Genomic DNA, 144,179 nt, shown 5'->3' with positions numbered 1-144,179 from the left:
CCAATCAAGATGTAGAAACATCTCAAGGATGATCAGTGGAAACAGGATGAACCTGAGCTCAATTTTGAGTGTCCTAAGAAAAGGGTGTAAATACTTATGTACATGCAATTTTTCAGTTTTTTATTTTCAATAAATTTGCAAACATTTCTACAAAACCTTTTTCACTTTGTCATTATGGGGAATTGTGTGTAGATTGATGAGAAAAAAAGGAATTTAATCCATTTTGGAATAAGGCTGTAACATAACAAAATGTGGGGAAAGTGAAGGGGTGTGAATACTTTCCGGATGCACTGTATGTATTATGCATAACATTTAGTCCCTCATTGAGTTGTTATTGTAAATCTGTTATTGCTTGTTGGGACCTATTGCATATCTACACTCACCGGCCACTTTATTAGGCACACCTGTCCAACTGCTCGTTAACGCAAATTTCTAATCAGCCAATCACATGGCAGCAACTCAATGCATTTAGGCATGTAGACATGGTCAAGACGATCTGCTGCAGTTCAAACCGAGCATCAGAATGGGGAAGAAAGGTGATTTAAGTGACTTTGAACGTGGCATGGTTGTTGGTGCCAGACGGGCTGGTCTGAGTATTTCAGAAACTGCTGATCTACTGGGATTTTCACGCACAACCATCTCTAGGGTTTACAGAGAATGGTCCGAAAAAGAGAAAATATCCAGTGAGCGGCAGTTCTGTGGGCGAAAATGCCTTGTTGATGCCAGAGGTCAGAGGAGAATGGCCGGACTGGTTCGAGCTGATAGAAAGGCAACAGTAACTCAAATAACCCCTCACTACAACCGAGGTATGCAGAAGAGCATCTCTGAACGCACAACACGTCGAACCTTGAGGCAGATGGGCTACAGCAGCAGAAGACCGCACCGGGTGCCACTCCTGTCAGCTAAGAACAGGAAACTGAGGCTACAATTCGCACAGGCTCACCAAAATTGGACAATAGAAGATTGGAAAAACGTTGCCTGGTCTGATGAGTCTCGATTTCTGCTGCGACATTCGGATGGTAGGGTCAGAATTTGGCGTCAACAACATGAAAGCATGGATCCATCCTGCCTTGTATCAACGGTTCAGGCTGGTGGTGGTGGTGTAATGGTGTGGGGGATATTTTCTTGGCACACTTTGGGCCCCTTAGTACCAATTGAGCATCATGTCAACGCCACCGCCTACCTGAGTATTGTTGCTGACCATGTCCATCCCTTTATGACCACAGTGTTCCCATCTTCTGATGGCTACTTCCAGCAGGATAACGCGCCATGTCATAAAGCTCGAATCATCTCAGACTGGTTTCTTGAACATGACAATGAGTTCACTGTACTCAAATGGCCTCCACAGTCACCAGATCTCAATCCAATAGAGCACCTTTGGGATGTGGTGGACCGGGAGATTCGCATCATGGATGTGCAGCCGACAAATCTGCAGCAACTGCGTGATGCTATCATGTCAATATGGACCAAACTCTCTGAGGAATGGTTCCAGTACCTTGTTGAATCTATGCCACGAAGGATTAAGGCAGTTCTGAAGGCAAAGGGGGGTCCAACCCGGTACTAGCAAGGTGTACCTAATAAAGTGGCCAGTGAGTGTATCTGTCCTGAAAGAGGAATCCATCCTCTGATGCTCTTCCTGGAGTTTTTCCCATTTTTTGTCCTCATAAGGTTTTGTTCTGTGGAGCTTTTCCTTATCTTAATCAAGGGTATACGGATAGGATTTGTGGGCATCCAGGTGGCCTGGCGGTCTATTCTGTTGACTACCAACACGGGGCTCTCCGGTTCGTAAACCCCTGTTGCCTCCGCCTTGGTCGGGTGTTGGCTGTGTCTGCGGGTGGGAAGCGGGATGTGGGTATGTGTCCTGGTCGCTGCACCAGCGCCTCCTCTGGTCGGTCGGGGCGCCTGTTCAGGGGGGAGGGGGAACTGGGGGACATAGCGTGATCCTCCCATGCGCTACGTCCTCCTGGCGAAACTCCTCACTGTCAGGTGAAATTAAGCGGCTGGCGACTCCACATGTATCAGAGATGTGGTAGTCTGCAGCCCTCCTCGGATCAGCAGAGGGGGTAGAGCAGCAACCGGAAGAGTGGGGTAATTGGCCAAGAACAATTGGGGAGAGAAAAAAAATATATATAAATAAGTAAATAAATAGGAAATACAGAATAAGGTAAAAGAAATCTTTTTCAAAATCTTGGATTTTCTGTAAAAATGTAGTTTCTGAACTGTTGAGGTAGCTGTTCAAAGCCATTTGGGGCAGCTCACAAGAGTGGAGTAATTGGCTGGGTACAATTGGGGAGAAAAAAGGTGGGAGGGATAGGATTTGTGATTAAGGATGAAAAAAATTAATATGACTTGACTAGAGTTCACTTTGATTAATAGTCTGGATGCCTCCTACCTGGGAGAGTCTCTGTCTTGGTGCATGGTTAAGGTAGTCCTTCTGGTTAATTTTAAACTTTAGGTCCTACTGATGAGAATCCCCACCCCACCCGACCTGAAAATTTTTGCCCCCTTCCAACCAACTGTTTGTCTGCATGATTGCTGTGGGTATATGAGTCTGCCTGACATTGGCCCTGATTTTTATGGACTATTGTTTGCATTTTGTTTTGACTTTTGTTTGCTACTTTGACGCCATTTGAAACAACTCCAGATATGCATATTTCCCACTTTCTATCATTGGGCGGCCCAGTGGCCCTGTGATTAGCGCTGTCACTTCACAACAAGAAGGTCCTGGGTTTGAACCTTGGGGGTCGTCCAACCTTGGGGGTCATCCCAGGCCATCCTCTGTGTGGAATTTGCATGTTCTTCCTGTGTCTGCGGTGGATTTTCTCCGGGTGCTCCGGTTTCCCCCACCGTTGAAAAGACATGCATGTTAGGATTTATACTCCTGTCTGTGCCCCTGACCAAGGCAATGGGAAAACAACTGGAGTTGGTCCCTGGGCACAGCATGAAGGTGGCAGCCCACTGCCCCTAGCTACACAGATCAAAGCTAGGATGGGTTCATTTACAGTAAATTAATTTCCCTTAGTGGATTAATAAAGGAAACAATAATTAATCTCTCTCCGTCTCCATGAGTGTTATGTCTGTGTCGGCCTGCTGTGTGTATGAGAGCTCTATTAATTTTTTCCAAGGCTCTGTGGCACTCTGGTGATGCTGCATGGGAAGATGCTGCTCTGTAGCAACATTTGTGGAGGATGTTTCACATGTTTCTGCATTCAATGCCGTCCCAGCATGCACTTTTATTTTTTGTATCACTTCACTATCAAAATGCGTGTTCTATTTCCAAATCTGTTACCTCATTATCTTCCTTGCCCACTTGGCACCAGTTGCATGACTATCAATCCTGGAGGAAGGATCGCCTGCCATCTATGATGGTCTTTCTCCGGTTTCTCCCATCTTTCCCTACATTTATCCCATCTGAAATTGAGGGACTATGGAAAAGCGCTATATAAAATGCAACTTGATTGATTGAGGGCTTCACCCATTGTTGTTTATTGTATCTACCTTTTTATATTTGTGTAAATATAAACGTCTCTGTGATTGTAACTGGGATATAGGGCGATTTGAAATTACTCTCATTAAATTATCACTGCTCGGAGCTATGTAAAATTATAGCTCGACCACCAATCATAGAGCTAAAAGCATAGCATTTTCCTCCTAGCAACTGCAGAGGCAGCGAAATTCTGATAGGGAGACAAAGGACCTTCTTTCATTTAGCTCTTTACATTCCAACAAAAACTGAATATGCAGGTTTGTAGGGTCTATTTCCCCAGAAACATTTTGTTTTGAAGGTAACATGCAACATTTCAGTCAATCCTCATTAAAAATGTGGCAAAATGTTTTAGATGTAAACTTCTCAACATAATGGCCTAGTAGATAACAAACGGACTGCATTTATGTCACACTTTTTTCCAAAGTGCTTTACAATGAATGCCTCATATATTAACACACACATACACACACACACACACACACACACACACACACACGTGTTTGACTATCCTTGTGTGGACCCCTCATTGACTACATTCATTTCCCAGCCCTTAACCCTAACCTTAACCACGCAAACTGCATGCCTAACCCTAACCCTTACCCTAACCTTAACCTAACCCTAATGCTAACCATAACCCTAAAACCAACTCCTAACCCTAAAATAGACCCTTTTCCTTGTGTGGACCTCTGAAATGTCCGCACAAAGTACATGCTGTCAGGTTTTGCTCTCCTTGTGTGGACATTTGGTCCACACACGGATAGCTAAACATGTGTGTACACACACACACACACACACACACACACACACACACTGATGGTGGTGTGAGTCATGAAAGGTAACAACATTACATTATAGTAGTCATTTAGCTGACGCTTTTATCCAAAGCAACTTAAAATAAGTGCATTTAACGTAGGGAATCAGGAGAACTACTAGTCATCAGAAGTCATAAGTGCATCTAAACAAGCATCTAAGAGCAAAACTAGTAAAAGTGCAAGAAACAGATTTTTTTTTTTAGAATGAGTGAATACAGTAACTGCTGAGAACAAGTAACAGAGTAGTAGTTCTTGAAGAGGTGAGTTTTCAATCTGCGCCGAAAGATGGGCAGCGACTCCGCTGTCCTGCCATCAGTGGGGAGTTCATTCCACCACTGTGGGGCCAGGACAGAAAAGAGCCGTGACCGGGTCAATCGGCAGCAGGGGCCTCTGTGCGATGGGGAAACCAGCTCATTGGGAGCAGTTAGGGGTTAGGTGTCTTGCTCAGGAACACCTCAGCATTTTTGCTAGGCGCTGAGGATCAAACTAGCAAACCTCCAGTTACAGGAGAACCTGCTCTATCACCTGAGCCACTGCTGTCCCAAAATATAATAATGCTTAGATCCCCGTTTTATCCATTCATCCATTATCCAAACCACTTATCCTGCTCTCAGGGTTGCGGGGATGCTGCAGCCTATCCCAGCAGTCATTGGGGGGCAGGTGGGGAGACACCCCTGGATCCCTGTTTAACTGTTGATGAATTTGCTCTAGATCTCTCTTCATACCAGCTTTTTGACAGCCGCATGACTTGTGAGCTATAGAGATGATGTGTCGGGCTTCTGATATAATTTAGGCTCAGTGATGAGGTGGTGGGCGAATCATCTGAGGACATCTACATGATCAAAAAGACTCCCCATGGGGCGTCCGAGTACCATAGCAGTCTATTCCATTGCCTACCAACACAGGATCGCCGGTTCGAATCACCGTGTTACCACTGGCTTGGTTGGGCGTCCTTACAGACACAATTGGCCGTGTCTGCAGGTGGGAAGCTGGATGTGGGTGTGTGTCCTGGTTGCTGCACTAGCGCCTCCTCTGGTCAGTCGGGGCGTCTGCTGGGGGGGACTGGGGGGGATAGCATAATCCTCCCACATGCTACATCCCCCTGGCGAAACTCCTCACTGTCAGGTGAAAAGTGGCTAGCGACTTCACATGTATCGGGGAAGGCATGTGGTAGTCTGCAGCGCACCCTGGATCGGCACAGGGGGTGGAGCCACGACTGGGGCGGCTTGGAGAGTGGGGTAATTGGCCAACTGCAATTGGGGAGAAAAAGGGGGGGGGACTCCTCATGACCTCATTGTTGCACTTCTCATTAAGGATGAACAACACACTCCCCCTGTTCCAACGAGGACAGCAACACTTCCTCTACAGTTCCTGACAAGTCTGCATAGAAAGGTAGTGGAGGGTGGAAGGAGGAAAAGTAATAAGAAAGGGTGAGTTAGGGGCAGACATAGTTGTGTTCTGCAAGAGCTGTCTTTCATTATAACAAGTGAATGCTTATAAAGATCAAGTGAACAAGTATGTGAAATTTGTATATTGTTATATTGATAAAACTTTGACTACACACAAATATCAGCCCTCCTTATCTGAGGCAGCAATGAGGACTTTGGCCCTGCTACACCAGAACATTGCAACAGAGATGTTGATCTTCTCCTGTAGCATATCACCGTGTACCTCGCTGCACAAATTTAACAACACCAGCTGTAACCACACAACAAATGGTTTGTAGACCAAAGCTCAGCCAACAGCAGTGACGTGACCATTCGGTTGCAACTGCATTCTTCATAATGGGGGCGATTGAAGCTTACTGCATCGTTTCTGGTCAATAAATGTCCTCTGAAAAAGACCTAGGACTACTGAGGTGAAATTAGTTTGAAGTTCGAAATTCAGCGGCTGGAAAGTCCTTTTATAGTCAATAGTTTTTTTTGGGGGGGGGGGTTGAGAGAGAGAGGAGAATGGCCCAAATGTTCACAAGATCGATTAAGTCACAGTATCTTTAAAATGGCAAGATTGAGATGGCTTGGACCTGTGTGGAGGAGAGATGCTGGGTATATTGGGAGAAGGACGCTGAATATAGAGTTGTCATGGAAGAGGAAAAGAAGAAGGCGAAAGAGGAGGTTTATGGATGTGGTGAGGGAAAACATGCAGGTGGCTGGTGTGACAGAGGAAGATGCAGAAGACAGGAAGAGATGGAAACGGATGATCTGCTGTGGCGACCCCTAACGGGAGCAGCCGAAAGTAGTAGTAGTAGATCTTTAAAATGTGTTTAATCAAAAGATTGGACTACTTCATCATTTGTTAAAATTGAGAGGACCAGAACAATATAGACACAACATTTAATTTTTACTTTAACTTTTATTTTGAAAAGCCTACAGTGAAATTAGCATCGAAAATACATAATCTCAAGAACAAATATGAATATTAACAAGGCAAACACTTGTTTAATTTAAGCTGTTTAAGTATTACAATTGTATGTGTGTCTGCGTGTTCATGTATGATTGATTTGTTTTTTTTCTCCAGTTCTGTGAAATCTGAATAAAAATAAAATCTGTCTGCAACACGTTGCTCTATCTGAACCTTTCCCTGTAGCTGCTCATCTACCTCCCTCGCTTGTGTGTGTGTGTGTGTGTGTGTGTGTGTGTGTGTGTGTGTGTGTGTGTGTGTGTGTGTGTGTGTGTGTTGTGTGTTGTGTGTGTGTGTGTGTGTGTGTGTTTTGCTGTCACATGTGCTGCCTTATCGTTCTCCTGTAGCCCCAGAGAAAACATGCAAACATTAAATTTATACGAGAAGTGACGGTTTACATCAAGGGCGTAGGTTCGCATAAGGACACTAGGGACACGTCCCTACCAATACATTGGGAGGACAGAATTGTCCCTACAAATATTTGTGTTAACTCGTTTGCATTATCTTTGGAGTGAAGTCACATTAGATAATTCCGATGTGCCCCCCCTAGAAGCTACGTCTCCAAGATGACCAACTTAGGCATGCTAGCATTTGATTGGCTGAAAGGGAGGGGGCTATCTGAAAGCTGACGTCATGTGCGAATATCTACTTACTGCCAGACACAGAGGCGAGAGCTGCTCAGTGTGCTGACAATAGTAAGTTATCAGGGCTGTCAGTCCATACCTCAAGCATGGGTGAAAGTTTAGACTTTCTGATGACTTACTCCATTTTCCTCTGTTGCCTGCACTGCACAGCAAACAAAACATAATTTTGTCCATGCCAACACATTTTGTACTTTTGTAAAAGAGGAATGAGGAAAAGTTTGAACAAGTCTTTGAGACGACAGTTTCAATGACAGACTCCCTGGGTATTGAGACTATTCAAATCCCTCACCAAAGAAATCCCCCCAGAAGACTGACTGGTAGGGCTAGTCGGCATTAACCAAAAACATCAGAGGAATACTATAGGACAGAATTTTTCAAGGCGCTGGACAGTTTGGATGTTCAATTTAAAGAATGGTTCAACCAACTAGACTTACAAATCTTGAAAAAAGTTGATAATGTTCTCCTTACTGGGCAAATGGATTATGTCATTGGACAGTATCAAGAGATATACAGAGATAGTCTGAAGGTTCAGCTGCCAATTTTACTCTCAAAGAATACCTTCATGTCAAGTAGTGAATGAAGCAGGAGATATCATTAGAGGAATGCCAAGTGAGGTAAGAGGCTTATTCGATGACATTGAGAAGCTTGTTGGGGTCTTGTTAGTCATCTCTGTGGCCTCAGCTGAAGCTGAATGAAGCTGTGTACTCAAAAAGACAGAAAACTTGGTTAAGATCTACCATGTCTCAGCAGTGCCTTAATAATGTAGCTGTATGCCATGTACATCAAGAGGCCCTTGAAGTAGATTTTAAAGATATTTGCCAACAGTTTGGATCTGTGAATGACCGACGTAGGCATCTGTTTGGATTGTTTAAACAGACACCAGGGACCATCATGAGAAAAACACAGAAAACAAGGAATACTACAGAATAGAAAAGGAAATGAGGTAATATACTGAAACTGGTAGGCCTACTGAATATAAAAAGGTAGCTGTAGGATAAAAACATGTTGTGGAAACTCGTGTTTCTGAGACCACAAAAATAAATAAAACATTCAAAGAAATTCTCAATCCATATGAAAAATGTCATTAACCAACAAAGTCATTGCCTACTTAGTCTGCTAACATTTTATAATGTTAACCCATACATTGTTTAGCTAGCTCAACCGTACGATGCAATAAAATATCAAATGGCACTTTTCCAACTTAAATTTTTAAACAAAATTCAGCTCTGTTGCAAAAAAAAAAAACATGTATTACAACCATCTCATATAACAGTGATGGGCCTTTAACGTATTGTGACGTGGTTAAATAATGGACTTCTTAGCCAACCTTTCAGAGTTAACAAGCAAGCTTTTAATGAACGCAAGTCAAGCAAGTCAAAACAGACACAAGTTTGTATGGGTCTTAGATCCACCCTTTTCTTAGCCACCGAAGCGACCCTATCTATTTGCATACTCTTTACCCTCATGGTGGGAAATAGCATGTTTTCTAATACAACTTCTCTCCTAACGTCCCCATTACCTTCCACCACATCACCGCTATCTGTAACAGATATGTTCGTTTTTAACATGTTCCATATCCCACAACATAACCAAAACATCGACACCTCAGTTGCATTGTGGGTAATATGCGAATGAACCCGGAGCAGAAACACTCTAGTAGAATTCGCCACAATATTTTAAAATACCCATTTATGCGGGCGAACAATAGATACCAGCGCTTACCTTGTAACACAAAACGGAACTGGCTCTACAGTAGCCACGGAGGGACAAAAAACTCATCATTCGGCAACACTCAAGAAAGAAAAACTACGTGCCGACAATGCAAAATCACTATTGTATTTAGAAATCACGTCAGGACACAGCTCTGTCACTCGACACAACCTCTATGTTGCATTATTTATTTAGACTGACACAGCATCACAGGCAGACCCGATCAAACAACCCAGAGCCCGCAGGCATCACCAATCAATCCCAGCACAAATCAAATGCAGCACTGTAGATGTGTGCAAACATAACAACCCCCCCCCCCCCGGTGGGATTTCAAACATGAAAGGTTGACACAAAGTCCTCTAGGTGGCCAGGGCGTAAACGTGTGCGAACAGGTCGCGGGGCGGCCTGAGGCTGGGCAGGCCGAGGTGGGGAGGGAGAAGGCAGGGGAAGCTGAGGCCCAGGAATGTCTGGGGCCCGTTTAGGAGCTGCATGAAGCCCCGGGGCGTCTCGCCATGCTGAGGGAATGGCTAAGGTTGTGTCACCAGCTGTGTGTGGCGGAGCTGACACCTTCCGTAGACGACTGGAGTGCCATCAAGTGCCATCGCTGAGGAGGTAGGTGGCTGGGCCCAGCTGACGGGTGACTTGGAGAGGAGAGGACCAGTATGAAGCCATTTTATTGTCCCTGTGGGGCCTGCGGACCCTGACCCAGTCTGACACATTGATGTCTGGCACCCTGGTTCGTTTTGACTGGTCAAACCGTTGCTTCATCCGCGTCTGCTGACGAGTGACTGAGGCTCTGACCCCAGAGGGAGGTGCCTGGGGTGTGGAGGGGCGGAGCCTGTCAAGGGGCATGCACAGTTCCCGGCCTAGCATGAGAGAGGCTGGGGAGACGCCTGTGGTCGAGTGCTGTGTGGCCCGATAGTGCAGCAGAGTGTGACGGATGGCCTGCGTGAAAGAGCACCCTTGGGCCATGTGTGCTATGAGGCCATTCTTCATTGACTGGTGAAAACGTTCAACGCCGCCATTGGCCTGGGGGTGGTAGTATGCAATGCGTATATGACGGATGCCCTTGCTTTCGAGATAAGCAGTGAACTCAGCAGAGACCAGCTGAGGGCCGTTGTCAGTGGTGATGGTCTTTGGGAGGCCCCAGCGAGAGAAAAGAGAATCCAGGAAGTTGATGATGATCTGTGAGGTCACAGTGCCGGAAGTGGTGAGTTCAGGCCATTTTGAGTGTAGATCGTAGGCGACCACCACGAAGCGTTGGTGGTGGGGAACTCCATGGATCTCACCACAAATGTCCAACTGCAGGTGTTCCCAGGGCTGAGAGGGCCAGGCGAGAGGTTGCAGGGGTGGGGGAGCCTGGTGGCCAGTCTTGCCACTCACAAGACAGGCAGAACAGTCCTTCACCAGCGCCTCAATATCTCTGTCTATCCCCGGCCACCACACCAGGTCTCGGCAGTGCTGTTTCAGTTTCACAATGCCCAGGTGGCCTTCATGCGCCATATTCAAAACACACGCATGGAGAGCAGCTGGGACCACTGTGCAAAACCCACGTACCACGCAGGTGTCGTTCCAGCAGGAGAGCTCCTGTCTGACTCGGGCGAACGCAGCCAGCTCTTCTGGGACCTTGTGAGGCCAGCCGTTCTGGATGTAGGTGCGGAGCTGGGAGAGGACAGGGTCCTGTTCGGAGGCTGCCCTCAGCTTCTGCAGAGAGACAGTGGCCTGAAGGGGTGTGTGTAGCATTTGGACAATGTCCTTTTCCACACAGTCAGTGTCCGTCTGTGGAGCTGGGGTGGAGACAGAGCGAGAGAGCAGGTCGGTGACAACATTGTCTCTGCCTGGGGTGAACTGCAGGCTGAAGTTGTACTGGCGGAGGCGGTCAGACCAGCGGTGCAACCTCAGGGGTTTGTGGCCTGTCCCAGATGTGGACAGCAGCGCTGTCAGGGCCTGGTGATCTGTCCTGAGGGTGAAGGAGCGGCCATAGAGATAGAGGTGCTACCTTTCACAAGCCCAGATACAGGCTAACGCCTCACGCTCACCCATGGAGTACCGCTGCTCGGTCAGGTTGAGGGCACGGGAGGCGAAGGCAATGGGCTTCTCCACACCGTTCTGGGTTTGAGACAGCACAGCCCCTATCACTGTGGCTGATGCGTCACAGGTCACAAAGGTGGAGCTGGAGATGTCGAAGTGAGCCAACACTGGTGGTGAAGTCAGTTGAGTCTTGAGATCATGCACAGCGTCACTGCATGCCTTTGACCACACCCATGGCTCGTCCTTATGCAGCAGCTGGCGCAGGGGGGCTGTGGTCGCAGAGTACTGGGGAAGAAACCTCAGGTAGTAACTTGTCATACCCAGGAAAGAGGTGACCTGGGCGGCCGAGCTGGGCTCAGCGATGGCCTGAATGGCGTCCACGTTGGAATGTAGTGGAGTTACACCGCTCACTGACAGCCGGAACCCCGCGAACTCTATGGCTCTATGGTAACTGCTCTGGACAGCAGCAGATCGTCTTTTTCCAGCAGGAGAGTCTCACGCACCTTTGCGTTGTTGGTGTGTTCGATTAGCTGGTCACGAACCATCTCGTCCTGAAGCGCGCCAAACTTGCATGAGCTAGCTAGCCCTCGCAAATTAGCTACATACTGCTGCACAGACTCACCAGGCAGTTGGTGTCGCTGACGGAATATAAATCGCCGAAGGAGGGCACTCTGTGGAGCAGCGAAATGGGTGCTCATAAGTCCCACAGCTTCGTCAAAGTTTGTGACGTTCCCCAGAGTCCCGAGCACACGATGGCCCTCTGCTCCCAAGCAGTGTAGCAACAGAGCCGTCTTCCTAGCCTGGCTCACGTCGTCGAGCCCTGAGGCGATGATGTAATTTTCAAAACTATGTAGCCAGCGAGTCCATGGTACCGGGGGCTCGCCAGGTAATGCCAGGAAGGGGGCAGGTGGTGGGAGAGAGATATCAGCCATCCTCGTCGCCAATATTGTATTTAGAAATCACGTCAGGACACAGCGCTGTCGCTCGACACAACCTCTACGTTGCATTCTTTATTTAGACTGACACAGCATCACAGGCAGACCCGATCAAACAACCCAGAGCCCGCAGGCATCACCAATCGATCCCAGCACAATAGAACAGCACCAAATCAAATGCAGCACTGTCGATGTGTGCAGACATAACAATCACCCTCCGGCGATTAAGTGTAATTCACTTCCTTACATAGCATTCATTCTTCTGTACAAACTCACCATCAACAACATGGCTGCTCCAACCAACCTAGTCCTCGCCCCGCCCTCTCAACTCGGAAACCTTTTCTTAAAGGACCCGTGTCTACCTGTTATGGTGAATTGTGGCTACATAATCCGCTACAATGCAGAAATACTATTTTATGTTTGTGGTGTATGAAACACTAATACTGTTCTAAACTGTTTAAGTAGATAACTGGAAAGTGCACACAGCAGACTTATGACAGTAACGTAGTATATTTATTATTACGCTGTAACAACCTAGCTATCCCAAGTAGAGCGGAATACCAAGAGAACCCCCTCGTGGCGATTCTGCCTTATGTACTCTTCAGGAACAACCAATAGCTGACCTCCATCTCATTCAGCACCAATCACATTTGAATGTGCACATTGAAAACCAACCAACCCACACTGGTTAATATTCTGTGTTGGGAACACCACAGCTCCTCCCCTGTAAATTCAAACTTTTTTTTTCTAGGATTGTAACATATCCTTTTTGCTCTTAAGCTCATAACCATGTACAGTATTTCTTCAACAGTAACAATACATTACATTACAGATTTCTCTTTTTTTTTCAATAACCAATCTGCATGTCAGTCACAAGTTCAGTCTATCAGGAGGACGTCTGTCTCTCACAGGACGAGTGTTCCTTTCCACAACTGGCGGCGGTGGTTCTACAGGTCGTTCTTCCACAACCTGTGGTTCAGGATGTTCTGACACATCAGTGTCTGCATTGAAATCATCAATCTCCCAAGAAGCTCTATCACAAGAGTCCATTTGAGTCTGATTCGGATTTCCCTTGACACCCAACATCTGGTTCACATGTCTTTTCACACAATTTCCATTTACTTCAACACTGTATGTGACAGGACCCAACACTTCACTTATAACTCCATTCAACCATTTCTCCCCTCCCCTGTAATTTTTTACCAACACGTGTTGACCAACCTTAAAAGACCTAACACGGGGAAGATTTGGTTCAGACTCGGTCTGCATTCTCTGAGAGAACTTTGGTTTGATAAGACACAACCTGGTTCGCACCTGTCTTCTCAGAAATAGCTCAGCTGGGGTCTTTCCTGTCTTAGTATGGGGTGTGTTTCTGTACCCAATCAGAAAATTTGCTACACAGTGCTCAAGCGTCATACCACCAATGGCTCTATTCTTTGCAAGGGATTTCTTAAGGTTTTCGACCAATCTTTCAGCTAAACCATTACTTGCAGGATGGTATGCAGGTGACTTGATGTGTTTTACTCCATTTTTAGTCAAAAATGACTCAAACTCTTGCGATACGAACTGAGGTCCGTTATCAGTTACAACCTCTTTAGGCAACCCATAAGCTGCAAATAAATTTCTCATTGCTTCAATTGTCTTAGATGAAGTAGTAGTGGTCATGGGAACTATCTCTGGCCATCTAGCATAGGCATCTATCACTACTAAAAACATACACTACCGTTCAAAAGTTTGGGATCACCCAAACAATTTTGTGTTTTCCATGAAAAGTCACACTTATTCACCACCATATGTTGTGAAATGAATAGAAAATAGAGTCAAGACATTGACAAGGTTAGAAATAATGATTTGTATTTGAAATAAGATTTTTTTTACATCAAACTTTGCTTTCGTCAAAGAATCCTCCATTTGCAGCAATTACAGCATTGCAGACCTTTGGCATTCTAGCTGTTAATTTGTTGAGGTAATCTGGAGAAATTGCACCCCACGCTTCCAGAAGCAGCTTCCACAAGTTGGATTGGTTGGATGGGCACTTCTTTGAGCAGATTGAGTTTCTGGAGCATCACATTTGTGGGGTCAATTAAACGCTCAAAATGGCCAGAAAAAGAGAACTTTCATCTGAAACTCGACAGTCTATTCTTGTTCTTAGAAATGAAGGCTATTCCATGCGAGAAATTGCTAAGAAATTGAAGATTTCCTACACCGGTGTGTACTACTCCCTTCAGAGGCCAGCACAAACAGGCTCTAACAGGTACTATTTAATGAAGATGCCAGTTGGGGACCTGTGAGGCGTCTGTTTCTCAAACTAGAGACTCTAATGTACTTATCTTCTTGCTCAGTTGTGCAACGCGGCCTCCCACTTCTTTTTCTACTCTGGTTAGAGCCTGTTTGTGCTGTCCTCTGAAGGGAGTAGTACACACCGGTGTAGGAAATCTTCAATTTCTTAGCAATTTCTCGCATGGAATAGCCTTCATTTCTAAGAACAAGAATAGACTGTCGAGTTTCAGATGAAAGTTCTCTTTTTCTGGCCATTTTGAGCGTTTAATTGACCCCACAAATGTGATGCTCCAGAAACTCAATCTGCTCAAAGAAGTGCCCATCCAACCAATCCAACTTGTGGGAGCTGCTTCTGGAAGCGTGGGGTGCAATTTCTCCAGATTACCTCAACAAATTAACAGCTAGAATGCCAAAGGTCTGCAATGCTGTAATTGCTGCAAATGGAGGATTCTTTGACGAAAGCAAAGTTTGATGTAAAAAAAATCTTATTTCAAATACAAATCATTATTTCTAACCTTGTCAATGTCTTGACTCTATTTTCTATTCATTTCACAACATATGGTGGTGAATAAGTGTGACTTTTCATGGAAAACACAAAATTGTTTGGGTGATCCCAAACTTTTGAACGGTAGTGTATGCTTGTGGTCCTCAGCAAAATCAAGATGTACTCTTTCCCATGGACTCGAAGACCATTTCCATGTATGTATCGGTGCGGTAGCAGGCATACTGTAGCACACTTGATAAGAATGACACTTACAAGGGCTGGTGTTTTTGTTGTTTTACTCCATCTGTCAAATAGACATTACAGAGGACACGTTTTCAGAGCATGGCTCACTATACGAACGGCAACACTCATCTGACGACTCTACCCGAATGTCCCAGAGTGCACCGCGAGAGCCAGCACTACGTCACACAGGCTAGAAGCAATTAACCTGCAGTGCCCTCCTGTGGCGAGAACCGGCTATCACAACAACACAGCAGACAATTCTCCTCTTTACTAGTAGTGAGTGGTCAATGAAGGTAAGTATATGAAATAAAAAATAGATGGGGGGCTACTAAATCCCAAGTACCCCACACTCTCCCCTCAAAAAGATAATGGCGTCCCGACATAACAAATCTACGAGTCCACATTGCATAACTTTTCATTGAAAATATAGGTTATTACTAAGCAGGAGTCAATCTGGATACTGTACTGTAATCAGTCATAACATATAACACACATCTCCTATTAATGGTATATGTTTGCAGTAAATAATGTGCACTTGAATCCACTGCTTCGTCCGTCTTGAGGCCGGGGAGCTATAGTATCTGACTAAAAGCAAATAACTTTGTAATAGTAATATCCCTGGTGGTAACAGGTGTGTTCTAAAACACCAATGCTACAGTAACTCTATGTCTGGTGATCACAGGACAACTAAAATCACATAGCTATAACAATTGTAACATGTCAAAAGTTTTTTTTTATTTTTTTTTACATTTATTTATTTATACTGACTTGTCTGATTTGCTTATCTACCAGACACACTAGGCTGCCCTAGTCTGTGATAAGTAAACACTGGTGTAGGTTTTCTATTTCTCAAAGGATATGCTTTTTCTCTGACAGGCTGCACAGCTTCCCCTGGAGGAGGCTGCAAGGCATCTTCTGGTGGAGGCTGCAAGGCATCTTCCGGGCTCTTGTCGTCATCGGGCTCATCCTCTTCTTCAGCTCCAGATGTCTCGCCATTCTCTGACACTGTCCCATTGTCCTCTATTGTTGCAGGCTGCTCCGCAAAATCCTCTTCATCTTGACCGTCTCTTTCCTCCGGATAGAACTCCAAGGCGTCTGGGCTCAGCTGACTCTGGATCCGCTCACTGGCTCTGACTGTTGGTCGTCCCACGATGCATCTCCAGTTATCCTCATCATCTGAGTCACTGTCCTGTTCCTGGTTCCACTGCATTTGTCTGTCTGTCTTCTTTCTCTCCCGTCTAGGTTTCACAGGTAAGTCCTCTTCTCTTGGTTCCACTGGCAGGAAGTCGCATGGCAGAAGAAGGTTCCTATGCATGATTCTGGTTTGTCCTTTTCCATTCTCCGGCTTCAGCTCATACACAGGGCTGTCGGCGTGCTTCCTCTGTGTTACTACATGCACCTGGTCCTCCCAGAATGGTCTTAATTTCCCCGGTCCTCCTTTCTCGTTCAGGTTGCGGATGAGAACCCTGCATCCGGGATACAGCTCTGTCCCGTGGGCCTTTTTGTCGTATAGTGTTTTGTTTCTGGCCCCCTCCTTCCGTGCTGTCTCTGATGCTAGGCGATAGGCGTCATTCATGCGGGCCTTCCACTTCTCTGCATAGTCTTGATGGGATAGTGCCTGGTCCTTTGCTCTAAGGCCAAACATCAGGTCAATGGGAAGTCTTGGATTTCTGCCGAACAACAGATAGTAAGGTGCAAATCCGGTCGCTTCATTTCGGGTGCAGTTGTATGCATGTATCACCTTTGGGAGTGACGCTTTCCAATCCGTTTTCGCAACCGCTGGCAGGTTTCTCAGCATCGCCAGAACCGTTCTGTTGAAACGCTCGACCTGACCATTTCCTTGCAGGTGATACGGAGTTGTGTGAGAACCCCTGACTCCACTGTACTCCAGCACCTTTGCGAAGAGCTTATTGTCAAACTCCTTCCCTTGGTCATGGTGCAGCGTCGCCGGGAAACCAAATCTCAGCACAAAGTCCCCGAATACCTTCTCTGCGGCGGTCTTGGCAGCTTTGTTTCTGCATGCATAGGCTTGAACAAAACGGGTAAAGTGGTCCATAACCACCAGTATATACTCGTACCCTCCCTTACACTTCTCTAAGTGTAAGAAGTCAATGGAGACCATCTCAAATGGGTGTGTGGTCACGATGTTGGTGAGAGGGGCTCTGGTTGGTTTGTTGGGGCGCTTGGTCTTCAGGCAGCTACACACCTGTGTGATGTAATGTTCCACATCTTTCTGCATGTGAGGCCAATAGAAACGGTCCCTCAACAGGTGCAACACCCTCTCCACGCCTAGATGGCCCAGGTCTCTGTGCAGTTCTTTATACACCAGCTCATGGAACTTTTTCGGCAAGACTAGCTGAGTTCGGGTAGCTGTTTTCCGGCGCAGGATGCCATCATCATCAAGGCACAGCCGATGCTTCTCTCTCATGAGTGTCGCAACACCCCTGCTCGCACACGGTGTTTTTCCCCGAGGCCACTGATTGGAGGTTATGTACTTCAGCACCTCACCAATGACAGCATCCTCCCTCTGGGCGTCTCTCACCGTCTGACTGGGTATCTCTGCCACAGGTGATGTATGTTCCTTCTCAAACTCGGCTAGTGCTGTGGCTATGGTTACCGGACACATCCAAGGCTCAGCTCTCTCCAGCTGTACTGACAGTGCCTGGGTCACACTGTTCATGACCTCGGGGTGTACTTCTTGTGAACAGGTCTGCATGTACTGCTCCATCAGCATGCGTGAGAGGCCATCTGCGTCCCCATTGGCTCGTCCAGGCCGGTACTTGATAGAGAACTGGAAATCGGCTAACTCTGCTACCCACCTGTGGGTGGTCGCATTCAGTTTGGCTGTCGTGAGCACATAGGTGAGGGGATTATTGTCTGTGTAGACAGTGAATGATGGAGCGTGGTAGAGGTAATCTCTAAATCTCTCACATATGGCCCATTTCATCGCGAGGAACTCCAACTTCCCTGAGTGGAGATGGTAGTTCTTCTCAGGAGTTGTCAGTGTCCTCGACCCGTACGCGATGACTGCCAGCCCACCCTGTGACTGTCTTTGATACAATACTGCCCCGAGGCCCTCTCGTGACGCGTCGCAGTGAAGGATAAAGGGCTGTTCAAAGTCTGGGTAGCCCAACACTGGTGGCTGGATGAGGAATTCAATCAACTGACAGAGGACCTGTTGGTGTTCAGCTGTCCACTTAACTGGGTGAGAGGAGGGCAGATGGTCTCGGGAACCCTTCCTCCCCTTGTCCTTTCTCTTTTGTTTGAGCTTCCCCGCTGCTGTCTTCTCTGGGGTGAGGAGGTCATAGAGAGGCCTTGCGATTCGGGAGAAGTTAGGTATGTAGGGCCGGTAATACGAGATGAATCCCAGCATCTTCCTGAGCTCTCCGATGGTCGTAGGTTCTCTCTCCTTCAGTGCCTGGACCGGGGCCACATCAGCGGGGTCCATTGTGTATCCATCCTTGGTCACAAGCCTTCCCAGGAACCTTACTTGGTTTTTGAAGAGTTCACATTTTCTTGCCGTCAGCTTGATTCCATGGCTTCTGTAGCGGTGCAGTACTCTTCTCAGGTGCTGGAGGTGTTCGTCGAATGTGGTTGAGTGGACCTGGTTGGACAGTCCGAAGGGAATTCTCACCCATTCATATAATCCCCACGGGGTGATGAATGCAGTCAGTGGGCGGCTGGACTCCTCAAGAAACCCCTGGTGATATGCCTTCCCCTGATCCAAGACAGAAAACCAGGCACTCCCCTTCAGGCTGTCGAGCATATCCTGGATGCGTGGTATTGGATGGCGGTCTGGGATGGACCTCTTGTTCAACTCACGGTAGTCACAGCAGAGGCGGAGGCTCCCATCCTTTTTCCGCACACACACGATTGGGCTTGAGTAGGGTGATTTTGACTTAGTTATCCAGCCTCTGTTCAGTAAATCCTTGAGGTATTCCTTCACTTCTTTATGAAGAGGCTTTGGGACTGATGTGTATGTCCGCTTCACCGGTGTGGTGTCACTCAGGCGGATCTTGAGCTGGAGTGATGGAATAGTCCCCACATCATGGTCATCGCGTGCGAACACACTACTCTCCTCCCGCAGTAGCTCTCTCACCTGCAGTTGTTGTTCAGGTGTCAGGTGGTTCAGAGGGACAGGCGGGTCCCATAGATCTTCCTCCTGGTGTTCCGTCTTGACATCACCTGGCCCTTTCAGCTTTGTTGTGTCTCTAATCACAGGTCTTCATTCTGTACCTGTTGTGGAGGTCCCTGGGATGACTGGGTTCACTGTACTAGTCCCATCCACATCCAACGGCTTCACGGCGGCAGGGTAGATGGCTCTAGTTCTTTGGGTCTGCCCCAGGGGAGTCCGTGGCGGCAGTGTGATGTCATGAGCTGTGACGTTAGTCACTGGGACAGCGATGCGTGACCAGGTTCCCTTCTGTAAACATACAATGTTTTCATCCACCTTCAGGCCCTCTGGCCACTTTGGGTTCACATTAGGCTCAAAGAGGACATTCTGGTCTGCTTGGAGGGGCCCTGCTCTAACACTACACTTAACAGTCTTTGTCTGGCCCGCCGGAATTGTCATGCTTTCTCGGCCCACTTTAACCATCCCCTCACCTTCCATATCATCTCGGCTCTTTATCAGCTTCACGAGGACTTCAGCCTTCTTGTAGTCAACCGCGAACGCAATGCTTAGTGCCTTTGTGATTACACTTGATGGCTGTCCAGCTCCAGACTCTAACAGGTGTTCAATTACATTGTAACCGATGATCGGTTCTTCTGCGGTGCCCTGGTGTGTGGTTACTAGTATTGGCACAGTGAGTTCCATTGGTGGGGTCTGAGTGGTGCTATTCGGTGCTAACTGGACAGTCACTTCCACCCATCCAGAGAAAGGAATGGTTGTCTGGTTTGCTGCTTTACCAGTCAGGGTGCCAGGGCCAAGGATCTCTTCTGTGCTTCTCACCTTGGTGTGTGGGAGATGTTTTCTCCTCCATTCTTCACTGATTAGGCAGACCTGCGACCCGGTATCCCACAATGCCTGTGTGGCTACACCATCAATGTAACAGTTTATCATGTATTTCTTTCCAATTAGGTTCAGCAGCTGTGACTGGCGTTTTGAGGAGATATGACACTGTGGGTGCTTGCTGTTCCCGCCCTGCCTCGTCTCGCTGTCGGGCAGACACTCTGGCTTCTAGTAGCTGAATACTGTCGTCGATGAGCTTGCTGGTGACAGTACAGCTAGATGTGTCTACCTGCTCCGATTTTTCAGGCCTCTGAGCTCTACACCCTCTTGAAAGATGGCCACTCTGTCCGCATTTGAAACAGTGGTTGCACTGGTCACCCCTTTCCCTGTCTTGACAGGCTTTGCATCCGCGCTTCCTCACAGGCTGCTGCTGACGAGAAGGTCTTTGGCCAGAGGAGTGGTTCATGGCTTTTCTCATCTGTTCCATTTCTCCTTTCAGCTGTTGGATTATCTCGTAGAACGCAGACTCCTTTTGGTTCCCTGCCTGTGTCTTAAGGGCTTTCACACTCGCGGATGTTGATGGCGACGACTCCTGACCCCCGACCACTGCAGCTTCCGCTCCTAGATACTGATGTGCCTCAGCTCGCACTTCCCACACTCTGGTTTCCTTACTGTGGGAGCTCTTCTTGAATTTCCGCTGTCTCTCTGACTCGAAACTTGCGGCCTCTATCATCTTAACAATGAGAACATCATCAGTAGTTGCTTGATCATCGAGATAGCTCTTGAGCTGATATTTTACCTGGTCACTCACTAGCCCAGTTCCCACAGCTCTTAGGAACTTCTTCTGTATCAGTTCAGGGCTGTATTGTTCATCAGAGCCAGGCTCTCTCGCTGCTGCTAAGAGTCTCTCTTTACATGCTATGGCTCGGAACAGGAAGTTCTGTGGTGACTCCTGACTGTCCTGTGTGATGTTGATTAGTCAGTGATATAGGTCCACAGAGCTATCCTCTTTGAAATGGCCTTTCAGAATGGTCCTCAGCTGAGGGAGGGTGAGTTCGGTTTTGATCTCTAACAAGTCACGGAGAGTCAGCCCAGGGCTGATGGCTTGGATTACAGCCTCTATTATCTCCAACTCGCTGTGGCCTTTTCTCACCCCCATATCAATCTGATGCGTAAGATTTATATAAGACAACTTGTCTATCTGCCCCCGTTCTCCTATTTGGCCATTTATCTTAAAGTCTCTGCGTATGGTCACTTCAGGGGGTTGTATTACTGACGGGATTGGGTTTGAAGGTTGACTAGGTCTACTGGGTTCTTTAAGACTTAGTTTCTCACTGAGGCGTGATATCTCTTCCTCAAGCGCTTTTGTGGATGCAGTAAAGCTGGACTGTAAGGCCTGATATTGTTCATGTAAGCTTGCCAATTCAGCAGCATCCTTGTTAGTACTGTCTGCACCTGCACCAGTATGTGACTCCGCCCCTCTCTGCTTCATTTCACTAGAGAGGTCCACTAGTCTGGACAGAAACTGACGTGCTACCTCTTCATCCTCCTTCTCAATTGCTTCATCCACAGTCTCACTAATAAGTCTGATCAGCGCATGCCTCTTTGTCTGGTTTTCAGTGGGGACTTTAGCAATAACACACACCTCTTTTAACTGGTCCAGCCCTAACTGCAGGAGGGTCTCACTCAGCCTGTCTTGCAGTTGCTCAAGCTCCAGTTGCATTGTTGGTCACGTGTTCTCACTCCGCTCCCAACTTCTTCTCCTGACAATGGGGGCAATGGCGCTGATCCCGGGTTTCGGCACCAATATTTGTAGCACACTTGATAAGAATGACACTTACAAGGGCTGGTGTTTTTGTTGTTTTACTCCATCTGTCAAATAGACATTACAGAGGACACGTTTTCAGAGCATGGCTCACTATACGAACGGCAACACTCATCTGACGACTCTACCCGAATGTCCCAGAGTGCACCGCGAGAGCCAGCACTACGTCACACAGGCTAGAAGCAATTAACCTGCAGTGCCCTCCTGTGGCGAGAACCGGCTATCACAACAACACAGCAGACAATTCTCCTCTTTACTAGTAGTGAGTGGTCAATGAAGGTAAGTATATAAAATAAAAAATAGATGGGGGGCTACTAAATCCCAAGTGCCCCACAATACTACGCTGCTGCTGACAAATAGTACACTGATTCACTTCACGTTCAATACTGTCATCTAATGTAGGCCACCAGAATAAACTTCTGGCGAGGGACTTCATTTTAACTATTCCCCAGTGGTGCTCATGTAATTCCGACAATAGCCTGTCTCTTAGTTTATCAGGCACTACCACACGGTAACCCCATAATAAACAATCATCCTCAATGCTAGGCTCTAATTTTCTCTGAAAATAAGGCTTCAGTGACTCATCCTGTACATGTTTAGGCCATCCAGTTAACACCAACTGTTTAACCACTCATAACACAGGATCTCTGTCTGTTTCTTTGGCTATTTCTCTAGCAGTAAGAGGTAAGTCTTCCAGGTAAGACACTCTGTAAATTGGGTTTGACACCACATCTACATCAGGCTTCACAGGTAATCTTGATAAAGCATCAGCATTTCTATGCTGCTCTGACTTCTTGTACTGGATTTCATATGTATACGCTGCCAAAATTAGAGCCCACCTTTGTAATCTAGCGGCGGCCAGTGTTGGCACACCTGTTTTAGGCCCCAGAATTTTCAACAGTGGCTTGTGGTCTGTCAATAACAAGAATTTCCTTCCATAAAGATACTCATGGAATTTCATAACTCCAAAAACAAGACCCAGTGCCTCTTTTTCCAGTTGAGAGTAATTCTGTTCTGTTTTAGTTGACATTCTGGATGCAAATGCGATAGGTCTCTCACTTCCATCTTTCATTTTGTGGCTGATTACAGCACCAACTCCATAATGAGAAGCATCACATGCTAGTATGATATGTAACTCTGCATCAAAATGTACTAACAATTTATCTGACTGGAGAGACTTCTTTGCACTATCAAATGCACTTTGACATTTCTCTGACCATTCCCAGGTTGCATCTTTATGCAGCAATGCTGTCATTGGATGAATCAGAGTAGATAGATTAGGGATAAACTTCCCATAGTAGTTTAACAGAGCTAATTATGACCTGAGTTCAGTTACATTTTTCGGAACTGGGGCCCTCTGAATAGCATGTCTTTTCCTTCATTGGATGTATGCCCATGGCATCAATGACATTTCCTAAGTATGAAACGCTGTTCTGCATGAATGCACACTTCTCTCTTTTAACCCTGAGATTGTAAGTTTCAAGTCTACTAAGCACCTCTTCCAAGTTAGTCAGGTGCCTTTCTGTATTTTTTCCAGTAATTAAGATGTCATCTAAATAACAGATGACCCCTTCCATGCCCTGAAGAACCTGATCCATAATCTGAAAAATAGCAGGGGTGCTAGCAACACCCTAGGGTAACCTATTGTAGTGATACAACCCTCTGTATGTGTTGATAGTTAGGTAATGTCTTGGATTGTCCTCTAACAGAACTTGCTGATAAGCCTGCGACAAGTCTAATTTGGTAAACTGCTGACCTCCTGCTAGTTTAGCAAATAAATCTTGGGTTTTGGGTAGTGGATACTGTTCCACATTCAACCATGGATTGATGGTGACCTTGTAGTCTCCACATATTCTCACACTGTCATCCTTTTTAGGCACACAAACTATTGGAGCTGCCCACTCACTGTAATTAATGGGTGAGATGACACCTTCAGCTTCCAATTTTGCCAGTTCTCTCTCTACGGCTTCTCTTAATGCATAAGGCACATTTCTAGGCTTACAGAACTTGGGCACTGCATCTGGAACTACATGTAGTCTGGCTTCAATACCCTTTAACTTGCCTAGCTCAGGTTTGAACACTGATGCATGTCTGGCACACACATCATCCACTGTATCAGGAGCCACTCTGTTGACTCTTGACCAGTCTAGCTTTAATTGACTTATCCAGTCTCTACCCATTAATGCAGGACCTCTTCCTTTCACGACTAGTAGTTCTAGCTTTTCTGAGCGTTCCTTGCATTTCACCTTTGCTGCGAATTTTCCTATCAATGGCAATGATTCCTCACTGTAGGTTTTCAGCACACAATTTGCAGGACTAAGCTTCACATCTTTAAACCTGCGTTTAAGTAGAGTTTCAGATATCACTGACACGGCTGCGCCAGTGTCTACCTCCATTTTCACCCTTGTACCATTTACACTGACATACACATAGTAGGGTTTCACAATGTCACCTTTACCCGTGTCCATTGCAAAAAGTTCGGCCCCTCCACTGTCCAATGTCTGACCAGTGTCAATGTTCTGTACAGCATCCACCATGCACCTTGTCGGCACACAGCAGTCGTCTCTGGCACTGCAGAGCTGAGGCTGGATAGGATCTCCATCTGCCCGAAGACTGTGAGCGTTGCTCTGGTCCACGTGCTTGAGAGCGTGGCAACATTCCAAATGCCTGGTCCCTTTCGATGCCTTGCCATAGCTTCCTTCTTTAGGTGAACGGCATGCTTTTGCGATGTGTCCCTTTTTCTTGCACTGGTGACACTCTGTGTCCTTGAACCTGCATTCATCTGGTCTGTGGCCTTTTCCATTGCAGCGATAGCAGGGCTTTCCATTAGCTGTAGACTTTACCATAGCCTCTCTATACTTTAGGTTAGCCTTCTTTTCTACCACATTAGCTTTATAGCCTTTCTGTGCAAACTGTTGCGCACTGCTGCCTTTTGTTACCTCAAAAGAAAGCGCCATTTCAACTGCGAGCTGTAACGTTAAGTCGTTTGTGTGAGCCGCATTTAGTAACCCATCTCTTAGCTCACTGCTCTTAACTCCACAGACAAACCTATCACGCAGTGCTTCATCTAAAAATGTTCCAAATTTGCATGTGGCTGCTAACTTTCTCAAACTTGCAATGTACTCACTTATTGTTTCGTTTTCCATTTGGTTTCTTCCGTGAAACTTGCATCTCGGCAATAAAGTTGGTTTTCGGGATGTAGTGCTTTTCTAGCATTCCCACCAGTACTTCATATGTTTTACCCGATGGCTTATCTGGTGCACACAAATCCATCAGCAAGCTATGTTCCCGTTTTCCTACCACCGTAAGAAATACCGCTTTGGTTTTCTCATCTCGAGTGTCCAATCCATTTGCTGCGAAGTACTGCTCTAACCGCTGGCGATAACTATCAAAACTTTCCTCACTTTCCTCGAAGTGGAAATCTTCTGGCTTACCGAATGCCATCTTCTGTTCGACGGTCCTTTCACTCACCGAACGTCTCCCTGGTGGTTCGTCGTTTACTTCTGCCTCGCTGGAGCTGCTTCACATGCTAACTCTGTGACTTCCAACTTAAACATCCCATCCTCGTCGCCAAACTGTCGTGTATGAAACACTAATATTGTTCTAAACTGTTTAAGTAAATAACTGGAAAGTGCACACGGCAGACTTATGACAGTAACGTAGTATATTTTTTTATTACGCTGTAACAACCTAGCTATCCCGAGTAGAGCGGAGTACCAAGAGAACGCCCTGGTGGCGATTCTGCCTTATATACTCTTCAGGAACAACCAATAGCTGACCTCCACCTCATTCAGCACCAATCACATTTGAATGTGCACATTCAAAACCAACCAACCCACACTGGTTAATATTCTGTGTTGGGAACGCCACAATGTTTTTCTCTTTTCTGTTAAAGGTAGAGTGAGTAGGATTTGTTGGTTGTCGTTTGTAAATACAGGTAGTCCCCGAGTTATGAACGCCCGACATACGAACTCCCGTACTTATGAACCAACCTCCGTAAAGCCTATTATTACAAAAAAAAACAAACAAAAAACGAGTTACATACAATGGTTCATACTAACGAATGGACGAACTACTTTGCGTGACGCGCGACGCCCAAAATACTGCGCGTTTTAGGCGATTCGTTGGCCCGAGGGTGAACAACGCCGTGCCGTCGTCGCCATTTTAATTTGGATCGTAAACATTGTTGCGCGTTGTTTTCACTTAATTTTCGTGTGTTTATCCTCGTAATCATGGCTTCCACGCATAAATCGGATGCAAGTGAAATGGAAACGATCACGACTGAAACGAAAGTAGAAATGATAAAGCGTTCAGAGAGAGGTGAAACGCTCATAGTTTTTTCACTTACCCGGTGAGGCGGGTAAGCGAGCCCCACTCCGGGGACAGTGGCAGGTGTGGAGTTTGAAATGTAAGAAATGCTTCTTTATTAATCAAAGTAATTTGAATCAGTTCACCTGGATACAACGTTGTACGTTTCTTACCTGGATTACTGAGCATGCATAAAGCCATGTTTCTTTATGATGTTTTAGGTAAAGCTGGTTGCCAGGAGAGATTGTGCTGTATTGGTGTCGTTTTGTGTGGCGAGTAAACGGAATTGACTCGACTCGATCTCTCCGTCTCCTTATTCCTGCACTCCCACAAGACAAACATTTGACTAATTGACGCTAGATGTGAACTGTACGTAACTGTTCCGACTTGGATACAAATTCGACATAAGAACAGGCTCAAAAACAGAACTTTTGTTTTATTGAACTCATTTTAATTATTACAAAATATTATATAGAGCGATCCATCAGTCAATATAACACGTAGAGACTTGGTCAACTTTAACATCTTGTATTTATGCATAAGACATCAACATCAAATATATTAAAATAAAAAAGAAGGAAAAAGTAAAACAGAAAACAATACTGTCAACACCAGAATGTATGAGGGAGATGCAAGCTTATATCTATCTATCTATCTATCTATCTATCTATCTGTCTATCTATCTATCTATCTATCTATCTATCTATCTATCTTACTATCTATCTATCTGGGTGCGCAATCTTCATCACGAGGGCCATTCACTTGCCTGAATGGCCTTTGGGACTGATTACTCAAGTCTTCCCCAGCAAAGACAACAGGATATGCAAGGTAGAGATCAAGGTCTCTAGGAAGGACGGGACTAAATGCTCCTGCGGCCCGTTACTGAGACAGTCCTGCTTGTCGCTCTTGAGAAGGAGCCATAATAACTGTGTTAGAGACTGTTGGTGTCACGTGTTTAACTTGACCTACTCACGGGTGTACGTGCAGTGCGTGTGACGTATACAGGAAGTTAGACGCGGATGTTATGAAGGTTGTATGATGAACGAAACGCTAGTAAAAGCTACACAGTTAAGAACCTACGAAGTCGGCTCATTCTTGAATTATTCTTATGTCAGTAAGACAAGGCGTCTACGGACATTACATGGTGTCAGAATAGTCTGTGTATCTGAACACGAGCGGTCATGCCGAAGTTTAATCCGCCGAGTGAATTCAAGTTTGACTGCCCCGTTGAATGGCCGGAGTGGAAACAACGGTTTTCGCGCTTCAGGCTCGCGACAAAGCTGGATAAAGACGACGGGGAGATTCAAGTGAGTTCGCTGGTTTAAGCAATGGGAGGCGAGGCTGAAAAGATATTCAGCTCGTTTGACTTCGCGGCGGAGGGTGATAAAGTGGACTATGATATCGTACTGAAAAAGTTCGACGACTACTTTATTCCCCGCCGTAACATCATACATGAGAGGGCGTGCTTCTATCAACGTAGCCAGCAGCCAGGAGAGACAGCGGAGATGTACATCCGGACAATGTATGAGCTGTCTGAACACTGTGAGTTTGGGGACAAGAGGGATGAACATATCAGAGATCGTCTGGTAGTGGGCATAAAAGACAAAGTGCTCTCCCGTCAGTTCCAGCTCACAGCGGACCTTACTCTGGTGAAAGTCATTGAACAAGTGCGCCAGGCGGAGGCAATAACAAAGCAGCTCAGCCTCCAAGCTAACCAACCAGAGGCCCAGCTGGCCAAAGTCAATGTTGTCCGATGGCGGGATGGACACCAAAAGAAAAAGGGCGGACAGCGTCATGGTGGCAGCAGACCTGCAACCAACAAAGTAGATGAATGCGGGAGGTGCGGCAAGACGCAGCACACCGATGAGCGGAAGTGTCCTGCAACGAACAGTAAGTGCAACAAGTGTCATAAAAAGGGACATTGGGAGCGTGTATGTCACTCTAAAGCGGTGAGAGAAGTCACTGAAGAGGTTAAACAGCTGTACTTTCTGGGAGAAGTTGGCAAAGAGAGCAGTCAGGAAGATTGGACTGTTAGTTTAACAATAAGTGATGTACCAATAACCTTTAAAATTGACACGGGGGCTGACGCTACTGTTATCAACCAAGGGACATTTAAAAAGCTGAAGCCAAACATAAAACTGGGACCTCCTGACACATGCTTCATACGCCCAGGTGGAAACATCAGCTGCATAGGACAGTTTCAAGCCACAACCAACTACAAGGAGAAACAATACTCCTTTCCAGTGTATGTGATCCAGGGGAGAGGCAGCTGTCTGCTGAGTCGTCCAGAGGCAGTGTAGATGGGTCTAGTGAAGCGGATGGATGAGGTCAGTGGAGTTTTCGGCTCAAGTGGACTGCTGAAAACAGACCCAGTGAAAATAGCTCTGGTGGAGGGTGCCCAGCCATACGTGGTGCATACAGCCAGATGGATACCGCTGCCACTTGTACCACTGGTTAAGAAAGAACTGCAGCGCATGGAAAATGAGGGCATTATTGAAAAAGTGACTCAGCCCACAGAATGGTGCGCCGCTATGGTGCCGGTGCTGAAACCGAACAAGAAAGAGGTTCGCTGCTGCGCTGACCTCAGGAGGCTGAATCGAGCGGTGAAACGTGAGAAATACGTGCTGCCCACTATGGAGGAAATAATGCCAAGGCTCGCAGGGTCAAAGATCTTCACAACGTTGGATGCAGCAAGTGGGTTTTACCAGATCCCCTTGCATGAAGACAGCAGGGGGCTCACCACTTTCATCACCCCATTTGGAAGGTATGCTTTCAGCCGCCTTCCATTTGGTATAACGAGTGCTCCAGAGATTTTCCAGAGAAAGATGGCGGAAACTCTGACCGGGCTAGAGGGCACAGAGGTGTACATGGATGACATCCTTATACATGGAGAGACTGAGGAAATCCATGACCGGCGCCTAGCAGAGGCGCTTGGGGTCATTGAAACAGCAGGTCTCAAACTGAACCAAGCGAAATGCAAGTTCAAACAGAAACAAGTCAGCTTCCTTGGTCACATCATCGACGAGGCAGGCGTCAGACCTGACCCGGACAAAGTGGCCGGAATAGAGAACTTTCCTCAGCCCCAGAACGTGACGGAACTCAAGAGGTTCCTCGGGATGGTGAACTATTTGGCAAAATACGTCCCAGAGCTGTCCACTGTAGGTCAGCCACTTTATGGACTGCTTAAAGCAACGACAGAGTGGCTGTGGGGACCTGCACAGAACACAGCATTCCAAGACCTTAAAGCAGCACTCGCCACCGCCCCGGTACTCACCTTTTATGACGTCACTAAGGCTACGGTGGTGTCAGCAGATGCCAGCAGCTACGGGCTGGGGGGCGTTCTGCTCCAGCAGCACGGGGCACACTGGAAGCCCGTGGCCTACTGCTCCCGACGGCTGAGTGACGCAGAGACAAGGTACACACAGATCGAGAAAGAGTGCTTAGCCAGCGTCTGGGCATGTGAAAGGTTCGAGAAGTTCTTGTTTGGGCTTGACAATTTCAGACTTGTCACCGATCATAAACCACTAGTGCCTCTCATGAACAGCAAAGCCTTGGATAATGTGCCCATTAGGTGCCAGAGACTGTTAATGAGGCTGATGCGTTTCAATGCAGTGGCTGAATACGCACCAGGCAAAACTTTAGCTGTGGCTGAAGCACTCTCCAGAGGCCCAGAGCAGCGCTACGGAGATGGTGCTTCTTATGATGATGTTGCGGCACTCATCGATGCCATTGTGTGCCAGGTGCCTGCCACACCTCAAAGGATGCAGGAGATAAAACAGAGCACGGATGGGGATCTGCAGCTCCAGACAGTGTTGGGCTTCATCAGACACGGCTGGCCTGAGTATGTCGATAAAGTGCCGGAGACAGTCAGAGACTTTTATCAGGTGAGAGGGGAGTTATCTGCGGTAGATGGTTTAGTCATCAGAGGCAGTCGTATCGTCATTCCCACAGAGACGAGGGAGGTGATCTTAGAGAGAATACACGACGGGCACCAGGGGATAGTTAAGTGCAGAGAGAGAGCTAGCCAATCAGTGTGGTGGCCCAAAATGACAGAGCACATTACAACAAAGATACAGCAATGTCAATTCTGCAGAGAACACAAGAACACACAGAGAAAAGAGCCTTTAATGTCAAGTGAGCTCCCATCCAGACCATGGCAGAAAGTTGGCATAGACGTGTGTGAGTACAAAAAGCAAAACTACTTGATAGTGTCTGACTATTATTCCAGGTTTTTGGAGATCCTAAATCTACCAACAACTACTAGCAGTCAGGTTGTAGCTAGGCTGAAGGCTACATTTGCACGTTTTGGTATCCCTGAAATTGTAGTTAGCGATAATGGGCCACAGCTAGTTTCAGAAGAGATGAGGAGGTTCAGTGAGGATTATGATTTCATCCATGTGACTTCAAGCCCACACTACCCCCAGAGTAATGGACAGGCAGAGAGGGCTGTTCAGATAGCCAAAAGCATATTAAGGCAGGAAGACCCTCTCCTCGCCCTGTTGACATACAGAGCTACATCCTCTTCTTCCACTGGAGCCAGTCCAGCGGAATTGCTCATGGGTAGGAGAATCAGAACCACCTTACCCACATTGCAGCATAACCTGAAACCGGCCTGGCCTAAAGAGGAACTGATCAAAACCGCTGACGCCGCAGCCAAATCAAGGCAGGCTTTCTACTACAACCACAGGAACGGCGTGCGGACACTGCGCCCACTGAACTCGGGTGACGCAGTACTCACCAAACTTGATGGACAGAAAACATGGACAATGTCAGCAGTTGTTCACAATCAGAGCTCCACTCCCAGATCCTACATAGTGGAGACAGCTCAAGGTGAACATTACAGAAGGAACAGGCGCCACCTGTTGGCCACACCCAAAACACTCGCCTTTGTCAGCAGGGATCCTGACCATGTCACTCCAGGGGAGAGTGGAAACACGGATGAGTCCCGAGCAGCAGAAATGCCAACTTCCACACCATATGTTACTCGCTATGGCAGGGTGAGCAAGCCAGCAATCCGGCTGGATTTGTGAGGCGTATGGACTTGTGTACTGTGGGGGATTTTTTATTTTTTTTGTGAAAAGGGGGGTGATATACAGGTTAGAAAATCATCTTAGAGGGGGAGATGTAATGAATGAAAGTTGTTATTATTTTGAAGGTCCTGTCACGTGTTTAACTTGACCTACTCACGGGTGTACGTGCAGTGCGTGTGACGTATACAGGAAGTTAGACGCGGATGTTATGAAGGTTGTATGATGAACGAAACGCTAGTAAAAGCTACACAGTTAAGAACCTACGAAGTCGGCTCATTCTTGAATTATTCTTATGTCAGTAAGACAAGGCGTCTACGGACATTACAGTTGGGTTGTGGCGGTTAATCACGCCAGACGGGGAATGTTCTGTTACGGTAGTTTAGTTAATGACACTTTTCTAAGTCATTTCAATGCGCTCTTTGCACAATCATTTCCGCATTCTACCTAATACTGCTTGTGTGTTTCCGGTCTATTTACACCCGTTCTTTGCAGGAGCCCCCAAAGCTCAAAGTGACAGATGTCCACAGAATTTGCCAGCAAACAACACCAACCAGCAAATTGGACAAGGGCTTTAGGTTGTATGCTGCATCCTACATTCACAATTACGAAGGTAAGAAAACAACTATTAATGAATGAGTAACCACTGCCTGTGTGACCACTTCATTCACCTTGGCAGCTGATTGACTCTTGAGACCCAGACCATTTTATAAATGGAAGGCTCAGTCAAAAACCAAAACGTCATCAGATGGCCATAGCTTGCAAACCTTTTCACAATAGACATACATCAAGCCATTAATTAACACTCAATAAAATCATGTACAGTCACCGAAATCATGTTAATTGTAACAAGTATCCTGTCATCTCGTATGTTACCCGAATCAACATTTGTATAGGTTGTTTGTATGTATAGACTATTTTAACCATCAATGCATCATCGTTAAATAGTATATAGAAACATTGTCAGCGGTCACACTGTAATTCGTGGATGGAGCACAGGATTCCCAATGACAAAAGTAAACAAACATGAGGCTACACTGACGACAGGATTTTTATAATGTAATTTATGTCCAATGTTAATGGTTGATGTCAAACAGTTAGCTAACGTTACACTAACAGTTACATACAACTTGGACCTAAAGTTACCTGGTATAGAATCGGATGTCGGTGTCGGAGCATGCAAACCGCTGTAACCCAAACTCTCACTGTACACGCAACTCCTTGCAATTCCTTTCCCAGGTCTTCAATTTCTTCGTCTTGGTCTTCTACAGATGGCGAGGACATGTCCAGTGCAGACGGTTCAAGGACAGAGCAGTAGTCGTGATCCCTTGTGCTATTGTGTTGCTCCTCAGGAGGGACTGGATCAACGGGCCGTTTTGCTCTCCCACACACTGCGCCGTGGTGTCTCAACAGTATATTCCATTCAAAGAACGTCGGTACAGCACCTTTAACAAACCTTCTTCGACCATCAAGGGTTGTTGGCTCCATGAGCTGATCAATGGAGAAGTGTCTGCTACAGACCTTAGTGTGAGAGGTGATGGCGAAATGATCCCGGCGTATGTTTACCAGCCACTGTCTTCCTAGGTCAGGATGGATTGGAAAGCCGTGGAAACTTAGTATGCCGTTAAACTTGGAGCTAGCCAAACAAAGTGGGACACAGCAATGCTCAGAGTATTTATTTTGTTGTTTTTGAAAATGTTCGGTCTTGAACCTTTTTTCTGGGTAGACTCATGATGATGAGCAAACTGTCATGCTAGCGGCGCCAGCGTGATGTAAACAAAGAGAGCGGAAACGTTCAAGCAGTATGTTACGGCCACGGGTGTGTCCGTATAGTTTTGTGTTGGCTCCTGTATCACTCTGACTCTACATGCAGGTATCCGCCAGGTGCTCCTCATCACCTAATCAACCGGTCAACGAATCATCCAATTTTCATCAGCTGTGTAGTCTCCCATTTAAACCCCCACATGTGTTCAGTTCCCCGGCCAGCTAGTTTAGTTTGTGTGTTGTAGCTACTTTGTGTTTGTAATGTCTGGCCCGTTTTTGGTTAAGTTTGCATTTTGACTATTTTAAGTTATGTTCAGTTGTTTAGCTCTTTTGGGCAAGGGGATCAAGGTAAGATGCCCATGGTCAAACTCCCCATCACGTAGCTTACCTCTGTTAGACACACTAGGTTAGCAGCGGTTGCCACTTTTTGTCTTTAGCTTTGGTGCTTTTCAGCGCTGTCAAGGGTGGGTTACTTTTGTTAATAGTTTGTTTTGGCAACCGTTCGGTTCCCTTGTCCTGTCATTGTGTTAATAAATATATTTATACGTTTATGTCTCACTGTGTTTCACCCTCACCTCACTGTTACTCAGTACACTAATAGTTGCATCCTCTCCAGACCGTGGGTCGTAACAAATGGGGGCTCATCCGGGATATTGGCGGCTTTGGTCTGGCTAGTTGCTATTTCCTGTAGTGTGCTGTGTTAACGTTGGGTGGTGTTAAGCACAGTGTTCATTATTGTTTAGTGTTGTTTGGTGGTGGGTACGGCTGTGGCTGCTGGTCCACTTCCTTTCATCCTCTGCCATGGTGTTGGTTCTGGTGGCAGAGCTTCGTGCCGACGAGGTCCGATGCTAGGGCGGAGCTGCCGGCCAGGCTGTTGTGGTTCGATCCCTGGTCCCCTGTGTTGCACTCGGCGTGGGTGCTGACGCCCGCCTGAGGCAGGCTGAGTCAGGTCTCCAGTGGGAGATTTGGGGGGCGGGATTTGTGACAGAGGCTGGAGGGGAGTTGCGGACGGTAGACCTTTAAGGCTATGAGTGCGGGGCGCGCTGCGCTCTCTGCTTCCACCACCAGCTGGTCCACGCTGGCACACCTTGTGTTGTGACTGTTTGGTCACTAGTTGTAGCTGGTTCACCTGCGGGTCGAACGCGGCTACGTCATTTAGCGTGGGTCGCCACCGTGACGGTGTGTGTGCTGCTTTGTGTTGTGGTTGAGGGCCACTTTGTAGGTGACCATGTGTTTGTGGGAAGGTGCTGGCCATATTTGGGTCACATTTTGGATCTAGCGGAGCTACTTGTTGTGGCTGAGGTGCTCCACCTTTTTGTTTGGTCACATGTTGCTGTTATGTAGCACATTGTCTTTTTTTGGTTCTTGTGGGGTTTTTTTTTGTTAACAAGCCTGTAGGGGCTTGTTTTTATGGGTGGGGGTGTTACGGCCACGGGTGTGTCCGTATAGTTTTGTGTTGCCTCCTGTATCACTCTGACTCTACATTCAGGTATCCGCCAGGTGCTCCTAATCAACCGGTCAACGAATCATCCAATTTTTATCAGCTGTGTAGTTTCCCATTTAAACCCCCCACATGTCTTCAGTTCACCGGCCAGCTAGTTTAGTTTGTGTGTTGTAGCTACTTTGTGTTTGTAATGTCTGGCCCGTTTTTGGTTAAGTTTGCATTTTGAGTTCTGTTCAGTTGTTTAGCTCTTTTGGGCAAGGGGATCAAGGTAAGATGCCCATGGGCAAACACCCCATCACGTAGCTTACCTCTGTTAGACACACTAGGTTAGCAGCGGTTGCCACTTTTTGTCTTTAGCTTTGGTGCTTTTCAGCACTGTCAAGGGTGGGTTACTTTTGTTAAGTTTATTGTTTTGGCAACCGTTCGGTTCCCTTGTCCTGTCATTGTGTTAATATTTATACGTTTATGTCTCACTGTGTTTCACCTCACTGTTACTCAGTACACTAATAGTTGCACCCTCTCCAGACCGAGGGTCGTAACACAGTACTATTACGTCACATTGCCTAGTGCATGTAGCGCATTGTTTTCTGAGACAGGTAGTGGTTCCTTTTAAGAAACACAAGAAGTTAGCTTCCCATGTGACTTTAGTCAGGAAGTGGAGACGCATTGCAGAACGAACTGCTATTTTTTTTTTAGGATACCTTTTTTTCCATCAACAAACGTCTGCACACATCTTATGCCATTCGTAGCATCGTTGGTATGTGATCTTTTATCATTAACAATTGTAATTCATTATTTGGTATAGAATAAACTTTTTGTGTAGATGTGAAAAGGCTACCAAGCTATTGTGGCGAATGCGGGGGGCAGTCGGGGAGACCGTCGCCACAGCCGGGACGGTCTCCCCGACTGCCCCCCGAATTCGCTACATTGGTGTCAGAAGTGGGATGCGCGCTTTCCGAAGGAGAGGGGTTGTGTAACGTGCATGGATAAGTAGACACGTTGGTCCTTGACTAAGGGTCTGACCCTTTAGTCGAGCGGTTAGCGATGTCTCCTGCGGTGCGGGCGATACGGGTTCGCGCCACGGCAGCTCCTGTGGTTGCCCCCCGAATTCGCTACATTGGTGTCAGAAGTGGGATGGTGAGACCGTGAGGTCACCGGCAGCGCGTGCGCCCAGAGGCGTGAGGGTGCTGGTAGCCCGAGGAGGGGGGTAGTGTAACGTGCATGGTAGACACGTTGGTCCTTGACTAACGGGTCGGACCCTTTAGTCGACTGTCCAAAGGAGTTGAATCAAGTGCAACTGAACTTGGTATACATTCGTGAAGACGTCTCGCCTCTCATCCAAGAGGCTTCCTCAGTTCGTGCCTTTTTGACTAGACGAAGCTAGTCTGACTGGCTGGTGATGAGACTCAATTTATTCTCTTGGAGTCATTGTCGGAGCTATAGATGTCCATGGCTCTTTGTGCCCCGATGTGTACTAACGCCCGTCGCTAACAGAGCCAAAGTTATGAGTGGCTCTTTTGTGTACCGATGTTTGACCGCGCCCGTCGTTATCGGAGCTATTGATATGCGTGGCTCTCCTGTGCTCCGATGTCCCGCCGCGCCCGTCGCCATCGGAGCTATTGATTTGCATTTGTTTAGCAGCGACGGTCGTGGGGGTGTTAGTTTCGACTTCATTATTCAGTGGTCATGAGAGTCGTTGGAGCCGTTAGTGACCGACTGTTCTTGGAGGCTAGGCTTGTCTCCTGGGTAGAGCTGAGAAGACGGCATTGTAAGTGGGAGATAGGTGGTGTCGCAGACGACCTCCTCTGTTGAGGGATGGTTTTTCCAGTTTCGCATAGATGGCTTCCTTCACCCCTCTTTCAAACCATCTATCTTATCTGTCCAAAATGTGTACGTTGCTGTCCTCGACGGAGTGTGTCTTCTTCAGGTGTAGATAGACTGCTGAGTCTTGTCCTGAGGAGTTTGGTCTTCTGTGTTGGGCCATCCGTTTGTGTAGTGGTTGTTTGGTTTCTCCTATGTATAGGTCAATGCAATTCTCATTGCATTGTACAGCATATGTGGTGTATTGGATCGAGCCCTCGGTGCTCGATTGTGTTGGACTGTCACCACTACTGAGTTCTGTAATACACTGGTCGAGCCTAGTAGTGTGTGATGTCTCCGTCAGTAAAGATCAGACTTGTGCCGCATCCTCGTCTCCGTGTACTTGTATATAATAGTGATTAAGTTAGTAACCCACGAATAGTAACACTACAATAGTGTACATAAGAGAAGTCACAACGTGGTGTCAGAAGACGGAGTTACGGTATAATTCGAGGGCGGTACTTCAACGAGTTCGCTGGTAGATGAGGCAGTTAGCTAACAAGTGCTAGCCTGCGCACAAATATGGAACAGTTCAAGCCGCCACCACCGCTGATACTTACCGGGAATGTCGCAGAAAACTGGAGAAGATGGGAGCAGCGTTTCCAGCTGTACATGACCGCTTCAGGTGCGTTGGATAAGGAAGAGACGGTTAAAATAGCCATTCTGCGTCACATCGGCGAGGAGGCGCTGGAAGTGTATAACACACTCACCGTCATCCCAGAAGGAGACGACGAATCGATGGAGGACGTTCTGAAAGCCTTCAAGGACACTGCCGCCCTCGGAAGAACGTCGTGTTCGAACGCCATCAATTCTGGTCGCACACGATGTCAGCAGGAATATCGGTGGACAGATTCATCTCAGAGCTGCGCCAGAAGAGCAAAGACTGAGTTTGGCAGACATGAAGATGACATGATAAGGGATAAATTAGTGTTCAGCATAAATGATGCCGAAAGACTGTTACGTGATAATGAGCTTACTTTGCGCAGGGCCGTAGAGATATGTAGATCAGCCGAGCTCGCTAAGTCACAAGTACAAGCGATGCAGACGTCACATGTTGTCCAAGACGCCTCAGTGAAGGCATTGAAGAAAACAACAGGGCAAACGCGCACGGGCAGCTGGAACAAGAACAAAACGAGCAGCAAGAGGCATGTTACAACAACTCTCTGTCACAAGTGTGGAAATAAACATGAGCCCCGTCAATGCCCAGCTTATGGTGCAGTGTGCCACAAATGTAAGAATCATTTTTCCAAGGTGTGTAAATCAAGCACTGAAAAAAGCGGCAATTACAAGACAAAGACAGTGCATAATCTAGAAAGTGAAATTGATTCCTTATATATAGGCATGATTGGAAAATACAAAAACAAAGCAGCCCACCAAGCTAAAAGCACTGTATGGCGTGAAACAGCCACGGTCAGAGGCGTAGCAATTAACTTAAAGTTGGACAGAGGCGCCGATAAAAATGTGCTTCCTATGCGCGTATTCCGGCAGCTACCAGGTCCCGTTCAGTTACGGCCCACAAAGACTGTGCTGATTGCTTTTGGTGGTGCACGACTACCCTCAGATGGTGTTGCATCTCTAGATTGCCGCACATCTAAGCATACGGCTATATTGGACTTCCATGTGTCTAGCCGAGCTGACAAGCCAACCCTGGGTGGAGATGCGTGTGAAGAGCTGCAGCTGGTGAGAAGAGTCGAGGCGCTTGCAGTGGAGTCCCCACAACCAGCAAAAACCTCCGGCCGCCACAGAGGAGCTGCTGCGGAGGTCTTCACAGGATTAGGCGAATTTCCTGGAGTTCATCACATACACATTGACCCCAGCGTCACGCCTGTGATTCACGCGTGCAGGAACGTACCACTCTCCATCATGGACTCGCTAAGAGAGACACTCACAGACTTGCAGAACAGGAAAGTCATAACTCCTGTCAATGAACCTACAGAATGGGTGAACAGTCTTGTTGCCACAAAGAAAAAAAAATGGTGCGCTAAGGGTATGTTTGGATCCTTGCAACCTGAATGAGGCAGTCAAGCGTCAACACTACTCCATTCCTACACCGGAAGACGTGCGCAGCAGGCTAACAGGAAAATCCATCTTCTCCATCCTAGATGAAAAGGATGGATACTGGCAGATCAAGCTAGATGAGCCGTCGTTTAAGCTATGCACCTTCAACACGCCGTGGGGCCGGTTCCGCTTCCTCAGACTCCCATTCGGGATCAAATCGGCCAGCGAAGTGTTTCAACAAAAGAACTGGGAGACCTTCGGCGATATCCCAGGTGTGTACATTATAGCAGACGATATGATCATCGCAGCGTCGTCAGAGCGGGAACACGATGAAATCCTGCAGAAAGTAATGGAGAGAGCCAAGACCGCACATGTGAAATTTAACAGGGACAAGATCCAGTTTAAAGTTGATACTGTAAAGTACATGGGACACGTCATCACGGCAGCAGGACAGAGAGCTGACGACACAAAGATCAAAGCGATTGTCGACATGCCAACCCCGGAAGACAAAGTCTCCAACGTCTGCTGGGAATGACAAAATTCCTTGCGCAATACATACCAAATGAAGCCTCACTCACGGCACCCCTCAGACAGCTGCTCAAGAAGGATGTAGCGTGGCAATGGTGCCCGCATCACAGCTCAGCGCTAAAGGCACTAAAGACCACCCTCACACAAGCCCCTGTGCTGAGATACTACGATCACAAGCAGCCTCTCACTCTACAAGCAGACTCCTCAAAGCATGGACTGGGAGCCTGTCTGATGCAGGACGACCGCCCAGTGTGCTATGCCCCACGAGCGCTCACCGACACAGAAAAGAGGTACGCACAGATAGAGAAAGAGTTGCTCGTTATAGTGTTTGCTGCTAAGAGATTCCACCAGTATGTCTACGGCAGACCAGTAACTGTCCAGTCCGATCATAAGCCTCTGGAGGTCATCATGCACAAGCCGCTGAGCAAAGCCCCTGCGCGGCTGCAAGGTATGCTTTTACAACTGCGGAGGTATGATCTGAGTGTAACATACACACCAGGCAAGCACATGTACATTGCCGACACAGTCTCACGCGCTACAGCTAGCAGAGAAGGTGACCATATTGATGAAAACCCTTGTGATGAGAGAGTTGTGTATGCCTTGGATGCCACAGATGCCTTGAGCGAGGAAACACTCAGCCAATTAAAGAAAACAACGGCAGCAGATAGCGTGCTGCAAGCTGTGTGTGAGAAACACAAGAAAGGCTGGCCCATGAAAAAGAAAAGTTTGGACAGAAAACTACACGCCTACTGGGCAGTAAAGGACATTATAAGCATGGAAGATGACATTGTCTTGGTCGGAGACAAAATCATCATACCCCAGAGCTTCAGGAGCACGATTTTGGAGAAGCTGCATCTTGCACACCAAGGAGTGCAGCGCACAAAAGCCAGAGCAAGAAAGTCTCTCTACTGGCCTGGCATGGCACGAGATATAGAGGCAATGGTGGAAAAGTGCGTGCAATGCCAGCAGCTACAGCCCAAACAGCAGGCTGAGCCACTTATGCCGCATCAGGTCCCAGAACTGCCATGGATGAAAGTCGGAGCTGACATCTACGAGCTACACGGTCAGTCATACCTGTTGATTACCTAACCAAATACCCTGAAGTGCTCAACATATCTGACAAAACAGCATACACAGTAATCCAGAAGATGAAGTCTGTGTTTGCCAGACACGGGATTCCTTGGGAGATAGTGAGTGACCATGTCCCATTTGCCAGCTATGAGATGAAGTCATTTGCAGCTTCATGGGAGTTCAAGCTCACACACTCCAGCCCAGGTTTTCCCTCTTCAAATGGCATGGCTGAGAGAGCCATAAAGACAGTGAAACATGCGCTGAAGAAGGCAATGCAGACCGGCACTGACCCACATCTGGTGCTGCTGTCACTGAGGAACACACCGGTGACAGGACTGGACGTATCACCTGCACAAATGTTGATGGGGAGAGTTCAGACAACGGATTCTGTCTCCGGAGTTTTGATGAACAGAAGGTGTTTAACGTACTGCCAAGTTGTCGGTACATAACAAGGGCGGCATACTCACTATGATATTTTCAATGTTTTTTTCAGTCTCAAAGCTAAAAGATGGCTTGGTCTGGCTCCATTGAAACAATATGTTCCTCTGGTTCCGTGCATTAAATACTCTGCGCTACATCTTAAAGAGTTCAATTAAGTTCTTGTCACCGTTCCCCTTTATAAAGCCTTGGGGTATATGATTTGTTGTTGCACCTCCAACTGGGTGAAACTATTTTCCAGCTCAGTTATCCCCCTAAGTCTACTTTAATTAAGGTAAGAGGAAAACGTGATTGAGGAGTCCCTAATACAGCCCTTTATGGCAGGGGTGGGCAATTTTATCCAGAAAGGGCCAGTGTGGGTGAAGGTTTTTGTTCCAACCAAACAATTACAGGCCTACGTCTCATCAAGTTCCTCAGCAAAGACTACTGGTTTATTAATGGGATCAGGTATGTAACTGCTTGGTTGGAACAAAAACCTTCACCCATACCAGCCCTTTCTGGATAAGATTGCCCAACCCTGCTTTATAGAATCCCATAAGAATCTGGGGGTCATCTACTGAGCCTGCATTAAAATCTATAAAGGTGTTTAGTTTTGTTTGAAAAAGACACAAAAATCATTTTTGACAAGCGAGACATTGACCACCAAGGTGGTGCTCCGGAAGGCCTGCCCAGGAGCGTGAAATGCGCTGAGACAACACTATGATCTGATGAAGAGCAGGGCTTGATTACAATCAGGAATCAGGAACATTTGTCATTTCATTCCATGCACCTGTGCATATGAAATTAAACGAAATATAATTTTCCCCAGACTACAGCAGTGTAACACAAAGACAAAAACACATATCCAAACTACAACCACACATATATCCAAACTACAAGAAAAACAGCTTCAAAACACATATACAACATTAGAAAAAAAATCCACTGTCCAAGAGAGCGAACACCAGGATGACTGTCGGAACTGCCGGTCTGCATGGGCTAGCAGTTAGTTTAGCAGCAGACCAAGCTCTCCCAGCTGATCCAACGCCAGCTCTCCCAGCCGCACACATTCGACACACCTCCCCGCCCTCCACACGACAACACCAAAAACAAGTCAACGCTAGACGAGGCCACCACCAGACTGCCCTCGATGTTATCAGAACTGCCAGTCTGCATGGGCTAGCAGTTAGCTTAGTTAGCGGTGTTTCCTCTTCGGGCGCAGCGCCAGGCATGCCGTGGTCCGTGATCCCACAGGATGCAGCAGACCAGGCTCCCCCAGCCGACCCAGCGCCAACTCTCCCAGCCATCAAACAAAACACAAACTTAGACGTGGACGAAGATACTGCATAGACAGTACTGGGTGTGGCCACCGTAAACGTAAGTTTGCGCCGCCATCTTCCCACACCTGTACTGGGTGAGGCCACTGCAAACTCATGCCGCCATCTTCCCACACCGGAAGCGGTGTATCTCAGAAAAATGTTTATCTCAGAAAAAGATGCAGACAAGGCTAGTATCTATTCTAGAAAAACTCTGATGTCTTACTCAGTAAAAAGTATATTGTTTAGATGTGGGATTAATAGTGCAGTATAGGTCTGTTAAACTAAGAGTTGTCAAAACATTCTGAAAATCTTTAGATGCACATAGTTGCAGGACTTGGTATGATTTCATGTCTCCACCAAGAACAAGTGAGCAATCCTGAAGCTGTAGTAAGATTGTACTTAGATTGGGGATAAGCTCTGGTTCATATTGGGATGGAGTATAGACAGAAATAAAAGTGAATTAACACCCAGATATAATAGTAGTCTTGATATAACAAATCCTACCATCCTCACTACCAAATTTTCCTAATTTATTCATTGAGACTTAAAAAAAATTAATAGTACAAAAGCAAAAATGAAAAATCATTCCCCATTACATTAATTTCTGTTATATGAGTAGACCACTATGGAATCTTTTATTTCTGCTTCACCCCTTCTGCTGATCCGGAGAGGGCTGCAGACTACCACATGCCTTTTCCAATACATGTGGAGTCTCCAGCCACTTCTTTTCACCTGACAGTAGGGAGTTTCTCTAGGGGGATGTAGCTTGTGGGAGGATCACGCTATTCCCCCCAGTTCTCCCTTCCCCCCCGAACAGGTGCCTGACTGAGGCGCTAGTGCAGCGACCAGGACATTGTGTTGTAGGGACGCCCGACCAAGCCGGAGGTAACAGGGGGTTTGAACTGCCGATCCCCATGTTGGTAGGCAACGGAATAGACTGCCATGCCACCCGGATGCTCCATGGACTGCATTTATGTCCCACTTTTTTCCCAAAGTGCTTTAAAATGAATGCCTCACATATTAACTCAGTCATACACTCATACACTGATGGTGGTGTCAACCATGCAAGGTAACAACCAGCTCATTGGGAGCGGTTACGGGTTAGGTGTCTTGCTAAGGAGGAGCTGAGGATCAAACGGCAACCCTCCAGTTACCGGCCAACCTGCTCTACCACCTGAGCCGCTGCCGCCCCAAAATATAATAATGCCTAGATCCCTGTTTTACTGTTGATGAATTTCTTTAAGATCTGTCTTCATACCAGCTTTTTGACAGCCGCATTACTTGTGAGCTATAGAGATGAAGTGTCGGGCTTCTGATATATCTCAGGCCCGGTGATGAGGTGGTGGGGGAATCATCTTAGGACATCTACGGGACATCAAAAAGACTCATCATGACCTCATTGTCACACTTTTCATTAAGGATGGGCACACACTCCCCCTGCTCCAACGAGGAGGGCAACACTTCCTCTACAGTTCCACACAACTCTGCATAAAAAGGTAGTGGAGGGTGCAAGGAGGAAAAGTAATAAGAAAGAGTGAGTTAGGGACAGACAGGTTTAATGCTTAAAGAGAACAAGTTAAGTTTATTTTATAGCCAAATTAACAAGGTAGTCCCGTCTTTACAGTCATCACAATATAAGACAGTATATGACATACAACACCCGCTATCCTTGGAGCCTAAATCTGAATGATGAAAAACTCCATCGAAAAAACCTTATCAGGTCAAAAAAAGTGAGCCAAGTGAACAAGCATGTGAAATTTGTATAGTGCTACACTGATAAAACTTTTGACTACACACAAATATCAGCCCCCCGTATCCGAGGCAGCAATGAGGACTTTGGCCCTGCTACACCAGAGGCATTGCGACAGAGATCTTGAGCTTCTCTTATAGCGTATCACCCTGTACCTTGCCTGCACATATTTAACAAGACCAGCTGTAATCACACAAGTGCTTTGTCCCTTATGATGACAGCTTCCCCCCCCCCCCGGTATGCTCTTACCATTTCGTTGCTGTGTATGTCCTGATCCTGCTAGGTATACACTTCATTTTCAAAGATGATGAAAAGCCTATCATGCTGAGTTCACACTAAAGTCAAGAAACAACCCAATTCAGCAGTGATTCCCAGTAAAGGCCCTCGAGGTGCACCCAGCCCTGCTGGTTTTCTATTCTGCCAGGTTTACAGCCATGTATTGAGGCTTTTCTTGTACCTGACAAAACAGGTAATCAACTACCTGAGAGAATTGAAAAATAAAGTTGCATTATTGGGGGACTAGAGTTGGGAACCACTGCAATACTACATCAACACCATAATGTCTGTCCTGAAACCTCTCTTACACTGAACTAAAGGAAAGTAGATATTAAACTCATCTTTTATTTTTGACTGAGTGCATTTAGTGGCTGACATGCCTTCCATGCCAATAGGCTACTATAACAAAAAGGGGAAAAAAACAAAACTGGTAGCTTTTTCAAAGCTGATTTAAAAAAAAAAATTGTGTGCATTTGTCCCCACCTTGTGGTTTTAAACAGGGACCCTTATATCTGAGGCTTCTTCTCCCATTGAAACTGCAGCTCATAAGTTGAATATTTACATTTTGCATCACACTTTAATGTATATGCGATTGGAAAATTAAAAACACAAATGAAAATTACATTTGCAGTACACTGACACATTGATATGAATTACAGTTAGTCTCTCACTAAAGAATTTTCACTGGCTCTTAAAAATAGTTATTCTTTCCTTTCGTTCATACTTTGCAAGTCATTCAGTTTTCCAAAGCACACATTTAAGACATTATCCTGTGCAAAGTCCAACCCATGTGGTCTTCAAAGTGATTCCCCTTAAGTTGCTATGTCATAACGCTAAGGTCAATAAGGGATAAACTCTTAATTTTACTAAAGTTGCACTAAAACTGATAATGTGTATGGTACTATGAAAGTGAAATTCCTGAGCTGGATGTCCACCTATCTAACATAGCAGTCTACATGTACATCTGCCTACATAGCTGGATTGATAGGCCAATGAGTAGCTGGGGAATGTCAAAGGAAAGCCTTGTCATCATAGTTTCATGCTTCCAGATGCGACGGAGCTGTAGATCTGGTCTGTCAGTGGTGCGTAGCTCTTTTCCTGGTCATCAAGAATGTACAGAGGGTCCTGGATCAAATCTGGGTTGAAGCCCTCCTTCACCAACTTCCCCTTCATCTGCTTGAAGGTCCCTGTCACTTCCACCGCATTCTAGAGGAAAGGAAAGTATATGAACAGAGGCAGGACAGGTTTTTGTTGTTGTTTTTTTTTGGATTCCCGCCCCCCCTTCCTCCCCAATTGTACCCGGCCAAATACCCACTCTTCCGAGCTGTCCCGGTCGCTGCTCCACCCCCTCTGCCGATCCTGGGAGGGCTGCAGACTACCACATGCCTCCTCCAATACATGTGGAGTCACCAGCAGCTTCTTTTCACCTGACAGTGATGAGTTTCACCGGGGGGACGTCACGTGTGGGAGGATCATGCTATTCCCCACAGTTCCCCCCCCCCCCAAACAGGTGCCCCGACCGACCAGAGGAGGTGCTAGTGCAGTGACCAGGACACATACCTACATCTGGCTTCCCACCTGCAGACCACTTGTGTCTGTAGGGACGCCCGACCAAGCCGGAGGTTGTTGGTAGGCAACGGAATAGACCGCTACACTACCCAGACGCCCAATTTCCTTTCATTTTTAATTACTCATCATCAGCAGACCAGTGATTAATGTTCCTAACTTTTACAAGTTGATGGTGGATCAATATTTAAGTAGAAGTAACAATTATGATCACTTAAAGAGTCGGCTATTAACTGTTGCAGAATGTGCTTCTTCACTAATTGTAGGGAGATTTGATCATATCTGAAAATTGTGGTGATGTGTTCCCCTAAATGTGTATTATGGTTACTGCCTTGTTAGTAAGCATGAGAAAATACCTGTATCCGTATAAAACGAGGCCGGGCATATGAGGGCAGGTAGCTAACAACATGGTGATACATTTTTCTTCCATTAAACAGGATTCCTTCCTTCACAGTGAGAGCAGCCATCCCTATCCGCCCTTCATGTCCTTGAAAAGAAAGAATGACAACACAGAAACAGCAGAGATTTGTAAAAGTAAGCGTTTAGACAACACTTTTTCATAAAATATTTCATTGCCAAGGTTTGTCTCGCAGATTTTAATATGGTAAAATCACAATACAAGCTATCTAATTCTTATGTAAATTGCTGAGAAGAAATGTCCACCTGGTACTTGGACTCCATAAACACTCGCTTCTTTGACCCAATCAACAATGTTGAGGATATCAGCCACTTCTGTTGTAGCAACATTCTCACCTTTCCACCTATGAAATGAAACAAGTTACCAATGTTTTGTATGTCTATTTGGATTTGGGGCAAGTATCTTATGGTTCTGAGTATAAGTGATTAGTGCATGAAACTAATAAAAAACAAGTTATCTTATATTGTGTTACATTGCCTGAAATGCACATTACCAATTTCCTTACTCTATACACAGACGGGTGACAAAGAAAAAAACAATGTAAAGTGTCTTAGTAAGATTTGGGCCACTATGAGCCTCCAGAACAACTTAAATGCTCCTTGTCATAGATTCAGATGATGACAAATATGAGGTTGTCAAGGCTTCATGCACAGATGACTAGCTAACCAATAGACACATTTTCCACATTTGGTTTGGGCTGTATGTGCATTAACAAGCAGGGTGTGAAGCAAGCCAAAATGCAAACCGGTAAATACACAGCTGTTTGACAGAATTACAGAGGTAATTATGAGTTTAATGTTTAAACATGGCGGCACAGTGGTTAGTGCGGTCGCCTCACAGCAAGAAGGTCCTGAGTTTGAGCCTGGGGTAGTCCAATCTTGGTGGGTCATCCTCTGTGTGGAGTTTACATGTTCTCCCTGTGTCTGTTTGGGTTTCCTCCCACAGTCCAAAGACATGTAAGTCAGGTGAACTGGTCGAAGTAAATTGCCCCTAGGTATGAATGTGTGTGTGTGTGTGTGTGTGTGTGTGTGTGTGTGTGTGTGTGTGTGTGTGTGTGTGTGTGTGTGTGTGTGTGTGTGTGTGTGTGTGTGTGTGTGTCAGGCTGTCCAGGGTGTCTCCCCGCCTGCCGCCCAATGACTGCTGGAATAGGCTCCAGCATCCCCGTGACCCTGAGAGTAGGTTAAGCGGTTAAGATAATGGATGGATGGATGGATGTTTAAACATTACAGTAAGCCCAAGCTATAGGCCTGCCCACACATGCTGCACCATCACAATGACTTTGGTTGGCCGGTGGTATTTCTACTCTCCCTGTTCTGAAATAATATCACAACTATTTTAAAAGTGTGTTATTCAGTATTGAGGATGGGCTAGGCCGTGCTTAATGAGACCCTATTAACTTTCCACAAAGTTCAAACTTTACGATTTCCAGAGGCCCAGAGGTCTGAGTTGGTCTGGTGTGGTGTATGTCAAAAACACACATGTCTAGCACAACACAAAGCTTCTCCCAGGCAAGTCAGCCCCACCTTCTCTTGGTTCAGACTATTATCGCTAACGGGGCTCTGGCTATGGGCGAATCGCTGGCGCCCTAGAAAGTAACCGGCCCCCTGCTGCCTTGTGGGATAGACTATTTAGCCAAAGGCTAAGGGTGGGACAAACCCTGACAGAAAACCTCCAGAGAAGTAACCCCCGTAGACCAATTACTATGGCCCACTTGAACATGGACATGTCCTGGTAATTGAGTCAAGGTTACCCCAGTTATGGGTTAAATAACAAAACAAACTACTGCCTTGTAGAGGCCCTGGGAGGGGTAAAAGCTATGGGACCAACCCAGACAGAAATTCAGTTCCGAAGGAGTTGCGACCTCTGTCTACTATCAGCAAACGACAAGCAAACATAGATTCTACAAGTCTCTGAACTCTACTGGAGGGATGAACACTATTCTTCCAAAATATATTCCCTCATTTGGTGTTTTGATGATGGTGGTGGAGAGCGCTGTGTAACATGCCAGTCCAAAATCTCCCATAGGTGTTGAACTGGGTTGAGGTCTGTTGACTGTGAAGGCCATAGTATATGATTTACATCATTTTTATACTCATCAAATCATTCAGTGACCCCTTGTGCTCTCTTCCTCCTTCCTTCATTCCTTCCTTCCCTCCCTCCCACCCTCCTCTTCCTTCTTCTTCTTCTTCCTGCTTATTCCCTGTTTCTCAGGGGTCATCACAGCGGATTTTATAATTTCCATCGGTACCCTGGGAGGGCACAGCACCAATGGAGGCTGTTGTTAACCCGGGCCTCGACCGATCTGGTCTTGTCAATCTACACGCTGATTTGGCAAAATGTTATGTTGGATGCCCCTCCTGACACAACCACTAACCCTATGAACGGGGGCACATGTAAAGCACTGAATGCCATCCCAGTATTCATGGACTTGTGCCCATGCCTGTCGCTACAATTTGCCACTTGTCTGTATGTATCTATTTATCAGTTCATCTATCCATTACTCATGTTTTGGGATTCAGATTAAGCGCATTCCACTATAAGTCACTTGTGTAGGTGGAAAGAATGATCTTGATGGGGCTTTTCACCAGACTCAGTATCCATTTGTCAAAGCACATTTGACTCCAAAGTCTAGTACAAGCACCAGAAAGAAGGAACATGCCAAAAAGGCCCTCTGCAGGGTCGGATGGAAGATGGAGCCTATCAGGACAAATCTAAAGCTAGCTGTTGCAGAGACAATCATCTTCTAGGGGAGGAATAAATGAGGTAATCTACAATGGCCAACAATCCTGCAATACAAGGAGGATTTTAAAACCAATTAAGATGCCATCGGGCTCAAAATTTGTGAACAAGAGGAGAGGAAGCACGTCCTGAAAAGGGAAGACAACCTCTGAGGGAGAGTTATCAAGATTCAGCGAGAGATGGTGAAGGAAAAGCAGACAACTTGTATAAGCTCGTATGTCCCCATTCATTGGTCCTCTCAGGGACCCCTCATCAGCTAAGATGCCACTTGAAAACCAATATCCACAACCCCTTTTTTGACCGTAATGAATGTCAAGAAAACAACGCTACTAAAATAGCAAAATAAAAACTGTTGAACCATATCTGAACGGTTACACCTTTTTATGAGGTAATACTAAAAGCTACTTAAGTTAAAGCCACTTGGTCTACACGTGACACGTAAAATAATGGTCAAGGTCAAATGGTCAAATTTTCCAAAAATGGCTAATAACTGCTGGTGTCATAGGTTCAGGTTCTTATTTGTCTATAAGGGCACAACTATTTCTCTTGGTTATCTAACCATGCCCTCTGTTATCTTGAAACGTACACGCAGTCTATTAAGATTCTCACAAATTTAAGCATTTCCTCTTATTTTATTTGGCCCCCGTGTTCGCCAACATCATTAACACCTCTCTGTGCCAATGCTCTGTCCCGTTAGTGTTTCATAGCATTCACCGCCATTCCTGTTTCTAAGTCCACAAATATATTCTGCTTCTACGAATATCGACCAACTGCCCTTACACCACTGTGGCCATTGAGTCATTGAGCACAATATCCTATCTTAGCTGAAATCTCACACAAACCCACTTATCCATACCAATTCATATACAAAGCCAACAGATCTACCAAGAAGCTATCAACTCCAAAATACAACACCCCGAAAAAAATCACACCACCACCACCCACACCCTTTTTGTTGACCTCATCTCAGCGTTCAACACCATCTTAAAATCCAATTAAACTCTTCGGTAAATTGTGAGACATGAACGCTGATCCCTTCATATACTACTGGTTCCCACAGCATCCTGAGGAACGGGCTGAGACAGAAGTATAGATAAATGAAGGAGAATTTTGACTTTCTGTCCCACAGCACATGACTGCGTCTTTTCACCTTGTTTGTTCTCCTTTCACACAAACCATCTCACATCCCATCATAGTGCTGTCAGTATAGTTAAGCATGCAGATTATCCCACCATTCTAGGACTCATTTCCAAAAATCAATCAAACTCCATACCAGGAGCAGGTTAACCAAGAAGTTGCCTGGCAAATGTACAGTGCATCCGAAAAGTATTCACACCCCTTCACTTTCCCCACATTTTGTTATGGTACAGCCTTATTCCAAAATGGATTAAATTCCTTTTTTTCTCATCAATCTACATACAATACCCCATAATGACAAAGTGAAAAAGGTTTTGTAGAAATTTTTGCAAATTTATTAAAAATAAAAAACTGAAATATTGCATGTACATAAGTATTCACACCCTTTGCTATGACACTCAAAATTGAGCTCAGGTTCATCCTGTTTCCACTGATCATCCTTGAGATGTTTCTACATCTTGATTGGAGTCCACCTGTAGTAAATTCAATTGATTGGACATGATTTGGAAAGGCACACACCTGTCTATACGAGGTCCCACTGTTGACAGTGCATGTCAGAGTAGAAACCAAGCCATGAAGTCAAAGGAATTGTCTGTGGACCTCCGAGACAGGATTGTATCAAGGCACAGATCTGGGGAAGGGTGCAAAAAAATTTCTACAGCTTTGAAGGTCCCGAAGAGCACAGTGGTCTCCATCATTCGTAAATGGAAGAAGTTTGGATCCACCAGGACTCTTCCTAGAGCTGGCCGCCCAGCCAAACTGAGCAATCGGGGGAGAAGGGCCTTGGTCAGGGAGGTGACCAAGAACCCGATGGTCACTCTGACAGAGCTCCAGCGTTCCTCTGTGGAGATGGGAGAACCTTCCAGAAGGACAACCATCTCTGCAGCACTCCACCAATCAGGCCTTTATGGTAGAGTGGCCAGACGGAAGCCTCTGCTCAGTAAAAGGCACATGGCAGCCTGCTTGGAGTTTGCCAGAAAGCCCCTAAAGACTCTCAGACCGTGAGAAACAAGATTCTCTGGTCTGATGAAACCAAGATTGAGCTCTTTGGCCTGAATGCCAAACATCATGTCTGGAGGAAACCAGGCACCTCTCATCACCTTGCTAATACCATCCCTACAGTGAAGCATGGTGGTGGCAGCATCATGCTGTGGGGATGTTTTTTAGCGGCAGGAACTGGGAGACTAGTCAGGATCGAGGGAAAGATGAATGGGGCAATGTACAGAGATATCCTTGATGAAAACCAGCTCCAAAGCGCTCAGGACCTCAGACTGGGGCGAAGGTTTACCTTTCAACATGACAACGACCCTAAGCACACAGCCAAGACAACGAAGGAGTGGCTTCGGGACAAGTCTGTGAATGTCCTTGAGTGGCCCAGCCAGAGCCCAGACTTGAACCCCATTGAACATCTCTGGAAAGACCTGAAAATAGCTGTGCAGCGACACTCCCCATCTAACCTTACAGAGCTCGAGAGGATCTGCAGAGAATAATGGGAGAAATACCCTAAATATAGGTGTGCCAAGCTTATAGCTTCATGCCCAAGAAGACTTGAGGCTGTAATCGCTGCCAAGGGTGGCTCAACCAAGTACTGAGTAAAGGGTGTGAATACTTATGTATATGCAATATTTCAGTTTTTTATTTTTAATAAATTTGCAAAAATTTCTACAAAACCTTTTTCACTTTGTCATTGTGGGGTATTGTATGTAGATTGATGAGGGAAAAAAGGAATTTAATCCATTTTGGAATAAGGCTGTAACATAACAAAATGTGGGGAAGGTGAAGGGGTGTGAATACTTTCCAGATGCACTGTACAACAACCTTCAGCTTAAACCATCCAAAATGCAAGAACTCATCACTAACTTCAGGCATATATACCGAACCCTAAAATGCTGATAAACATCTGAGGTGAGCAGATAAATGTTAAGTGCTGAAGCTGAATCATTTACATTTCTTGACACCCACAGAGGCAGTAAGCACGAATGCAGATCATATCATCCAAACAGCCCAGCAATGACTATTCTTCCTCTGACAGTTTAAAGCTGTCAAGGTCAATCAACATCCCCTCTCCACTTTAACAAAGCTATCCCACCTCATTGAAAACTCCAGTGCATTTTCACCACATCACTTAAAATCACTGTCCTCCCCCTCCCACCACTTTGATCATTGTATATTTTAAACAGGCAATTAAAAGAGCAAAGCAAATCCCGTCCAACCCCATTTATCCAACTGGGAGGTGCTTACAATCACTGTCCACCATAAGGTCACAAACAGCCTCTTCCCCAGAACAGTAATAATGACTGACTGAATGAATTGAATGAATGAATGAATGAATGAATGAATGAATGAATGAATGAATGAATGAATGAAACCGTGAGTAAAATTATATCATAACCGATATGCACGATGGCAAAAACTACAATAAGGCCCAGGTGGTAAAAATAAACAGAATAATCCTTTAAACCATCTGAATCTTAAATCTATTGATATTAAGAACAGTTATATTTAACTAATTTTAGATTCATCTTCAACTGATCAGTGACATCAGTGGCATTGTTTGGTATCTTTTCCAACATTTTCCTTTTATCGTTACATATACTGACATTTTGTATAGTTTAAAATGCTTCACAATTCATAAGTACTGTCATGGTATTTGATTATAACTTAAAAAAAACACAAAGTGGCCTGTTTCAAGGGATTGTTCTTTTAGCTGCCACTAACTAATGAAGCAAAATGGAAATTGCATGAAATTTCATGACGCAGGAGTACATTGCTTCTCTTCTTAGAGGCGGCATGGCTCAGGAGGTGCAGCGGGTCGTCCTGTAATCGGAAGGGTCACTGGTTCAGTGCCCGGGTCCTCCACACAGTGTGTCAAAGTGTCCTTGAGCAAAACACTGAACTTCTAACTGCTCCTGATGAGCAGGTTGGCACCTTGCATGGCAGCCTCTACCATCAGTTTGTGAATGTGTGTGTGAATGGATGAATGTTAGGCATATATTGTAAAGCACTTTGAGTGGTTGGTAGAGTAGAAAAGCGCCATATAAATGCAGTCCATTTACCATCATTATCACTTTTTGCAATGCCATATGCTCCACACACAGAGTGAAATAAACACCAGAGATGCTATGCTACAAGCAGAAACTGCAGGAGCAACTTAAGATGTTGCAAGTTACTCCTCTTGATGATATTCCTTGGTGGCAGGGTGATCAGAGAATTTGCATTGCAATGAACCCTTCTGCATCTTCAGCCGGTATCTGAGGGTCACCAGCGTTTCGCCCCTTAGCCTGTACGCCTCGCCTGAGTGGCGCAGCAAAGACCAAATTAGCCTTCACCTGTAGAAAGGTTCCAACTGCGGGCTGTCATCAACCACAACCATCTTGAGCTGGTCTCAGCTGCCATCAAGCCATCAGACCATCAAACTGTTTAGGGGCTGCAAATCATCTTGGAGGATCAAAATCTTTTTCGGCAGCCTTTTTTTTTTTTTATCTCAAGTCAACAGAATGGTGTGGTGAGAAGGAAGATCCTGCCACAGTGAATAAGTAAGAATCTATTTCAGTCAAGAGTCATCCAACTATCTGCTGATTCACTATTACTCCAACCGCTGTCTCCATAGCTTGGGGTTTGACTTCTCATATTACTTTATGTGCTCCTAGTTTTAGTCTTGCCATTACAGCTGATGCATTAATCCTAAATAACTTCATAAACATTTCAAAGCATTCTTCAAAACTAATGGTAACTAAAAGACCATGACGTACCTAAATGTGTCGCCTACGCGGTCCTGGAAGTGAATGAAGTTATCTTCGTCGATCCTCAGCAGGTCTCCACTGTTGAAGTACAAATCTCCTTTCTTGAGAACATCACGAAGTCTCTTCTTCTCGGTTTGCTGTTCATTTTTAGCATAGCCGACGAAAGGAGCCACGTCTGTGATCTTCGATACCAACAACCCCGTCTCACCTTCAAGGGGGGAAAAAAGCATGTTAGATGTAGCACAGTTCTTACATTCTGTTGACATTATCAGCATTTGAAGTTAACACCTGGATGATCTAAAGCGCGCCTACACTAAATGCACTCAACTAGACATGAACTCCTTTTTTTCTTTTTTTCTTATTTTTGGATTTCCCCCCTTTTTCTCCCCAATTGTATCTGGCCAATTACCCCACTCTTCCAAGCCGTCCAGGTCGCTGCTCCACCCACTCTGCCAATCCGGGGAGGGCTGCAGACTACCCCATGCCTCCTCTGATATATTTAGAGTCGCCAGCCGCTTCTTTTCACCTGACAGTGAGGATTTTCGCCAGGGGGACGTAGCGTGTGAGAGGATCACGCTATTCCCCCCAGTTTCCCCTCCCCCCCGAACAGGCGCCTCGACCGACCAGAGGAGGCGCTAGTGCAGCGATCAGGACACGTACCCACATCTGGCTTCCCACCTGCAGACACGGCCAATTGTGTCTGTAGGGTCGCCCGACCAAGCCGGATGTAACACGGGGATTTGAACCAGAGATGCTTGTGTTGGTAGGCAACGGAATAGACCGCTACGGTACCCAGATGCCCCTAGACATGCACTCTTGGCTATAATATGATTACAGTGACCTTTATGATGTCTTCTGCCAACATTCAAATTCATCTGCTAATTGGTGACTCTCTTGCAAGTCGCTTCGGATAACAGCGTTTGCCAAATGAGTAAATGTAAATGAAATGTAGCATAGAGGGAAAAAGTGACAGTTGTTTCCCTCACCTCTGGGTGATTCAATGCAGAGGCCTCTTGCATCTCTGACTGGTTCATCTCTCTGTGTGTCATACTTAATCAGAGTATAGGGAAACAGCTTCTACGGGAGGAAATGCAAATAAACAGCACTTTCAATACAATATTCCATGCTAAATAGCTTTTTATAACAACTACAGTGTAATCATATCTGAATGCATATGATCCATTTTGTTTTGTCTTAATCTGATGGCCAGGAACAGGTGAAATGAAATAAATAAGCGGTGAGAATAAATGTTAAAATATCATTGTTGATACTATACATATATAACCACAAGGGGTTTCTGGAACAAGTTCTAATTCGTCATTATTATTTCAAGAGATTAATATAAAAAAGACACATACTGTAGAAACCTTTAACTGTTATTTTGGTATATCATAACTAGCCTTTTGTGGTTTAAAATTGTTTAATCAATGCAGCTATAAATGCTGTCTGTGTCGAGTCTTTTACCCGATGTAAAAAGTTGACACGTCCAACCGCTCCAATTTTCGCTGTGTAGTTGACAAATCCCACATTTCCCTCAGTGGAGGCATAAAACTCTCGGACCTCAATGCTCCCAAAGCGACTGAGGAACTCCCTCCACACCTCCGCTCTTACGCCATTGCCGATGGCTAGTCTCACCTTGTGGTCCTTGTCATTTTCTTTCTGCTTACCATGATTTGATAACAATAAAAGGGAAGTAGTCAAGTATTTTGCAAATGCAAAGCATATCAGTCAATGCAATTTTTGACCAGTTTCAGCGACTTGAACTGAAGAGTCTTCAAAATGAGTTAAAAAGCAAGAATGTGCAGCGTTGAGGGTGATTGGTTCAGAAAAAAATCTTGTAGTTGCTATAAAAGGATGGAAAGTGGGTGTGTGTGGGTGTGTTTGCATGAAAGCACACGCCTTGGAAAACAGACACAATAAGTCCATATATATGGTGTAATATGAGCGTAGTAAGCATGGAAATAGTTATTAAGTGCCATTAAGTACAATACAATACAATTTCATACAACAAATATCAGCACTATCTTTACATATATAAGTTAAGAACTATATATGTATGCCTTAAATTAATGTGATCCTAAAGTGATACCCTCGTAAACTTTATAGAGGAGCATATCTGCTGGCCAAGCGACTTGGTATGGCATGCCAAAGTAAAGGCCAGTATCTATTCTTAGAGGATACTACATACAGTCAAACCCACCTTGTGTAAGTGGTGAGGAGTTGCATGGTAATCTGAGACTGTACTCCGTGTGATGCTAACACTGGATAAACTTTCAATGGCCATAAACTACACCCAACCACGCCCACTTCCCCTATACAGGGTAAGCATAGTGTTATAAAATCTTTAAATGCTTCACGCGTTCATCACTCCAATTTGTAAAGTCTGAGCATTTCTTAAAAGTAATAATATCTGATTCAAGACAATCAAAAACTTCTGAATTATGTTGCCAAGCAATGACACCTGATAATAAGGATTTTGATAATCACTATTTGAGCTAGCCAGCTTGACTTCTGCACTTGGAACTGTACATAAATTGGAACTATATCTGCCTCAGCGTAGGCCTGCTGAAGGCCATTCACAGGCTTCTGTGTTTGCAGCTGTGAACGATTTTTAGATGAGCACGTGGTTAAAGGAAGTGGACACACACTGCAGTGCAACAGATCCTACACGGGCAGCAAATGAAGAACAGTGGTTGTTTTACATTCTAGTGCACTTGTGTAGCCATGTGTCATGACTTGAAGTTAAGAAATTTCAACTGATAAATTTCTAAAGTGATACAAAGACAATTTGGTGTTGTTTAGTTTGCAGTTCCACATTGTTTTGAACTCATCATCATTGTGTGACTAGCTGTGAGTGATAGTGATGACACATTTCAGGAGGTTTCTTACCTTGGGTGTGTTGCAGAGGTAGCGTAACACCTCTCCTATATACTGGACAACAGTGATATCATATTTCCTGCAGTCATCCCAGAACTGCGAGGCAGAGAACTTCCTTTTCAGAACGATAGTCGAGCCTTTCATGTCAGAGAACAAAAAACAAGAGAATTAGTTGTGTTCTACTGGGTATCAAAACATAAAGGCAGCGGATTTCCTTCAACTCAACGCGTACTTTGAGTTTTCGATTGCAGAATTGAAATTCATGTTGTCTAGGAGCATGTAGCCATTTTTTTTCGATATAAAAAAAATTAACTTATCATTCCAATATAAGGAGTCTGTTTTTTTTAACGACATCATTTCTGTCATGAGAGTATCGCATATCACAAGTTCCTATTGGTTATGATCCACTTGAGGAACCTCCCTTAGATAATACAAATTCCCATCACACAGCTGTGGTAAGGCGGTAAGTAAGTGGTAAGTGCCACTTTATTTTCTGTCCATGATGCCGAGGTTACAAGTCTTTAAGTTATGAGCCCGGTGAAACCTGACGCTTTAAGCAGAGCTAATCTGCCAGGGTGAAATGTTTTTCAAAAAAGGAAACATAATATACATTTCCTGCTTACCCCGAGCTGCTTTTCACAGGCTGTTTAAACAAACTGGAAATTTCAACTACAACTATCAATAGTCAATTTCACAGCACTGCCTATTTTCTTCATGGCGTTCATTTGGTAAAACAATCTAAGGGCGAGGACCAGCAATGCTTTTTCTTTACTGTACAAAAAGCACGAAAGATAAACTCAATTCCTTGCTTTTACTCTCATGTCAATAATCAATGAAGAGTGCTTTTTAAATGATAGTGCAACAGTGAGGGGGCATATCAGCTTATTTTGTTTCAGGGGCCAGTACTAAATGTCTGATAGTACATGAGCATGGGAGCAAGATAGATCCCATTCACAAACGAAAACAGTGCAGTGAACTTTAACCCATTTAGAGGAAGCATTCAGAACGGGCTAGTGGTGCAGTCTTAGTGGCATTGCTCTGTTCAGATTATGGGTTTACAGTGACAAAAGAGTCTTTCACTGGGTTTCCTGGGGGAGGGGATCGATGGGGGGAGGGCTGATCAACACTGGCGGAGGACTGGGGAGGAGAGGCGTCACCTTCAGCGCTGGTATGAAATGAGTTCAGCTCCGTTTACAGATTTCCAGTAATACCCCATGGATAGAGTTGTGCGTGTGAGAACGATAAACCAAAGCTCTTGGAAAGGAGTCCTGCGGTGATAAATAAGCCCATCTACTCGGTATGTTCACCAGCTCAGTGGTTTATGATCAGACTCATTTATTAGCAATGACTCTCCCATAGCTGACAAGAATTTTCATAGATGTTTTGCTATCGAAATACCATCTGATTAGAGGTGATGACTGTTCCAATAGCCTCTCAATTGCTTCACCTGTCTCAATGGAGCCAATGAAGCCAATAACAAATCCAGCCGTGTGATAGAGAGGCAAGTTGACGTAAATGACGTCACCGTGGGTGACGCCGTTGCATGAAAGAACAGACAGAGCCGTAAGAAGACGGTTCTGGTTGACCACAGCAGCCTTAGGGAGACCTGTAAGGCAATGCAGACACAGACGGAAACGTTAGGAAACATTGCAAATTCTTAGGAAGAATATAGTGTCACGCAGGAAGAGTATTCCGTTAATCTCACCAGATGAAATTATCATTTTCTTAATAAAAACAATCTCTCTTCCATTATTTCTACATCTCCTCATAATCCCATTAGCAGTTTGCACAAGTTTGTATCTCTTAACTGGCGGGCCTAAGGACTGCTCTCCGTCTCCATCCCCTCCTTCTTCAACACAGTCTCCTGAACTGTGGCGCCTCTCAGCTTTTCTGCTGTTGAAGCATCTGTGTCTGAAATACCTGTGGTTCCTGAGGTGTAAATATAAACAGCAGGGCTTTTAAGCGTGATGCGTGATCTGAGAGATCGTGGCGGTGAAGAATCTGAGGCTTCCTCCACTTTATCGGAGAGGCTCTCTATTCCGGCGCTGTCAGATTCATTGGACATCAAGTATACATTAACACCCTGCTCTCGAAGTGATGGGAGCACATCCTCCACTGCCTCCTTCAGCTCTGGGAATGGACACACACACAGACACAGTGAATTGACACTGTCAGTCTCACATCCCTAAACAGTCTGTACATTCCTATACAGCTCATACAGGCTGTATACAATGTTACAATTTCATTGTACATTTCATTTAGCAGACACTTATATCCAAAGCGATGTACATCTGAGAATTAATACAACACAAGTAATGATCTAGTCAGGAGGCAACAACGCAAGTAAGTGCCAAAAAAACCAGGTTCAAGTCCGATAGGACATATAGTTGTCAACAGGCAGTGCACAAAGGCAATGCATAGGATGCACAGAAGCGATAGGCTGCATGGTTCAGTTCACATGCAAAAGTGTTTAATATTATTCAAATTAAATACAGACAGAAGTGGTGCATTGACAGAGCTGGACCTCTTTTATTCCCAGGATATACCTTATGTAAACTGGCCTGCTACTACATATGACCTACTATGGCTCTGATTACACTATATTTTACAGTATAGGCTACTGTAACTTGTAATCTAGTGGAAGGATCGCCAAATAATGGATGATCCAGGTTTAGCGACTATGGGGTAACTACCGTTTGGTTAAACTTTTGTGTTCTGGAGATTTCGTATTTTGGGGGTCGGTCGAAAGACCCCCCCCCCCATGTTACATCCATGTCAAAGTGATGTGGCGCGAGCTCTGATGTGTCTTCTAAAAGTGAGGGAACGTTTCAGTTTCTTGTGAAATGAGCGCTGGTTTCATGTTTCACTGGCGCGTAAAGATTGCGGATGCAGATGGCGCGGCGCCGAGACAGAAAGAGGAACAATGTGTAGTGGACAGCCTACATACGTACGTACCTGCGGCTGCAATCAGAACCGTGGCGTTGCAGCAATTGAAACAATGTAAAAGAGATTTGGAGCGGATATTGTAATTGAGAAGCGCCACGGGGGATCCCAATTTAGCCAAGGCCAGCCAGGTAAACAAAAACGCGGGTTGGTTCCCCATGAAAAGTGCAACGGTGTCCCCTGGTTTGTACTCAGAATGGGACTTTAAAAGAGCGTTGGCGATTTTGTTACTCCTTTTGTCTGAGTCCCGGTACGAGTAGTGTTCATTTTCAGACACAATGAACAATCTATCGGGATGCGCAGCAGCCTGCTCCAAGAAACGGTCCAACACAAAGAATGAGGGTTTCCTTCTCCGCCGGGAGAAAAACGTCACAGAAATCCTTAATAGCTCCACAGCATAAAACACATCTTTCCAAAAATAAGGGAAGATGATTTTAAGTACCAATGGTATTGTTATTAACGTGGCTAACAAGATGGAAATCACGTACATCTTGACAGTTGGCGTCCCCCCCTGTTCATACACTGTGGAACTAAACGCCTGCCAAAAAAAAAAAAAAAAAAATGAGGAATGCTTCAAGTTTCAACTTCTCCCGTAGGGCGGGCGTTAGATGTCAAATGTTGTATCCCCAAAAGAATATGTACTCTATTCCTTGGGAACGCGCATGTGATTATTACAGTTCATTACATATTATTACAATTCAATCTGACAAACGGAAATTAAAAATAGCACCACGTAGATTGTTTGATTGATGGGGTTTTTTTGTTGTTGTTGCTGTTATTACATTTTTACACGGTTTTACAAAGTAGGAGACCCAAAGCACACCACATTATTTGTACATAAAAAAAACGAAAACAAAACAAGAATGTAACTTTCCCGTTCCCGCGTTAAGTAGGAAACATTTTACTTTGGGGATACAACATTTATTTGGTATCACATGGGCATTGGGTGGCGATTCATTTGTGCAGTCTGCAGAACTTTGGCCTCTGGCTTCAACGGTTGTCAGCAGAGGGGGCAGGTACACCATCACCAACGTGAACGATTTGTTTACTATTAAGATTTGATATTTTAAGATTGCTTGATTTACAGCCAATCATAACAGACATTTAATTCTCATTGCTGCAAAAACACTAAAGACAAATCCAGAGTTTACAAAATGTAATGTCTTTGTCATCAACTGAGGACTCCGTACTTTCTTGATTGATTGCTTGTTAATCTAATTTGATTATTTAGAGACTTCTGCATTTATAACATAGCAGCGACCTATAAATACCTGTACTCTTTTAAGTTCGTTTTGCTCACATCAGTATTCAAACTTTTCTTCCAGTGGGACTTAAACCCCAGAAGTGTCTATTTATTACAGTTCAGCACTGTATTATCCCACAAAGGAAATATGGATTGCAACAGGATTCAACATACATAACCAGCCCAAATCACAATGCACATAAGCAATTAGATAAAACAAAAGAAAGGTAAAAACATTTTAAACATGGAAGCAATAAAAACAGAATAAGATTATATAGAGCTGAAAGAAGTGGTGTTCAGACTGGAAATTGTGCAAAAGTAGCATAGCGCAGAGTTTAAATAGTGTGCAGGGTAAGCATACTTATGGCAGATGTTCCCAACAATAACTTATATAAACATCTGGAGGGTGCAAAAACTCACACAACACCTTAATTTATTGACTTTTCATCTGCTCATAATATAAATCAATCACACAATCTTGCCCATAAATTGCTGATCCTTTTTAAACTTATAAAAATTAAGTCATTTCATTTAAAATTTGTGTAACGACTTTCTGACATGTAGGCCTCAGAAGGTCACAAAGGCCAGTCATATGTAGATACAATGATGAGCCAAAATATTATGACCACCTGCCTAATATGGTGTTGGTCCCCCGTGTGCCACCAAAACAGTGCCGACCTGCCAGGGCATGGACTACAAGACCCCTGAAAGTGTCCTGTGATATCTGCCACCAAGACATTAACAGCAGACTGAGCCTTCAAGTCCTGCAAGTTGTGAGATGGAGCCACCATGGATCGCACTGGTCGGCACAGCACATCCCATAGATGCTGAATTAGGTGGAGATGTGGAGAATGTGGAGGCCAGGGGAACACCTTGAAGACTTCATCTTGTTCCGCTAACCATTCCCGAACAATGTGTGCAGTGTGGCAGGGCCCATTATCCTGCTGAAAGAGGTCACTGCCATTAAGGAATACCATTGCCATGAAGGGATATACTTGGGGTGCAATGATGTTTAGGTAGGTGGCACGTGTCAAATGTCAAATTGATGTCCACATGAATGGCTTGACCCAGGGTTTCCCAGCAGAACATTGCCCAGAGCATCACACTCCCTCCACCGACTTGTCTTCCTACTACAGTACATCACTTCCCCAGGTAAATGGCACATGCGTACACTGCCATCCACATGACCTAAAAGAAAACAGGACTCACTGGATCAGGCAACCTTCTTCCACTGCTCCAAGGTCCAGTTCCAATGCTCGTGTGCCCATTGTAATTGCTGTCGATGGTGAACAGGGGTCATCATGGGCCCTCTGACCGGTCTGCAGTTACGTAGCCCCATACACAGCAGGGTGCGATGTGTACTGTGACACATTCCTCTTGTAACCATCATTAATATGTTCTGTGACTTGTACCACAGTAGAACTTCTGTCGGTTCGCACCAGACAGGATAGCCTTAGTTGCCCTTGTGCATCGATGAGTCTTGGCCTCCCAACACCCCTTCGCCAGCTTGTGGTTTGTCCCTCCTCGTACCACTGTCGGTAGGTACTCAACACTGCTGACCAGAAGCACCCCACAAGCCTGGCTGTTTCAGAGATGCTCTGACCCAGTCTGGCCATAACAATTTGGCCCTTGTCAAAGTTGCTCAGGTCTTTACTACTGCCAATTTCGCCTGCATCCAACACATTGACTACAAGAATTGATTGTTCACTTACCATCTAATCTACCCAGACCTTGATACATGCCCTTGTTTGGAGATGATCAATGTTATTCGGTTTACCTGTGAGTGATCATAATGTTTTGGCTCATCAGTGTAGATTAATCTTAAATTCTTAGTAGACACGCTGGCCGCTGGCTGGCGGGTGTGACCCTTTAGTCGAGCGGTTAGCGATGTCTCCTGCGGTGCGGGCGATACGGGTTCGCTTCCCGGCCGCGGCAGTTCCTGTGGTTGCGTTGTCCCCCGAATTCGCTACATTGGAGTCAGGAGTGGGATGGAGCCATCGGAAGCGTATTGTAACGTGCATGGATAAGAAGACACGCTGGCCGCTGGCTGGCGGGTCTGACCCTTTAGTCGAGCGGTTAGTGATGTCTCCTGCGGTGCGGGCGATACGGGTTCGCGTCCCGGCCGCGGCAGTTCCTGTGGTTGCGTTGTCCCCCGAATTCGCTACATTGGTGTCAGAAGTGGGATGGAGCGACCGTAAGGCCATCGGAAGCGTGTGCGCCCTGAGGCGTGAAGGAGCTGATATGCTTAAGCGCGGGGACGCGCTTCCCGAAGGAGGGGGGTAGTGTAACGTGCATGGATAAGAAGACACGCTGGCTGGAGGGTCTGACCCTTTAGCCGAGCGGTTAGTGATGTCGCCTTGTAGTGCAGTACACCCCGTATCGTATCCCGCACCGGGCAAGAAAATAACCGGTTACATTGGTGTCAGAAGTGGGATGGAGCGACCGTAAGGCCATCAGAAGCGTATGCGCCCTGAGGCGTGAAGGAGCTGATATGCTTAAGCGCGGGGACGCGCTTCCCGAAGCAGGGGGGTAGTGTAACGGGTCTGACCCTTTAGTCGAGCGGTTAATATCGGTTCTTGTCCGCAGCAGCCAACGTAGCGACATAGTTAGCCATTTAAACCGTGTTCAAACTTGCCGGCTTCTATCCCCCTCTAGCTCCCCCCGCTCTAACGTTCGAACGCGGAAGTGCAGTGGTCTATACAGGAGGTGCAGTTGTCAACAGAAAACCTGATGAAGCCTCAAGACGTTTTGGTCACGATATCGCTATTCTCTACATACATACCATGCTTTTTGGATGCACGGTTGGTATGTTAGTATTCTTAACATAAATCTAAGTCACATTTGCTAGTCATGTTAGTTTGGCTTGATGTAAATATTTCGTATTTTATTGTATGAGTTCATATTCCATGTGCCATTTTTAGCAAATGCTAACATTAATTAGAATTAATTGGATGTGATAATCCGTTGTCATCAGTTTAACCAAAATACTCACCTTAGTTGGTCAATAATAAGGTGTATGCTAGAAATTGCATAGCAGTAACACACTTGAAACTCATATATCATTTTATAGTCATTTTTATTGATGTATTGAACTTAGTATGATTGTTGCATTGTTTCTCTTGTAGTTTTACCCTACTTCTAGTCAGCCATTAAACGGAATGGACTAAGCACCCTCATCAGCATGGTGATTGGAGGAGTTGTCTATCTGCCAGCTTATGCAGGGCGTATAGGGGTGGCAGAATACCACCCCTTACGCTTCCTTCAAGTCATGTTGGAAATATGATTACGACATGAGAGCAAGTGAACAACTCAACCTAATTACCAATCAGAAAGTGGAAATTATCTGTAAGCCCCAAGTTCCCGATTTGGGGGCATGTCGTTAAAACATTCATGGCAGCAACCATGGAAGTCTGGCAGAAGTGAGCCCATTCTCACTCCCAACTCGTCACATATGGACGCTTGTTGAGGACGACCTCTTCGTCACTGTTCAACGCGCTAGGTACCCCTTTAACGTCAACGTTCAAAAAAAAAAACCTAACCCTAACCTCATTACATCAAAATGAGTTATATCACACACAAATCAGTGTAATTAGAGAACAAAAAACCGTCCCTGATGCTGGCAGGTAATTTTAACACAACACATTAGGTGCCACAACCACATAATGCGAGTGTTAAGAGGTCGTGGTCATTTCACATATTTCTGCGAGATCATATTGATGAATGCACGCAGATAAAAGATAGGTTTAGACTCTATGTCTACGCATAAAAAAAACAGTCAGGATAATCTCGAATGTGTTTTGTTTTGTTTTTTGTTGTTTTTTTGTGTGCCTACAACTACCCTCCACGTTGAAAGTTGACGTTAAAGAGATACCTAGAGCATTGAACAGTGACGAAGAGATCATCCTCAACAAGCGTCCATATGTGATGAATTGGGAGTGAGAATGGGCTCACTTCTGCCAGACTTCCATGGTTGCTGCCATGAATGTTTTAACGACATGCCCCCAAATCGGGAACTTGGGGCACCTTTGACAGAGCCATATCATTCTGTAGATCCAGAGTTTTGTTGTTCCTTGTGGGAAAACCACTGTGCTGCACCATGGTGCTTTTCCCACAAGACCCAGTGGTTAGCACTGTTGCCTCACAGCAAGAAGGTCCTCGGTTCAAATGGCAAGCTGTCCTAGGTCCTTTCTGGGTGGAATTTATGTGTTCTCCCCGTGTCTGCATGGGTTCCCGCCGGGTGCACCGGTGTCCTCCCACCATCAAAAAGACATGCATGTTAGGGTTAACACTCCTGTCTGTGCCCCTCACTGAGGCAATGGAAAGAAGAACTGGAGTTGGTCCCCGAGTGCTGCATGGTTCAGTGGTGCATAGCTACATGGCTAGGATGGGTTAATTGCAGAGAATTAATTTCCCCACGGGGATTTATCAAGTATATCTCTATCTATCTATAAACCTCAGTGATGATTTCAAGTTAAAGTGGTTAAAATCACCAAGTGATGTACCAAGTACCAAGTATGGGGGTGGGTAATGATAGCCTTTTCTGTGTGATTATAAAGTTATTTCTTTGTATTGGCTTTGGGGTGGGTGTTCTGACAACAATGGAAGGGGAAAGGGGTTTGCACAGGCACTGGTATATCAGATCTATTTCAACTTTACACACAGTCTCCATGACAGTGATGCTCTTACTGCATCGCTGTTTGATATGCTCTTACTGTATCGCTGTTTGATATACCGACAGACCCCCACATGTTTGAGATTTCCCCATGTCCGCATCCCTATCCAGCTCGAAAAGCACAGCGAAGCCTCTAATAGTCATGCCAAGATCATTTTCCTCAGCTGTAAACCAAGTTTCCGTTTCATATAACCGCTTCTAAAATTAGCTGGGTGTCACTGATGAGAATCCAACGCTGGAGTAATGCCAGGCCTTCATTTGGTGCCTGTGAAAATACAAGTAGCAAGATATGGAACAAACTGCAATCAAGTTAAACCTGCCGGACTGAGGCAGTAAATGAGGCATATCAGTAGTCCAACCTGGGTGTTGCTTTTGTCGCAAGACTTTTGTGTTACACATGAGAGAAATCCCTAGGAGGTATTTTCTCTGCCTCTGAAGCATTGCTAAAATCCAATCAATCTTAATGATGACTGATGATGAGACCCTTTTTCATGCATTTGTTTCATCCAGACATTGTTGTTTTCCCGAGATACCACCTAAGAGCAGCACACTCCCATACATAATCACTGATTCACGAGAGTGCATTTCAAAAAGAGCTTTTCCAAAGTTTATAGAGCTGGATGTCCATCTAGGGTGGATGAGGGAACCCTCCAGAAAAAGGACAAGCCCACCAGTGAAATTCATTTACATTTTGGTGCCACTGTCATACATGATTTTAAGTGATCATCACATGCTGTGGTTGTACATTTGTGAAATTCATAAAGTTGGTCAATTCATAGATTTAGCTTTCCATTAAGTGTAATCATAACTAGAGTAGCAGTTGAAATGTGACAGTAGAAGAAATTACTTAATTTCTGACTGTATGGGTCATTCAATTATGAAAATGTAGCAGGTTAGATAATACACCAAACAGTAGGCCTATGCAATATGTACATATTTTTGACGGTGTGTGTGCGTGCGTGCGTGCGTGTGTGAATGACCAAGGTCTGTATCGTCCAGAAGAGATCAGAAAGTTTGGTGCTTAAGGTCAATATAGTCAAGGCAGTCATGATCTGGTGAGGCTCAAGGTGAATTACCTCTTTTGTGAGGTTTTTCTTTTTTTTTTTACTCTCTGTGCATTTAGAAAGTTTAACTACCCCACTATGGGGTACATCCTGCGATCATCCACACCACTGTCTTGTGGAGTAATGTCCTGGCAACGGCAGGCTGGTTTAAGGAAATGTATCTTTGATCAAGTTGACCACAATAAAGTCAACATTAGAACAGAACAAACACTAAAATATATTTTAATATTGAAATAGTTGGCAAATATGTTTTATAAGCTTACAGGGTTGACAATCTTAAACCCTTTTTTGTTAGTATTGCTGGGTCCTGCAAAACATAAAAAAACAAACAAAACAAAATCAAAACAAGCAAAATCTGCCAAAATGTTGACCAAATTTTTAAATTATTCATCTAATTTTATGTTCTTATGCATTTTAGTATGAAAACACATCAAATTGGAGAAATGTATCTTTCTCTTATTGCCATACGAACCACTAGATGATGCTTTAGAGCCAAATACATTTTCAGTCTATAGCCATAGTCAATGTATAGAACCATACTTTCTTTTCATATTGTAACGATCACGGATGAGGCTTGGTAGCCCTTGGCTAATGGGTCGGACCCTTTAGTCGATTGTTACAATATCGTTGGTCCATCAATCAGATACAACCTATTATAGCAGTTACCAGATCACTATTAGTTATTACATGTCTGTTTCACTTTGTTATTCATTAACATATTGACCTATTTGATTGTGTGTGAACTCACCATCCTAGCTTAGTAGTTATATTGCTCCATTTGTTAAATGTTGACTGATTTTTAGAATTCCAGGAAAGCAGAATTTACACAACCCTCAAGATTTCAAGACTGATTTAAATGCCCGAGACTTGTCCTTTCTACAAAAACAAGTGTTCTAAATGCAGTGTTTATCACTTTACATCTAACTCTGGTAAACTGTACTCTTAGTTTCGTCATCTCATTCACACTGACAGTGGTAGTAAAATAAGCTCAAGTGGCTACATGTCACTAAGGTCTTTGGGTTGTGAAACTCTTGAGCACAGTCCAGGGAGTGAAGCATGTGGAGACAGTCCAGTGCTATCTCTGTGATTATGTCAGCTTGTGCAGCCTTCAAGCCATACTATCAAAACTGGCAGTGTAGTAGCTCGCTGGTTATTTAACTGCCCTTCAAAGGGCCCTGCAAATTTAAGCAGCTGAATCAAATACACACCTGTGCACAAACCCATGTAGGCTAACAGAGAAGCCTATTCTTACACCCATAGCTGAACCAAATTGAACATAAGAGCGAGCTATAGATAAGACTTCTCACTGGAAATACATGTGCAATGCAGATACATGTAAATCACACATACAAACGAGAAATCCAAGTCATACATTTTAATGCATTATCACACACACTGCAATGAACAAAATCTCTCCATCATGACGTTTCTTTTTCATGAAATGCCAAAATCTCCTTCAAATTGATTTGTGTCTATTTATACACTGTAATTTGCTGTGAACCGGACGTGTCAATTCGTATTCTTTAGATATATATCAAGTCCAGTCGAGCATTCCATAAGGAAAGAAAGGTTCAGATATTGGGCCTATATATCTTTGAGAGCTTTTTAACACGAGTCGTCTCGTTGGTAGATAAGAATGTGCTGGCGTAAGGGATAATGTGTCAGGGGTGCATTTTCTCAAGTCACGTTGCCCCACAACTTGTAGCCGACCAATGATTTTGAGAAGCACGTATAGCCTCGTATAAAGCGGAGGGCTGAGCTGAGAGAGCCTCCATTCATTTCCAAAGTGGGAGGTGGATTCTGCGCTGCCGGCCGACTTCACTAGACTTGCCGCTCGGTAATTATTCTATTGGACACAATGCTGCGAGTAAGGTGTCTCAGAGGAGGTAGCAGGGGGGCCGAGGCGGCCCATCTGATCGGAGCCATGGTTGGTACCTATTGTGGTGGTTAAATGTTATCTTATTCCAAATTTTAACAATATTAAAAAAGTGACATTTTTCAGCCAGTCAATCAATCAATCAAACAATAAATCAAGGCGTCAAAGTAAATAAAGAAAACGTGTTCGATAATTTTCTTCACTACACCTTTATTCATACATTTTGATACATTTTTAAAAAATTCAATTTTTTTTTGTCCGTGTTATGAGACGGTAAAAGAAAGTGATGCAAAATATTCTTTAAAAAAACTTTAATCACTAGTTTTAGTTTAGGGAGCTGAGTGGACGAGTGACGGTGAACAGCTGTTTGACGCATGCGCTTAAACCCAACGACGCGTGAGCCGCGTGGGCGAGCCTAACCGCCTACATAGCGGTTCCCATCAAAACGGTTATAGCTTATTACGTCTTCAAACGATTGCACATTGTGGAGTTTATTAACATTTTGGAGGTCCCTGGGATTACTTAAACGAGCCTACTCTTACTGTTTCTTGTGTGTGTGTGTGTGTGTGTGTGTGTGTGTGTGTGTGTGTGTGTGTGTGTGTGTGTGTGTGTGTGTGTGTGTGTGTGTGTGTGTGCAGTTGACTATATACCTCATTATCTGAAGTCTGATGCGAATTTACTGGGCTGTCATCCGGGTTATTTAATTGCTATATACTAAATGACTTTTCTGTGACGCAACGTTATTTTTACCAGGATCAGAAATGCAAACATTTCCTTGTGCACCTTCGTCTCTCTCTCTCTCTCTCTCTCTCTCTCTCTCTCTCTCTCTCTCTCTCTCTCTCTCTCTCTCTCTCTCTCTCTCTCTCTCTCTCTCTCTCTCTCTCTCTCTCTCTCTCTCTCTCTCTCTCTCTCTCTCTCTCTCTCTCTCTCTCTCTCTCTGGCAGTATCGTAGCCTATGGAGCAGGTTTTTTTTAACAATGCATAGTGGTCTCTTCTGATGACTGACTAAATAACCACATATAAATACAGCTGAATATGGCAGCAATGAAGCTTACTTACAAACCTGGTAAAATCATCGTTCTGTGCTTGAGCAATGAGGAATGATGTAATGCTGCTTTTTTTTCTTCTTCTTCCTTGTTTTAATCCCAGTTTGGCCGGGCTGTAACTGGATGGGTGCAGCGAGCTTTCCAGAGCACTTCAAGTGCAGCAGCTGCAAAGTCGCGCCCTGTGGAGGAAGAGACTGTTACTGAGCCTGTGCAGCAGGAATGCCCTGTCTGTGCATACAATGAATGGGACCCGCTGGAGGAGGTGATCGTGGGCCGTGCCGAAAATGCCCAGATACCTCCCTTCACTGTGGAAGTCAAAGTAAGAGATGATGAAAAGAAAAGACAAATGCTTGAAAACGCTACATGACATAATGTCTGTGCATATAGGTGTATAGCTGCAGAACAGCTTTCTAATGAGAGGGGAGAACCCAATCTGTAGACATCTCGAAAGATACGATGATCTCCAATTCATATTGTTGAACTGTTTGCAGGCTAACACATATGAAAAGTATTGGCCCTTCTATCAGAAGTATGGGGGACAATCTTTTCCCGAGGACCACTTGAAAAAAGCTGTTGCTGAGATTGAGGAAATGTGCAATATCCTGCGTCACGAGGGCGTCACGGTTCAGAGGCCAGAACCCATCGACTGGTCCCTTGAGTATAAAACCCCTGACTTCACATCATCAGGTAAATCATGATGAACAGTGAGGTGATTGATTATTTGATTCAAGATGTAAGGACTGAGTCTCACATGGAGTTAAATACTGCCATGAGGCTAAACAAATTAAAAGTTTTAATCATAGTTTTTACACATTTCGCAACAAAAGTATTCACATCTGTAAAATGGCCAAACTCTTTGTGTAAATAGCGAGGACAGTGGGGTTTTATCTCTTCAAATAATCTACCACTCAGATGAAAAAAACAAAAAACTTCATGATCAAGCCAATGTTCCCAAAAGGTGATGTACTTGTGTGATGATGATTCACTTTTTTATATTTAGTTAAATGGATGTGTTAAGTCTGCACACATCGACAGTGCTGCATTTGAGTTGACGCTGTTCTATTGTGCTGGGATCGATTGGTGATGCCTGCGGGCTCTGGGTTGTTTGATTGGGTCTGCCTGTGATGCTGTGTCAGTCTAAATAAAGAACGCAAGGTTGTGTCGAGCGACAGCGCTGTGTCCTGACGTGATTTCTAAACACAATATTGGCGACGAGGATGGCTGATATCTCTCTCCCACCACCTGCCCCCTTCCTGGCATTACCTGGCGAGCCCCCGGTACCATGGACTCGCTGGCTACATAGTTTTGAAAATTACATCATCGTCTCAGGGCTCGACGACGTGAGCCAGGCTAGGAAGACGGCTTTGTTGCTACACTGCTTGGGAGCAGAGGGTCATCGTGTGCTCGGGACTCTGGGGAACGTCACAAACTTTGACGAAGCTGTGGGACTTCTGAACACCCATTTCGCTGCTCCACAGAGTGCCCTCCTTCGGCGATTTATATTCCGTCAGCGACACCAAATGCCTGGTGAGTCTGTGCGGCAGTAAGTAGCTAATTTGCGAGGGCTAGCTAGCTCATGCAAGTTTGTCGCGCTTCAGGACGAGATGGTTCGCGACCAGCTAATCGAACACACCAACAACGCAAAGGTGCGTGAGACTCTCCTGCTGGAAAAAGACGATCTGCTGCTGTCCAGAGCAATTACCATCGCACTGCAAGTTGAGAGAGCAGCTGAGTGTGCTGCTATGCTAAATACACAGCAAGTGGTCACCTCCAGTCAAGCTGCCAACGACTTCTCCCTCTACTCACGGCTGCCCCCCGGGACGCAACCCAGCCAGAGCGAGGCGGGCGCCGACTCCACTGAGGACGTCCTGCAACTGCAATGACAACGTTCTCGGCCCCGCCCTCAACAGTCCTGTGGTAACTGTGGATCTCAGTCTCATGCCTCAAGGGCTCAGAACTGTCCTGCCCGTGGCCAGACAGCTGCGGTAAGCACAATCACTTTGCCTACGTCTGTCGATCTTCCCCGGCTGGGTCAGAGGGCCACACCCCCCAGTCTTCAACCGCCATCACTCACAATGTGAGCTCTGGGTCAGTGTCATTCAAATCATGCACAGTCAACATTAATGATGTGTGCATCCCCCTGCTGTTGGACACTGGTGCAGGTGTGTCTCTCCTGAATGTTGATACTTACAGTCAATTTTTCAGTTAACTGCCACTGTCCGCACCCTCAGCTGTCCTCTGTGGGTATGGTGACTCCAAAATCGATCTGGTTGGCTCTGTCCAAGTGACTGTCTGCTATGGAACCAAGCTGGTGCCCAATGCAGTTTTTCATGTGGCACACCGTGGGGCCAACCTGATGGGCCTGGACCTGTTCTCCGCTCTGGGGTTCTCCCTCTTAGACACTGGGGGGCAGCAATCCTGACTGTTGCCACGCCTTGGCAGCAGAAGTGGCCATCACTGTTTGTGGGGCTGGGCTGCCTCTCCGCCTTCACCCATCAACCTCTCCTCAACCCTGCTGTGAAAGCTGTCATCCAACCACTGCACCGCATCCCACTGGCTCTCCGTGATGGGGTCTCCGCCGAGCTGCAACAACTGCTGGAAGCTGGCATAATTGAACTGGTGGACGTGTCACCCTGGGTCTCAAACCTCGTGGTGGCTAAGAAGAAGTCGGGGGGCCTGTGTGTCTGCGTCGATCTACATGCAGTAAATAAGGCAGTGGTCCCTGATAAGTATCCACTGCCCACCTCAGAAGAACTCACTGCTCAGTTCTATGGCTCTGAGGTGTTCTCCAAGCTCGACCTCAGACAGGGGTACTTACAGTTGGCCCTCCACCCCAGTAACCGAAACCTTACAGCCTTTGTGACACATGCAGGAGTGTTTCGCTACACCAGGATGCCTTTCGGTCTCAGCTCCACCCCTAGCTGCATCCAGAAAGTCATGGTCTCCGTGCTGACTGGCATACCGGGCATGGCCATTTATCTGGACGATATAGTGGTACACGGGCCCACCAGTGAAATCCACGACAAGCGCCTCAACATGGTCTTCGCAGCCCTGTCCAAACACAAGCTAACTCTCAATGCTTAGAAATGTGTCCTCTCTGTGCCAGCCATCGAGTTCGTGGGGTTCTGGCTGTCAGCGAGCAGTGTAACTCCACTACAATCCAACATGGACGCCATTCAGGCCATCCCTGAGCCCAGCTCGGCCGCCCAGGTCGCCTTCTTCCTGGGTATGACAGGCTACTACCTGAGGTTTCTTCCCCAGTACAGTGGTCCCAGGTGTTCTCCGTGCACGTGTTTTGAATGTGGCGCATGAAGGCCACCTGTGCATTGTGAAACTGAAACAGCGCTGCCGAGACCTGGTGTTGTGGCCGGGGATAGACAGAGATATTGAGGCTCTGGTGAAGGACTGTTCTGCCTGCCTTGTGAGTGGCAAGACTGGCCACCAGGCTCCCCCACCCCTGCAACCTCTCACCTGGCCCTCTCAGCCCTGGGAACACCTGCAGTTGGACATCTGTGGTGAGATCCATGGAGTTCCCCACCACCAACGCTTCATGGTGGTCGCCTACGATCTACACTCAAAATGGCCTAAACTCACCACTTCCGGCACTGTGACCTCACAGGTCATCATCGACTTCCTGGACTCTCTCTTCTCTCGCTGGTCAGGGTCCGCAGGCCCCACAGGGACAATAAAATGGCTTCATACTGGTCCTCTCCTCTCCAAGTCACCCATCAGCTGGGCCCAGCCATCTACTCCCTCAGCGATGGCACTCGGTGGCACTCCAGTCGTCTGCGGAAGGTGTAAGCTCCGCCGCACACAGCTGGTGACACAACCTTAGCCATTCCCTCAGCATGGCAAGACGCCCCGGGGCTTCATGCGGCTACTACACGGGCCCCAGACATTCCTGGGCCTCAGCTTCCCCTGCCTTCCCCCTCCCCACCTCGGTCTGCCCAGCCTCAGGCTGCTTCACGAACTGTTCGAACACGTTTACACCCTGGCCACCTAGGGGACTTTGTGTCAACCTTTCATGTTTGAAATCTCGCCGGGGGTGGGGGTGTTATGTCTGCACACTGGATCACCAGTGCTGCAATTAATTAATGATAGCATTGTTCTGTTGTGCTGTGATTGATTGATATGTGATGCCCAGTAGTTCTGTTATTGTTAAATCCTGCCGGGGGGGGGGGGATGTTAAGTCTGCACACATCGACAGTGCTGCATTTGATTTGGCGCTGTTCTATTGTGCTGGGATCGATTGGTGATGCCTGCGGGCTTTGGGTTGTGTGATCGGGTCTGCCTGTGACGCTGGGTCAGTCAAAATAAAGAATGCAACGCGGAGGTTGTGTCGAGCGACAGCGCTGTGTCCTGACGTGATTTCTAAACACAATATGATGTTTGTGATTAACTAATAGTTTATTGTGAAATGTCTTACCTATACCAGGTATGTATGCTGCCATGCCAAGGGACATCCTCATGGTTGTGGGCAATGAGATTATTGAGGCTCCTATGGCGTGGAGGGCTCGATTCTTTGAATACCGCGCTTACAGGCCTTTGATCAAGGAGTACTTCAGAAAAGGTGCTAAATGGACCACGGCTCCCAAACCCACCATGGCCGACGAATTGTATGACCAGGTGAGGCCTTATCCTACAGAGAATATACTTTCCCATTCCACCAGATATTTAATGGCACCTTTCATTTATTGAAACTGTACAAATGTTGAATATTTCGTAGCAGTTGTAGAACATTGCATTCACCTAACTTCATTAGAGATATCTTTTTCTTTTTTTATGAATTTGAACCTATGTACATGAACTTGCCCTTTTCAGGTTCACCAGCTTATTGGTGAGGTCTTGACGAAATGCTGGCCCATTGCACTGTATCTGGGGAGATACTGCACGTTATAATTTTAATAGCCCTAGAGGTTATTTCTGTAAGATTCGACTTAGAGACGAGCGAGACATTGGTTGTAAACGAACTCTTTACTTAGAACTTGGCAAAGTTAGGATACTCAGCCATCAGGTTACATCTGCGTTCCCTCCAGTTCGGCTCATACGTAACATTACTTCCTAGTCTCACCTCGTGAGAGCCCCATTACTTCATAGTCTCGCCTCGCGAGAGCCCCCCCGTCAAAGACTAACCAGAGAGCATGCGCATTAACATAAGTCCCAATACATTACAATTTCCTTCCTGTTTTCCCAATGTGCCCTCTGCCTGCAGGAGTACCCTATCCGCACGGTGGAGGACCGACACCAGCTGGCTGCCCAGGGGAAGTTTGTTACCACTGAGCATGAGCCCTGCTTCGATGCTGCTGATTTCATCAGAGCTGGGAGGGACCTGTTTGTTCAGAGGAGTCAAGTATGTAACGCTGCTGCCAAGTGCCTTACACAATTCAAAATACGCAAATTCATCAACTTTATCTGATACTACGCTGCATGGTGTAAAAATCAACAGCGACTGCGCTCTGTGGAGAAAACATAAAGATTAGATAAGGCAAAATTCAACTATTGCAAAAGAACAATTTGATCAAATGTAAATGGTGTTAATGCATGGCTGTTGAAGAGTGTCTTGGTCTTTGACATGGCCATGATGTTTCATTTATCTCTGTGTGTGCTGCTGACGGGCCTAGAATAACATTCTGATCATTCAGCTCTATTTACATTTAGTAATTAACACAATTGCATCAAAGGTGCAATTGTGTTAATTACTTATTGTGTTAATTAAACCCTCAACATAGTATGGTGACTGTCACTTCTTGACACCAGCTGTATTGCATTATTTCAAGGTTACCAACTACATGGGAATTGAGTGGATGCGTCGACATCTGGCCCCAGACTACAAGGTTCACATCATCTCATTCAAAGACCCAAATCCCATGCACATAGATGCCACCTTTAACATAATCGGACCGGGACTGGTGCTGTCAAATCCCGATCGGCCTTGTCGCGAGGTGAGATTGGAAAGAGTGAGCTGAATGTGTTCACTTTTGCAGTGCGAAAAAAAGTCTTCATAACCGTTTTTATTTTCCATGGTTTCCTTAAGTGTGATTATATTCTACAGTACTTCTAGAAAACATCACAAAGTGGCACAGTTTAATAGCTGCACTCCTCCTTATTCTTCTCAGATTGAGATGTTCAAAAAGGCTGGATGGACCATTGTAAAGCCGCCACTGCCCCTGATTCCTGATGGTGGGTAATCAAACAAAAAATCCTGTTTGTCATGAGGTCAGTTTGTTACCACGACCTGAAGGACATCGTTTTTGGTACCATTCATCTATCTGTCTGTCTGTCTGTCTGTCCATCGGTCTGTTTGTCTGTCAACAATTTAACTGAAAAACTCCTGAAGCAAATGACGTGATATTTTTAGGGGAGATGGACTATGGTCCCCAGATTACCTAATTAATGTTAGAGGTATCTGAGTCAAGGTCACAAATAAGGTCAAAATCATTTTTCCATGGGGATCACCAGTTCAAATCCTTGTATTACCTCCGGCTTGGTCGTGTGTCCCTACAGACACAATTGGCCGTATCTGCGGGTGGGAAGCCAGATGTGGGTATGTGTCCTAGTCGCTGCACTAGTGCCTCCTCTGGTCAGTCAGGGCACCTGTTCGGGGGGGGGGGCTTTGGTGAATAGCGTGATCCTCCCAGGCGGTATGTCCCCCTGGTGAAACTCCTCACCGTCGGGTGAAAAGAAACGGCTGGTGACTCCACATGTATCAGAGGAAGCATGCTGTAGTCTACAGCCCTACACGGATCGGCAGAGGGGGTAGAGCAGCGACCGGGATGCCTTGGAAGAGTGGGATAATTGGCCGGGTACAATTGGGGAGAAAAAAGGGGGAACATTAAAAAAATAATACAATTTTTCAATCCCAACTTTGCCAAACCTGGATCAATTTCCTTCAAATTAACACAAAAATGTTTGACTTTCTATTTCAAAGATACAATCCCACTCATCGCTATGGTAAGAGATTAATGAGTTATTTTGAGGGTTGGTAGTAATCAAACCTCGGGAATGGGGTTGGTTGTGCCTGGCACCAATTGTTTAAATGAAATGTCCCTTCCTTATCTTCTGTTTAGACCATCCACTGTGGATGTCCTCCAAGTGGCTGTCTATGAATGTCTTAATGCTGGATGAGAAGCGCGTCATGGTCGACGCCAGTGAAACCACCATTCAGAAAATGTTTGAAAACCTTGGTGAGTTTACAGCCTCATTGCTTTTTTTTTCTCTCTCTCTCCTTAGTGTGCGGTCTGCATTCTTTTAGAGTCACTTCATCTCTTATTCCCATTCATCTAACCGAATCCCATTTGTCAGTAAGGCAAATGGTTATTGAGGATACCTACAAGATAACTTCAGTTCCCCTGGTTTGAAAAAAAAAGTGTCTGGGGTGTCTGGGTAGCGTAGCGGTGTATTCCGTTGCCTACCAACACGGGGATCGCCGGTTCGAATCCCCGTGTTACCTCCGGCTTGGTTGGGCCTCCCTACAGGCACAATTGACCTTTTGCAAAGTCCCGCCCCCCATAGTTACTGCTGCTATGCGCGTCAAGCGTTTCAGAACTATCCAGGAAGTAGCCGGAAAACACCAAAACATGAAGGAAGAAATCAGCGCATTGTGTGGGTAAAAGTAACAGTAATAATACGTTAGCTGTATTAGTTATCAATAATAGCTAGTAGCAAGCTTAGCTTGGAGCAGACAGGTATTTTTGTTGATTTTGGATGGATTAAGCTAGCCATGGGGTCTGCTATACTGCGAAATCTATTGCCGACATTGCGCTTCTTGCGTTCTGGGTTTCGGGAAGGGAAAGAAAATTACACCCCCTCCAAACTTTTCAGATATCTAGTATCCGATTTGCAGATCCCATAGGCACACCGTTTCAGCATTTTGCTGTGTGTTTGAAAGCTTGACGGACCGTTGCTAGGGTAGGATTGGACAAGCACCGTTCTGGGGCGATACTTTGCGAAAGGTCGCTGCACTAGCGCCTCCTCTGGCCGGTTGGGGCGCCTGTTTGGGGGGCAGGGCGAGCCTGGGGAAATAGCATGATCCTCCCACGCGCTACGTCCCCCTGGCGAAACTCCTCACTGTCAGGTGAAAAGAAGCGGCTGTCGACTCCACATGTGTCAGAGAAGGCATGTGGTAATCTGCAGCCCTCCCCGGATCGACAGAGGGGATGGAGCAGCGACTGAGATGGCTCAGAAGAGTGGGATAATTGGCCAAGTACAATTGGTGAGGAAAAAAAGGGAAAAAATGTGTCTCTGTGTAATGTTGAGAAAAAGGTTTAATGAGTGTGTATGTTTACTGCAGGAATCAAGACCGTCAAGGTCAGCATTCGCCACGCCAACTCCCTGGGCGGTGGCTTCCATTGCTGGACTACTGATGTCCGACGCCGCGGTACCCTGCAGTCCTACTTCCACTAGCCTTGCCAGAGTTAGGCAGTTTTTATTGAGTTTTTAAGGTTTAAATCTAAATCCGGGATTATTGAGGGTAAATAAACCTTTATCATACACACATGAATTTATGAATCGTGGGACTGGGATGAAAGATAAGGTAACTTATTATCGTAACTGATTTGGCTCTTACAAAGGGTGCAAATGTCAATAAAAAAAAGAAAAGAAATCTTGAAAATACCTTTTAATCCGACATTCAACTCTGATGCACTGTAGCTGTACTATAGGCACGGAGATTGTGGTCAATTATATTAATGCATGAAAAAGTTGTCACCTAACCGATGAATATGATTCAAAGTCAGTAGTGGTGTATACTGGTCATCACATTCCGGATTGAGTCTTTAAATCTTAAATGAAATATAAATGACTTGTGGAGATTTTATGCTGCTGTGTATTACAGTGCCTTTGCAAACAGCTTTTTCAGAGTTTTACGCTCATTAGAAACAAATTAGCATCTCCTTCTTTCTTGCAGAAAATAATCTCAATATTAACTGCATTTCTGGCCTGGCTATTGTGAAACAGAATCATCAGTGACTCGTACATCTAAAAGTCGTAAATATGAGGACAGGGTACAATTCGGTATGTCAGTGTTATCAGACTTGGCCACAGGAGGAGAGACACTACCTCCTTGTAACAACTTAGAAACAAATTCTATTCTCTGCATTATCAATTGATACTGATCTTTTTTTTTTTCAAAGTTTTATTATTATTATTTTTTATCTAAATGAATGTATAGAAGTTCTTATGTAGGTCATTACATAATTCGATTTCTTATCTCAGGTATGTTATTTTGTAAAGGATGGAATTAAGTTTACAAACCAAAAAAAATCTATTTATTTTTCATACATTAGATTTTATTGGGTTTATATATTTTCATAATTTCCCAAGAATTAGTGTTTTTATATATTGACTTGATACTATGAGGTCCATATCAGATATTGTATACCTTTGCCTCTGCTGTTTTCTCTTCTTGCAAATCTAGGCCAGTTATATGCTACTAGTCAATCTTGCTGATCGCTTAGCTGCTTTTGTTTGCATGGTAAAATATACCCTCAAAACATTTGTTTTTTTGTTGCATGAATTCATTATTGCAAATACAGTATAATTTTATCCTGGAGACTATTTACCTCCTGAACGCCTTAAATGTAGCTTGGATCAGTGGATTCAAGAAAAAGCAAAAGGCTCCACAGAAGAACATGGTTGATACTATACATTGTGTAATATAAATAAACAAATAAACTGCGTAGTTGTTGTATTGTGTGTGCAAAGAATTAAGGCATTATGACACCAAGATTGGTTAATATCTGATATTGGGTGATGAAATCATTAATAATGGTATTGCTGAGGAGCCCAAGCAGGAGTCGTGACAACTTTCTCTTTCGGCTACACAACGTGCACCATTTAGTCCTTCCACCATTACAACAACAAAAAACCCGCGCAGCGGAAGTGTGTCACTGTAAACCCGAACCGAGGAAACAGCAGCTGTAAACTAACGTTCCTACTAGCTCAATAAGGGGAATTATGTAGCCTCATAACCACTACACACGTCCCCCCAGAATTCGCCTTAATACGAAAAGTCAAGTGTGGCGAGGGGGGCGGATCTCTCAGCCCCAACGGCTCCGCTGAACAGGAGCTGGGGGCTGGTTAACCGCAGGCAAAGCAGCAGAGTCCTCACAGCTGGACCGGGGAAAGGGAGGGGCTGGGGAAGCAGAGGGCGGCTCGCCGGGGGAGGGGGGCAGAGCCGGGGGGCGCCCCCGCCGTGGGGGCAGGGCAAGACCAACAGGGTGGTCTAAGTCCAGGTGAGCAGGCTTGAGGTGGTCCACAGAAACCCGCTCCAGCCTGCTGCCAACCTCCACCACAAAGTGCTTATCTCCAGTGTCCCGTATCCGAAATGGGCCGTCGTAGGGTGGCTGCAGGGGACCGCGGTGCGCGTCGTGACGGATGAAAACATACTCCGCCGACCGCAGCTCCGTGGGGACATAGGACTGAGAGCCGCCATGCTGAGAAGTGCGGACCGGTGCAAAAGCCCTGGCTTCCTCCTGCAGCGCAGTCCGTTGGCATCTGGCGGACCAGGGCGCTGTGGCGGTGGGAAGGAAATCCCCCGGGACCCGAAGTGGCTGTCCGTAGACTAGTTCGGCGGATGAGGACTGGAGGTCCCCCTTGGGAGCCGTCCTGAGCCCAAGCATGACCCAAGGCAGTTTGTCGACCCAGCGGTCGTCCTTGAGGGTAGCCCGCAATGCGGCCTTCATCGAGCGATGGAACCTCTCGACCAATCCATTCGCCTGAGGGTGATATGCTGTGGTGCGATGGAGCCTCACCCCTAAACCCGCGGCGATCTCCTCCCAGTGCGCTGACGTGAATTGCGGCCCTCTGTCCGAGGAGAGGTCAGATGGGGTGCCAAAGCGGACGACCCAGGTTCCGATGAACGCTCGGGCAACCTCAGGCGCTGTCGCGGACGAAAGCGGGACGGCCTCTGGCCATCGCGTGGTCCTGTCGACCATGGTGAGCAGGTATGTGAAACCACGGGAGGGGGGTAGGGGGCCTACCAGGTCCACATTCACGTGGTCGAACCTCCTCTTTGACGTGCACTTTGGAGCGTTGGCACTCCACACAGGTGTCAGCCCAGTCCCTCACATCCTTTTTGAGTCCATGCCAGACAAACTTTGCCGCCACCAACCTCTGTGAAGGCTTTCTGCCAGGGTGAGACAGCCCATGGACTGCGTCGAAGACCCGTCGCTTCCAAGCAGTCGGAACGACTGGTCGGGGCTGACCCGTAGAGACGTCGCACAGGAGCGTGGCGCCGGCGTCGTCGAAAGCCACATCCTCCAACTGCAGCCCTGTGTCGGCGGTCCTGCATACCTGCACTCCTGGGTCGGCGGCCTGGTCAGCCGCCATCTGGCTGTAGTCGAGTCCCAAATGGGCGGCACCAGCGATGGCCCGGGAGAGACAGTCAGCGACCGGGTTGGACTTCCCAGCGACATGCCTTACGTTGGTGGTAAACTCTGAGATGTAGGCCAACTGTCGCTGCTGGCGGGCTGACCACGGCTCTGCCACCTTGGCCATCGCGAACACCAGCGGTTTGTGATCGACGAAAGCCGTGAACTGACGGCCCTCCAGTAGGAAACGAAAGTGCCTAACAGCGAGGAAAAGGCCAAGCAGCTCACGATCAAAAGTGCTGTATTTGCGCTCTCTCAGGTTCAACTGGCGGCTGAAGAAGGCAAGCGGCTGCCACGCACCGCTCACCCGCTGCTCGTAAACCGCGCCGACAGCGTAGTCCGAAGCATCCGTCGTGATGGCAATGGGCGCTCCAGACACAGGGTGTGCCAGCATCGCCGCGTCAGCCAGGGCGGTCTTCACATCCTTAAAAGCCGTGTCCCTCTCTGCAGACCAGTCCACAGCGTGTTTGGGGGCTGTGCCCTTCAGAGCCTCATATAGGGGGCGGAGGAGATCGGCAGCCCGGGGGATAAACCGGTGGTAGAAGGACACCATGCAAATGAACTCCCGGAGGGACTTGGCCGTGTGTGGGCGTGGAAAGTCTGCGACGGCCTCCACCTTAGATGGAAGGGGGGCCGCCCCGTCCTTGGTGACCCGGTGGCCCAGGAAGTCGATGGTGCTCAGACCAAACTGGCATTTGGCCGGGTTAACTATCAACCCGTGCAGGCTGAGTCTCTCGAAAAGGGCTCTGAGGTGGGACAAGTGCTCGGACACGGAGGTGCTAGCGACCAGGATGTCATCCAGGTACACAAAGAGGAAAGGCAGGTCCCGCAACATTGAGTCCATGAGGCGTTGGAAGGACTGCGCGGCGTTCTTAAGCCCAAACGGCATGCGCAGGAACTCGAACAGTCCGAACGGAGTTGTCACAGCCGTTTTGGGGACATCAGCGGGACGGGCGGGCACCTGGTGGTATCCACGGACGAGGTCCACCTTGGAAAAGATCACTTTCCCAGCCAGGTGGGCGGAGAAATCTTGGATATGAGGGACCGGGTAGCGGTCCGGTGTTGTTGCGTCATTGAGCCGACGGTAGTCACCACATGGACGCCACCCACCGCCAGGCTTAGGCACTATGTGGAGGGGTGAAGCCCACGGGCTGCTGGAGCGACGGATGATGCCGAGGCGCTCCATGTTCTCAAACTCCGCCTTGGCGACAGAGAGCTTGGTCGGGTCGAGGCGCCGAGCTCGGGCGTGCACCGGCGGGCCGGTGGTGACGATGTGGTGCTCAACCCCGTGTTTGGTCGTAGACGACGAGAATGTGGGCTGAGTGAGGTCAGGGAACTCGGAGAGAAGATGGAGAAACACGTCCTCATTGGAGAGCATGCTGGACAGCCTGACGGAGCCTGTATCGCTGAGTGCACATGCGTGTGAAGCGAAGGTGACGGCGTCAATCAGGCGTCGATTCCTGACGTCCACCAGCAGCCCATGAGCACAAAGAAAATCTGCACCGAGGAGGGGAAATGCCACGTCGGCGGTGACAAAATCCCAGCTGAACCGCTGTCCGTTAAAACACGTGTCAATGTGCCTCGTGCCGTACGTACGGATAGAGCTGCCGTTAGCAGCTTCCATGGGAGGACCGTGAGCGCCCGATAGGGCGTCCACACTCGATGCAGGTACGACACTCCTCTGCGCCCCAGTGTCGCATAGGAAACGCCGCCCCGAGATGGAGTCTCGCAGGAAAAGTAGCCTGTTGTCCTCCACGCCGACGCCCATGGCCACTAGTGAGCGCCGGCCTTGGCGTTTCCCGACGAGCTGAAATTGCACGGGGAGGTGCACTTTTTCGCCTTGGCCCCGAACTTTGCATGGTAAAAGCACAGGCCGGGCTCCTGTCGCCGACCGGGGGTTGCCGCGGCGACCACCATGGAGTCACCAGGTGGTGGCGTGTGGGGGTGGGCAGGGGTGAGCGCGGACGTGCAGTGCTGCTGTTGGCTGGCCAGGAAGAACTTGTCAGCTTCTTCAGCTAGCTTGCGGCAATCGGTAATGCTGGTGTTAGCCAAAGCGGTCCGCACCTGAGCAGGCAGTTGTCGCAGAAATAGTTGTACAAAGAGGAAATCAGGTGTGTGCGCCGGTCCCAGCAGATTCAGCATTTTCCATGAGCTCGGATGGCTTGCTGTCACCCAAGCCTTGCAGAGAAAAGAGACGGTGGGCCCTCTCGGCGTCGGAAAGTTCAAAAATCTTCAAGAGGTGGTCTTTGAGCCCCTTGTATTTGTCTGCCGCCGGAGGATTTGTAAGGAGACTCACCACTCTAGTTGCAGTCGAACGTCCGAGCGCCGATACCACGTAGTAGTATTTAGTAGCATCATCCGTTATTTTGCGGATAGCAAACTGCGCTTCCGCCTGGGCGAACCATGTCGTTGCCGATGACTCCCAGAACTCGCAATTTGAGAGAAACCGCGTTGATTTCGTCAACCATGTTCGTTCGAAAGATTGTCTCTGATAACTACCAAGAGACAAACGTCGGGGTCACCAGTGTAGAGGAGCTCAAGCAGGAGTCGTGACAACTTTCTCTTTCTACACAACGTGAACCATTTAGTCCTTCCACCATTACAACAACAAAAAACCCGCGCAGCGGAAGTGTGTCACTGTAAACCCGAACCGAGGAAACAGCAGCTGTAAACTAACGTTCCTACTAGCTCAATAAGGGGAATTATGTATCCCCATAACCACTACAGTATAATCTTTCCCGTCAGATTGAGGCCTCAAAAGAAAAGCATACCAGATTTATTGGGCATCGGCATAGTATACAAGTAATCAGTATGTAACTTCATATTGATGCCAATTATGAAATGTATTGATTTGGATAGTTACAGTCACACTATCAAATCAACTGAAAGTAATTTCAGAAATATGAATAAGTACTTCAGTACAGAATAGAAATGGCATCTATTACTACTACTATTACTTTTGGCTGCTCCCGTTAGGGGTCACCACAGTGTATCAGAATAGAAATTGCGTAACAATAATAATAATAATGTAACCTATTTTTCTGGACTTAGCCTGTTAGTGATTTTAAGTTCCTGTTATAAGCTGTTGCCACAGTATATGCCTTGAGCTCTTATTTTGAAGGCTGAAGAGAGAGCGGAAGTGCTGTACGCAGTGTTGTTGCTGTGGGGTTCTGTTGGGGGGAAGAATCCAAATAAAGTGGTCCTCGTGTGAAAGTGGAACCTCCGTATTTGTTATTCTATAGTTTCATACAGTATAGGCGACATATACAAACCCTCGGTTACATTGGTGGCAGCGGTGGGATCCGGAAGTGTGCAGATTCTCAGAAGTCTCTTCGGAGCGCGGGAATAACAAAGCGCGAGGGCGCGCTTCCGGGGAGGGTGACGACTGTAAACTACTAATAACACACGTTAGCCCCTAAGCAACTGGTTTGACCCTTTAGCCGAGCGGTCAGTGATGTCGCCTTGTAGTGCAGTACACCTCGCATCGAATCCCCCACCGGGCAAGTAAATAACCGGTTACAATAATAATGATAACTTTATTTTATAGCACTTTTCTTAACAATGTTACAAAGTGCTTTACAAAAGAAATAAAACCAGACAAGGCAAAAATGAGAATAAGACCAAAGGACATGAGCAAAGAGGAGGTAACACCAATAAATGAATAAGACCATATAAATAGGAATAAAACAGGGGACTAAAAGGAATAAAAACAGTATAAATAAATAAAAACAAATATCAAACATTTCCAAAAGATTTCACAAACAGAAAAGTTTTAAGAAGATATTTAAAAGAAGCTAGAGAGTTTTTCTGAGTTCAATAGGAGGAGCGTTCCATAGTGTGGGGACTCTAACAGCAAAAGCTATGACAATTCGTGACCTGGGAATAACCAGCAGGGCTCCATCTGCGGATCTTAATGGCCGAGAGGGGGTATACCAGGTCAATAAATCAGAAATGTATTTAGGAGCAAGACCATTTAAGGCCTTAAAAGTGTCCAATAAAATTTTAAAATCAATTCGAAATCTAACAGGGAGCCACCGTATGGAGGCAAGCATGGGATCGATGTGATCATGCCTCTTTATCCTGGTAATGATTCGATCCGCAGTGTTTTGTACCAACTGCAGATGGTGGAGGGAGCCCTGGCTGATATCCAAGTAACGTGTGTTGCAGTAATCAAGCCAAGAATAGAGAAAGCATCTACAACTTTTTGCAGATCAGCAATTGATGAAAATGACCTAATTTTAGAAATTACCTTGAGCTGCTAGGATCTGTGGGTTTTAGTGGCATGTATAACTAAGTGTTGTCAGCATAAAAATGGTAAAACACATCATGACCTTGAATAACCTGGCCAAGAGGCAACATGTATATAGATTAGAGAAGAGGGCCAAGAGCCGAGCCTTGAGGGACACAACTCAAATGAGCCATTGAGAAAGCAGAGTTACCCAGAACAGAAAAAGTTCTGTTGGAATAGTATAAGTAAGCTAAGAGCCGAGCCTTTGATGCCCATCCAAGTCTCTAAGCGATGTAAGATGGTACCGTGATTGACTGTCTTGGGTCCGTCTTGGCGAGAGAGCCCTCCTCTGTTGCTCCCCCTGAAGTTTCATCCTATTTTTTCTCCCTGTAAAGTTTTTTTTAGGGAGTTGTTCCTTATCCAATGCAAGGGTAAGGACAGGATTTTGTGTTGCTGTAAAGCCCCTTGAGACAAATTTGTAATTTGTGATATTGGGCTATACAAATAAAATTGACTTGACTTGACTGTGTCAAAGGCGGCAGTCAAGTCTAAAAGAACTAAAATCGAGCAGTCACCTCTATCTGTAGTCAGCAGTCGGTCATTAGTAACCTTAACTAGAGCTGTCTTGGTACTATGAATGTGCTAAACCAGACTGGAAACTGTTAAACACACTATTAGTATTCATAAAAGATATCAATTGAGATGAAATTACGTTCTCCAGAATCTTAGATGAAAAAGACAACTTAGAGATTGGTCTGTAGTTACTCAAGGACAGGGGATCCAAATTAGGTTTCTTTAGCAATGGGGGAACTGACATGCTTAAAACTGTCTAGAAAAGAACCAAATAATTCTTAAGAATTTGCAGAATAATGGGGCTAACAGTGGAAAATACCTCCTTGACCAGCTTAGTGGGGATGATGTCTTAAGATGCAGGAGGAGCAGTTCATATGGGAGACTGTACTCTAGCAATGAAATTGCAATGGGTTGAAACAGGGTAAAAGAGGCAGAATTAACATCAGGAATGGAAAGAATGCAAGAGTCAGTCTGGATTTGGGACCTGATGTTCGCCACCTTATTTACAAAATGAGTGATACATTTTTTAGACAGCTCAACATCAGGTTAAAAAAAAGAAAGAAGTGGAGGGACCATTAATAACAGAATCATTACCCTAAAGAGATCTTTAGGACTGTGGTTATTTCTAGATATCAATTTAGAGAAGTAAGCTGATCCCGCATCCTTAACTGCTTTCTGGTAAATTAACATTTGGTTTTTAAGGGTGTTATGTGCTATTTCAGACTTGCTGACCTTCTATTGTCATTCAGATTTTATGTCTTTTAAGAGCTCGGGTGTGATCGTTCAGCCAGGGGAGGTTATTTGTTTTTTGTTCCCTAGTTTCAAAACGGTGCAATTTGGTCAAGGATGGATAGGCACTGATCATTGAATAAATGTAAAAGTGCATCTGGATTGAGAGGGGATATAGTGGAATTAAAGGATGATGAATTAAAAGCTCCTTTGCTCCTTTCTCAAGAGACGAGTCCCCAGTTCTCCGTTGACATCATTGTCTCCACCATCTTTCTCCTAGCCTTTTCCATTTCCTTCACTATCTCTGCTCAGGTCAACTGAATTGGCCGTTTGTTACCAGCTATAACAACATGCATATTGAATGATATGACCTGTGTGGTGGCACAGTGGTGCAGTGGTTAGCGCAGTCACCTCACAGCAACAGGGTCCTCAGTTCGAGCCCCAGGGTAGTCCAACCTTGGGGGTCATCCTGGGTTGTCCTCTGTGTGGAGTTTGCATGTTTTCCCTGTGTCTGTGGGTTTCCTCCGAGTGCTCCGGTTTCTCTCACAGTCCAAAGACATGTAGGTCAGGTGAATCGGCCATATTAAATTGTCCCTAGGTGTGAATGTGTCAGCCCTGTGATAGCCTGGTGGCCTGCCCAGGGTGTCTGCCCTTGTGCTGCCCAATGACTGCTGGGATAGGCTCCAGCATCTTGTGACCCTGTGTAGGATAAGCGGTTTGGATAATGAAATGAATTGAATGGATGGATGAATTAAAAGCATCACAGAATTTAACTGCAGAACCAGAATTGAGAATGCAAGAGTGTGTTTAAGGATAACAACTAGGAATAGAGAGCTGTAGGGGAACTTTAAAAACAACAGCTTTATGGTCAGTTACATGTATATACACCAGATTAAGACACTCGAAAGAGAAACCAGATGAGAGTGCAAGGTCTAAGATGTGACCTTTGGAATGAGTGGTCTCTTTAACAGATTGAAAGAGGTTAAACGAGTCTATATGATCTTAAAAAAAATGTGAGGTGACAGAATGGAAAGGACAACACATATGAATATTAAAATCACCAAGAATAAGCACCTTGTCATATTTAGGCATGACAATGGATAGAATCTCAGAAAACTCAGAAATAAAACTAACTGAATTAGGGGGCCCAATTAATTAAGATGCAGAGTAAAGGAGGAGGGCAGTGATTAAGAAACTTAAAACCTCAAAGTAGATAAAATAACCAAAAAGTAACAGGATGGCACTTAAGGCCTAATTTATATATATATAAAAAAAACAGCCAGACCACCCCGTCTTCCAGAGGGCCTGGGAATATGAAAATCAGGGGGGCTATCCTCAACCAGGTGAACAGTGTCCCCTGGGGACAGCCATGTCGCAGTAATCATAAAAAAGTCCAGATTGTTAGAAACAATATCATTAATGACAAAGGACTTATTACCAAGAGATCTAATGATGAACAAGTAGTTTGCCATTTGAACTGAATTCCCTTTCTAAGAAACACTTGAGTCATGAACAGTTGTCAGCATGTTGGACAGGTGCTACAAAATCTACAGCACAAAACATACAGTCCAATCTATGTGTCAAGTCAATTTTATTTGTATAGCCCAATATCACGAATTACAAATTTGTCTCAACGGGCTTTACAGCAACACAACGTCCTGTCCTTAGACCCTCGCATTGGATAAGGAACAACTCCCTAAAAAAAAACCTTTAACAGGGAGAAAAAATTGGACGAAACCTCAGGGAGAGCAAGAGAGGAGGGATCTCTCTCCCAAGATGGACAACGTGCAATGCATGTTGTGTTTACACAATTTACAGAATACAACATTGAAAGAGGATAAACAGAATAATTAATTATGTGTATTACTGTTCTGAAAACACAACAGCCATTATTTGAGAAGTTAATAATTAAATTTACTTTTTTTTTTACCAAAACAAGGATAAGATTGCATAACAGAGAAGAGAATAACAAATAAATCAGAGACAAAACAAATCTTTGAAAACAATTAGACCTCAAATGACCGAGAGTCGGTTTATAAGAAGATGAAAATTGGTCTTCCAAGTCAAAGTCTGAACTTTGTGATGCATCTTTTGAAAAGAAAAAAAAACTTTTAAGAGATCTTTGCCTTTCAATAAAATATTAAAAGTGTCCCAGTAAACCCTTATGCAGCTCACTACTGGGTTGATAGTAAAGATATAAATAGGTGCCATCTGTTGACTCTTCCACATGACAGACAGCTAAATGACTGGGAATGGGGGTGGAGGTTGTGATCTTATAATTGTCACAACTTTTGTTTGGTTTACATAAAGTTTCTTTAACTGTCTGACTGACATTTTGCAGAACTAGGGATACAAAATGAATTTTTAAAGTGTATTTCAAATTCAGCCGCATACAATGTAAGTAAGCCCAGTGAGTTAGGTCATTGTGTGTTATACTCACCAAGGAAACTGTTATCTATTCAGATGTCTGATAAATGGTATCATAGTTTACACACACTGTGCCAAAATATCTGACACCTATGTATATGTATGTCAAACATTAACAGGACTGATGTGTCAGAGGTAAGAATACTGCATCATGAGTTGCTCTGTTAGATGACCATAGTTGGATTGTGAGAAAATGGGCCCCTGGAAACAAACATGTAAAAGCCCCCACCTCCACCCCCGGCAGGGCAGGTACACTGACTTGCAGCCAACGATACAATAGCTAAATTCACCTGTATTTCAACAGGATTTATAGCGCACAAACACACAATTAATGCCAACAGCATATTAACTAAGACATACTACATTCTCCTGAAGTTTCCTTTAGTTTTTCAGTAGGACTTTCGGGACTCTGTTATTGACATGAATGACTAAGCCCTTTGCCTATGCAACAAGAAATACAAAGATAATAACAGTGAAGTGATAACAACATATGCGTTAACATAATATAATAACAGTGAAGTGAAAGATAATAACAGTGAAATACTTCATTCAGAGGCTCTGGCTTAGGTGCCCCCTGAGCCCTTGGGCCTGGGCCCGGTAGGCCTGTTTAGTAATCTACCCAAGAGGATAGTACAAAACAATACAAATACAGCAGGAGGTACATTTATTTCTCAATGTCTATCTCTCATTGGCCTTCTTTCATTTTTTTTGTTTGAGCTAAATGAAAAGAATGTCAAGTCATCAGAAGTTATGAGCTTCAACAGCAGAACATATTTACAAAGGTATGAACCCTTAACTAATCTCCACAATTTATAAGAGCTACAATGTACATCATGTAAATGGTACATGATGTAAATTGTACATTATTGATGTACAATAATGTCCAGGTATCATTATTGATGTATGATATAAACCTGGTATTGCAGTAGTCCGAAGTGGTGTAGCGGTCTAAGCATCGACTTTGTGTTGATGCAGTTGCCCATTGGGGACTGGGGTTCGCGCCCCGGTCTCGTCAGATCCGACTATGCCCAGACTCGATGAAGCAGCAATCATTGGCAACGCTGTCTGCGGGAGGGGGGCGGAGTCGGCTTGTGTTCGTCACGCGAATGCGTCTCTGTGTGTGTCGGAAAAAACAGTGATTCGGCCTGGAGTCGCCTTGTCACGAAAGTGGGGAGGCGTCTTCTTCGAAACTACCGGCCGGAAACATGCAGTTGGCGAACGCATACAGTACGAGGATGGGTGTTTGAATTAAAATGGGGATCGATTGGCCACTAAATTGAGGGAAAAATCAGAAATAAATTTAAAGAAACCTGGTATTGCTAACGAAGTGATGTTATAGCATCATATACAAATAATATGAAAGAGCTCAATGTCTTATTGCAAACACTCCTGTATTCTGGTGTCATCTACTGGTGAAGAAAACACACAACACATTGAGACTTATATGATAAATAATATAATAATAAAAATTGTCTGAATCTGGGCAGTGACTGTATTTCTGATGCACCGGCCTAATGAGTTAAAAATGGCAAATGATAGCTTGGGGTTAACATGTGCCTACACAGTCCCAGTCGGTCCTGTAGTGTTTGATATAAGCTGTCTGCTAAGAAGCGTGGGAGTCCTGGGCGCCTACACTGGGCATTGCAACATCTATCCCCACAATTGTTTATCAATCAATATTGCCACCTGAAGGATTAAAACAATTGTAACAGTTGATATATGAATTATGATTGGCCAAGACCAGTGGTCCATAGGTCCATTCTCTATCTAAATGACATTTAAATGATGACTTTGCACATGAGTTAAAAACATGGCCAAAGTGGGATGTGTGTGTGTGTGTGTGTGTGTTGGGGGGGGGGGGTGATCAAAGAGTAGAGGTAATGGTGTTCATGTATGTTATCTATTTTTATTTTTTATTCAAGTTACTTAATGACTTCTCATCAATGTACTTTCTCATTGAATATGTTAAGAAGAGTAAGAAAAAGAAAAACTTTATTTCTTATCAAAAGCAAGGTTACAAAGTGCCTCCTAAATACAAAATCAAAACAGAAGAAACACGATAGAACAGTACAGGATGTACAATACAAACAACCTGAAAGAAAGGAAAACAATAGAGCAGTATTAGAAGAGCAAAAAAAAAAATCAACTGATGAAAATCTATAAAAAAATAAATAAAAAAAAGCTGAGTTTGAAGCAGTGATATGAAAGATGAGACTGGTTTTGTAAGCCTGGTCTCCTCTGGCAGGTTGTTCAGGACGTTGTTCTTCTTCTTGAGTGTAATGAATAGCAATAAAAAGGCCCATGTTTGCAGAACTTTCCATTAATACTATATGGTGTACCAAAAGTTTAATAAAAGTTCTTGGCTACGTATGTAGCACTGAAGTAACCATCTGTTGCAAACTCCATTATGTGGTGTGTTGTTATCCCCGATCAAGACTACTGGAACCAAAAACCAACAATAAAATGTGCTAACAGATGAGAGACTTTGGCAGTGTCCATAGGAATTTTTATTTGGAAAGAATCAACTCAAGCAAGATAACTACTCCTGATCCCCTTATCACAGATACTGAAACAAAACAAAACATTGCTCAATCAGCCTGAACTTCCTGGGAGTGATGTTGACTCAGAGGGAAAAAGTTGCAGTATGAACTGAATGACATTTTTGTCCTTGGTAATAATGGCCAGGGGCCACATGCTGAATAGACAGTGTACACCATAGATTTAAAAAGGGGTTAATCTCTATGGTGTGCACAATATATGCAGACAATACACAACATGGCCGTTTGGTTACTGTGAGAAGAAAACATAGTTATCATTTTCAGATATTGTGTCTGGGGGACCCAAGACACATGGCCACTGATGTGGAGAATAGTAAAACAGCTTCATCACAGTAAATGTAAGACCAGTAAAGTTCTCATTCTGTTGGCTGTATTTCCCTTTTGTTCCATTTTTATATGATGTCATTTAGACTATGTTTTGCTGTATATTTTTGCTTTTTGATAATACATCTTTTAATGTTAAAGGGACAAAATCCTTGTATTTACAATGCAAGGATTTTGCGCTTTTCCTCAAAATGACTTAGAAGACTTTTTGCTAAGAAAAATGTTGTGAATGTTGTCTTGTCAAGATATAAAATCTGAAGCTGTTCTCTGCCAAAGCAGCTGAGAAAGTCTATTGCTGACTTTAGGGAAAGTGGTGATGTTCCTGATGGAGTTTCTTCAATGGCAGACATGAGCCCATTGATAAGTATAAAACCATCCCAGTAATGTGCTCAGGACTCAAACAATTATTGAATGGACTGCTGGGATAGGCTCCAGCATTCCCGCGACCCTTAGAGCAGGATAAGCAGTTTGGATAATGGATGGATGGATTGGAAAGGTTTCCATAAAATACACTTATGTGGATATCTCATAAGCTTTTACTATGTAAATTGAACCATCATGCACAGTCATGTACATAAGATTAAAATACATTTCATCATTGATGTCAAACATGTATGAAAGTAAATCCGATATCACTTTGTAAGAAAATGCTTGGTTTGCTCACCATATTGTGTCTAGTTTTGCTGTGATTAAATAATGGAAAGTTATATTCATTTGCGTATAATTGCACATTATATGCTAATGCTTTATAAGCTATAACGTAAGTGAGACATTTTTTTCCCAAAACAATGCAACTCATTATGTTATGCTCGCGCACCAGAACCCGACCCGTGTGGCGAAACCCAAGGCAGACAGACACAGGAGGGCTTCAAAATCCAAAAAGGGGGTTTTATTGGGGGAGGGGAATGTATGGTGCAAAGAAACGTTTTGCTAGTGGGATGTGTGAATAAACTATGTGTGGTGTCCCGTGTATAACTATGTGTGCGTGTTTTTAGCCTATGTGTGGTGCAGTATGTAAATGACAAGGAGGCGTTGAAATAATGTGCGTGCACCTGGCAGGAAAGTCCAGTCCGTGATCCAAGAGGGGTTGTCCGAGGAAGTCCAGGTCCGAGATCCGGGAAGTCGAGTCCGAAAGGAGGGATCCAGGTAGGGGGACACGGGGGGAGATCGCTGGAGAGGTCCGGGGAAAAACATGAGGGTCGCTGGGGACGAGGGAGACGCGGAAGTTGCGGAGCGAGAGTCTTGGGAGGAGAGAGAGAGACACACGAAGATAAGACAGTGGGGAATAAACAGAACGCAAGGAACGCTGGAGGGCTTGTCAGAGCTTTACCGCAGGGTTCAGTACGTCGAAGCACGGAGTGGTGTTCCGGGAGACTTCTTGTAGAGGGCTGCCTGATTGCCGCAGGTGTGCCTGATGGATGATGGCAAACACCTGGTGCAGTGCAGCGCTCGTCTCCTCAGAGCGCGAGCCGAGCTCTCGGATGTTTCCGGCACGTCCCAGCTGGGGGAGTGGCTTGAACGTGCCGGGGAGGCAGCCCGGGGCGGTGTAACCACAACAGGACACCCCCTCCTACGGGAGACACCGGGCGACCGTCCGATGGCATTGGGGTGGGCCCGATAGAACTCCTCCAGCAGTGCGGGGTCGGCCAGGTAGAACCGGGGAACCCAGCTGCGGTCCTCGGGCCCATAGCCAACCCAGTCCACCAGGTATTGGTACCCACGCCCCCGGCGGCGTACGGCGAGCAGCCGGTCGACATCCCAGACCATGTCACCACCGTCGAGGACCCTGGGGGGTGGAGGAGCTTGGACAGGGGGAGACAGGGGGCTGGAGGCTACCGGTTTGAGGCGCGAGACATGGAAGACGGGATGGATCTTGAGTGAGGTAGGGAGATGGAGACGCACCGCCGAAGGGTTGACGATGCGGTCGATGGTGTTGGGACCGACGTAGCGGGGAGCCAGCTTCCAGTTGAGGGTAGGGAGGGGCAGGTCCCGGGCCAGGAGCCATACCCTCTGGCCCGGTCGATAAGCTAGAGCCGGCACTCTGCCGGTTGGCGCTGCGCCGGGCCCGCTCTGTAGCTTGCAACATAGCGGCCCGGGCGGTCTTCCAAACGCGCCGACATCGGCGGAGATGGGCCCTCGTGGACGGGACCGCCACCTCCAACTCCTGACGGGGGAACAGAGGGGGTTGATAGCCAAGGGAACACTCGAAGGGGGACAAACCAGTGGCCGAACTCTCCATGGAGTTGAGCGAGTACTCCACCCAGGGCAGGTACTTGCTCCAGGAGGCGGGGTTGCTGGTGGTAACGCAACGCAAAGCCGCCTCCAGGACTTGATTGGCCCGCTCTGTCTGCCCATTGGTCTGGGGGTGATACCCGGAGGAGAGGCTGACCATGGCCCCAATCCCCTTACAGAAGGCCTGCCACACCTTAGAAGTGAACTGGGGACCACGGTCAGAGACAATGTCCAGGGGAATCCCATGGGGTCGGATGACATGGGAGACGAGAAGGTCCGCCGTCTCGGCTGCAGAGGGGAGTTTGGTGAGGGCAACAAAATGGATGGCCTTGGAAAACCGGTCGACAATGGTCAGAATGGTGTCATTGCCTTGGGACACGGGGAGGCCAGTTACAAAGTCCAAGGCAATGTGGGACCAAGGTCGGCCGGGGACAGGAAGGGGGCGCAGGAGACCTGCTGGAGGGCGATGGAGAGCCTTGCTGTGGGCGCAGGTGGTGCAGGCAGCCATGAACTCTCTGGTGTCTGCCTCCATGGTGGGCCACCAGAAACCCCTGCGGATGAAGGCCGCCGTTCGGTGGACACCGGGGTGGCAGGCAAAATGGCTGGAGTGGCCCCACTCCAGCACCTGGGGCCGGACAGAGGGAGGCACAAATAGCCGGTTCCGGGGTCCATTGCCTGGGTCGGGCTGGGCGCGCTGGGCCCTTCTCACCACCGATTCGATGGCCCAGGTGACGACACCCACCACCCGGGCCGGGGGAAGGATGGTGTCTGGGGCGTCAGGGGACCCCTCGGGAAACAGACGGGAGAGGGCGTCTGCCCTGACATTGTTGGTGCCCGGGCGGTAGGTGAGGGTGAAGTCGAACCGGCTGAAGAAGAGAGCCCAGTGCGCCTGCCTGGGGTTGAGCCTCTTAGCCGTCCGCACGTAGGTCAGGTTCTTGTGATCGGACCATATGATGAACGGCTGCCCTGCTCCCTCCAGCCAGTGTCTCCACTCCTCTAGGGCGGCGTGGACAGCCAGCAACTCCCTGTTGCCGATGTGATAGTTCTTCTCCGCAGGACTGAAACGCCGGGAGAAGAAGGCGCACGGGTGGATCTTCTGGTCCTCCTCCGACCGCTGGGAGAGGACGGCTCCGATGCCCGTGTCCGATGCGTCCACCTCCACGATGAACTGCCTGGACGGGTCCGGGTGGGCGAGCACCGGAGCCATTGTGAACAGCCTCTTCAGGGCCGAGAAGGCGGCCTCTGCCTCCAAGGTCCAGGAGAAGGGGCGGAGGGTGGAGGTGAGTGCAGCGAGGGGGCAGCCACACGGCTGAACCCCCTGATGAAGCGCCGGTAGAAGTTTGCAAACCCCAGGAAGCGCTGGAGTTGCGTCCTGTTGGTGGGCCGTGCCCACTCCTCCACCGCTCGGGTCTTCCTGGGGTCGGTGCGGACGAGCCCCTTCTCCACGATGTGGCCAAGGAACTCCATGGAGGCCGAGTGGAAAACACACTTCTAGGCCTTCACGAAGAGCCTGTTCTCCAGTAGCCATTGGAGGACCAGGCGGACATGCTGGTGGTGTTCCTCCTCAGTCCTGGAGAACACGAGGATGTCATCCAGGTACACCACCGCGAACGTGTTCAGCATGTCCCGGAGCACGTCATTGACCAACGCCTGGAAGACGGCCGGGGCGTTGGTGAGGCCGAAGGGCATAACGAGGTACCCTAGGTGGGTGTTGAAGGCCGTCTTCCATTCATCCCCTTCCCGGATGCGCACCAGGTGGTACGCGCTGCGCAGGTCTAGCTTGGTGAACACCGTGGCGTGAGTGAGTGGCTCGAATGTGGAACTCATAAGGGGGAGTGGATATTTATTTTTCACCGTGATGTCATTTAACATTCGATAATCTATGCAAGGCCTCAGGCTGCCCTCCTTCTTTGCCACAAAAAAGAAGCCCGCTGCCACGGGGGAAGACGAGGGCCTTATGATTCCTGAGGCCAGGGACTCTGTGATATAATTGCGCATAGCCTCCTTCTCCGGGACGGAGAGGTTATACAACTGACCGGTGGGAAGGGCGGCACAATCATAGGGACGGTGAGGGGGGAGGGAAAGTGCACTGTCCTTACTAAATACAGGGGCTAAATCGTGATAAATGGGAGGAACACCAGTGAGATCCGTGGGAGGAGGCACGGGTCTGAGGCCGCTGGACGGGGAGTGGGCGAAGCGAAGGCAGTTGGCATGACACGCAACGCTCCAACCCAAAATCTGCCCAGTAGACCAAGACATGTAGGGATCATGCCATTCCAACCATGGTCTTCCTAACGCCAGGGGCGCTGTGGGGGCGTGCAAAACCAAAAAACGCATAGCTTCCACGTGATTACCCGAAAGAGTGAGGGTGAGGGAAGCAGTGCTGTGTGTGATCTTACCAAGTGAACGACCATCTAGGGCTTGGGCTGTGAGGGGTGGTTCTAGGGGGACGAGTGGAATGCCGGCCTGCCGGGCCAGCGAGATGTCCATTAAACACTCGTCCGCCCCCGAATCCAGGAGTGCATCAATAGAGAGTGAGTCGTTACCCCAGGTGAGAGTGACCGGGAAAAACTGGTTGTGCTCCTTCTTGGGCTGGGGCTTAGGAAGGGTCGTCAGGCTCACTAGGACACCCCTCGCTAGTGAGCCGGGTCTTTTGGGCGAGTCGGGCAGGCCTTGATGTAGTGGCCTGATCTCCTGCAGTAGAGGCAGAGGTGTTCACACATCCTCTGCTCCCTAACCTCTAGCGGGAGCCGTGACCGACCCAACTGCATGGGCTCCTCCTCCGGCCTGGATCCAGAAGCCACCCAGGGTTGCGAGGGGGAGTGTGAGGGTGGAGAGAGCCCATGGGACGCTGACCCAGGGAAGGCACCGGTAGAATGGATGGGGGTTGGTCTATGGGAGGGGCCAGTGCGCGGGGCGCGTTCCTGGCGCCGCTCCCACAGCCGTTCGTCCATCAGGAGGGCGAGGGTGACGAGCTCGTTGAAGGAGGCAGGGCGGTCCCGAACGATGAGATCTTTGATGGGCTCGCTCAGCCCCCTCCTGTACGTGCTCTTGAGCGCAGTGTCATCCCACCCACTGTCTGCCGCGAGTATCCTCACCTCCAAGGAATAATCTGCCACTGACCTGGCTCCCTGCTGGATGGAATGGAGGTGGCTGGCAGCGTCCTGCCCGTCAGCTGGGGGGTCGAACACCAGATTGAACTCGCGGCGGAAGGCATCATAGTCCGAGGCGAGCCACTCAGTATGGCCAACCGCCGCTATGGCCCAGCTGAGGGCTTTGCCGGTGAGGAGGGACATAACAAGGGCTACCTTAGTCTCTCCTGTCCTATACCTGGCTGGCTGGTGTTTGAACAGGAGCTCACACTGACCAAGGAAACCCCTGCACAGCTCGAACTCCCCACCGAAGGCCTTGGGGCAGGGAAGGTTAGGCTCGAACCGGGGATCCAGTGGGGGTTGACTCGGAGGAGGGGGAACGTCGGGACCAGGAACGGGGAATCCGGAGGCCGAGCTGGGGGCAGGGACCGGGGCCAGAGCAGGGTGGTCGCTCATCCTGGAGACCGCTGTTGAGTGCAGCAATCTGCGCGGTCTAACGCGCTCGTCGCGGCCTGGGAGCCGGACTGAAGATCGCTGATCTCTCCGGTGAAATTGGTGAGGGCAGTAGTAATCTCTGAGTGGAGAGAGGCAAGTTGGCAGCTGTGACTTCTTACTACTGCCTCTAGGGGGACGGGGCTCTGGGGCGTCACAGGGACAGTCTGCCCCTTGGGTTTGCCTGGGTCCATAATGGCTTGAACGTGCCGGGGAGGCAGCTCGGGGCGGTGTAACCACAACACATTATACACCAATAACTGTATTTCACACTTTCTGGCACTGTAAAATTGACTTAGTTTGCTGATGATACAACACTGGTGGGACTGATTTCCTGTAAGGATGAGACAGCTTATAGAATGGAGGTCTACTCTCTTGTCAACTGCTGTAGCAATAATAATTTGGAACTGAACGTCAACAGAAATGAAGAACTTGTGATTGACTTCTGTAAAAATCAGGGAGCACTACTACTCCTGATCATTAACAACCAGGTGGTAGAGAGAATGGACCATTTAGAATTCCTTGAGCCTACAATCTCCTCCCTGAAATAGGAAAACAACTTCACCACCATTCAGAAGAAAGCTCACCAAAGACTGTTCTTTCCAAGGCAGCTAGGGGAATTTTGAGTGTCAAAGGTTACAGCTCTGTAGAATATTACAGTTCTACAGAGCTGTAACAGAAAGTGTGCTCATTTTCTCAATAACTGTATGGTATGGCAATTCTACAGCACATAAGAAAAAACTGTTCATGCTCACAGCTTTAAAAATAATTAGCTGTGAACTCCCCACCATTTCTGAATTAGTTTGTCACTTTAAGGGCATGGGCCATATGGTTGAATTAACTGAATTAATATAATATAATTCTGTGGACACTCCTTGTTTGTATTGTGAGGTTACGTTCACTGTTATTTTCTTTGAGCACACCGAAACAAATTCCAAATCAACTGTAAAGTTGATATGGCAATAAATTATGAAATCTTGACTCTTGCAAGGCAAATTTATTTGTATACCACATTTCATACAAGAAGTCAATTCAAAGTGCTTTATATGAGGCATAAAAAGAAATTGAATAGGAAATACAGAATAAGGTAAAAATAACTTTTTTTCAAACTCACAGTTTCTGAACTGTTGAGCTGGCTGTTCAAAGCCATTTGGTTAGTTTCTGAAGGATTTTGTGAGCTGTTTCAGACCAACAGTATCAGCCAGCACTTTATCATGTTTTATCTACCATAGGGGTATCCAAGAGAGCACTTTTTTGGTATTTTTCCAGCACGGGGGCACCACGGGAGCCAATGACCCCCCCCCCGCAAGTCCACCGGTGTATGCTAACACTATATAAGCTATACCATAAGTGAGACATTTTTTGTAAATACAGTGTAAGGCAAGTTTAGTTGTATACCACATATCATACACAAAGCCATTTCAAAGTGCTTTACATAAGGCATAAAGCACACTAAATATGAAATACAGAATAAGATAAAAATAAATATTTTCAAAATCATGCAATTTCTACAAAGATGCAATTTCTGAACTGCTGAGCCGGATGTTCAAAGCCATTTGGCGTAGTCTCTGAAGGGTTTTGTGAGCTGTTTCAAACGAACAGTATCCATGATCCAATTTTATTGCTGTTGATATTGATATTAAACTTGTAAATTATTGGGCTAGGGGTGGGGTGTAGGGTACATGTAGTATAGGTAAGTGTAAGTGTTGGGTTTGCTGGGGGAGGATCCGATCAGTGTAGAGACTGGATATAGAGGGGTGGGGTGGGTGTGGGGATCTGAGACTTTAAAATTCCTGGTGAGCCTTCTGAAGGTGTCAAGGGACCGATTCAATAGAACATCTCTGATGAGAGATGACCATATGATCACGTGAATGATAACCAATCTTTGCCAACCACTTTCAATCTTGGAATCCAGAGGTTAAATTCTCTGATGACAGTTTAGCTCTGGGGACAACAGCCAATTTTCAGGGCTTCTGGTGTAGCTGCTGGCTGCTTGCTTCTATTTCCTATGAAGACTTCCTCTTCCCTGCGTCAGAAAGATGTATTGTCTATGTTAAGAGGGAACGACCATCCCTGAACCAAGGGGGAGGTGGGGGGCTAAGAGTACATCTGTTCCCATCTTACAATGCTGTGATTACAAAAATTCCCAAATCTTCTGTAAATAGTACACATAGCCATTGAATCTGTAGTTAATGGTCACACCCATATTTGCATATGAAACTGATCACATTGGTTTCAGTTGTTATACTGTTTATAAGAGTGTGTATACCTGCAGTCAGTTTAGACTGAAGAGGTCAGATGAGTGATGAAACATATCTGTCAATAAATGTATCTAGATGAACTGATTCAATCTTCTTTGATTTTCTTACCCGGATTATTGAGCATGCATAGACATTTTGATTCTTTAGTAACAGCATCAAAGTATTAGATAAACTATAAGTTTCAGTTTCATTATTCAGAGGTCCTTCACCTCTCTAACTTGTCCATTTGTGCATACTCTCTCATTGCAGAGAGCAAGTTGTGCCACCACTGATTTACGCACTTTGAAGCAAATAAAGCACATCAACAGTAACCACTACTGTATAGCTGAACAGGCTGTATACTGTACATAAAAAAGGGGGGAAAATCCACTATTGTATATATGTACAGGTGCATCTCAAAAAATTAGAATATTGTGGAAAAGTTAATTGTTTTCCGTAATTTAATTCAAAAAGTGAAACTTTCATATATTGTAGATTCATTACACATAAAGTGAAATATGTCAAGCCTTTTCTGTTTCAATCTTGATGATTACAGCTTACAGTTCATGAAAATAAAAAATCCAGTATCTCAAAATATTAGAATATCACATAAGACCAATCAAAAAAAAAAAAGAAGATTTATAATACAGAAATGTCGACCTTCTGAAAAGTATGTTCATTTATGCACTCAATACTTGGTCGGGGCTCCTTTTGCATGAATTACTGCATCAATGCGGCGTGGCATGAGGCAATCAGCCTGTGGCACTGCTGAGGCGTTATGGAATACCAGGTTGCTTTGATAGCGGCCTTCAGCTCGTCTGTACTGTTGGGTCTGGTGTTTCTCATCTTCCTCTTGACAAATCTAGATAAATTTGATTAATTAGGATAAGTATGGAATATGGTGATTTTGGTGAAATGATCCTCTACAATCACAGACTATTAATTTTGAGGAAGTGCACCTTCAAACATGAACATAACCTCTAGGCTAAATACACACTGATACTGCTTGTACAGGTTGTAGGTGTACAAGTATATGGTACATCACATTTTTCTCACTATAAAAATCCCCTTGAATTGTTGTAGGTGTTGTGCATTTTGTCTATTAATTGTAACGATGAGACAGTCTACAGAGAGGAAGTGAAGAACCTGGACACATGGTGCTAGTCGAAATCTTTCCCTCAACATCAGCAAAAGCAATTTCATCGCAGAATTGTTTATCACACCCAAATGCATCACAAAATTACATTAATTTTTTTTTTGAATAGCAAACTATGTCCAGGTTACTGTAGATAATCCAGATCTCACTTTGAACACGTTTCAGTGAGAAACGTGTTCAAATGTGTTCCACTGTAAAACAGTTCCTCTTAAAACTGTTAATTCTATGGATTACCCATTTTAACCAAAACATTGTATACGACAAAAAAAGTTTTGCTCGCCGAATCTAATGTCATTTTGTTATGCTTTGATCACCCAACTGAAATTCCAGGTTGTTTGACTGTAATAGGTTGAATGCAGAATTTTCTGTGGCAGATATCTCAAAACCTAAAATATCTGCATACCACCAGGATAAGTGGGGATTTTGTTGTGTGTAATTTGGGTAAACTTTCCCTTTAAATTAAGGTAAAACAAAATTGAACTTGACTAACCCCAACTTCAATATGCTTTAGCAGCTCAGTCAATGCCTGTCCAACATTTCCTCTCTTAGACTTGGAGATTGTGACAAATTTTCGTTTGTATCAGTCCAAGGCATCAAAAACATCAATTTCAGGTTAACGGTAGCAATCCTGTTGAACTCTGCAACAACAATGAGTTATAAATGCGAGTACTAGAAGCTGCTGTAAACCAGAGTCAAATTCCTCGTATGCATAAGCACCCTTGGTCAATAAAGTTGATTCTGATTATGATGAAAATAAAAGTAACATGATCAAAACAATGAACAGGAATATAAATGCCAATGCTTACTTGTCTGTCTGTAAAAAGAGCAGGCCATCTCTACATCGGTATGTGCTCTGGAGGTCCAGTCTCCACTATCTCCCATCTGTGGAGTGCAAAGTTCTGGTCCATCTTTGATGCAATAACAGCTGCACTGGGGTTCTTTTTTTTCTCATTTCTTCATCCAGGATATTCCTCTCAACCTCTAAGCTAATTCACCACATACCTTTTTGGTCTTTTGTGGCCCTTTGAAGCCACCCCCGGAGCACCTTGTTTTCCCCCATTTATACCAACATCTACACATCCTGCTTTCCTCAGTTTTGTACAATAGTTGTCTATTTTGAACTTTAAACTGTTTTTACAGCCGCAACATCCAGTTGGCGAGCCTGGTTCGTTGCGGTAGGGACACTTTCCTATGAGTGCTAATACGACAGAAAGGATACGCTCATCATTTGGGTAGGCATCAAATTTGTAAATCTCATCAGCAAGCTTCTCCAAGATTACATACTTAATTTTCTTTGGTACACTGAAGTGTGTCTTGTCTCTCATTTAAGCAAGGTGAAGTAGATGAAGACAGAAGCTTTGTTTCAACAGATATGCTAGCAGTGGAGGAGTGACTGGAGGGTACCGCCTGCAACAAGGTTGACGCTAGATCCAACAGGGCGTAAACAATCCCGAGTCTGGTAAATGTGGTATTACTGCAATACTGAATAGCGCCACAAGGCGGTGCCTCCTTTTGTTTTGGTGTGTTGTACTAACTAAGAGCTGAGAGTTGTACACACGGAGCCGACATGTTACATGCTCCGACCGACATCCACAAAGAGGACTCTCATCAGTAACGAGTTGGTGCAGGTTATGCTATCTATGTTCCATTGCTCATGTATGATTAGTGAATGTAGTGCCGTGGAGACCTGGCATTGTATGGTCGATGTTAAGTACTGTAGAATAAAGTTGCCGTGTGGAAATCCCACTTCGTTGTCTGTCGACTCTCTGAGCTAACCAGCTATCCCGGAGCCCCTGCTAATGCTGCCGGCCCTCCAGCTTCACGTTACAAGGGCGTAGGCACGGAAGTAGCCGTGATTGGCTGTTGCGTCAGCCAATAGACAGCGCGGAATATCGACGAAACAAACGATGCGCACTGAAACGTTTAGCTAGTGTAGGGTATGCAACTATTCTGAGTATAGTCGTATATGATTGGGTTAGTATCAGGCAAGCCCCCTCCATTGTGGCCAATCAGAATGAGGCTCTCTAACACACCGGGGGAGGGGGGGAGAAGAAGACAGGCGGTGTGCGAGAGTTTTGCGGTTGTGTGTGGGTCGCTGAACAACATTTTTTTCTAATAGAAAAAAATACGAAATCTAGAGAGAGAGACTGTTGCATTGTTCATATTTATGTCACGGATGTCTAGCTACATACTTGTTTGGTATGTTAATATACTTTTGTAGAGTTAGACTGCAGGAGCAAACATTAGACATCCAGTCGTACTTGGTGGGGCAGAAAGAGAACTTTATTGCACATGCGCAGAAGTCATACACACACACATGGATACCCGCAAGGACCAAAATAGCTGCTTATAGCGCAGTAAATAATACAGTGGCTGACTGGCTGTATATGTGAGACTGCACATTATGTTCAACACCCTCACTCAGGCTCACCTTTACAGACTTACATGAAAAGAAAAACAGGTCTTCCTTAAATGTGTTTGGTACCCCAAATACAGCTCTATAAAAATAATCCACATCTTGCTCGTCAGTACATTCTGCTTTACACTGGTATTCTTCAAGATATTTTGGGGTCTTCCTCTCTCTAGTTGGGTAGCGGTTTCTGCCCTCACTATCCCCCTGGTTATTAGAAAGTGTACCACTTTCACCTCCTGTACCTGTAATCTGGGGCTGCTCATCAGTCCTAACTGGTACTACATCAGGCTCGTATGATTCTATATCCTCATAGCTGTCTCCATCGTTGTGTGGACCTGTTTGTGTCTGGCAGTCTCTGTTGCTCTTCTGTATGAACTTAACTAATCTATGCTTTGACACTTTTCCTGTTTTTGGATAATATACATTGTATGCAGGGCTGTATTTATCATATCCTATGACAATGCCCTTCTCGCACCTTGGATCCAGTTTCTTTTTGTCTTGTCTATAGGCATAGCACTCAGTGCCAAAAACCATCATATGGGAAATATTTGGTGTTTTCCCTGTGAAAGCATTGTATGGGGTTTGCTTTAATCGCTTACAATAGCACCTGTTGCGTATCTGTGCAGCTGTCTGCACCGCAAACCTCCATAGCTGTTTTGGCATCTTACTTTCTAGCAGCATACATCGTGCCATGTCAAATAATGTTCTCCAGTTTCGTTCTGCCGTGCCGTTCTGATGCGGCGAGTAGGGGGCACTAGTTTGGTGACTAATTTTATTTTCTCTCAGCAGATCTTGGAAACATCCTCCAGTGAACTCGGTACCATTGTCAGACCTAATGGTTTTCACCTGCCCAAAGGAGGCAGTGTCAGCTAAGAATTTTTCGGTAGCCTTAGCTGTATCACTCTTTGACCTCATGAAATATGTCCATGTCATACTGCTATAGTCATCTGTGAAAGCTATGGTGTATTTATACCCATCTTTATCAGTAGGCTCGATCGGGCCGCACAGATCTGTATGGACTAGTTCAAGTATTCCTTTAGCTTTGCTATCAGCCTGTCTATTTCTAGACTCCACAAATTTTCCTTGTGTACATGTTTCACAGTTGAAGTTAGATTTGTCATTTTTCCCCTTAATCATCATTCCTTCAACTACACCTTCTAGTCTTGAAACATCATCTAAGTTACAATGACCAAGGATTCTGTGCCACGTTTCAATATCATGACATCCTTTGTATCCGTCAACATTATCATCAGTATTATTAGCTGTAGACAAATAATACAGTTTCCCAAATACTTCAATGTTAAACTTGGTACCCTCGTTTTTATACCCCATCCAATTTTCACCTTCCTTGAAGTGGATTTCTGCTCCGTTACTTGAGGCTGCTTTAACGGAAAAAATGTCCTGAGGAAACGTCGGGATATACAGCGCCCTCTTCAGTCGTGCTGTCACCTTTCTTCCTTCGCTGTCAATTAAGGTGACTTCAGCTTCTCCTCTGGCCTTGGCAACTCCGGTAGCCTTTGTCCCGTCTGCAAGTTCAATCACGTGACTCTTGGGCTTAAAGCCTTTATCGACTGTTTTGAACTTTGTAAAGTCATTTATCATGTGTGACGTCGCGCCACAGTCGACCATCAAACCTCTGTTGTTGACAGTCCGCCTCACCGGCCTGGTGTCCTCTTTCATCTTGAAGCAATATGACCTGCCTTCCCGGTCATCGGCGTCCGCCTCTATTTCTCGGTGGGTGCCGTCTGTCTCTCGGTGCGCTCCCCAGCGTCCGTCCTGGTCCCCCGCTGCACCCTGCTCTGCTCCGGTCACTCCCGCGATGGCGTCTCGCTGCTTCCCCCGGCCTCGCGCGTCTCTCCTGCGTTCCGCTCTTCTTGGTTCAGGCATGCTCGTACATGTTCGAGACATATGCCCTTTTTTGTGGCATCTGAAGCACTCAATTTCGGCCATGCTCTTTCTCTCTCTACCTCTTCCACGAGAGGTGGTGGCTGCTGTGGCAGCTCTTATCACACTGTCCCCGTCATCACCATTACTCGGCTTGTACCTTTCTGTGTCTTCAAAGCTCCTTAGTTTTGCCTTAAATTCACTGAATGTCAGGCTGTCACTACTCTGAGTAATATGAACCACGAACGGTTTGAAAGAGTCCGGCAGTCCTTTCACTACCATTCCCACTTGCAACCCGTCACTTATGTTCTCGTCGGCTCCTTTCAACGACGAGAATATTGTCTCTGCACGAACAATATACTCCGTGACGGTCTCGTTGCTTTCCATGCGAAGAGCTGAGAGTTCACAATATAAACTCACCACGCGCGGTTTCCCTTTGCCCGCGTAATGTTGCCGAAGTATCTTCAATGCCGCCCTACCGTCGGCTGCTGCATCCCGCATAATTAGTGACAAGCTCTTGCTGTCTAAACCTTGCACCAGCTCCGCGTACGCTTCTCTGTTTTTCTTGACGTCTGCTTCTCTCAACTGGACAGCATTTTCGCCCGCAGCGATAACTGGCACGTTCAGTAGAGTCTCGCTGAGTCCTCTCAACTCCATTTGGGCTAGGAAGCGAGTTTCCCATAACTCGTATCCTCTCTCGTCGCCGTCGAACAAAAGTCTATTAAATCGCTGACTAGACATGGCACTGGGCCCATAACCTGTTGCATTGTTCATATTTATGTCACGGATGTCTAGCTACATACTTGTTTGGTATGTTAATATACTTTTGTAGAGTTAGACTGCAGGAGCAAACATCAGACGTCCAGTCGTACTTGGTGGGGCAGGAAGAGAACTTTATTGCACATGCGCAGAAGTCATACACACACACATGGATGCCCGCAAGGACCAAAATAGCTGCTTATAGCGCAGTAAATAATACAGTGGCTGACTGGCTGTATATGTGAGACTGCACATTATGTTCAACAGAGACAGACACGTATTGTACGTGGAGTGAATGTGTTACCGTCTACAAGAATCCTTTGGGATGAATTCGTGTTTCCTGGTGTGCGTCGGAGAAGGTATCCTGCTTGGAGGCTGCGAGTGACCACCAGCTAGCATGAATTCCCCGACTAGCAACGGAGCGTTTGAAATGGTCATAGGCTGAGGACGTGGAAGTCAGTGCTTCGTCAGTGCCGTGAGTTTCAGAGGAACATTTGCCATTGCTGTAGTGTGCATGAGGCACGACGAGGATTCTAGACAGACAATGGTAGACATTAGTGTTTATTGATTGGACTCTCTCCAGCACTAGCTTAGTACCGCACTGGATAAGCCTTTAGTACTAACGTTAGTCTATTTGTCAGTGACGCTAGCTAGCTCACTGGTCGTAGTGGCTCGTTAGTTCTCAATACTGGAACTGCGCGCGTTCGGATGACCTGTTGGATAGTGAGAAGAGGACTCGAAGGACAGTCGTGTTTTTTTTGGTTTTGTGACGGAAGATTGCTTGCCTGAGTGAAAGTTATTTCAAGAGCAGCGGGAACATTGAACGCATTGCATCGCTGTTGGCGCCATCTAACTTCTGCAGCGGGTCACGTAGACTACACGCACGTCACGTGGTTTGCCCTGCCATAGTCGTCTCTCCAGCGGCTCATCTCGTGTGCCCAGGATTCATCAGACTGGTATTTGTGTCAATTTCGTTATTACTCATTACTAGACTGTGTTAAAAAAAACGAACTGAACTGCTTGTTTGAACATTCATTGGTTTTGTTACTCAGCATTTAGAGTGAGCTTCTCATTTGAGGTTGTGTTGACATTGTGTATAGATACTGTGTATACAAAGAAAGTCAAACTATTTTATTTTTATTTTTGCTATTATCATCCTATAGTATTGCGTTCAATTAATACTAAACTGTTGTTGCCTACTGATTCATTTTTACTCTGTTTGAAGTTTAGGGCTTATTACAAGACTTACCTGAGGGTTTATAAGTACTATTTTGGAGTTGTGTACTTACCTTGGAGTAGGGGCGTCTCAACTGTCCTGTTGGTTCTGGGGAGGGAGGGTTATGCTGAGTTGGACCCATAGCACAGCATACACTACACGTCAGGGGCCGCCGTGTCAAATACCTTAGCGCAGTGGTCGGGAACCTATGGCTCGCGAGCCATATATGGCTCTTCCGGTGACGGCATATGGCTCCCAGACAATTTTGAGTTGAAAAATTTTTTTTTTTTAAAAATCAGTTTGGAACTGATTTTAAAATACTTGTGATATTTCTTAATAATACTGTGTCATTTTAAAGTAAGCAGAAATTAGTTTTGAAGATAAATTTCACGGGTCACCCGTGGGTCGGGTCGGGAACCAATGGCTCGCGAGCATGTCCGGGTCATTGTAAAGGTGAAGAAATCAATTTTATCAGATAGCCAACTGGTTTATCCGCTTCAACCCTTGTAACGGAAAAGATGGCGAAAAGAAAAAAAGACGATGATTACCGTGCACTCCAGGCTTCGTGGACAGAGGAATTTGCATTTGTGGAGAGAGCAGGATCTGCGGTATGTCTAATATGCAATGATAAAATTGCATCGATGAAACGGTCAAATATAAAGCGGCACTTCGATACACACCATGCTTCATTTGCGTCGAAATCTCCAGCGGGGGACAGCAGGAAAAGGGCATGCGAGGAGCTACAGCGGAGAGTGCAGACGAGTCAGCAGCAACTACGTGTGTGGACCAAGCAAGGGGACGGGAATTCCGCTAGCTTTGCGGGGGCTTTGGCAATAGTAAGGAATGGAAAGTCATTCACAGATGGCGAGTACGCCAAAACATTCATGCTTGATGTGGCCAATGAACTGTTTGATGACTTCCCAAATAAAGACAAGATAATCAAACGAATAAAAGACATGCCCCTGTCAGCAAGAACTGTGCACCATCGTAGCATCATGATGGCAAATCAAGTCGAGGAAACACAAATTAAGGACATAAACGCCGGGACATACTTTTCTCTCGCGTTAGATGAGTCAACAGACGTTAGCCATCTATCTCAGTGCAGTATAAATGCCAGGTATGCTGCAGGTGACACACTGCGTGAGGAAAGCTTTGCGCTCAGACGTGTGGCCAGGAGCTTGGTGAGGTGATGTCGCTGGTCATTCGAGTGGTCAACTTTATTGTTGCCCGAGCTTTAAATGATCGCCAGTTTAACGCTCTGTTAGAAGAAGTTGGGAATCATTATCCCGGTCTGCTTTTACACAGCATCGTGCGTTGGTTGTCAAGGGGGAAGGTGCTCAGCCGTTTTGCAGCTTGCCTTAGTGAAATCCGGACTTTTCTTGAAATGAAAGGCGTCAAGCATCCTGAGCTAGACAACACTGACTGGCTCCTGCAGTTTCACTATCTCGTGGACATAACTGGCCATCTGAACCAGCTCAATGTGAAAATGCAAGGTATTGGAAATACAATCTCATTCCTTCAACAAGCAGTGTTTGCATTTGAAAGCAAGCTGGAAGTCTTTCTCAGGGACATTGAAACAGGTCGTCTTCTGCACTTTGAAAGACTGCAACAATTTAGAGATGCATGCTTAGCAAGTGACTCCACTCAACATCTGGATCTCCAGCAGCTAGCTGGCTTTACGTCCAATCTCCTGCAGTCATTCAAAGCACGTTTTGGAGAATTTCGTGCGCGCACTGGTCTTTTCAAGTTCATCACTCATCCACATGAGTGTGCAGTGGACAAAATCGACCTGACATGCATCCCCGGGGTCTCTTGGAAAGTCTTGGGCGACAGCGAACAGAGATGGCGAGGGAACACAAGTGGACAGAAATGAAAAATCTTCAACCTGAAGACCAGCTGATTCTTAAAACTTGGAACGAGCTTCCTGTGACATACCACACAATGCAGCGTGTGAGTATTGCCGTATTGACCATGTTTGGCTCTACATATGCATGTGAGCAGTCATTCTCGCATATGAGGAACATTAAGACCAACCTACGCTCACGTTTAACTGATGGAAGCCTCAACGCCTGCATGAAGCTCAACCTCACCACGTATGAACCAGACTACAAGGCCATCAGCAAAACCATGCAGCACCAGAAGTCGCATTAAAAGTAAGACATATTTAATTTATTATACGTTAAAAATACTATATGGCTCTCAATGAAATATATTTAGAAATATTTGGCTTTTATGGCTCTCCCAGTCAAAAAGGTTCCTGACCCCTGCCTTAGCGTGAAGCCCACCCCACGATATCTTACAGGGTGTAACGTACTAACCACTCTGTTCAGCAGGATAGGCATCCACATACTTACCCACGTAGGTACTAGGCCTGCACGATATTGACAAAAACATGCATTGCGGCGATGTAATCTTTTGCGATATATTGCACGATATATTGCGTTATATTAAACAAGGCGTGGGTAGTAAAAAAGTGCATGCAAAATAATGCACATTCATTCTTTTTGCTATAGGAGGTGGAGTCTGTGGCCAAAGCATTGCAACCTGAACCAGTCGTTCAGAGCGGCCGCCCTGATCATGTTTGACGCGTTGTCTGTTGTGGTGCAGACTAGTCGGGTTTCTTCTAGCCCGAAGCAGCCAGCGCTTCTCTTAACCCTGTTGCGATGTTTTCACTTGTGTGATCCTCTGGGAAAAATGCGGTTTGCAGGCAGCGAGTTTTCAGCTTAAAGTCTTCAGTGATAAAGTGGACTGTTAAACTGATGTAGGGCTCTGTTGTCCGGCTTGACCACAGGTCTGTTGTCGCTGCATAGTATTCCACTTGTGCCAGCTCTCGGTCTACTTCTGCTTTGCATTTGTCGTACAGCCCTGGGATTGCGATTTGGGAAAAATAGGTCTGCGATGGTATAACGTAGCGCTTGTCGAGTGTGCGGACCATCTTCTGAAACCCGTCTTTGGTAACTGTGTTGAGTGGCATCATATCCTTGGCGAGGTGAAAGGTTATGGCTTTGGTGATTTCGATTTGCCGTTTGGATTTTACGACCGCGATGAGTCCGCGCTGCTGACACTGGTGCGCGGCGCGGACTCATCGCGGTCGTAAAATCTGAGTTTTGCACGCGCAGGGCTTGCGGACGTCCGCTTTTAGTCCGGCGGAGTCCGCTCCGCGTACGTTCCGCCCGACTATGTTTGGGCCTTAACTCTCCTTTCTCTGGCTCTGCCATTTTTCATTTCTCCCGAACTCACGTGGATTCGTCTTCTTCATTTATGCGCACGCGTAGCACTAACGTTGCTAGGTAACGTCAACGTGTCTAGACAGGCCTGAGTTGAGCGACGAAGAAGTAGAAGAAATGAAAAATAACAGAGTAAGGGGTGTTGAGAGTTTGCTGCTAAAAGAAAGTCGATGGAGCAAAAATGTTGCAGTATGACGTGAGTTTGAGTACCTTAGGCCAGTGTTTCTCAACCGGGGGTCCGCGGACCCCTAGTGGTCCGTGGTGTAATTGCAAGGGGTCCGTGAAAATAAAATATCTTTAAAAAAAAGATCCTATGACATTTATAGAAATAGGATTATTTTACTCAAATGTGACTGAGTCCTTTATCTACCTAAACTATAAAGAGTAACAGGACTTTTTTCTCTAATTACATCTGTTTCACAAGTGTAATTTATTGTATTTTAATAAGAGATCTCGCTCCCGTTTGCATTGTTAAAAGTTACTGCATAAAAATTCTGTTGTTACATATAACTGAAAGTTACTGCATAAGAATTCTGTTTTGTTAACTATATCTAAGTTACAACTGAAAGCTCTTATTTTTGCCCCAAAGAGTGAATAAATGCTATAATGCAATTTAAAATGCAGTTTCCACTGTTTCTATCAAATTGCAACCCCCCTCCCCCAAGATCAGATGGAGGGGTCCTCAGGGTAGATCAAAAATACGCAGGGGGTCCAGGACCCCAAAAAGGTTGAGAACCACTGCCTTAGGCTACATACTAGTAGGAAAAATATCGCAGGCCCTGCGATGTGACTATTGCACATGCGCACATCGCGATGACGATGCATAAACGATATATCGTGCAGGCCTAGTAGGTACTGAGACTAATTGCATTGGGAATGGGGACCCAGATCCCTTCATTAACCTAATCTTCCAAGGTAAATAAATACTATTACTACCCCTACAAGGCGTGGCTTATTATGCCCGCCACACTAGCTAGCTTACAACTGACCTTAACATTGCCAGATCGTACTGTAACAATAGCTAACGTTAACGCTTGCTAACAATGGAAATTCCAAAAATAATTTAAACCCTAATCCTATCCAACAACAAATCACGTCTACTTCCGTGCCTACACCCCGTTGGATCTAGCGTCAACCCAGCAACAATGGAATGATCTTCACTGGCGCTCTTGCTGACGTCATCAGGGCCGGCCCGCTGCATGGCGGTGATGTAGGAGGATGCGTGTTTTTCGCTCTGTCAGGTAATTTGGAGGGTTTGTGATTAACAAACGATGTAAAGCGAATATTATTATAAGGCAACGCACAAGTGACAACCTTTACTTTTTGAACTAGTATTAACTTGAATGGAAAGAAGAAGAGGCAGAAAAGTTTTGTCCATGACCGCGACAATGGAGGAAGCAGAAGCCATCACACCATGAAGGACCATGAAGGATTTGAATGAACCTAATGCACAGATGTCAAACGATGATGTTAACTGGTTCCAAGCTGACCCAGACCTCCAATATGATGGCCTCGGATTTCCTCTTCCAGACCAGCGGCGTCAATTGGGTATGGCAAGGTATGGCAGCTGCCATACCATGGCTGCCTGGTCAATGTGAAATAATATATTTCAATTACAGATTTCTCAATGTTTTAAATGGTCCTATTACTGTAGCAAAAACATTCATTGCACGAAGTAGAATAAAATCGAGTGAATCGGCACCGCACTCAACTCAGCTCCTGCTTTCGTTAGCCTCATTGAAGCACAACCCCGACTCACTGCTGAAAACCGCCATGCTTAGTTGACCACGCTGGTAGCTAGTTCTGTGACTTGTCGCTAGCTTCATCTCCCGTTCTCTCAACATTTTCTCTCCGCTTCCACGGGGGGGAGGGACAAAAACAAACAAACAAAACAAATCATGGTAAACAAATCCACACCTCGTCGCTAGTTTGTTGTGTCCTTGCGGGCCCAGCATTCAAAAATAAGGATAGCCGGAGACAGAAATACGATATATATAGAACTCAAAGAGATTTATTAACTCGCGCTTCCTGTAAACTTGGGAACTTCCAACAGTCTGAGGCTCATGGGATATGTGGTACAATATGTCTACCAACAACTAGCTCTATTCTTATGTTATTAACAAAAATACACATCTTAATACACAACAAAACAAAGCAAGACTCTCTTTGTTACACTAATATTCTTCATGTGAAGCAGCAATTTCGATTTGTTGATTTAATGGGTTAGGTTTACAACCACAAGCGATCGGTGGGGCAGGGTGGACGCAAATTGATCACGTACACGCGCATCTCCATTTGTAGAACAGCCAGTAGGAACGCCCGCTCTCTGAAATGACCCATGATTGAGTAAAATCTTCCCGGGCTAGATTTTTTTTAAAGCCTGAATACAGAGCCAAGTGGACAAGCAGAAGTCTAGTTTTCTCTCAGACCAATTGAATCACAATATGCTGAAAGGTTATTATGAAATTTTTGCTCAATGACGCCCTAAAAAAAAACTACCTCCAGCTTTTAAAGCACACATTTCTGGTCACAAGGGGGCGCCACAGACAATCTTGCCTTGGGTGCCATGTTAGTTAGGGCCGGCTCTGCTTGAGGGAAACTCTGGAGTCTTGAACAGGGGGCCTGCTCTTGTATCTGAAGGCAAAGGCCTTGAGTTGGAATCAGTCATCGGGGGACAAACTACAGGATCTTTAGGACCAGGCTTTGGCTCAAAGTCATACCGAGACAGTGGCCCAATATTGGTGCAAGGCAGCGGCTCACTATGGCAACTAAGAGAGCGTATTGGCCTCCTTGATCTGTCATAAGCCTTGTCTATCCACAGCTCCACTTGGCTTTTGTCAAGTCTGGAGGCAGAACTGTCTGTCTCCTCCAACGGTGGCTCTGAGTCAAAGTTATTCTTCTTGTCCATGCCTGAGGTGTGTTCAGTGTCACCTCTTGAGCAAATTCTTGTTACCTCATCCTCCTGCAGTTCCTCAGTATGACTAAGAGGTTGCATCTCTGTGAGAAGATTGGAACCTGTCTTGGAGATAATGTTCCAATCTTTGAGGATGTCATCTGATGTGATGAACTGTGAGGTCACTGTAAATCGGATAATACATTTGGTGTGTATATCTGCAGGAATGAGGTACATGGTGCCAGACCATGTCAGTCTTCTCAATAGCTCCTGCATCAAAGCATTTCCACCCTGGAAAGAAACAATTTTTACTTTGTACAATGCTAAAACACACAAGGCTTTGTGTATGCTACTTCTTCATTACAAGGCATTTGAGAGTACAAAACCTTTAGTGAAAATCAAAAGAAATGAGAAGTATCTGGAGCTGTGCTAAAGCTTGATCATCTTCATGTTAAAGCCCTTGCTTATAATCTTTTGATGATCTCTGTAATTGCTTGTCCCTTTCATAATACCAGATAACCTAACACGGTGACACAGCTTTGAACAAGGCGTGACTGGAAAGATTGTGAAACTCAGTAAGCATTAGCCAGTAAAAGACAGGTTATACAACTTAATTGATTAGATTAAGTTGAGCACATTTAGCTCTAACTATGCTGAACCATTTACTATAAATGTACTGTATACTATATGGGTTGTTTGAAAGGATCTTTGAAGTGTGAGCGCTACAAACCTTCAGACAGAAGACCTGTCAAGGTGTCTCTTGGCAGAATCTTCAAAATTACAGTCATTCCTTATGTGAGACTCCAGGAGCCTCGCCATCTTAATACCCTAAAAACAGAGGAAACATTTCTTTATTAAGAATGGATCTTATTCCCCCTTGTTGTTCAGACAGTTTTGTCCTGGTTGTCTGGAATTTTCCACAAAAATATCTGCAAAGAACACCAAGCAGTTGACCTACCTGCCTACCTATTTGCCTTCTTTCCCTTTTCCCTTTCTTTCTTCCTTCCTTTCTTGAGTCTCCAGAGAATGAGCTATTGGTTGGAGTTAGGGGAAATCTATTAGTACATCGTAATAAATATTAAAGGTAATAGTTAATATTTTTAAATATTTAGTATTTAATGTGTCTCTGACACATTAAAATCCCAAAATTACGCAGTGAACTCACTATCGACGCGTCCAGGGGATGCACCCTAGTTTCCCCCCCTGATAATGGTACATTCATTCATTCATTCATTCATTCATTCCTCACTCATCAGCCGCTTCTTTGGCGTCGGGTCGCGGTGGCAGCAAGCTAAGTAGGGTACTCCAGACGTCCCTCTCCCCAGCAACGCCCTCCAGCTCTTCCTGGGGGATCCCAAGGTGTTCCCAGGTTAGATTGGACATGTAGTCCCTCCAGCGAGTTCTGGGTCTACCCCGGGGTCTCCTCCCAGTTGGACGTGCTCGGAAAACCTCCAAAGGAAGGCGCCCAGGAGGCATCCTAATCAGATGCCCAAACCACCTCAGCTGGCTCCTTTCGACGCGAAGGCACAGTGGCTCTACTACGAGCTTCCTCCGGATGTCTCAAATCTCCGTTGAAATCATAGAAAGAAAGAAATGAAAGAAACCTCGCCGCCGGTCACCTTTTTCCAACCGTCTCTAACTCAAGCAGATGAGATCCCACACCTCATCAAACTCTGCCTAAGTCTCCCCATCTCAGCTGCTTCATTGAAGGGGACATTTTCCGCTCTCCACCATCTGAAGACATGGTTACACACAACTATGGTGCGAAAAAGACTGACCCACCTTGCTCTGATTGGACAGTTTGGACATTGATGCCCGCATGAGGGACTTTATCAGTGCCAACCCGGAGAGAAAGGCCACGTTTGGAGTTCTGCATGCAGGCCGGCAGTAAGGCAAGACAATTATGTATTTCTTGATTGGAGATTGTGGCTGATAGGTCTATATGTATGGGTTGATTTTTATATGCTGTCGCCATGCAGCCTGCAACTGTGTTTGGAGACTGCATGTGGCTGATAGGCCCATGTGTTATTATAGGTTGATTTTTAGGCTATATGCTGCCACCGCACAGCCTGCATTTGTGTTTTGGAGATTGTGCTTTGGCTATAGGCATACATATTACATATATTTATGTGTTTGTTTTTTTTATGCTGCCGCCGAGCAGTCTGCATTTGTGTGGTGATGTGCTTTTATGTATCATGCATAAATGAGTGTTGATGTTCAGCATCACGGTCAGCATACAAGCATTCCGCATAGAAAAGCAGCGCCCATAACGTTAGGCCTGGCACCACTGTGTGTGTGTGTGTGTGTGTGTGTGTGTGTGTGTGTGTGAGAGAGAGAGAGAGAGTGAGAGTGAGAGAGAGTCTATTTGTCCCTCAGTAGCAACTAATCTCGCATTCTAGTCATTTATCAGTGTTTTATCTTAAGCGGCTAGGCTATGCATAGTCATAACGTCAATCCTGGCAAAACTCGACCCCCCCTCCTTTTTTCTCAGCCCCCCCCCCTCCTCAAAATATGTTCCCGCGGCTATGCACGTTGCCATCGTCACTCATGGCGATGATGACCAGTGATGGTTCACCGTCCAGGGGACGTGCCGTGTTGAAACCATAGAAATAAACCAAACAGGCCGCTCTGGTGGCCGAGCAGAATAAACCGCCGTTCTTGCAGTCCGATCGTCATGTGGCTGGTTGGTTCGTATCCCAGACTTGCCGTAACCGGTCATGGCCAGAGCATCCATGGGGTAAGGCATTCATTAGGCCACCCTTACCCGAGGGATAGTGGGTGTAGATAGGTGTAGTGTTCGGGGACTCGTCGTTCTCCAGCGACCCCTCTGGCCCACCCAGGCGCCTGCAGCCAAGCAACTGAAAGCATTCTCCCTACGCCTCCTTCGCGGCCTGAAGGTGATGCAATCCATGCGAGGCTTCAGCGTGTAAAATAGCGAGAGCAGCCGACACGAGTTTGAAGGAAGCTGGTGTTACGAGTATCTCCTTCCTGTGGAAACGTGAGACGGGGGAGTTATTCGACAAGAGTTCCGGCCATATGCCATTGGGTTAATCGGGTGGGATAAGGGGAAAACTAGAAATAAATTTATAAAAAAAAAGAAATAAACCAAACAACAGAGGACAGCTTTTTACTACTGTTTTATGTGTAGCGAACTCGGGGCAGCCAGGTGCGCGTCTCGGCTGCGGTGCATTTCCGGCTGCCCCCTGAATCCACTACATGTTTGTGATAAAAATGGTGTCTTGCACTGTTTGGCGGCACTGCAGCCCTTATTTCATTTTTAACATGTGCCTGCACATTGTTTTTAATGACAATAACTTGAATTGGATTGAATAAAAGTTTCACATTGATTGACTAAGTTCATTTTCTTATCACATTTGATTTACTTGATAATAGGTAGATGATTTTGGTGCCATTTTGGTGACATTAGTTTGTTTATTTGTAGGCATGTTTTGTTCAAATGTTTTGTTCACGTGTTTGTTTTGCTCAACTGTCTTATCTGACAACTGATTTTGGCACTATTATGTTGCTACAGACACTACTTTGTTTATTGGACATTTGTAGCATGTCATGATCAGACATTGTTTTGTAAATAACATTTTCAGATTTGGGGTTTTATTTGATTCATTTTAAGATATATTTTCAACACAGGGCGGCACGGTGGCGCAGTGATTAGCACAGTTGCTTCACAGCAAGACGGTCCTGGGTTCGAGCCCCAGGCAGGGCCGGATCTCCGCATAGGCCGACAAGGGCCCAAATCTTCGAGGGGACCCAAAATTAGGGGGGGGGGGGTACAATATATTTTTAATTTAATATTATTATTTTATTAGTAGCATTTTTTTAACATATCAACAATTCCTATGAAGCTTGCACGCCAAATAAATGTCTATCAATCAGGAATAATTATTATGCCATAAAAAGAAATAACGCAAATGAAACCATGGTATCGGTCAATCTAACTCTAAGAACTCCATCTCCCAGAATGCCATACCGGATTTGCATTAAACTTGAAATGTTAATGTACGTTACAGCGGAGAAACAGCATCCACGTAGATCCGTGCTTAATTTTGGAAAAGAGCTACAGAATGCAGTCAAGTGCAGCAAAGCGTAAAAAAAGAAAACAAGAAGAAGCAGAGGCTGAACGCCAAAGAGGGGCATTTGAAAAATATTTGACTCCAGCACCAGTCTCAACACCTCCAATGCCTGAAAGTAAATATAGCCTAAGTAAAGAGCTTCAAGGAAGCTTTTCATTACTGTTGACAAGCTCCTTTGTCGGGACTTTTACAATATTGGCCAAGCCAAGGTTATGCGTATGTACTCTTATACTGGTGTCACCACTAGAGGGCGCTGTTGTGTCGACCTGTGGTCTATAAAACAGCATGCGCAAAATAAAGAAACCCTTTCCGGTTACAGCAACACCGACGAAGTTCACGCGTGATTTTTCTCCGTGAAATGAGTCTAGTTGAGCCAGTATTCCTGCCCTCAGAGTTGACAACGTCAACAGGTTATGGGCCCAGAAGAGAAGGTGGAAGCCGATAATACAGACTATGCTTTGACGGAGATGAGAAAAGTTACGAGTTATGAGAAACCAAGTTTTTAGGCCATCTGCGTTTGCTCGGTCTTAAAGAGACCATATTACAAGAGCCAGAAGGACAACGAAAATGAGGACGTGGTTGCCGAAGATGCAAAGAAAAATGAAGATGCATATGATGAATTGATGCAATTTTTGGATGATAAAAGTCTCTCCCTGGTTATGAGAGAAGCTGCCGACGATGGAAGAAGAGCAATGGAGATACTGGGGGACCACTACGCTGGCAAAGGGAAGCCACGTGTGATTAGCCTCTACACAGAGCTAACATCTCTCCAGAAAGCGGCAAATGAGACCGTCACAGAATACATCACTCGTGCAGAAACGGCTATAACAGCGCTGAGAAATGCAGACGAGGTTCTTAGCGATGGACTGTTAATTGCTATGATTCCGAAAGGCTTGCCCGAATCATTTAAGCCGTTTTCCATCCACATAACGCAGGGTGATGAGAAGATAACTTTTTCGTAGTTCAAAACCAAGCTGAGAAGTTATGAGAGCACGGAGAAGTTTAATGGCAACCCGAATGATGACAACGTGATGAAGACAAGCAGCTCAACAATGAGAGTGAGTGGGAGAGAGAAAGAAAAGAGCTCGGACATAACCTGCTACAACTGCGGCCAAATGGGGCAAAAAGCCCAGGCATGCAACGTTACTGGAGGCGAGCGTCGAGCACAGAGACAGTGGTGCAGTGTTTGCCAGAGCTCCACTCACAGAGACACCACATGCAGACGGAAAAGACGTGACAATGCGAAACAAGCAGTGGATGCACAGGATCACACTTTCGCTTTCAAAATTGATGACTGTCAGGTCAGTGGAGCAAAACAGAGAGGTCTCATGGGGCATACGGGTGCAACATCACACATAATCACCGACATCGGAAAGTTAAGGAGGTTTGATGACAGTTTCCAGCCAGAGACACACGTTTTGGAATTGGCTGACGGGACGAAAAAAAGCGGTGTCGTGCTGAAGAGAGGTGAAGCGGAGGTCTGCCTGCTGGACAGTGAGGGTCCCCGGGTGAAGACAACGCTGAAGAAGGCGCTGCACATTTCATCATATCCACAAGACATTTTCTCTGTTAAAGCAACGACGGGCAACGGAGCTGCAGTCAACTTTCGGGAACGACACAACCACCTCAACCACAAGGATGGCACCAGGTTTGACATCAAAGTGTACAATAGACTTTACTATCTGAACACTGTAGATGATGAACAAGGTGAGGGTGTCATGGATGCTATGATAGAACTGAAACAATCTGTCAGCCAGATTAGTGCATAAGGAGCTGACAATGCATCTGTAAATTTTGGCAAGCATAATTCAGTTTTTCAAAAACTAAAAGAAGTCAGTCCGCACATCGTAAAGGGCAACTGCAAATACCAATTGATCCACAACTACCTGAAAAACGCGAACAGACTTCTGAGTGCTGGAGGTTATGATGTTGAATGCACTGTATTAAAAATCTACAGCGAGTTCTCATGCTTAGCCAAAAAAACAGAATCTCCGAAATAGTTTTGTGAGTTTTTATGCCTCAGTACAAAGAGATATGTACCAACCCGTTGGTTATCTCTGTTGCCTGTAATTCAGTGGATCTTTGAGTGTTGGCCTACCCTGAAGTGTTATTTTTTTGTCACTGGGAAAGAAGGATTGTCCTGACATCTGGAAGGCTATGTGCAGAAGTGGTGCTGATGCTGCCAACAGCAGTGATGAGGATAAAGCAACGCTGCTTGAATATTTCCTGTTGCTCATGCACAACGTCAACCCAGCCACTGAGGATGCACAAGCCAGTGCATCCTTAGTGCCGGTCCCAAGCCCGGACAAATGGGGAGGGTTGCGTCAGGAAGGGCGTCCGGCGTAAAATCTTTGCCAAATCAAATATGCGGATCATAAATAAGACTTGCATACCGGATCGGTCGAGGCCCGGGTTACCAACGACCGCCACCGGTACTGTTAACCAGCAGGGTGTCGGTGGAAACTATGCTACTGTTGGGCGAAGGAGAAGGAGAGGGGGAAAGCATGTCCAGAGGCAGCTAGAGAGGAGGAAGGGTAGGCATGTGGAGGTGAGAGTTGGAACTTTGAATGTTGGCACTATGACTGGTAAAGGGAGAGAGCTGGCTGACATGATGGAAAGAAGAAAGGTAGGCATACTGTGTGTGCAAGAGACCAGGTGGAAGGGGAGTAAGGCCAGGAGTATCGGAGGTGGGTTCAATCTCTTCTACCATGGTGTGAATGGGAGGAGTAATGGGGTAGGGGTAATTCTGAAGGAAGAGTATGTCAAGAGCGTGCTGGAGGTGAAGAGAGTGTCAGACAGAGTGATGAGTATGAAGCTGGAAATTGAAGGTTTATTGCTGAATGTTATCAGTGCATATGCCCCGCAAGTTGGGTGTGAGATGGATGAAAAAGAAGAATTCTGGAGTGAGTTGGACGACATGGTGGAGAGGGTACCCAAGGAGGAGAGAGTGGTGATTGGAGCGGACTTCAATGGACATGTTGGTGAAGGGAACAGAGGTGATGAGGAGGTGATGGGAAGGTATGGAGTCAAGAAGAGAAATGTGGAAGGACAGATGGTGGTCAATTTTGCGAAAAGGATGGAAATGGCTGTGGTGAATACATATTTCAAGAAGAGGGAGGAACACAGGGTGACGTACAAGAGTGGAGGAAAGTGCACACAGGTGGACTATATCTTATGTAGAAGGCGCCATCTAAAAGGGATTGGAGACTGCAAGGTGGTGACAGGGGAGAACGTAGCTAGGCAGCATCGGATGGTGGTCTGTAGGATGACTCTGGAGACCAAGAAGAGGAAGTGAGTGAAGACACAGCCGAAGATCAAATGGTGGAAGTTGAAGAAGGAAGACTGTTGTGTGGAGTTCAGGCAGGAGTTAAGACAGGCACTGGGTGGTAGTGAAGAGTTGCCAGATGGCTGGACAACCACTGCAGAAATAGTGAGGGAGACAGCTAGGAAGGTACTTGGTGTGTCATCAGGACAGAGGAAGGAAGACAAGGAGACTTGGTGGTGGAATGAGGAAGTACAGCAAATTATACAGAGGAAAAGGTTGGCAAAGAAGAAGTGGGATAGTAAGAGAGATGAAGAAAGTAGACAGGAGTACAAGGAGATGCAGCGTAAAGCAAAGAGAGAGGTGGCAAAGGCAAAGGAAAAGGCGTATGGTGAGTTGTATGACAGATTAGACACCAAGGAAGGAGAAAAGGACTTGTACCGATTGGCTAGACAGAGGGACCAAGCTGCAAAGGATGTGCAGCAAGTTAGGGCGATCAAGGATAGAGATGGAAATGTGCTGACAAGCGAGGAGAGTGTGCTAAGAAGGTGGAAGGAATACTTTGAGGGGCTGATGAATGAAGAAAATGAGAGAGAGAAGGTTGGATGATGTAGGGATAGTGAATCAGGAAGTTCAGCGGATTAGCAAGGAGGAAGTGAGGGCAGCTATGAAGAGGATGAAGAATGGAAAGGCAGTTGGTCCTGATGACATACCTGTGGAGACATGGAGATGTTTAGGGGAGATGGCAGTGGAGTTTTTAACTAGATTGTTTAACACAATCCTGGAAAGTGAGAGGATGCCTGAGGAGTGGAGAAGAAGCATACTGGTACCGATTTTCAAGAACAAGGGCGATGTGCAGAACTGTAACAACTACAGAGGTATAAAGTTGATTAGCCACAGCATGAAGATTTGGGAAAGAGTAATAGAAGCTAGGTTAAGAGGAGAGGTGACGATCAGCAAGCAGCAGTATGGTTTCATGCCACGAAAGAGCACCACAGATGCGATGTTTGCTTTGAGAATGTTGATTGAGAAGTATAGAGAAGGCCAGAAAGAGTTGCATTGTGTCTTTGTAGATTTAGAGAAAGCTTATGACAGAGTGCCGAGAGAGGAGGTGTGGTATTGTATGAGGAAGTCAGGAGTTGCAGAGAAGTATGTAGGAGTGGTGCAGGATACGTATGAGGGAAGTGTGACAATGGTGAGGTGTGCGGTTGGAATGACAGATGGGTTCAAGGTGGAGGTGGGATTACATCAAGGATCGGCTCTGAGCCCTTACTTGTTTGCAATGGTGATGGACAGGTTGACGGACAAGATCAGGCAGGAGTCTCCATGGACGATGATGTTCGCGGATGACATTGTGATCTGTAGCGAGAGTAGGGTGCAGGTTGAGGAGAGCCTGGAGAGGTGGAGGTATGCACTGGAGAGAAGAGGAATGAAAGTCAGTAGGAGCAAGACGGAATACTTATGCGTGAATGAGAGAGAGGACAGTGGAATGGTCAGGATGCAAGGAGTGGAGGTGACAAAGGCATTTGAGTTTAAATACTTGGGGTCAACTGTCCAAAGTAACGGGGAGTGCAGGAGAGAGGTGAAAAAGAGAGTGCAGGCAGGTTGGAGTGGGTGGAGAAGTGTGTCAGGAGTGATTTGCGACAGAAGGGTATCAGCGAGAGTTAAAGGGAAAGTTTACAAGATGGTTGTGAGACCAGCTATGTTATATGGTTTGGAGACAGTGGCACTGACGAAAAGACAGGAGGCGGAGCTGGAGGTGGCAGAGTTGAAGATGCTAAGATTTTCACTGGGAGTAACGAAGAAGGACAGGATTAGGAACGATTATATTAGAGGGACCGCTCAGGTTGGACGGTTTGGAGACAAAGCAAGAGAGGCAAGATTGAGATGGCTTGGACATGTGTGGAGGAGAGATGCTGAGTATATTGGGAGAAGGATGCTGAATATGGAGCTGGCAGGGAAGAGGAGAAGAGGAAGGCCAAAGAGGAGGTTTATGGATGTGGTGAGGGAAGACATGCAGGTGGCTGGTGTGACAGAGGAAGACGCAGAAGACAGGAAGAGGTGGAAGCGGATGATCCGCTGTGGCGACCCCTAACGGGAGCAGCCGAAAGTAGTAGTAGTAGTAGTAGCTCAACGTCATGCAGGAATTTGTGTTCGGGAGGACTAATAAGGACTGTATAGGTGGTTATTTGTTTGTATAGCTAGCGTTTCCCTCAGGGTATCAGTGAGGACACAGTACACAGAGTGTACAAACCCCAATTTCAATGAATTTGGGACGTTGTGTAAAACGTGAATAAAAACAGAATACAATGATTTGCAAATCCTTTTCGACGTATAGTCAATTGAATACACTACAAAGACAAGATATTTAATGTTCAAACTGATAAGCTTTATTGTTTTTTGCAAATATTCACTCATTTTGATTTGATGCCTGCAACACGTTCCAAAAAAGCTGGGACAGGGGCAACAAAACACTGGGAAAGTTGAGGAATGCTCAAAAAACACCTGTTTGGAATATTCCACAGGTGAACAGGTTAATTGGAAAGAGGTGAGTGGCAAGACTGGGTATAAAAGGAGCATCTCCGAAAGGCTCAGTCGTTCACAAGCAAGGATGGGGCGAGGGTCACCACTTTGTGAACAACTGCGTGAGCAAATAGTCCCAACAGTTTAAGAACAACGTTTCTCAATCTACAATTGCGAGGAATTTAGGGATTTCGTCATCTACAGTCCATAATATCATCAAAAGATTCAGAGAATCCGGAGAAATCTCTGCACGTAAGCGGCAAGGCCAAAAACCAACATTGAATGCCTGTGACCTTCGATCCCTCAGGCGGCACTGCATTAACAACCGACATCATTCTGTAAAGGATATTACCACATGGGCTCAGGAACACTTCGGAAAACCATTGTCAGTTAACACAGTTAGTCGCTACATCTACAAGTACAAGTTAAAACTCTACCATGCAAAGCGAAAGCCATATATCAACAACACCCAAAAACGCCGCTGGCTTCTCTGTGCCCGAGCTCATCTGAGATGGACTGACGCAAAGTGGAAAAGTGTGCTGTGGTCTGACGAGTCAACATTTCAAATTGTTTTTGGAAATCATGGACGTCGTGTCCTCCGGGCTAAAGAGGAAAAGGACCATCCAGATTGCTATTAGTGCAAAGTTCAAAAGCCAACATCTGTGATGGTATGGGGGTATGTTAGTGCTCATGGGATGGGTAACTTGCACATCTGTGAAGGCACCATTAATGCTGAAAGGTACATACAGGTTTTGGAGCAACATATGCTGCCATCCAAGCGACGTCTTTTTCAGGGACGTCCCTGCTTATTTCAGCAAGACCATGCCAAGCCGCATTCTGCATGTGTTACAACAGCGTGGCTTCGTAGTAAAAGAGTGTGGGTACTAGACTGGCCTGCCTGCAGCCCAGACCTGTCTCCCATTGAAAATGTGTGGCGCATCATGAAGCGCAAAATACGACAACGGAGACCCCGGACTGTTGAGCAACTGAAGTCGTACATCAAGCAAGAATGGGTAAGAATTCCACCTACAAAGCTTCAACAATTAGTGTCCTCAGTTCCCAAATGCTTATTGAGTGTTGTGAAAAGGAAAGGTGATGTAACACAGTGGTAAACATGCCCCTGTCCCAGTTTTTTTTTGGAACGTGTTGCAGGCATCAAATTCAAAATGAGTGAATATTTGCAAAAAAACAATAAAGTTTATTAGTTTGAACATTAAATATCTTGTCTTTGTAGTGTATTCAACAGAATATAGGTCGAAAAGCATTTGCAACTCATTGTATTCTGTTTTTATTTATGTTTTACACGACATCCCAACTTCACTGGAATTGGGGTTTGTAGATTATAGTTTATTCCAAGGCACAAAGGCATGGGCATTCCTCACTGGTCTCGCAATTATTAACATGTTGTGTGGTCTGTAACACATTACAAATCATATTACCATTAGTAAACGAACAGATCTAACATTCAAGTCAAAGTCAAACATCAGGCTATAACGTTATTAGACTATAGCTGACGACAACAGATGATCTGAAAGTATACATAGTCTAGCTCAGTATATAGTCTAGCTAACCAAACATGTAGCTCATACACAAAGAGAATAACGCTCATAACAAATACATCAATGACGGGCCCGATAGGCTAGGATCCATAACACATTCATAACGTGTCCTAAACGATCTAGCTAAATATTGTGGCGAAAGGAGGCTAACGGTTCCGTTGCTAGCGGACACTTACAGCTAATCTAAACAATGTAAAATAGGCTAACGTTATCTCAGCAAATAATAAGTCACTGTTGTGCACTAAGGACAAGGGGGGGGGCTTACATATCCTCATGGACGCACATGCATAGATAAAAAAACAAACTCCAACTTAGATCGTCTTCTCGTAATATTAGACTGTAAACGTAATATTGCTAGGTTAGTAGCAAACTTTCTCTCATCTCCGTTGGGAGGCTAGCCCCACAATGATTCTGGTCTTTGGGGCGGGCCAAGATCTGTCAATCATCAGCTTTGTGAATGGAGCCTTTCTAACAATTTGACAGTGCAATACGGAAGTTGGAAAATGAGAGCGTTAGTCTACTGGATGTTCACTGAGTGATGAGCTGATTGCGCAGGTAATTAATCTCACGCCATGCAGACAGATTTTATGGTAGTAAAACGAAGCATGCATTCCCGAAAACTGAGTGCAAGAGAACAGAAGAGCTGGCACCAGACAAGAAATGGGTTTTTTTTTCAAAAAGGAGAAAGAAGCAAATGCATTGCTCCAAGTGGTATCTTTTGTTTTGTCTGTCCCCGTCAGCAGTGCCTATGCCGAGTGTGTATTTAGCCACACGGAAGATGTCTGGTCAGATAAAAGGAACAAGATGTCAGTGGGGTTAGTCAAAGCAGAACTTCAAGTCAGACTAAACTTCAAAGCGTCATGCTTGGAGTTTAAAACATTCACCGAGGGACAACAGAGACTCCTACAGGCAGCAAAAAGGAACGACAAGTACACATGGAAAAAGAGGTGAGAAATGTCAGCGTTAGGTTTCCCAAATTCATTAAGTTAAAAAGTTGTTTATCATCTATTAGGCTATAATAAATCTAATCGTGTTTTCCTCTGTATTTTTTTAAATCTGTATTTAATGTAGTAAGGCCCAGCAGCAGGAGTCCAGAGTGAGTGCAACTGCGTCAGGGTCAGGCAGTGCGTCAAGGTCATCCAGCGCGTCAGGGAGTGCATCTGCGTCAGGGAGACCGTCTGTGTCAGTACAAATATAGGTAAGAGAGGCAATAGGGAGTCCTACAAATGTTAACCTAGTATATTTGCAAATATGGTTTAATCCCCCGCGCCTCGCGTCGAATGTCCCGGTTTTTCACAAATCAAAGGTGGCAACCCTAGTTAGCTCGCTTGGACTAAGCTAAGTAATGTTAATGTTTACGTTTTGCTTTCCTTTCATTTATACATGTTAAGGGCTTGGGAAGTTAGTCTGGAGAGATTACAGAAAAGCAAACCCAAAGAGAGACACAATATGTGACATATATATTTAGTTAAGCCGCTTACATTATATTTGCCTTCATTATTTTAGTTTTTTGTTTTCTGTCCGAAACCCGTGAGGGGGAAGAATGAAGATATTATAGGTTTCTTATTTGATAAGAAAATGTCTCGCTCGCTCTCACTCTCACTCTCTCTCCCTGAATATGCAATAAAAAATCTTCTCAATGGTTCTGTTGTTTACCTTTTTATTATTAGTTAATTGGGTAAACTTGCTGATTGCTACAATATTCAATGACATATTGTACTTGCATTTGGAAATGTACGCTTAATTTGCAAAGACTACAGAATGGTACAAAAGGAGCCAGCTAACCTGCATCAAGACCACATCATAGAGTTGTGCAAGAGGAGACGTAAACCTATACATCAAACCTTATCACTAGTGAAAATAACATATTATGGGTATTTTGTTAGACAGTTTAATTAATGGTATTTGGTGGACAGTGTAATGGTCCACGGTGGGAATGTGTATGAATTGGTTACAAGATAATGATTAGTCTAGTATCTTATGGACATAACATCCTCTTACACTTTGTAAGACTTGCATGGACTCCTGTATAATTAGTCAAATGAGATATGTCAGACAAGCAAATTGAACCAGCTGTGTTGTCTGTCTACTGTGGGTTACTGTATTAGCCAGCTAACTTATGATTCAACAAAACCACTAACGTTATTGATATTTGGTATCCAGCACAACTAGCAAACGTTAGGTATAACAATGCCAGACTAGCGTTAGCTGGCTAACTAGTTCACTGTTTGCAATCAATATAAACGGTTAGTTAAATTAGGTAAGGTTATTAGGATATCCAAAGTAACGTTAACGTTAGCTAGCTAGCTAAAGTAACGCAAATCGTTAACATATGTTAGCTAGTGTTAACTTGCAATCACTGATTGTTGTTAGCTAGCCAACATAGCGATAATTGCACTGTTAGCAAGCTAAAAAGTAAATCAATTTGCAATTCATACACTAGTGCTAGCTAACCTTAGCTAGCAATCGCTAACTACTAAGAAGTTACTGCAGCTGGCTAGCTAGCCAGTTAATACAGCTAGCTAGGTCTGATCCAGCTCTTTTTATCTCGTACATTGCCACGAGGTCCCGTGACGTGATCATTTTACTGGCAGAACATTAGCTACCTAAAATTGCAACAAGGGGGCCTTAGCCAGGAAAATATTTACCCCAAGAAGATTGTGCCATGACACCGGAATGACTGAAGCTAAGCTAGCAACAGCCTCGGACAAAGCTAGCATGAGTGAACACGACTACACACAGATGGATGCAACAACCGCCGGAGGGGAATTTCCGAAATGCAGAGTGGCAGGGGAAGGCTTATTAATATTCATAAGGAAGCGCTACCTGATTGGCCGGTGAAACGTTGCCGCTCTGACGTTCGCGTTGCTCCTGTCAAAGCACGTGATTCCTTCATTGCCCTGACAATGCTTGGCTAGTCAGCTACGTTAGCTAGCATAAGTTATAACTGAGCTTCGCCCATCACATCAATATACTATATATATTTATCAAAACAACTACTTGTCCTGTCTCTATATATTAATGTAATCCTATCACCACCACAGATATACTCAAAACAGTTTCGCCATTATTTTCATCGGCGCAATAATGTACACTGTCGTGTATCTACAGGATTGTGGCGATACACAGTTGAGGGTAGATTCACCAGGGGCTGCTGCTCCTTTAAGGCGGACATTCAGAGTGCTGACGTAGGCACTGCTTAGAGTTTCCAGGGTGAGCCATGTTTGCAGCAGCCTAGCGGTTAGCTGGTTGCCACGAGAGATTGAGCTGTATCGGTGTTGTTTTGTGTGGCGAGTAAACGGAATTGACTCGACTCGATCTCTCCGTCTCCTCATTCCTGCACTCCCACAGGATAACTGAATTATACAACGATCAAGGTGTATCTTGGTCTATCTCTTTTATTTGCTAGACCGTAGTAAAATTACAAAACGACTGCGTTAAGCAGGCACGAAAACACGAGTGACCCTCTGGTCTGTTTTCTTCCAAGGGCGCACACCAGAGTGGCACGCGTACATTTATACAACATACGCAACCAATAGACATCGAGGGTCAGAGGTCAAACATAAAATACATATTACTGCAAATAAAAACATTTGCTTTCGTGTGTATCTCCATACACTACACTCCTCTCCTGAAATCTGAACCCAGTATATTTACAGTACAACATTTCATTTCATTTTTTTTTTTACATCTTTTCAACATTACATTGTTATAACAACAACTGGGTTCTCACAGATTTAATCTATCAGGTGGCTTCACATGCCGCTGCGGCCTCTGGAACCCTCTGCACCTGAGGAGGGAGCAGTATCACTGGATCCTTGCTGAACAACCCTCTCAGTGGATTCTGGAACGTTTACAGGCATTGCTACACATTCATGTGATACATTTGGAACAACCCTCAGATCATCATCAGATTCATCTGATACATTACAGTTCTCAATCTCAGTATTGGTCATTTGATTGACATGTCTCTTGTATATCTTTCCATACACTTTCACAAGATATGTGACAGGACCAAGTGCTTTTAAAATGCACCCAGGCACCCATTTAACACCTTCCCCTCCCCCGTGGTTTCGACCCAACACCTTCTGTTTTGGTAGGAAGTGTCTGACTTGTGCCAACTTATCTGCTTGCTTGGACTGTTGACTGTCCTGTCTCTGTGGGATGGACTCTGTGAAATTAGGTTTGGTGAAAGACAACCTGGTGTTGAATTGATGTCTGAGAAACAATTCTGCAGGTGTTTTTCCCTGTAGTAGACTGTGGTGTACCCCTATAACAGAATAGGAAATTGTGTATGCAGTGCTGCAATGTCATATTGCTACTCTTTCCCTTTTCAAGAACTGTTTTCAGGTTCTGCACCAAACGCTCTGCATTCCCATTAGAAGCTGGGTTGTAAGGATAACTCTTAATGTGTTTCACCCCATTGTTTTTCAGGAATGTTTCAAACTCAGCAGATACAAATTGTGGTCCATTATCAGACACAAGTTCGACTGGAAGACCCCAAGTGGCAAAGTATCCCCTCAAAACATCTATGGTCTTTTCAGATGTAGTGCTACTCATCAAAGCTACTTCTGGCCAACGTGAATAGCTATCAGTGACCACTAGGAAGTTGAACTTTCCCTTCTGAGCATAATCTATGTGTATCCTCTGCCAAGGACGGTTAGGCCAGCTCCAATTGTGAACAGGAGCTGTGGCAGGTTGGTGTCTGTTTAACTGGCATGTCTGGCAACTGTTTACCAGTGATTCTATGTCAGAATCAAGGTTTGGCCACCAAAAGTGACTACGGGCTAATGCCTTCATCTTTACCATTCCCTGGTGATTTTCATGCAATTCACGTAACATCTGTGGTCTTAACACCTCTGGTATGATTACCCAGAAACCCCACATCACACAGTCAGATTCAACAGTCAGTTCAGTGTTTCTTATTAAGTATGGCCTTAACTCATCTTCATTCAAATGCTTTGGCCAACCATTCAATTTGAAGTGCCTCACTCTCTGTAGTACTGCATCAGTCTTTGTCTGTTTTGCAATCTCTTGTGAGGACACTGGCACTTTATCCAAGAATGAGACCCTAAACACAGAACTATAATCTGAGTCTGCCTTTTGAGTCTGTAGCGGTAAACGAGATAATGCATCCGCATTTGCATGTTGTAAGTATGGCTTGTAACGTATGTCATACTGATATGCTGCTAAAATTAATGACCACCTCGGCAGCCTAGCTGCCGCCAATGTAAGCACTCCAGTCTTGGGCCCTAGTATCTTTAGGAGTGGTTTGTGGTCTGTAAGCAGAGTAAACTTTCGTCCATACAGATAGTCATTAAACTTGGTCACCCCAAAGATGATACTAAGTGCTTCTTTCTCTATCTGAGAATAGTTGACTTCTGTTTTAGTGAGTGTCCTAGACACGTAGGCTATAGGTTTCTCACTGTTGTCTGGAAACTGATGTGAAATCAGAGCACCTATGCCGTAAGGCGAAGCATCACATGCCAAAATTACAGGCAGTTTAGGATCATAATGTGTAAGCACTGGCGCGGCTACAAGCTGTGCTTTAGAATGCTCAAACGCCTCTTGACATTTTCTTGTCCAATCCCACTCTTTATCTTTATGTAGGAGCTCAGTCATAGGCTTAATCTCGCTGGACAAGTTTGGTATAAATTTGCCATAGTGATTGAGCATGGCTAAGTACGACCTCAATTCTGTCACATTTTTCGGCACAGGAGCTTTATCAATAGCCTCAGTTTTGTCTTTAATTGGGCGCACACCCTCGGCATCAATTACATGCCCGAGGTAGGCCACACTGTTCTGAAAGAAGGCGCATTTCTCTTTGTTAAGCCTAAACCCATGTTCTTCCAGTCTCTGTAACACTTGTTTAAGATTGCACAGATGTGCGGTGGTATCTGTTCCTGTTATCAAAATATCGTTTAAGTAGCATACCACACCATCAAGCCCTTGTAATACTTAATCCATAGTGCGCTGGAAAATAGCGAGCGCGCTAGCTACCCCATATGGCAAGTGGTTGCATACATAGAGACCCCTGTGTGTATTGATGGTGAGAAACGGTTTACTTTTCTCAGCTGAGTGTAGGCCTGCGTCAAGTCAAGTTTAGTGAAATGCTTCCCATTTGCTAAAGTGGAGAATAAATCCTGCGGTTTTGGAAGTGGGTACTGATCTACATCAAGCCACTGATTTGCCGTAACCTTATGTAGCCGGGTGGTAAATCTGTTAAATATGTTAAATGATTTTCCACTTAAATTTAGTATAGTTTAACTGTTAATATATGTAATTGTTACACTGTCAAGCCATGTAAAATGTCATTTGATGTATTTAAATTGTGAGGCAGATTGTGAGTGTATTTTTATAGTTTTGGTTGTCATTGCATGTTTTGACCAGTAAGTGGCAGTGGCGGACTTTTATTGTAACTCCGTGCAAGTTATCCAAGTGCATCTTGGGTATTCTTTCTTTTTTTTCTTGTGTGGAGCGCCTGAAGATTGCGGTGTGACAGTGCTCTGACTCCGTAGTAAGTAAGGGTAAATATCTTGTGAAATATACCTGTAACATTATTCCAAACAATATTGTATGTCGGTAATTTGACAAGATGGTTTGATTTAGACGCTACTGGAGTTGATGTTCGGTGATTTTGGGCGCGAGCCGTCGACCGCTGTTCGCCATTGCAGGCATGACAAGGTAATGTTGGCGTGAATAAAGCCACACCATGCCATTGTATTTGGGATGTAAAGGTTTTATATGCATTTTAATTCTGTTTAAAGGTAACTGACAGAGTGAGAAGTTGCGCGATCTTCAGGAAGTTCCACATGTCTTTGTTAAACCCTGTTTAACGTACATAGTCCACTGCCGTATTTTGCACCGTATTTTGTATTTATTATTTCCCTTTTTAAAATCTTTTCTGTTAAACTTGCCACATCTGTGAACATTTATGAGCTGTTTGCTCGAAAGACACAGGAATGTATGCACTCAGTAAAACGATCTGCATTCGAAGGTTCAAACAATAAAATTAAAGCTACAAGAACCCCGGAAGTAATTGTGTCCTGTGTGGTATCTAATTCCACGGGCTACATAATTTTGGTACCAGGAGTGGGGTGTAGCTAAAACATTTTTTTTAAAATTGGCAACAGAGTGGCTTATTTTTACTTAAAAAAAAAAAACGGCAGTGGTGAAGATTGCTGGTGACGTCCGTTGGTGTTGAGTCTGAAGCCATCCTGCTGTGGAGGTGGTGACCAGCGAGAGACGACATGAGGGCATCTAAGAGGTTCTGGTGCTTCCTGTTTCACACGACTCAGCCGTACCAGCGCAGAGGACTCCAGCGCTAACTTCAGCTACAAAGACCAAGATCCAGCAGGGCTCCAAGTTAAAGACTGTCCTTGTAGTATCCTTGAACCAGGTTTTGAACTAAATATCCTCATTTATACTGGACTGAGTAAAGATTAATATATCATTATGTCTAGTGATTCTGGTGATGAAGGGAGTTCACGTAATGATAATGGCCACACCTCAGGTGGCATAATGGGTATAGGTGAAGGTGCTACAAAAGAAATGCAGACCACCAGGCAAGAGCTTGCCAGACTGCGAGATGAGCTCACCAGGTTAAATGGTGAAGCAAGGGCTCAGAGAGCAAGTGATAACAGTGCAACTACACGTTCATACATCTACTTTCCAAGAGAACGCCAGATCCAAGCATTTAGTGGGGAGTGTGGTACAGACAGGAGATCTGTCGAAGAGTTTATTGAAGAGGTTGAAAGGGTTTTAAGATACAGAGAGCAAACAACAGAAGAACAATGTGACTATATACTATCTCTATTGCATGGCCCTGCATTGGAAGAGGTGCGACTATGCATGAGGGGTCAGTCAGCGGGGCCCAGTGATTTATACTCTTACCTGAGCAATGCATTTGGGGAAAAGCGCAGTTCCACACAGCTTTTGCAGACCTTTTACAACCGTAACCAAACTGATGGAGAAGACCTCCGTGACTACTCCCATGCACTATCCCAGATTTTGAGCTCTGTAGTGAAACAGTCCACAGATGTAATACCTAATGAGAAAACTGTGCTCAGAGACCGGTTTATTGAGGGTTTAAGAGAAGCAGCACTCCGGCGTGAACTCAGGAAAATGGTTAGGGACAAACCAGAGAGCAGTCTTCTAGATGTGAGGAACGAGGCCCTCCTGTGGGAGATGGAGGACAGCAGGTCTCATCGTCCCAGGGTCATAAAGAGCAACCAAGTTACATCAGAGGTTCCGGAAACCCAGTGCTCTATTATTAAAACAAACAATGACCAAGGTATTGCATTAAATGATGTTCGGAGAGCAGTAGCCCATCAAGAAAAACAGCTAGCAGAGTTAGGCAAAACACTCGCTGATCTAGCCTTTGCTGTAGGTGAACTGAGTAAGCGCAGCACTCAACAGACATTCCTAGAGCCCAAGCCACGACCTAGACCCCAGCCAAAGTTCACACCAGATGGTCAGCCTATCTGTTTCAAGTGTAGAGGCATAGGTCACATTGCAAGAAAATGCTCACAGGCCAGAGGGGGTCAAGGGGACGCAACACCTAGTTCTTATGTAGTGCAGGAAAACTCGCACCCTCAGTTGTCATGAGCCACACAACTCGAGGGGAGGAAGCTGGCTCACCAAAAGAGACTCCAGACAGAAGCAGGATCTTAGAGCGTGCAGTCGGAGAATGTAAAACTGTTGAGGTGAAACTACGAGGTGTTACAGTGTCCTGCTTACTTGACACTGGTAGCCAGGTCAGTACAATTTCTGAGAGTTTTTTCAGGGAACACCTGTCAGTGAAAGGTGAAGACATTCACCCGGCATTTGAGTGGTTAAAGATCACTGCAGCTAATGGATTAGACATACCCTATATGGGCTATGTGGAGCTTGATGTAGAAGCCATGGGTCTGACCCTTTAGCCGAGCGGTCAGTGACGTCGCCTTGTGGTGCAGTACACCCCGTATCGAATCCCGCACCGGGCAAGAAAATAACCGGTTACATTGGTGGCAGCTTCAGATGGCCGTGAAAATGTCCTTGTTGTGACCGATGTGTTTACAAAGTTCACACAAGCGTATGCTACCAAAGACCAGAAGGCTGACACTACAGCTAAAGTTTTGCTCAGGGAGTGGTTCATGAAATATGGGGTCCCAGAGAGACTGCACTCAGACCAAGGTCGAAATTTCGAGAGTGAAATTATAGCAGAGCTGTGCAAACTCTATGGGGTTAAAAAGACACGGACAACTCCCTACAGGCCACAGGGAAACGGTCAGTGTGAAAGATACAATCGCACACTCCATGACTTGTTAAGGACACTCCCACTAGAGAAAAAAAAGCGTTGGCCAGAGCATCTGTCTGAAGTAGTATATGCCTATAATGTCACTCCTCATTCCACCACAGGGTACTCGCCTTATTATTTGCTTTTCGGGGTACAGCCACATCTCCCAGTAGATGCTTTATTAGGGCGTGAGTGTGTGTCAGACAGGAAACAGGATTGGTTGTCTGTTCATCAGGAGAGACTCCGACAGGCACATGAGAGAGCCAGAGAGTACTCAGAGCAGAAGGCAGCTGAGAGGATCTCACTGCAAAATGAGAAGGTGTATTGTCCTCCTGTGGACATTGGTCAGTTGGTTTTCCTACGTCACAGACCCCCAGGTAGACATAAGATTCAGGACACATGGACCTCAACAGTCTACAAGGTAGTTGACATCCAGGGTACCACACACACTGTTGAACCTTTTGAGGGAGGTCCCATTAAAAGAGTTCATAGGTCAGAGTTGCGACCTTGTGCGAAACCAGTTCCCAAACCAAGAACTAGAACTAGGTTACAGACCACTACACAGCCTGTAGCTGGGGATGAGCCTGAGTCACCTGAGGCTGATTTTGTTATTGTTGAGGAAGTCATCCCTCGCCGGCTTGTGCAAGTACCTAACCTGCCTCTTGCAGCAGAAAGTGTTAGTTTACCTGTGACAGCACCCACAGATGAGAGTGACGGTGAAGGACCTGAGGAAGGTTATTCAGATATGAGAAATTGTGGCACAGAAACAGAATGTGTTAATGATGTGCATCCAGACGTTAGCGACAGTGACTTGCCCATTATTGAAAACAGGGACAGGCCCGCACTAACAGATGATGCTGGTGGAGCAGGACGTAGAACCTATGCACCTAAACCTGCCATTAGGAAAAGCAAGCGGGAAATGGCTGGATCTCATTCAAACCCATTTCATCTGCCAAAGTCAGCCTGTAATGCAGTCTCAGTCAGCGCAGACATGGTCTCTAAGGTTTTGACAAGCCCGGGTGCTGCTCTCTTTGAAAAGGCCTTGCAGGGAGTATTTGAGTCAATTCATGTTTCGTAGTCACCGAGGACGTTGTCTATATTTGCAGGGGAGTATGTAGCCGGGTGGTAAATCTGTTAAATATGTTAAATGATTTTCCACTTAAATTTAGTATAGTTTAACTGTTAATATATGTAATTGTTACACTGTCAAGCCATGTAAAATGTCATTTGATGTATTTAAATTGTGAGGCAGATTGTGAGTGTATTTTTATAGTTTTGGTTGTCATTGCATGTTTTGACCAGTAAGTGGCAGTGGCGGACTTTTACTGTAACTCCGTGGAAGTTATCCAAGTGCATATTGGGTATTCTTTCTTTTTTTTCTTGTGTGGAGCGCCTGAAGATTGCGGTGTGACAGTGCTCTGACTCCGTAGTAAGTAAGGGTAAATATCTTGTGAAATATACCTGTAACATTATTCCAAACAATATTGTATGTCGGTAATTTGACAAGATGGTTTGATTTAGACGCTACTGGAGTTGATGTTCGGTGATTTTGGGCGCGAGCCGTCGACCGCTGTTCGCCATTGCAGGCATTACAAGGTAATGTTGGCGTGAATAAAGCCACACCATGCCATTGTATTTGGGATGTAAAGGTTTTATATGCATTTTAATTCTGTTTAAAGGTAACTGACAGAGTGAGAAGTTGCGCGATCTTCAGGAAGTTCCACATGTCTTTGTTAAACCCTGTTTAACGTACATAGTCCACTGCCGTATTTTGCACCGTATTTTGTATTTATTATTTCCCTTTTTAAAATCTTTTCTGTTAAACTTGCCACATCTGTGAACATTTATGAGCTGTTTGCTCGAAAGACACAGGAATGTATGCACTCAGTAAAACGATCTGCATTCGAAGGTTCAAACAATAAAATTAAAGCTACAAGAACCCCGGAAGTAATTGTGTCCTGTGTGGTATCTAATTCCACGGGCTACACTTATAATCGCCACAAATGCGCACATCTTTTTTTCGGAACGCACACTAGCGGCGCAGCCCATTCACTATGCTGCACAGGAGAGATAATTCCCTGTTGTTCGAGTTCGATTAACTTTTTATCCACGGCTTCATGCAGTGCATATGGCACTGGCCTCGCTTTGCAAAATTTTGGTATAGCATCCGGTGATACCCTCAAGGATGCAGTGACGCCTTTTGCACGGCCTAGCTCTGCGCTGAAAACTGCTCTGTGCTCTGAGCACACTTGCTCCACTGGGTCAGATGCGGCAACGTGATTCACTTTTGACCAAGCTAAGTTGAGCACTCGAATCCAATCACGCCCCATCAGCACCGGTGCTTTACCACGGGCCACCAGCAAGGGCAGCTGTAAATGCTGCTTCCCAGATTACACATTCACCAGGATTTTACCCAACAAAGCTAACGGTTGGTCTGTGTATGTTCTCAGTGTAACGTCACATGAATGCAATTTCGACCCTTTCAGTTTCGATTTGTACAGGCTCTCTGAGATAACTGACATTGCTGCCCCGGTATCTACCTCCATGTACATCCTGACACCATTGCATTTTACCATCACCTTGTAAGGTTTCACATACTCACACTCAGTCTTTACTGAATACAGTCTCATATCAGTTCGCTGTTCAGATTCAGTCCCTGAGTCCGGTTCGCGAGTTGCGTCTGCCTGGTCCACAAAGTTCACCTCCGGGCCGCCTTTGGTCCGAGGCGGGCGGGCAGACGAATGTCCAGCAGACCGCATCCCTTGGTCCCTACCGGCGTCGGTGCGCTTGTTCCGACAGACTCGCTCCAGATGTCCGTTCTTTCCACATCCGCGACACTGGAAGTCTTTGAAGCGGCAGCTCCCCGGTCCGTGTCCTTTCCCGAGGCACCCGTAGCAGTCCTGGTGGCTGTCGCTGACCTCCCTCTGGTTCTGCGCAGTCCTGGGCTCTCGGTGTCTCCGCACTCCGACATGATCCGCTCGCATATGCGCAGATGACTGTCCCTTCTGCATGCTTTCTAATCCAGAATTCGTGCATTCGGAATTGTTCGTCAATTCCACCATCTTTTGCCATGTTAATCCCTCACCAATGGCGGCGTCCAGTAACTTTCGACGCAGCTCTTTGTTAGATGTCCCACGCACGAACTGATCTCGGAGCTGCTCCTCGAGGCTCGCGCTAAAATTGCATGTAGAAGCTAATCCTTTCAAGCTAGCAATGTAATCAGCAAAAGTCTCCCCAGACTGTTGTCGACGGCTTCTAAAAACAAATCTTTCCGCCAATACGTTCTTCTTTGGCGTGTAAAAATCCCACAACGTCTGTAGCAAGGTTGAAAAAGCAACTTCACCGAACTTTTTCGGTGATATTAAGTCCTTTAGCAAAGCAAAATTCTTCGGTCCAACCACGGACAAAAATACGGCTCTTCCCCTATCTTGCTCAATTTTGTTAGCAGACAAGAATTGCATAAGCCTTTCTTTATAACTGTCGAAGGTTTCTGCCGTTTCGTCGAACTGCAGTCCTATATCTGCACTATACAGTGCCGTCACGTACGTTAGCTGCTAAACTTGCCTGTGAATGTTCTCATTTATCCAGGTCATGGTTATCCAAAGGAGTTGAATCAAGTGCAACTGGACTTGGTATATATCCGTGAAGACGTTTCGCCTGTCGTCCAAGAGGCTTCCTCAGTTTGCGCCTTTCTGACTAGACCAAGCTAGTCTGACTGGCTGGTGATGAGACTCAGTATTTATCCTCTAGGAGCCGTAGTCAGAGCTATTGATATGCGTGGCTCTTTGTGATCAGATGTTTACCAACGCCCGTCGCTAACAGAGCCATAGATATGCGTGGCTCTTTTGTGTACCGATGTTATGGCCGCGCCCGTCCCCATCGGAGCTATTGATTTGCATTTGTTTAGCAGCGACGGTCGTTGGGGGTGTTACTTTCGACTTCATTGTTCAGTGGTCATGAGAGTCGTTGGAGCCGTTAGTGACCGGCTGTTATTCTTGGAGGCTAGGCTTCTTGAGTCTTCTCCTAAAGGAGAAGCAGACAAATGCAAATCAGTAGCTCCGATAAAGACGGGCGCTGCCATAACATCGCTACACAAAAGAGCCACGCATATCTATGGCTCTGTTAGCGACGGGCGTTGGTAAACATCTGATCACAAAGAGCCACGCATATCAATAGCTCTGACAACGGCTCCTATAGGATAAATACTGAGTCTCATCACCAGCCAGTCAGAATAGCTTGGTCTAGTCGGAAAGGCACGAACTGAGGAAGCCTCTTGGACGAGAGGCGAAACGTCTTCACGGATATATACTGTTGCGGGACAGCTCCCTGACAGACAGACAGTCTGACTAAAGTAACGCGAGATCCTGTTAGCCAATGAGAAGAGACTTAGGAATGCGTGCGTGCTGCCTATTGTTATCCATTGCACAGCACAGCGTGAGTTAGTTGTTATAGTGGTTTACAGACTGTCACACAGTGTTAGCTTAGCATAACGTGTTAGCGATCAGACGTAACATTCCTGACTCCTACACCTCGACTGAGCTGACGCTAGACAGTGACTAACCAGCGACGACCATAATAGAACCAGTAAGAGTGATTACCAGCCCCCAGAGAGAGATCAGAGTGTGCAGCCAGTGACAGTGCGAGTGTCTGCAGAGTGAGACCATCCCAGCCAGGCTAGCCAGCGTCCGTCATCGTCTGCAGACTGCAGGAGCAGTGCAAGGTGGGTTGCTAAACCCGTAGCCTAGCCCGGCTAATTAACGCCAGAGACTGTGTTGTCGCACCATAATTCCCAGCCTCCAACTACTTAATATAAGAACATCTAAACCCAGTCCCGCGACAAGTGGTGTTCAGAAGTGGTGAAATTGGATTGCATTCTGTCTCCATACAGAATAGCGGTGCTATTGCTATTTACGTTAGCGTCCTTGCTAACTAGCAACCGGCTAATTACGTGCAGTAGCACTTTATCAAGGCCATCGTTGCATGTGATCTAGATGATGTTGGAACCTACTGAGGAGATCGAGCACGTGGAGCACGGTGCTGTAGGGGGGGGAGAGGATAGCGCTGTGGAAAGCGAAATGGAAAAGCAGATGTGTCGTCTAGCCCAAATGTTTGAGCGGTCCCTCCTTAACCAAGAAAAGCAGGAACAATCAATGGAGGAGGTGAAGTGCATGCTTAAAGGGGTACTTGTCGGGCGAGTTGTGCCACATCCCCAACCTCCCGCTGTGCAGCAATTGAGCACGGGACTCCACCCGCTCCCTAGTTCCCCGCAGCCATTCAATGGCTATCAGGAGGGCTTTGATAGTGGCCATGGAGCCAGTCATAGCATTACAACATTGGAGGTGCAGGACATGGAGTTAACTACTCCACTGGTCCCCCGTCCAGACGGACCGGATGTGAGACCCCGTGAATATGCTTTGCCCCCGGGAATGGAGAATGTCGGCCCAGTAGCGGATGGCCGCAACAGAAGTCACCATCCCAAACCCCTTGTCACCAGTACTCCAGCGGAGCGGGGTGGTAGGAGCGCCAGAGCCCGGAACGCATTTCCGGAAGGGAGTCACCATTTCCTGAGCACGCCCAGCCGGGGTGACGCGGCGCCGCCTACTGGTGGTACCGGAGGGCCGCCATCCGTCATAACAAATAGTCCAGTGGTAGGGAACGGTCGGGACCGGAGTAGTAGCTACAGGAGAGAAGTAGGACACGAAAGTGAAGTGAAGCTGCTAGCTACCTACGATGGGAAGGGCGACTGGGACTCCTTTATTGGCCCGTTTGAGAGGATGGCCCGGAAGCGGAATTGGAGCAAGGAAGTCTGCCTGGACATGCTCTACCTGCGACTGCGAGAAGGCGCTATGTCATTCGTTATGGCGCAACCGACTCCTATCCGCGAGGACTACGACAAGCTGGTGGAGCAGCTACGGCGCCGTTTCGGACGAGAAATACCCGAAAGTACTGCCCGCCGTAAACTGAGCGAGGTTCGGCAGGGGAAGGAGACTAGCCTGTCTGAATTTGGAGAGGAAGTACGGAAGCTGGTTACGCTAGCCTATCCAGGGGTCGACGTCGGACTGCAGGAGGAGTTCGCGGCCGAGGCGTTCCTGCGAGGCCTGCGCAACCAAAACATCGCCTACGAAGTCCTGGGCTCCGAACCTAAGACCCTGGCAGACGCCCTCAAGAAGGTAGAAGCCCGAGAATACGACTATCGAGCAACGCTTGGAAGGGAGGGCGAAGCTAAGGGGCGGATTCGCCGAGTGTCATGGGATGATGAGCGTAAAGGGGGAGCGCCAAACCCGACATCGACGGCCACCGGCGCGACGCAGTCCGACCTAAATGCTGACATCAAGGAGTTGAAAGCCGAGGTAGCGGCGCTGCTGCAGGAAATGCGGCGTTCCTGGAAACCGTCCCCCCCGCAGCTGACATCCGACACAGCCGAACAGAAGAAGGAGGAACGGGGCAGAACTCTAGAGCGGCCGGCGAGCAGCACTAATGGGCAGCGGCGTTACCAATCACCGAGTCCGGGCGCCACCCCTAGAGGCTCCTGTTACCAGTGTGGAGGCCAGGGCCACTTCAAACGAGACTGCACCTCCCGCTCACCGAGCCCTCACGTCAAGGAAAAGGCCGATAGCCAGCCAGCACCCCGCATAAACCGAGCAGCAGGAGATGGTCCTAGTCTGGTAGTGCCCATCACGGTCAACAAACTGGAACTCAAGTGCGTTGTGGACACCGGCGCGGAGGCGACCGTCATGTCTGAAGACACCTTCCGTCAGCTGGAGCTAGCTGGTCAGCCAAGTGTGGGGACTGCCGTCCTGAGGAACGCGGAGGGGGGGAAAGAAATGACCGAGACTCCGAAGTATAGAGTCACCATCCGCTTGGGCCGTAAGACCAAGGACTGGGACGTCTACGTCGCACCCATCCGCGACCCCTTTCTCCTGGGTCTGGACTTTATGCTAGCCGCCAGAGTCACAGTTTCGGTCGGAGGACAAGTACACGTTGATGGAGAACCGATCGGCACTGTCGTCATAGGCAGGTCGCTAGGAGAGTACACGGTTTCCAGAGTACTGCTGGAGTGCCCCTCGACTTTACCAGCGGAGAGCGAACGCGACGTCTGGGGTCTAGTGGAAGGCCCAAAGCCAGGAATTTCTGCCGTCCTGGAGCCCACTGGCCTTGCAGAAGGAGTCTCTTCAGGCAGTGTAGTAGTCGACGTTGCCAAGAGAGTCCCTGTGCGACTATGCAACTTGTCGCCCCGCGAAGTGACCCTAAGGAGAGGTGTTTGCTTGGGCGTGTTGGTTGAGGCAGAGGAAACCCCGTCCCTAGAGCCGAACCCCACGAACCCGGCGGAGAAGGAACAAGTGTCAGTGCGACGGCTGGAGTCCGCAACAGCCTTGGATCTACCAGACCATCTGTCATCCCTGTATGCAGCCGCCAGTAAGGAGCTCGAAGAGGGGCAGCAGAGAGCCCTACTGCAGCTTCTGGTCAAGCACAAGGAGGTCTTTGCAGCAGCAAACGACGACCTGGGCTGTTTTGATGCTGTCCAGCACCGCATCGACACCGGAGAGGGACGCCCAGTACGCCAGGCAACCCGCCGCACACCGCTGGGGTTCCAGCAAGAGGAGGAACAGCACCTCCAGGAAATGCTGAAGGCTGGAGTGATAACGCCATCGACGTCTGAGTGGGCTTCACCTGTGGTCCGGGTGAGGAAGAAAGATGGAGGCGTTCGATGGTGTATCGACTACCGAAGACTCAATGAACTGACGCTGAAGGACGCGTACCCGCTTCCAAGGATTGAAGAGTGTCTGGACACCCTGGAAGGCGCAACCGTGTTCTCCACGTTAGACATGCAGAGTGGATACTGGCAAATTGGAGTCCATCCTGCTGACCGATGCAAGACGGCCTTCATTACTCGCTATGGCCTGTACGAGTACGCCCGAATGCCTTTCGGACTCTGCAACGCACCAGGCACCTTCCAGAGGGCCATGGAGGTTGTCCTGCGCGGGTTGCAGTGGAAGAGCCTCCTCGTGTACCTAGATGACGTCATCGTCATTGGCCGCAGTGTTGAAGATGGGTTGAAGAACCTGGCCATCGTCCTCGAGCGGGTCCAAGCCAGCGGGCTCAAGCTCAAGCCCTCAAAGTGTCATCTCCTGCGCAGCGAAGTGCTTTTCCTGGGCCACATAGTGAGCAGACAGGGGATCGCTCCCAACCCCGAGCTGGTGAAGGCAGTGGAAGACTGGAGTCCACCCTCCAACATCACGGAGCTCCAGGCCTTTCTTGGGCTGTGCAACTACTACCGACGCTTCGTCCGCAACTTCTCTCTCATCTGCAACCCGCTGTACGCCTACCTCGCCGAGGAAGTACCCATCTGGATTCAGCGGAGGCGGCACGCACTGCTGCAGATTCCGGCGTCAGGAGAGAACCTGCCGAGTACACCAGGAGAAGACCTCGGGGATCCGGAAACAGAGGCAGCGGACGACAAAGAGATTGAGCGACAGGAGGATATCGGTGGACTGGCGGAGGATCAGGGGTTCGAGAGCGATGACGACCTCGACCTACGTCTGGAAGACGTGTTCCCCGATGAGGAAGATGACACATCGGGCCCCCCCACGGAAGCCCCACGAAAGCCCCATGAAAGCCCCACGAAAGCCCCATGAAAGCCCCACGAGCGCCCAGGTGTCTCCCTCCTTGTCTCCGCCCTTGGCTGCCAGCAGTTCTCCAGGGGAGCCGACCACTACTCGACGCCGAGAGGCCACAGCCCGTGTTCCAGGCGGGCAGTCTTCCGCCCCTGACCCAGAGGGAGCCGAAGCAGACGTTGCTGAGCCCCTGCCCCTCCCCACCACTAGACGGGGCAGACCAGTCCGGCCGCCTGCCTGGCTCCGGGACTCTGTTCGAGACTGATCTTGATGGACGTGACTAGTTGACTTAGGGGGTTACTAGGCTAGTCACAGGAGTCCTACTTTAATAGTGACCACCCAACCAGTTTATTTTGACGCCCTTAGTTCCGGGCCTAGTTGTGTGCCGGGTGTTTTGTCCCGGGTGTAATTCCGACTCTAGTTCCCAGAGTTATTTTATCTTTATGTTGAAGGGACTCAACAATCTAAAGGGGGGGTAGTGTTGCGGGACAGCTCCCTGACAGACAGACAGTCTGACTAAAGTAACGCGAGATCCTGTTAGCCAATGAGAAGAGACTTAGGAATGCGTGCGTGCTGCCTATTGTTATCCATTGCACAGCACAGCGTGAGTTAGTTGTTATAGTGGTTTACAGACTGTCACACAGTGTTAGCTTAGCATAACGTGTTAGCGATCAGACGTAACATTCCTGACTCCTACACCTCGACTGAGCTGACGCTAGACAGTGACTAACCAGCGACGACCATAATAGAACCAGTAAGAGTGATTACCAGCCCCCAGAGAGAGATCAGAGTGTGCAGCCAGTGACAGTGCGAGTGTCTGCAGAGTGAGACCATCCCAGCCAGGCTAGCCAGCGTCCGTCATCGTCTGCAGACTGCAGGAGCAGTGCAAGGTGGGTTGCTAAACCCGTAGCCTAGCCCGGCTAATTAACGCCAGAGACTGTGTTGTCGCACCATAATTCCCAGCCTCCAACTACTTAATATAAGAACATCTAAACCCAGTCCCGCGACAATACCAAGTCCAGTTGCACTTGATTCAACTCCTTTGGATAGCTGCTAAGCTGCTAAGCATCGTTCAAAAATTACCGGTCAAGACGGGTGCAACCCATTGCACATAAAAATAAAGAGGAAAATCCCACCCTCGTCGCCAAAACTTGTCATGTATCTACAGGATAACTGAATTATACAACGATCAAGGTGTATCTTGGTCTTTCTGTTTTATTTGCTAGACCGTAGTAACATTACGAAACGACTGCGTTAAGCAGGTACGAAAACATATGAGTTACGCTCTTGCTCTGTCTTCTTCTTCCAATCAACTATACCTGGGCTTTTTTTTTTTTTTTACATGGTGACGCTGGTCACTCGGCTTGGGTCCTGGGCTGTTCCGGTGGCGTCTGGACACTACTTGGCATCCTGTTCATCATATTCGTCATAACTTCATGAATTTTATATAATTCCATTATAATTATCCTGTTTCAATGTTGTGTTCTGTAAATTGTGTAAACACAACATCCATTGCACGTTGTCTGTCTTCGGAGAGATATCACCCCTCTGTTGCTCTCCCTGAGGTTTCCTCCGATTATTTCTTCATGTTAAAGGTTTTTGTTTTTTTTAGGGAGTTGTCCCTTATCTGATGCGAGGGTCTAAGGACAGGATGTTGTGTTGCTGTAAAGCCCCTTGTGGGTTATACAAATACAATTGACTTGACTTGGCTCTTGCTAACTAGCCACATACTGCTCCTTCTCTCCACCTACACCAGCCCAATGTTACACAGGACACATACCCACATCCAGCTTCCCAACCCACAGACATGGCCTGTAGGGATTCCCGACCAAGCTGGAGGCAACAGGGGGTTTGAACCGGCATCCCTGTATTGGTGAGCAATGGAATAAACCGCTACACTACCCAGACACTGTTCACTAGTTTTCTTTCCACCCATATCAGGGTTAAAAATCACAAAAAATATCAGGGAAATTGTTCAAGAGATCGTCATCTACTACTACTACTACGACTACTTTCGGCTGTTCCCGTTAGGGGTCACCACAGCGGGTCATCCGTTTCCATCTCTTCCTGTCCTGTACATCTTCCTCTGTCACACCAGCCACCTGCATGTCCTCTCTCACCACATTCATAAACTTCCTCTTTGGCCTTCCTC

The 144,179-nt window shown here is 46.0% G+C and overlaps 2 protein-coding genes and 1 long non-coding RNA gene across 4 annotated transcripts; 1 reads left to right on the top strand and 2 right to left on the bottom strand.

Moving 5' to 3' along the window:
* Positions 1–43,985: 43,985 nt before the first annotated feature.
* Positions 43,986–59,477, bottom strand: zgc:158482 (uncharacterized protein LOC100009650 homolog). The gene is made up of 10 exons (XM_056278736.1): positions 59,000–59,477; positions 57,965–58,174; positions 57,492–57,650; positions 56,057–56,181; positions 54,632–54,826; positions 54,154–54,244; positions 53,177–53,375; positions 45,794–45,891; positions 45,487–45,617; positions 43,986–44,770 (listed from the first exon to the last, which is right to left on the bottom strand). Exons 1-10 carry the CDS (start codon positions 59,475–59,477, stop codon positions 44,594–44,596), a joined length of 1,863 nt encoding a protein of 620 aa, XP_056134711.1. The 3' UTR covers positions 43,986–44,593.
* Positions 59,478–67,824: 8,347 nt separating this feature from the next.
* On the top strand, positions 67,825–77,291 carry gatm (glycine amidinotransferase (L-arginine:glycine amidinotransferase)). Its single transcript, XM_056279176.1, has 9 exons — positions 67,825–67,893; positions 68,992–69,207; positions 69,380–69,575; positions 73,324–73,514; positions 74,101–74,238; positions 74,666–74,830; positions 75,005–75,068; positions 75,956–76,072; positions 77,179–77,291. The coding sequence occupies exons 1-9, from the start codon at positions 67,825–67,827 to the stop codon at positions 77,289–77,291; spliced, it is 1,269 nt and encodes a 422-aa protein (XP_056135151.1).
* Positions 77,292–111,834: 34,543 nt separating this feature from the next.
* LOC130111876 (uncharacterized) lies at positions 111,835–124,511 on the bottom strand. 2 transcript variants are annotated; one of them, XR_008810179.1, is made up of 6 exons: positions 124,401–124,511; positions 121,327–121,467; positions 120,767–120,853; positions 113,659–113,731; positions 113,431–113,528; positions 111,835–112,991 (listed from the first exon to the last, which is right to left on the bottom strand). It is a non-coding gene; the product is annotated as an uncharacterized LOC130111876 (long non-coding RNA). The 2 variants fall into 2 exon arrangements; XR_008810178.1 differs by lacking the exons at positions 113,659–113,731; positions 120,767–120,853.
* Between the last annotated feature and the right edge of the window lie 19,668 nt (positions 124,512–144,179).

The sequence above is a fragment of the Lampris incognitus genome, chromosome 4, assembly GCF_029633865.1.
Source record: "Lampris incognitus isolate fLamInc1 chromosome 4, fLamInc1.hap2, whole genome shotgun sequence".
In the NCBI taxonomy this organism is placed as follows: Eukaryota; Metazoa; Chordata; class Actinopteri; order Lampriformes; family Lampridae; genus Lampris; species Lampris incognitus.
The sequence above is the reverse complement of the archived record's forward strand: the minus strand, read 5'-3'. Positions and strand labels throughout refer to the sequence as shown.

Excerpts from the sequence above, each read along its gene's own strand:
- gatm (XM_056279176.1), top strand. The coding sequence starts at position 67,825 with ATGCTGCGAGTAAGGTGTCTCAGAGGAGGTAGCAGGGGGGCCGAGGCG. Across the intron at positions 69,208-69,379 it reads CCTTCACTGTGGAAGTCAAA|GCTAACACATATGAAAAGTA; the intron begins GTAAGAGATGAT and ends AACTGTTTGCAG. Across the intron at positions 74,831-75,004 it reads CCGATCGGCCTTGTCGCGAG|ATTGAGATGTTCAAAAAGGC; the intron begins GTGAGATTGGAA and ends TATTCTTCTCAG.
- zgc:158482 (XM_056278736.1), bottom strand. The coding sequence starts at position 59,477 with ATGTACGTGATTTCCATCTTGTTAGCCACGTTAATAACAATACCATTG. Across the intron at positions 56,182-57,491 it reads CATTGGCTCCATTGAGACAG|GCTCGACTATCGTTCTGAAA; the intron begins GTGAAGCAATTG and ends CTGACATGAAAG. Across the intron at positions 53,376-54,153 it reads CTGCATTGAATCACCCAGAG|GTGAGACGGGGTTGTTGGTA; the intron begins GTGAGGGAAACA and ends CCCCCCTTGAAG.